The sequence below is a fragment of the Agelaius tricolor genome, unplaced genomic scaffold (genome assembly GCF_023055355.1).
Source record: "Agelaius tricolor isolate 1412-34295 unplaced genomic scaffold, bAgeTri1.0.p SCAF_30, whole genome shotgun sequence".
Lineage (NCBI taxonomy): Eukaryota > Metazoa > Chordata > Aves > Passeriformes > Icteridae > Agelaius > Agelaius tricolor.
Genome location: NW_027269290.1, coordinates 7,912,256 through 8,045,000, shown reverse-complemented (window position 1 = coordinate 8,045,000; position 132,745 = coordinate 7,912,256). Strand labels below are relative to the sequence as shown.

At 44.7% G+C, this 132,745-nt stretch overlaps 3 protein-coding genes and 1 long non-coding RNA gene across 9 annotated transcripts; all 4 read right to left on the bottom strand.

The window, feature by feature from the left end:
• Window positions 1-6,093: 6,093 nt before the first annotated feature.
• Window positions 6,094-8,068, bottom strand: LOC139601249 (uncharacterized). The gene is made up of 6 exons (XR_011682853.1): window positions 7,977-8,068; window positions 7,857-7,898; window positions 7,661-7,774; window positions 7,496-7,577; window positions 6,329-7,418; window positions 6,094-6,251 (listed from the first exon to the last, which is right to left on the bottom strand). It is a non-coding gene; the product is annotated as an uncharacterized lncRNA (long non-coding RNA).
• Window positions 8,069-28,614: 20,546 nt separating this feature from the next.
• Window positions 28,615-31,714, bottom strand: LOC139601155 (membrane-associated guanylate kinase, WW and PDZ domain-containing protein 3-like). Its single transcript, XM_071449934.1, has one exon. It carries the CDS (start codon window positions 31,712-31,714, stop codon window positions 30,557-30,559), a length of 1,158 nt encoding a protein of 385 aa, XP_071306035.1. The 3' UTR covers window positions 28,615-30,556.
• On the bottom strand, window positions 31,481-85,945 carry MAGI3 (membrane associated guanylate kinase, WW and PDZ domain containing 3). Of its 4 annotated transcripts, none has more exons than XM_071449960.1 (22): window positions 85,553-85,945; window positions 58,877-58,993; window positions 57,352-57,471; window positions 55,763-55,972; window positions 54,299-54,473; window positions 53,456-53,535; window positions 52,011-52,068; window positions 51,001-51,095; window positions 50,212-50,400; window positions 48,235-48,834; window positions 47,167-47,213; window positions 45,304-45,457; window positions 44,698-44,789; window positions 42,842-43,034; window positions 41,954-42,139; window positions 40,042-40,227; window positions 36,516-36,609; window positions 36,305-36,425; window positions 35,650-35,793; window positions 33,380-33,518; window positions 32,030-32,119; window positions 31,481-31,620 (listed from the first exon to the last, which is right to left on the bottom strand). In XM_071449960.1, exons 1-21 carry the CDS (start codon window positions 85,872-85,874, stop codon window positions 32,070-32,072), a joined length of 3,372 nt encoding a protein of 1,123 aa, XP_071306061.1. In that variant the 5' UTR covers window positions 85,875-85,945; the 3' UTR covers window positions 31,481-31,620; window positions 32,030-32,069. The 4 variants fall into 4 exon arrangements, with proteins under 4 accessions (XP_071306061.1, XP_071306062.1, XP_071306063.1 ...); XM_071449961.1 differs by having other exon boundaries at window positions 45,304-45,454; XM_071449962.1 differs by having other exon boundaries at window positions 47,182-47,213.
• A 17,801-nt stretch (window positions 85,946-103,746) lies between these two features.
• LRIG2 (leucine rich repeats and immunoglobulin like domains 2) lies at window positions 103,747-127,189 on the bottom strand. Of its 3 annotated transcripts, XR_011682913.1 has the most exons (19): window positions 126,820-127,187; window positions 122,403-122,474; window positions 121,853-121,927; window positions 121,227-121,361; window positions 120,567-120,710; window positions 120,293-120,436; window positions 119,381-119,524; window positions 119,004-119,147; window positions 116,801-116,881; window positions 115,902-115,973; window positions 115,694-115,762; window positions 114,036-114,199; window positions 112,474-112,794; window positions 111,126-111,407; window positions 109,459-109,908; window positions 108,836-108,985; window positions 107,681-107,962; window positions 104,600-106,782; window positions 103,747-104,398 (listed from the first exon to the last, which is right to left on the bottom strand). XR_011682913.1 is itself a non-coding variant. In XM_071450497.1 (18 exons), exons 1-18 carry the CDS (start codon window positions 127,056-127,058, stop codon window positions 106,556-106,558), a joined length of 2,982 nt encoding a protein of 993 aa, XP_071306598.1. In that variant the 5' UTR covers window positions 127,059-127,189; the 3' UTR covers window positions 103,747-106,555. The 3 variants fall into 3 exon arrangements, 2 of the variants coding, with proteins under 2 accessions (XP_071306598.1, XP_071306596.1); XM_071450497.1 differs by having other exon boundaries at window positions 103,747-106,782; window positions 109,672-109,908; window positions 126,820-127,189; XM_071450495.1 differs by having other exon boundaries at window positions 103,747-106,782.
• Window positions 127,190-132,745: the final 5,556 nt, after the last annotated feature.

Below are 132,745 nucleotides of genomic sequence, written 5' to 3'. Positions count from 1 at the left end.
GACTACTGATTAGTATTGATTGCTGACAGGTGGGGTCCCTATATACTGTATATAGTAAAAAGAAGAAAAACTATATGTCTGGTGCAGCAGTAGGAAATTTCAGGCTCCCGGGGAGTAAATGGTTTGGTTTTTTAAATTTTTTTTTTTTTTTTTTTTCTTTTTTTACTCCCAGGGAGCCTGAAAGTTTTTACTGCTGCTTTTTTAATCTAAAGTTAGAGAGCAAAGGAGAGAGAGAGAGAGAGAGAGGGAGAAAAGGAGAGAGAGAGGGAGAAAAGGAGAGAGAGAGAGAGAGAAAAGGAGAGAGAGAGAGAGAGAGAGAGAGAGAGAGAGAGAAAAGGAGAGAGAGAAAAGGAGAGAGAGAGAAAAGAGAAAAAAAGGGAGAGAGAGAAGGAGAGAGAAAAGAGAAAAAAAGGGAGAGAGAGAGAAGAACAGAGAAAAGGGTTGGGAAAAACAGTGAAAAAAGACAGACAGAGAGTAAAGAAGAAAATGAGACAGAGAGAGTAAAAGGCAAAAGAGAGAGAAAAGAAGGCAGAAGAAAAGGAGACAGAGAGAGAGAGGAAAGAGGACAGAGGAGAAAAGAAGACAGAGACAAGAAGGCACAGAGAGACAAGGGAAAACTGAAGAAGGCCAGGATTTAGAGAGAAAAGAAAGGGGTTAGGGTTAAAGTGAAAACTTGGGGTAGAGTGAAAAAGGAAAAGACTAAGAGCAAAAAAGACAAACCAAGGAAAAGGAGAACACGGAGGGAAAAAGAAGCAAGAAGAGTGAGAGTGACAGTTATAAAGAAAGAGAAATAAGGTGCAAAGTATAGACAAAAGAGAGAAAAATAAATACAGTCAGACAGAAACAGTGAAATGGACAAACAGAAAAAGGAAGCAGATGGAAACAGAGGTACAGAAGCAGAGACACAGTGTCAGAAAGAGTGAGAAACAGAAACAAAGGGTTAGAGACAGATGGAAATTAAGTTATCAATAGAAAATGAAAGTGAGGAGCAAAAGGAAGAAATACAGTGGATAGAAATGACAAAACCACACCAAAAAAAGGACAGGAGCCACGGTGGGGGTAGGGAAGGGCAGGGGGTATCTTTATTTAGGGTGATTCAACTTTATTAAATGAATGTTTTTATTTATTTATACATCAGCAAAATACATGGAAACAGTGTATACAAATGCAAGTGCAGATACAATCCATGGACACACTGGTAAAAGTCTATTTTACATACAGAGCAATACAGCACTTAATGCAAATGCAATAAAGAGCAATACATATATTAACAGAAAGTGATAACCTTTTTCTATTTTCATTACATGTTGATTTATTGTTACAGGAAAACAACAAAAGGACACAGAAAACAACACTCATCTACCCCTTCAGCTTACACACAAACTCACCATCTCTCTCATCATAACTGCTAAATTACTCCCCAGCAATCGTTGGTCCTCGGGGACGTGGTTCCCGGGAGCCTCCAAAAAATCCTCCTGCCTGACGAAAACCCCGGTCCCTGGTCGGTCCGCGCCCAAACTTTGGCGATGAACGTCGCCTCGCTGACCGACCGGGACCCGGAAAAAAAAACCCAGCCGGGGGGAAAAAAAAAACCCCCCGGCTGGGGATTTTTTATTCTAAATTTAAAAATTAATTTAAAAACCTGAAAAGCAAAAGTCATATAAGGTTACAACCCTTCAACACACACATACACACACACACCTCCTTCAGCTTACACACAAACCCACCCTCACTCACACCTCAACCTCTCTGCTAACCCCCGGCACGCATTCGCGCCGCTCCTCGGGAACATGGCTCCCGGGAGCCTCCAAAAAAATCCTCCTGCCTGACGAAAACCCCGGTCCCTGGACGGTCCGCGCCCAAACTTTGGCGATGAACGTCGCCTCGCTGACCGACCGGGACCCGGGAAAAAAAAACCCAGCCGGGGGGGAAAAAAAAAAAACCCCCCGGCTGGGGATTTTTTATTCTAAATTTAAAAATTAATTTAAAAACCTGAAAAGCAAAAGTCATACAAGGTTACAACCCTTCAACACACACATACACACACACACACACACCTCCTTCAGCTTACACACAAACCCACCCTCACTCACACCTCAACCTCTCTGCTAACCCCCGGCACGCATTCGCGCCGCTCCTCGGGAACATGGCTCCCGGGAGCCTCCAAAAAAATCCTCCTGCCTGACGAAAACCCCGGTCCCTGGACGGTCCGCGCCCAAACTTTGGCGATGAACGTCGCCTCGCTGACCGACCGGGACCCGGGAAAAAAAAAACCCAGCCAGGGGGGGAAAAAAAAAACCCCCCAGCTGGGGATTTTTTATTCTAAATTTAAAAATTAATTTAAAAACCTGAAAAGCAAAAGTCATACAAGGTTACAACCCTTCAACACACACATACACACACACACACACCTCCTTCAGCTTACACACAAACCCACCCTCACTCACACCTCAACCTCTCTGCTAACCCCCGGCACGCATTCGCGCCGCTCCTCGGGAACACGGTTCCCGGGAGCCTCCAAAAAAATCCTCCTGCCTGACGAAAACCCCGGTCCCTGGCTGGTCTGTGCCCAAACTTTGGCGATGAACGTCGCCTCGCTGACCGACCGGGACCCGGGAAAAAAAAACCCAGCCGGGGGGAAAAAAAAAAACCCCCGGCTGGGGATTTTTTATTCTAAATTTAAAAATGAATTAAAAAACCTGAAAAGCAAAAGTCACATACACAAGGTTAAAACTAGTCAGCATGTGCTCACACACACAGAGACGAGTGGACACAGACAGACACAGTCATGTGCTCTCACACACTCTCACACGCTCTTCCCGCTTTTACAGGCTCGCTGTGGCCCTTACTCGAGACGCTGAAGAACGTGCTTCGACGTGTCTTCTGGCTGCTGCTCCTTGACGTCAAATGGTAGAATCTGGGGAAATCGGTAGCCTCGAGGACCTGTGAGACGATAGGAAGTGGTCAACGAGTGGCTGACAGCTAGGAATTGTCCCCGCTCTGGACCAATAAATTTTCTACCCAAAATCCCATAAAAGACAGATGAACAGTAAAGTTTTTACAACTGTTCTACCTAACTATGACTACATGCCAGGGCAGGGCAGCTCCAGTCATAAGTGGTATAAGCACACACAATATAAGCCGATATGAGTACACGCAATATAAGCATATACAATATAAGCCGACATAGGTACACGCAATATAAGCATATACAATATAAGCACATACAATGTAAGCCAACAAAGGTACACGCAATATAAGCACATACAATATAAGCCGACAGAGGTACACGCAATATAAGCATATACAATGTAAGCCACAAAGGTACATGCAATATAGGTACACGCAATATAAGCATATACAATGTAAGCCAACAAAGGTACATGCAATATAGGTACACACAATATAAGCCAACAAAGGTACATGCAATATAGGTACACACAATATAAGCCAACAAAGGTACATGCAATATAGGTACACACAATATAAGCCAACAAAGGTACATGCAATATAAGCCAACACTTGAGATAACTCTGTGGAAGATTAATTGTTGGGCCCCATACTCTTTGAGAAGATGGAACCTACAGAACAACTGCAGTCACTTGAGGAGGGTGTAAGACGCTCCCTCTAGAAGTCCAAGATAATAGCATGGAAAAAAAAGCACTACCAAAGCTGGTAGTGAGAAGGAAGATGGATGAGAAAATCTTGTGTAATCCTTCCTGTCTCAAAGAGTAAAAATGTAAAGATGCCAGAATAAGCTATATCTGGGAAGGAATGTGAGTAAAATACTGCCTATATGGCACAAAATAGTGCCTGTAAAGCGTCAAGACGTAACAAAGGCCTATGACACAGAAGACAATAGACACAGACTACATAACACGGACACGGATGACACAACATAGACACGGATGGCGTAACACAGAGACAAGAGTAAACTGCCTAGCACTTTTAACTTATGGACCCGAGATTCCTAGCACAAGATGAGCCAGTGGCTGATGATGCCAAAGGAAAGAAAGCCCTATGACGATGGCACGTGATGATGAAATGGAACTCATTAAAAGCAGTTAGTGCCGAAGCAGTTAAGAGGATGCTCGAGAGGCTCGGCGAGCCTAGATAAGGAAGCCGACTGCCGGGTGACCGTGGCCCTAGCTCCGGACGTGAAGGCGAGCTCCTCGGGGGAAAGATCCGTGATGACGTCGAGTCGAGGAAGATGGACGACGCAAAGTTCCCGAGAATGTGGAGATGGGTTGGAACTGCCCTGCCCGGCAAAGGCTCTGGTGAGGCTGAGGAGAAACCATCTCCCTTTACTTCCAGAAAGCCTGTCCTGCTACAGACCTCTCCCCTAAGCTGACATCTGATTGCCTCCTGTGAGAGTAAAGGTTTTTCCCCTTCTCCCGGCCACAGGCCCCGACACTTAGCTTTTGGAAGAGGAGCGGACAAAATCCATCCTCGGTCACACGTGGAGGTTGAGATGTTCTCCACATGTGCTTCGGTGCCGCCGTTTCCAAGCTTTGGCTGAGAGCCTCCTCAGGGTACCTAAGACAAAACAGAAAAGGTGACTATTGCCCTCAACAACAGTAATCCCTGGGACTGCTCCGCACCACTGCCCCGGCTCACCTCAAATCTTGATTTGACTCCAGAGGCTGCCTAGAAGATACCTGCAAAGAGAAAAGGTACATGCTTAGCGTGCTGCTGCATAAAATTCACCTATGAGTCAGCCTGCCTAAATGCTGACTCACCTGCCCTCCTCTGTTCCTTGGCATACCTAGGGCAGCAACAGCACCTGCAATGAAACAAAGCAGAAAAGCATGCTGAGATACTGTGAAAACACAACCTCCCAAATCTGACAAGTATGCCACACCGATACCTTAAGCTCGCACCCACCTGGCACGGATATGCTCGGCTAGGATAGATTGCAAGCGGACCACCTAAAATTAAAAAAAAAAAGATGCTTAAAGCTGCACCAGAAACTGAGACCTCAGCAACAATTGCTTCTGTAAGCTAGTCAATGCTCACCTTGCCCACTTGGCCTTGACTGCTGCTCTCGGCCTTGACTTCCTAAAAAGAGAGACAAAGAACAATGCTGTAACAGCCACCATTTATGCTTCCTCTACAGAAACAAATAGTGCCTCACCTGCTTTGGGGAATCCACTCACCCGGGATGGGGCCCTCTGGCACGGATTTAATCCATCTGAATCTGAAAAAAAAGTTAGGACAAGAGTTAAACTGTTGCAGGATAACTTAAGAGCTCCAGATATCTTGTGTCCATCTACAAATCCCATCTAGAGTCCAACTACACCCCACATTACAAACTTCAAGTCCCCGGGACTTCTCCTATTGCACCGGGCTACGCAGCAGGGCAGAGCAGCTGCGGCACAAATGTGTGTGCAGACACCCGTGACACGGGACGGGACGTGACAGACAACGGGGACGCGACATGGACAGAAATCTCCTGGCAAGGAAAATGGCTGTGAGGACTGAGAGAATGCAAAAGGAGATGACCGAGGTGAAACTGATGGTGGGCTGAGGAGGCTCAGAGAACCCTGGAGGAAAAAGATGCTAACTGAATGATTTATTCCAAGAACTGCAAAGATGGATGCCCAAGAATCCTACGGTCAGAAGCCTCTACCTGCCCTCACATTCTTTCAAGTCCTAGTCCGCCATAATGGATCCTGGCGGGGTATAGCTGTCCATACAGCTCAGAACAAGACCTGAAGAGACATCTGACTGGATGCTTACAAAAAGAGATGAGAGTCTGATGCCTGTCTGAGCTCCCGAGTCAAAAGTTTTATGGCCTGGGTGCCGGGCCAAGGAACGCTGAGAGCACAGATGCTAAGACTGGTGCCAAGGTTTCTGGTAGGCCCCTCAAAGGGCTAAGATAAAAGACATGAGACACCCAAACAAGACATAATGCACAGTAGACAAGTGACACAATACACACCGGGACTGCTCTGCCCTGCTCACCTCAGCACTGTGATCAAAAGTGAGACTTTGCTTTTAGGGGGCCTAAGGGGCCACTTCTTGGCTACCCTCATCTCCAGAGCCAACTCAAAACCTCCCCCCCCCCCCCACCCCCCCCACCCCCACCCCAGGAGTGCCGACCCAACACTTCGCTTTCATCCCCTCTGTGGGTCGTGGCCCTCTACTTATCTCTCGGACATCTAGGGATGCCGGTCCGTGTCAGGTGCGAAGAAAGGCCGCCTCGCCTGCTGGGAAGTTCCTGCTGTCACCTGCTGTTGTCTCTTAGACAGCTATATTAAAGAAAACCAAACATCAACGCCTGACCTTGGCAGCCCATCGGCCAAAAGCACACAAGTCTGCTACTCACCCTTCTCCTAAGAAGGCCTGGCACCTCCTAACCGTAACCCTCTGCCACAGGTGTAATGCATTTGCACCTGAAAGAAAGTTAGAACATATGTCAAACACATGCACGATAACTCAAAAGCTACGAACACCTTAGGTCAATACAGGAATAGCATCTAGAGTCCAAGTACAGCCCACATGACAACTTTCAACTCCCCGGGGCTTCTCCTATTACACCAGGCTATGTGGCAGGGCAGAGCAGCTCTGGCACAAATGTGTGCAGACACCCGTGACACGGGATAGACAGGACACGACAAACAATGGGCACAAGACACGGACAGAAATCTCTAGGCAAGAAGGATGACTGAGAAGATGCCAAATGAGATGACCGAGGTAAGACAGACCGATGGCGAGCTGATAAGGCTCAGAGTGCCCTGGAGAAGGAAGATGCTAAATTGAATGTTTTAGTCCAAGAACTGCAAAGATGAATGCACAGGAGCCCTACGGTCAGAAGCCTCTACCTGCCCTCAAGTCCTAATCCACCATAATAGAACCTTGCAGGGTGCAGCTGTCCATACAGCTCAGAACAAGACCTGAAAATGCATTTGACTGGATGCTTACAAAGAGTTGCAATTCTGATGCCTGTCTGAGCTCCCGAGTCAAAAGTTTTATGGCCTGGGTGCCGGGCCAAAGAAACGTGGAGATCGTGGCTGCTAAGAATACTGCCGAGGTTTCTGATAGGCCCCTCAAAAGGCTAAGATAAAAGACATGAGACACCCAAACAAGACATAATGCACAGTAGACAAGTGACACAATACACACCGGGACTGCTCTGCCCTGCTCACCTCAGCACTGTGATCCAAAGTGAGACTTTGCTTTTAGGGGGCCTAAGGGGCCACTTCTTGGCTACCCTCATCTCCAGAGCCAACTCAAGACCTCCCCTCCCCGACCCCAGGAGTCCCAACCCAGCACCTTTCTTTCATCACCTCTGTGGGTCATAGCCCTCTACTTATCTCTCGGACATCTGGTGATGCCGGTCCGTGTCAGGTGCGAAGAAAGGCTGCCTCGCCGGCTGGGAAGTTCCTGCTGTCACTGGGCTGTTGTCTCTTAGACAGCTATATTAAAGAAAACCAAACATCAACGCCTGACCTTGGCAGCCCATCGGCCAAAACCCCACAAGCCTGCTACTCACCCTTCTCCTAAGAAGGCCCGGCTCCTCAGGTCGCACGCTTGTGGCACGCTCGGAGGCCGACGCCCGTCCTCGGGGGGTACGCCTGGATTAAGAGGACAGGAGGTGATGTGGCGTTGCTGAAACCTGAGTGGACCCTCGGTCCTCCTCCCTACTTCCCTGACTCACCGCAACTCCTCAGCGGTTCCTGACTGCTACCCGGAAGACGGGGCTCGTCAGGGTGGAAAATTCGGTCCGTCGGCCGGGTGGGGATGGGAGCTTGGCGTGCTCCGAGTGGATTGCCTAAGGCACAAAAATGAGAATGGAGACTTAGACTTGCCCCCTTAGATTTCAGACCTCAGCAACAAGAAAGGCTACTGCTCACCTTGCTCTCTTGAACTTGACTGCTGGGATCCAGCTATACTTCCTAAAAATAAAGACAAAAACCAGCACTGTAACAGGGTCACACTTGACACTCCCCCTGCACAGACAAATGGTGACTGACCTGCTTGTGGGAACCCCCTCACCCAGGATGGGGGGCTCTGCCATGGATGCAATGCATCTGCACCTGAAAGAAAGTTAGAACATATGTCAAACACATGCACGAACACATAACTCAAAAGCTACAAACACCTTAGGTCAATATAGGAATAGCATCTAGAGTCCAAGTACAGCCCACATGACAACTTTCAACTCCCCAGGGCTTCTCCTATTACACCAGGCTATGCGGCAGGGCAGAGCAGCTCCGGCACAAATGTGTGCAGACACCCGTGACACGGGACAGACAGGACATAACAAACAATGGGCACAAGACACGGACAGAAATCTCTAGGCAAGAAGGATGACTGCAAGGACCGAGAAGATGCCAAATGAGATGACTGAGGTGAGACTGATGGCAAGCTGACGAGGCTCAGAAAACACTGAAGGAAGAAGATGCTAACTGAATGATTTATTCCAAGAACTGAAAAAATGGATGCCCGAGAATCATACAGCCAGAAGCTTCTACCTGCCCTCACATTCTTTCAAGTCCAAGTCTGCCTTAATGGATCCTGGCGGGACATAGCTGTCCATACAGCTCAGAACAAGACCTGAAAAGACAGCTGACCGGATGCTTCTAAAGAGAGAAGAGGGTCTGATGCCTGTCTGAGCTCCTGAGTTGAAAGTTCTATGGCATTGGTGCCAAGCTAAGGAATGCAGAGATCGCAGATGCTAACAATGATGCCAGGGTTTCTGACAGGCCCCTCCAAGGCCTAAGGTAAAAGACATGACATATGCAAACAACACATAATGCACAAAAGACAAGTGACACAATACACACCGGGACTGCTCTACCCTGCGCACCTCAGCACTGTGATCCAAAGTCAGGTTTTCCTTTTATGGGGCCTAAGGGGCCGCTTCATGGACACCCCCCACCTCCAAAGCGGACTCAAAAACCCCTCCCAGTAATTCCCAAACCAGCACCCTGCTTTCATCCCCTCTGTGGGTCGTGGCCCTCTACTTATCTCTCACACAGCTGGGGATGCCGGTCTCGGGTGCGAAGAAAGGCCGCTTCGTCAGCTGGGAAGCTCCTGCTGGCACCGGGCTTTTGTCTCTTAGACAGCTGTATTAAAGAAAACCAAACATCAGTGCCTGATCTTGGCAGCCCATCGGCCAAAACCCCACAAGTCTGCTACTCACCCTTCTCCTAAGAACGCTCGGCTGCTCAGGCCGCACGCTTCGGGCACGCTCGGAGACCGAAGCCGTCGTCACAGGGGGTGTCTGGGTTAAGAGGAGATGAGGTGATTTGGCATGGCTGAAACCTGAGTGGACCCTCGCTCCTCTTCCCTACTTGCCCTACTCACCGCAACTCCTTGGCAGCTGCTGAAGGCCACCTGGATGGCACCTTTAAATAGAAGAGTTCAGGGTTTCATCACCAGGTCCTCTAATGCATCCACAGGGCTCACACGTGCAGGGAACCCGGTACATTGGCCGGCTGGTGACGGGGGCTTGGCAGGCTCAGAGTGGATTGCCTAAAGCACAAAAAAGAGAATGGAAGCTTAGAGCAGCACCAGAAACTGAGACTGGAGCAATAACAGCTACTTCTCTCCACTGCTCACCTTGACTGCTGGTATCCAGACTTAGTTCCTAAAAAGAAAGACAAAGGACAGAGCTGTAACAGAGTCACCACGTACACTTCTGCTGCAGAGAAAAATAGTGCCTCACCTGCTCGGGGGAAACCACTCACCCGGGATGGGGCCCTCTGGCACGGATTTAATCCATCTGAATCTGAAAAAAAAGTTAGGACAAGAGTTAAACTGTTGCAGGATAACTTAAGAGCTCCAGATATCTTGTGTCCATCTACAAATCCCATCTAGAGTCCAACTACACCCCACATTACAAACTTCAAGTCCCCGGGACTTCTCCTATTGCACCGGGCTACGCAGCAGGGCAGAGCAGCTGCGGCACAAATGTGTGTGCAGACACCCGTGACACGGGACGGGACGTGACAGACAACGGGGACGCGACATGGACAGAAATCTCCTGGCAAGGAAAATGGCTGCGAGGACTGAGAGAATGCAAAAGGAGATGACCGAGGTGAGACCGATGGTGGGCTGATGAGGCTCAGAGAAACCTGGAGGAAGAAGATGCTAACTGAATGATTTATTCCAAGAACTACAAAGATGGATGCCCAAGAATCCTACGGTCAGAAGCCTCTACCTGCCCTCACATTCTTTCAAGTCCTAGTCCGCCATAATGGATCCTGGCGGGGTATAGCTGTCCATACAGCTCAGAACAAGACCTGAAAAGACAGCTGACCGGATGCTTCTAAAGACACAAGAGAGTCTGATGTCTGAGCTCCTGAGTTGAAAGTTCTATGGCATTGGTGCCAGGCCAAGGAATGCAGAGATCGCAGATGCTAACAAGATGCCAGGGTTTCTGACAGGCCCCTCCAAGGCCTAAGGTAAAAGACATGACATATCCAAACACACATAATACACAAAAGACAAGTGACACGATACACACCGGGACTGCTCTGCCCTGCACACCTCAGCACTGTGCTGAAAAGTCAGGCTTTCCTTTTATGGGGCCTAAGGGTGTTCGCTTCATGGACACCCCCATCTCCAAAGGAGACTCAAAAACCCCTCCCGGTGGGTCCCTACCCTGCGCCCCGCTTTCATCCCCTCTGTGGGTTGTAGCCCTCTACTTATCTCTCGGACATCTGGGGATGCCGGTCCGTGTCAGGTGTGAAGGAAGGCCGCCTCAACATCTGGGAAGTTCCTGCTGGCACTGTTGTTCAGCAGCTTCCTGTTGTTTCTTAGCTACATGAAAGAAATCCAAATATCAGTGCATGATCTCTGCAGCACACTGGCCAAAACCCAACAATTCTGCTACTCACCGTTCTCCTAATAATGCCCGGCTCCTGGGGCCGCACCCTTTGGCCGCGCTCCAAGGCTGATGGAGTTGTCACCGGGTAAGCCTGGTGTAAGAGGAGACGAGGTCATGTGGCATTGCTGAAACCTGAGCGGACCCTTGCTCCTCCTCCCTACTTCCCCGACTTACCGTGACTCCTCGGCCCGTGCCCAAGGCTATCCTGGTGACACCTTTAAACAGAAAAGGCAGAGGCTTCATCACCGAGTCCCGTGATTCTTCCGCAGGGCTGGGGAGAGCGGCACACCTGGCGCGTCGGCCGGTTGGTGACTGGGGCTCTGCGTACTCCGAGTGGATTGCCTAAAGCGCAGAAACGGGAACGGATGCTTAGAGTTGCACCGGAAAGCGAGACTGGAGCAATAACAACTGCTTCTGTACGCTACTCAATGCTCACCTTGCCCACCTCATCTTGACTGCCGATATCCAGCTTTACCTCCTAAAAAGGAAAAGAACAGTGCTGTAACAGAGTCACACTTTACACTCCCCCTGCAGAGACAAACAGTGACTGACCTGCTCGGGGGAACCTCCTTACTCGGGATGGGTGGATGGATTTTGCCCTGGATTTTATCCTTCTGCGTCTGAAAGAAAGTGAGGACAAAAGTCAAAGGGCTGCAGGATAATTTCACAGCTCCAAACATCTTCTGTCTATCTAGGAATATCATCTAGAGTCTGGCAACACCCCACAAACTGCAAGTCCCTGGGACTTGTCCTATTGCAGCAGGCTATGCGGCAGGGCAGGGCAGAGCAGCTCCGGCACAAATATGTGCGGACACCCGTGACACGGAATGTGACAAACAGGGGGACAACAAACACAACACAGCATGCTTGTGGTGAGGGTCTCGAGGGGAAAAGGCAAAAGGGACCCCAAAGACACACTAGGTAACACGGTACACCGGACAACACGACGTGGACCGGAACCGTTCTGCGCTGCCCGCCTGAAAGCTGCCATCAAAAGTAGAACCTCTCCCTTTAGCTGTCCTAAGAGGCCCCTTGGAGAAGATTACTTTTCCCTCTGCTAATTTTTAAATCTGTCCCAGGAACTCCCAACCCACTACTCTCCCATCATCCCATCTCCAGGCCGTGGCCCTGACTTATCTTTTGGATGATCGGTGATGTGGGTCCGCGTTGCACCTGAAATGAGTCTGCCTCGGAGGGCCCCGTGACAGCCTGTTAGCCTCTCGGTCAGCTACAATAAAGAAAAACAAAACCAAAGTATAAGTACAGAGTTATGTGGGGCAAATCCCAGCAAGTCAGCTACTTGCCCTCTCCTGAGTGTGCCTGGCTCCTTCAGGCTCCAGCTTCATCCTGATCCCAAGGCTGTGGCCATTATTATGAGTGGCACCTGGGTAAGAGAAAGGCAAAGTTAAATGGCATTCCTGTGAGTGCAGTGGATGACCTTGTGTGCTGTAAGACATGTGAATGCCTCTGCTACGCTTCTGAAAAGCCTTGGGGTGGGGGCTCAAATAAACACCCTTTCTCACCCTGCTGCCTTCAAAACCACCCCCCCAACAATAACTCCTAACTGGATATCTGCTCAGCCTCCCTCTCCTAGTCACAATCCTCAACTCACGTGAAGCCTCAATCTCAAACATCATCTTTGACACTGGGCAGATCCCTCTTGTGACATGATGAATCTGCTGAAAAGTGTTGTAGTTGACACAACCTGGAGCCTCTGGAAGCTGCACTACTCCTAAAAAAAAAATACAAAACAAAATACAAACAAAACCAGAAATTACAAATGCACTTTACCACCCCTAAACACAAAACCCAAAATATGAACTTAAATACTCCCTGTATTCTATGCTGTTTTCTTCACAGTATCTTCAAAGCCTCTGTTGCTTTAGGTGCCCGGAAACACCTACTGAAAACAAGCTGAGATAAGCTGAAAGAGCCTCTTCTCTGAAATGAGAGGAAAACTCTTATCCCAGCACAGCCCAGAGAGGGAATGAACCCCTTCAGCAAAAGCTGGGGTTAATATACCCCTGATGGTGCCCGCCTCTCGTTCCCATGGCACCCAGGAAAAGGGAGGGGGCTGATCCCACCGGGCTTAAAAGCCCTCGGAGAAGCTACAGCTGTTTGGCTCCTCTGACTCAAATTCAAGGTGAGCAAAGGGCTTGTTATAGACAAAAACTCTTCAGAAAAATAACAGCACTTTCTTTTTTGCCACAACTACTTAGAGTAAAAGGGCAGAAAATTGGTAAGAAATAGAACTTTCTGTTTAGGCAGCATAACTAGGTAAATTGGGTAATTTGCTGTTAACTTACTTGTAATTATTCCTTAGTGGCTACTAAGTAGTACTTCACGTGTGACTGAGCTGGGTGGAGAAGAATGCTTATGATATGAATAGTCTAAGTCTCCTTGGGACCTCTAATTAGGCCTATCTACATTATAAGGAAAAATAAGAAAAATAAAAGCTTCCCAGGCAGTGTAAGGGTTAAGTACATGCCAGGCTCACCCTGCTCTGAGGTACTTGGTCCTATGGCACAGAAAGAAGGGCCCTGAAATGTAGTTTTAAACCCTTAAAATGCTGAAAAAGGCAGAGCTTCCTTCCAGTGCACCCCTTAAACAGAGGAAATGGGGCAGTTACCTCTACTGAAACTAATACAATGGCAAATAAATAGCTTCTGCCCTTTAATTTATTCTCCTTAAGTACTGGGAAAAGAGGGGTTTTCATCACTTTAAATCTCTCCAGTGATGAAAAAAGAGGGATTTTTCCCTCAATTCAAACTCTTATGGAGGGATAGCTGGGCTTCTCCCTCAATTTAGGCCTCAGGACAACAAAAAGGGGCCGGCTACCCTTAATTCAAACCCATAAGAAACATTTTCAATATTTTCCCCTTCTACTTAAACTGGAAAATACTCGAAAATGAGGACTCCCTGTCAATTAACACTCCTAACAGCATAGAAAAGGTAGGGATTCTTTCAACTGAGACCATTAAAATTGCAGGGGAAGCAGAGTCCCTCCCAGTTTGAACACAAAAAATAAAGGAAAAGGAAGCTTTTTGCCTTTTTTCTAAACCCTTTTTCTCCTAATAACCCCTCTCCTTTCTGGGAGTGCTGTGGAGGGTCTGGGGGCCCTGGGGAGGGACTGACACAGTAAAAGGGGAAAGTTGAAAGCTCTCTCCTGGAACCCCACATGCTGCCTGGCCTGCTCAGATGCTGCCCCTTGGCAAAAGGGCTCTTCCCTTGGCATTTTCTCAAAGTGATGCTCCGTGCCCGGGTGGGTCTGGCTGCTCCCTAGTCCGTGCTGGATGCTCCGACCGTAGTTCCTGGAGGGACCCTTGGGATGCCCCTGTTAGCCCCTCTGGACTAGCAGCTCCCTGTGCGGGTGTGCCTGGGTAACCCTCTGAAAGCAGCTGGGCACACGGGGGGCTGCTAGACCTTGGAGTGGGCTTGAGGTGAAGAGTTCCTTCCCCTGCACAGCCCTTCATCTGCCCCTTAAACCATGGGGTGCCAGACTTTCCTTTCTAAGGAAATTAACCGTCTTTCCTCTCTGTGTGCCCGTGGCCGAAACTGCGATTCGGCCTCCAAAACCGCAGAGAACGATTTCTCACGGACTGCGGCTGCCAAAGCCGAGAACTCTTGCCGCCCTTGGAGGGCCACGTGCCTCCTGCGAACGGACGTCGACGCGCAGCGGGGGTGAGTTTGGCTTTACGGGGAAGAGGGCCGGCGCAGGATTTCTCGGGGAGCAAAGCTGCCCCCGCCGAGAATTCGGGCTGCCCTGGCAGTGCCGAGCACCTCCTGCAATCTGGCGTCGGGAAACGTGGGGGGTGAGTTTTTCTGTGCAGAAGTTCTCCCAGACCAAAGCTGAGAGGATCTAACCCTAACCACAACAACTTAGCTGGGTCTAAAACTTACAACCTTCGGACTGGCGGCGTGGGACCCAACCCGCTGTGCCACTGCTGGCCCCTTTCTAAAGCATTCCACTGCAGTCCTAAAACTCTGCCTTTTCGGAGGGCGTTTTCTCTGACCCTGACCATAATCTTCCAAATATGCTAAAGACTCATAAAATGGCTTTGAAAAAGCCCCAACAATACCCTAAGTAGTCCCAGAAAAGTCCCTTCCAAAATCCCCTAAATACCTTTAACAGTCCTGGAAAAAAAAACTCAAAAAGACATGCTCAGTCTCCAAACTCTTCCTCTTGCTGTCTAGCCCACAGATGTCGTCCCTACCTTTTTGCAGTGGGTCTGTTGTCCTCTGAGGGTTCTGTCATTGTGCTGCTGTGTGAGGGTTGCTGTCTGGTCTCGCTGTTAGGGTTGCTGGGTTGTGCTGCTGTTGGGGGAAAGGCTGTTTTTAGGGGGGCTGCTTAGGCTGAGGTTAGGGCTGGGGTGAGGGGTGGTACAGCTGTACCGTGCACCCCTGATCTCCACTGGACTGTCCAGCCCTCAAGCCCTCTCCCTTTACCCCTCAACCGGTCCCTCTGCCCCCGCAGCCCTCAGCTCCTGTGTGTCACCCTTAACCCCTCTCCTTTGCCCCTCAGCCCCCAGCTTCTCTGTGTCACCCTACAGCTCCCCTGCCACCCTCAGCATCTCTGTGTGTCACCCGCTGTCTCCTCTCCCTGTTCCTACCTCAGCTCCCAGCCTCTGTCACCCTCAAGCCCCCACAGTGCCCCTCGAGCTGCCCCTCAGCCTCCATGTGTTGTGCCATGAAAAGACCCTAAAAAAACCTAAAAATTCTCTGAAAACCTCCTGATCTTCAAAATGTCCTAAAAACTCCATGAAAACCTAAAAATAGCCTCAGAATGCTGTTAGAATACACTGAAAATATGCTACTTTTAAAAAAACCCTAAAAATCCCCAAAGAACCTTTAGAAATCCCTAAATATACCCTAAATAGTCCAAAAAGAGCTCAAAAAAAGACCCCAAAATCCTTAAAATGCCCTGATAAGACCCTAAGAAAACCTAAAAATTCCCTCAAAAACCTTAAAAATACCCTAGCCCTAAAAAGTCCTCCACATACCCTCAATAGTCCTAAAAAACCCCAAGAACACCCAAACACACTCCCAAAAAAAATTCTTAAAAGTACTAAGAAAGCCCTTAAAATACCCTAACTAAATCTTTTAAAAGCCCTGAAAAAGCCCTAAAAGTATCCTAAACGTTCCCAGAAATGTCCTGGAAAACTCCTCCAAAAAAGCCCTAAAATATCCTTTTAAAGCCATGAGAAAAACCCTAAAAAAACCCCTAAAAAACTGCTCAGCTCCCAACTCCTACCTGTCACTCTCTAGACCACAAACATCATTACTACCTTTTTATTAGGGTTGCTGCCTGCAGCTGCTGGGAGAGTTCTGGGGCTGTCCCAGCATTGGGGTTACTGCCTTGTGCTGTTGTTGGGGAAAACTGGGGTCCTAGGGGTGCTCTTTAGGGTGACCTTGGGGTTGGGTTGAGGGCTGCTGCCCCTGTACCCTAACCCTACCTGGTACCCTGTGTCCTTTGTATCCCTAACCCTCAGTGTGAGCTCTCCGTCTGTCAAGCCTCCCCCTCCTTGCCCCTCAGCCCGCAATATCTGTGTGCCACCCCGAGACCTCTGACATTGTCCCTTGGCCCCCTGGCCTCCACCGTGCACTCTCCACCTGGTTAGGGGTGGTGTGAGGGGTGGTTCACCTGTCACCCTCAAGCAGCCCCCACTTTGCCCCTCAAGGCATCTGCTCCCCCTCACCCTTTTCTTGTCACCCTCAAGCTCCCCGCCCTCAGCCTCTCAGCATCTCTGTGCCACCCTGGAGCCCCCCCAATTGCCTGGATAATTGCCACTTGCTGTGGACTCCCAATTTTGTTACAGGCATCAATCATTTCAGGCACTGAGGGTTTTTCTTTTCCTAGGGCTTTGATAACTCTTTTACATTCTGCATTGGCATTATTTTCAATAATGTCCCGTATCATTATTGGGCGAGCTATATCATCGCTGCATTGTCTTTCTGCTCCTTGCATTACAAATTTGGTAAATGGTTCAGACGAGTCTTGGGTAATCAGATTATAGGCTTTTTCAGAACTTCCTGCGGGCTGAATTTGCAAAAAGGCTCTGCGAGCCATCTTTTTAATGTCATCTAACGCTGTTTTGGGTAAATTCACTTGATTATCATTCTGATCATCAGGAGGGTCACCAGTCAGCTTAGACATGACAAGGGTATGAAGGTCTGCATCGGTACTTTGTCTATAAGTGGCTAGTACCCCTGTGAGCAGTCTTTTCCATTTGAGTTCCCATAGCATATATTGTGAGTCTGTGAGAATTATACTAGCAAGATTTTTACAGTCATTTGGTGTGAGTGTATGTCCATCCAGGGTACTTTTCAGCAGTTGCTTAAAATATGGGGAGCAGATACCACCGTCCCTTATTGCTTTTCGCAATTCTTTTATCTCATGAGGTGGGATAGCCACCCGTGTTCTAGGACCACCGGCTTGCTGGCTGAATAGCACAGGCATAGTTAGAGGATTTAGACTTTCTTCTTTGCGAATCTGGCCTCTGACTTCATCCCAGCCTGTTAGCTGAAAATTATCAAAAGATTTTTGTGAATTTTCTAATTTGGGATTAATGCTGACGAATTTTCAGGGTTTAGTGTCTCTTTTTGGGTTGAGAAATCTGTCCCAAACACTGGGGGCACTCTGGAGCTATTTGGGAACAGTTCTTTTTCAAAATTCTTTTGTGTTGGATCAAAGGGTTGGCATTTTCAGGGTAAAGACCCCAGAAATAAAGGGAAATAATTTGGCAGATCAGGAAGCTAAAGAAGCAGCAGAAAATGGAGCTGAAAGAGTTAATATTAACTCCAAATGAGGAAAAATTGGAAATACCAAAGTTTAGGGAAGCAAAAAAAAAAAGGGGAATTAAAACAAGATAGGTGGCGAAAAAGATAATTTGGGGAAATAGAAACATATAGAAACATCTTGATGGAAGACAGATAATAAAATGCTTACTAGGGAATAGCAGAGGACATGTATCAAAACGCCCAGTGGGATACTCAGGCTTTGTGTGATCATTTTTTTAAGGAACTATGGGTGCATTGGGATTTTTGGAGTAGAAAAACAAGTAACTGAAAGATGTGTAATTTGCCAAAGGATAAATAAAAGGGTGGTGAGAAAAACAACATGAGAAGGTCATGAGTTAACTCGTCGACCATTTCAAAGTATCCAAGCAGAAGTTTGCTTTGTTAAACTCTGGAATTATTTGTAAAAACCGTTTAATCCAGAAAAAAAAAAAAAAAAGGGTATACCACATGCTGGGCAGGGGGCAGATTGTAAGAAAATAACATTTTTAAAGGCAATAAAAGAAAAACGGTGAAAGTATAAGGCTGGGAACGAAATATTACCTCATCCCTTCCCGTTTGTCCCCCCATTCATTCGCGGCTGCACCCCCAGCCCCTGTGCCGGCTCCGGCCCGGTCCGTCTGTTCCGGTCCGTCTGTCCCGGTCCGTCTGTCCCGGTTCCGGCCGCCTGGCCCGCGGCCGCTCCGCTGGCCGTGCCGGGCGGAAGGGGCGGGGGGTCCGTCCTGCCGCGTGCACCGTGGGTACCGCGCTGACCGCACCGAGGGGGGGTCCCGTCTGTCTCATCCCCGGCTGCCCTGACTCTGCTCGGCTCCCGCCGCTGCAGCCGGGGTCAGTCGCCGGCTTGGTCTCTGCCGGATCAGCCGCCGTGAGCCACGTGGGGCCGATCCGCGCTGCAGCTTGGTCTGCACCGGAACAGCCCCTGGGCGATCCCGGCTGCAGACCCCGCCTTTGGAGGACCGAGACTCTGAGCTGTGCCGATCCCCTCGGGCAATCCCGGCTGCAGACCCCGCCTTTGGAGCATCCAGACCCTGAGCTGTGCCGAGTTCCCCCGTCCTGCCCTGAGCTCCGTTCCCTTGGTAACCACAGCTCCGGTTGCTCAGCGGAACTCTCTAAAGGAATCACCTTATCGAAACACAAAAAGTTCAGGTAGAAGAAAGCCCTCTCCTGATTCTTCCTAAAAATACGGGAGAAAAGCTATAGAAGATAAAAATCCAAAAAGAATGGGATAAAGGGATTAGTCTATTTCCATTAAAAGAGGCTCCTATTGGAGGGGGCGGACCAGGGTTTGTAAATGCTCCTTTGACTTCGTCTGAGGTCTGAAATTTTAAGAAATAAATAAAAGGGATACTTGGAGGATCCCATAGGCATAGCTGAACAATTAGACCAATTTTTAGGTCCAAACATGTGTATTTGAGAAGAGATGCGGCCTGTAATGAAAATAATATTTTTCTCAGGAAGAAAGGCAAATAATCAGAGCAGCTGAAATACAAGCTTAGGAAAAAAGATAATCTGCGGGGATCCCCAGAGAAGACAAAATGCCAGCTGTACCTCCTGAGTGGGGTAAAAATAATGAGGAGGGGAGTAAACACATGAAGAATTATTGTAATTGCATAAAGGTTTTTAAGGGACAGCTTTTAGAGGGGAAAGAAGAAACTTCAACTAAATAGGTAAACAAACTTAAGAGAAATAGGAAAATGGTCCTAAGTAAGCGGAAGATCTGAAAATCTTTAAAGAGATGGGCACAGAGGAGGAATAGGGCAGTCATAAGCTCTAATTTTTTTGGAGGGACAAATACCATCTGGAACCTGTGATAACTTCAAAAGTGGGTCCCCAAGAAGAAGAATTGGAATTTGTAATAGACACAGGGGCAGAGAGAACCTGCCTGTTAAATATTCCAAAAAGTTATAGTGTGAGTAAACATATAGTGAAAGTAACAGGGGCAAAAGGAGAAAGTTTTACATTTCTGGTCATTAAAGATGTAGTAATTGAGGGAAGAAACTAAAATTTGGATGGGAGATGTCTTATTGGTCCCAGGAGCAGGTAGCAATTTATTGGGAAGGGTCTTACAAGTGCAATTAAGAATAGGAGTTATATCAGAAAATGGGAAAATGACAGCTAGAGTTTTAAAATTAGGCCAAGAGGATGAAGAAAAAAAAAATCAACAAAGAAGTTTGGGCTGGAGAAGGAAATAGGAGAGGATTAAATATCGACCCCGTAAGGGTTACAATTGAGAGAGAAGATTGTCCCATACACGTACGTCAGTATCCTGTATCTTTAGAAGGACGGGAAGGTTTGAAGCCTGTAATAGAAGGACTAATAAAGGATGGGGCATTAGAACCTTGTATGTCTCCTCATAATATCCCTATTCCCCCAGTAAAGTCTGATGGGAGTTATAGACTAGTACAAGATTTAAGGGAGGTTAACAAAAGAACTCAGACTCACTACCCAGTGGTAAAATATCTTAAGACACTTAATAAATAAAAGTAGCTAGAAAACCAACCATGAGAAAATTGCAAGAATTTTATTCATTCTCCCTCCCTCTTCAAAGAGAGAGATCAGAAAATTACCTAGATGATGGAAATATTATAGATTATAGATTGAGGGGTACGCACAAGTAGCAAAATTCGTGTATGTAAAAAATTGACAGAAGGAGATGATATAAAACAGACCAAAGAAGATATTGTTAAATTAAAAGAGTTAAGTTAAAACTAGCCTAAGTACCAGCTTTAAGCTTACCTTTGTTAGAAAAATCCTTTATCATTTATACATAAATACAGAAAATGGAGTAGCTCATAAAATTTTAATTCAAGAGTAAGGAAGAGTAAAAAAATATCTAGTAGCTTATATATCAAAGATGTTAGACTCAGTAAGCCACAGCTAGCCAGTAGGTATTTAAGTTATAACAGCTACTGCAATCCTAGTAAAAGAAAGTTGTAAGCTTACTTTTGGAAGTAATTTAGTTAGGTTCACCTCATACCATCTGAGGTGTGTTGAATTAAAAGAAAAAAAACCAAAAAACCCCAAAAAAACAGGTAAGAAGAGAAGAAAGAGAGAAGTTGAAGTAGGGAGGTGGTTAGCAAACTCTGAGATGTTAGAATGTGAAGTGATGACATCTTGGTGCTAGAAGAGAGCGAAGTGTGAATGCGGGTTTTTTGCATGAAAGACAGGGAAGTGTCTCAACACATGGTTGTTAGGAGGTTATTCAATGCTGAACTGAGGTCCAGAAAGGGTTTAGCAGAATGGGCCCTCCTTGAAGGGAAAAGAGGATAAGTTGACTAGAGAAAGGAAAAGAATGTCAGGAGCACCTGGGGATGCCAGGTTTGGGGTTGTCAAGGTTGGGAGGTGTCTGACTGCTCCCTACGAGCGGCAGGGTCTCGGAGGCTGCGGCAGGCACTGATCCATGGAGGTGACCCGGCAGCGGTGCTGGCAGCAGAGGACACACGGGTTTGCCGGGCAGGAGCGGGCTGGCTCTGTGGCGGAACTGCCGGGGGGCTCCCAGACTGCCGGGGTCCCGAGTTGAGGATGGCAGCGTTGGCCCCGGTAAGTGGGCCGAGAGAGAGAAGGAAAGAGAAAGAGAGAGAAGAAGAGAGACAGAGAGGGCAAAAGGGACCCAAGGCTGCCCCCAGGGTCCCCATGCCCGTGGCTGTTCTCCCCTGCTCCGGCCCTGCAGTGAAGTGGCAGCACGGCATTGACAGCAAGGCCATGAAAAGAGCGGGAGGGGGGCTAGCACTAAAAGATAAAATCAAAGCAGAGATTGCTGACTCTCCAAACCTCACAAAGTGGTTTGTTTTTCTTAAGTAAGAAGGTTTTTGGTCTTTTCTTTTGTGTGTTTTGTTGGCTGTTAAAAAGAAGTTTTTTGTTTTTTGGGTTTTTTTCCTGAAGAATGGGTTTGTAAGGCTAAAACAATTAAATGCTGCCCAAAAAGTAAAAAGCAATAGATGTGATACATCTCGTGTTAAAATTGGTCTAGCTTTTCTTATTTAACTAACTGTAACTCACAAAAAGAAGAATTTGCCTCTGCAGTTATTAGCACAGCTGGATAGAAGAAGAAGAGGCTGCTGTGGAAAAAGCTTTTAGCTAAACCCAGAAAGTTTGGAAGAAAAGTGAATGGTAAAAGTTAATGCAGTATTATCTTACTTTTATTACTATGCTACTAAGAAGTCCTTTCCAGGTACTACCGAAGCAACAATCAGAATCACAGAAAAAGGGTGAATTCATGCCAGCAGAATCAATGGACTATCACATTTAAACCGGGTGATACCAAACTGACTTTCCAATTCGGACTGAGTGGTAATAGTTTGGGAAAAGCCAAATGATCCAAGAAATGTACAAAGAATAACACTGAATTCAGAAGTAAGACAATGCTTATACCACTGGTTTCAAGCACTGCCTGAATAAAACATCTCCTTAGGGGAGGAATACTCCAGATAGAAGGATCAAGACTGTTTTTGTGTTCTGACCTTAGCCTGAGAATTGTACAGGGGAGAAGGGGAATTACCATTTCCATCAGTAAACTTTATTTGATTCATTCCAATACTGAACATGCTAGCTGGGTTAAAAGTAAATGCTTGAATTGTGAGAATAATTAGTATTGTAGTTTCACAACATTTATGATCTTATTGCAAAAAGTGTTAAAGTAATAACTTAGCTTTGTGGATGGGAATTATTAGTGCCTGGTGAATGAGAGATACATGAAGAACGGTAAGAGACCACAGTTAAAGGGTGTCAAAACCAATTTGCATGGAAATTATTTAAGAGAAAGTGACAAGGAAATAGAGGGCAAGACCAGATTGGCCTCTGTATTTTGCCACCGAGAAGATCAAATACACCTGCTGTGGGTTGCAACCTCACAGGCCTGGGAGGTGGGAGTATAAGGCATACTGGACCTCTGTTATTCCTGTTTCTGGCACTCATTTGTTCTCTTTTCCCTTTCGGGATACCAGCAAGATCGTGTCACAAATGCTACAGAAAGCATCTCATGGAAAGAAACCAAAGTTCCTCTTTTATTACACACACCTATGTCAACAGCCACTGTTATAACCCATCCAAATTAAGAACCTGTAGGCAAAACGGAGTAAATTATTGGATTACAAGAAACTTAGGAAAATGTGGTAATAGATTTGGAATTGAATGTCTAAAAGGAGAGAGATGGATTTGTTTTAAATTTAATCTTGAAGATATGGTTCAAGATTTGGTAAAAAAACCAAATAATAAACAAAAAGTAAAACCAGCACAGCAATTGAACTCTGTATTGACCCCAAATTATCTATTGAGTCGTATTACAAGACTCCAAGCAGTTATAGAAATGATAGCAAATGGAGCCGCCCAGGCTTAGAGTTATTATCAAGTCAGCGAAGCCAAACAAAACCTGTAGTGTATCAGAATAGGTTGGCTTTAGACTATTTATTGGCCAAAGAAGGGGCTGTTTGTGGAAAGTTTAATATATCAGATTGTTGAAAATTGATGAGCACAGAAAAGTCATTCTAGAAAAAGCAAAAGAAATGAAAGAAGAAAAAAAAAATATATGCGTATAATAACCCAGGTACCAGTCCAAAAATTAGAAAACAATGTTAAAACCTAGCTGGTAGGGTAATGTATTAGAAGAAATTAAGATCTTTCATTTTATGTGTTACAACTGTTTTTATATTTCTTCCTTGTGTAATCCCCTCTTTTATTTTGCCAGCATAGTCCAAAAGATGCAAGCAGATAAGAAATATTGCTCAAGCCAAAGGATTTACAAAGAATAAGAATGGGGATTGTGAAAAATGCATGTATTTTATGATTGGCTTCTCAGAAATAATAAAATTAATATTATATGTGTTGTGTTAAAAAGTAATGCTGTATTAATTCTCTTAAGTAGTGTGTTAAATATAGTTTTAGGTTACAAAAACTGTTAAAATAGAAATGATGCTATGTAAGATACTTTTTTTAAAGAAAGGACTTGCAGCGAGATAGCGGCCACAGGACACCTGGATCTTTCAGAGAAAAAGAATGTATTGCCCTCTTAACAGAAGAAACAAATTTCTTCCTGCCTCAAAGGCACTGTAAGGATTAGAAGGAAGAAGCTGATGATGAGCAGACAGAATCCTGTGTTTGAATGGAATTTATGCACCATTTATGAAGTGTATGACTATGCAACAGGCTATTGCTTTTAAGAGCTAATCCTTTGTTAACGGGGGTCCTTTTTCGGGCCCGTGCTGCCCAGAAAAAGGTACCCCGATGTCCGTAACTCTTTGTTTTTATCTCATCTTGTCCTAATTCAAATTGTCCTAATTATTATTACTCTAATTGTATTACTATTTTTATAACCATTTTATTACTATTAAACTTTCAAAAATTTTAAAAGCAAGTGCTTGGCGTTTTTCACACCAGTCTGTTAGGTGCAAATTATCAAAAGATTTTTGTGAGTTTTCTAATTTTGGTGTTAATGCTGGTGAATTTTCAGGGTTTACTGTCTAATTTTGGGTCGAGAAATCTGTCCCAAACACTGAGGGGACTCTGGAGCTATTTGGGAACGGTTCTTTTTCGAAATTCTTTTGTGTTGGGATCAAAGGGCTGGCATTTGCAGGGGCAAAATAATTCTCTGTCTGTCCTGTATTTATTAAAGCAGCTGTCATATTCCAACCTCCTCCTCCTCCTCCTCATTGCACGGTTTGTGTGCATGGATGTGGCTGTGCAGACGAATCGTGACACAAATTAGTCCCACTGGGTGCTAGGAGTGTGGAAGGCGAAAACACGGAGGCACACCAGGTATCGGTTGCTCAGGGTTACGCGCTGCAGAGGGATCTCTCGGTGCCCGGCAGAAGGAGAGACGCAGAAGGATACATGCAAGGCGCTGCAGTTTTCCCCTGCTGTGGTGCCGTGTATAGACACAGTGGTGGCAGAAGTGGCGTGACAGGGCACATGGATGCCAGCTGTGGCCGGACAGCGGCACGCAGCGGCTCGGAACTGGGAGCGGGCTGTACCAAAGCTGTGGCGAACGCAGTGGGGGGTGGCGGCGGGGCCGTGGAGATAGAACTGTGCATGCGTGCGGCTGATCCCGGAAGCAGCGCTGTGGTTTGATGAGTCGGCGCAGAGTGATATCGCTGGTGCTGGGGTTGTAGCAACTGCGCATGCGTGGGTTCCGTCACTACGGCAGCGCGGGCAGTCATCATGGCGGCGGGCGGGCCGGGGGGTGCGGGAGGCAGCAGAGCTGTGGGAACGGGAACGGGGCTGCGGCTGCGGTCGTGGAAGGAAACGCCGGGACGTCCGTGGTTGCAGGAGGCGGCAGAGCCACGCCATCCAGCAGCTCTGAAGCGGGAGGGTGCGGTGGGGAAGGCGCGGCTCGGCCCCCCATGCAGCGGCGGCGGCAGGAGAGGGGAAGAGACCACGGGTGGCGCTGATGGGAGGCTTGGCTGGAGCGCTGTGGCGCTGGCACGGGGTGGCTTGGGTGGCTGGGGCGCCCCGGTAAGACAGTCATTAAAACACCCTAAAAATTATTTTAAAAGCCCTGAAAAAGCCCTAAAGGTATCCTAAACATTTCCAGAGAATTCCTAAAAAACTTCTGCAAAAAAACCCCTAAAATATCCCTAAAAATCCCTGAAAAATCACCTGAAAGACCCTAAAAAACTGTTTAACCCCTACCTGTAACACTGTGGCCTCCAAACATCATCTCTACCTATTAATCGGGGTAACTGCAAGACCCTCAAACACCACCACAATCACCAGCTTGAGTTGGTCTGGACAGCACTAAATAAAATGAAATAAAAAGCTTTATAAATAGAAAAATTAAAAATAAAAATTAAATAAAAAATTTAAAAAAAGTTTTAAAAATGGGAAAATAAAAAAAAAATGAAATAAAATAGAAAATTTTAAAAATAAAAAGCTTTAAAAATAGAAAAATTAAAACTAAAAATTAAAAAAAATTTTAAAAAATAAAATGAATGCTTTAAAAATAGAAAAGTTATAAATAAAAAGTAAATAAAAATTAAATTAAAAAAATAAAAGAAATGCTTTAAAAATAGAAAAATCAAAACTAAAAATTAAGATAAAAATAAAAATAAAAAAATAAAATAAATGCTTTAAAAATAGAAAAATTAAAAATAAAAATTAAATAAAAATTAAAAAATAAAATTAATTAAAAATGAATAAAAACAAAATAAAATCCGTAAAGTGCTGTAAAGTACTGTAAAAGTTCCATAAAATGTAGTGTCGTAAAGCGCAACTGTTGTAAAACTGCTGTAATGCACGACTGTCGTAAAAGGTGCGGGTTTACGACAGTCGCGCTTTACGGCACCTTTTACGACAGTCGCGCTTTACGACACCTTTTACGACAGTCGCGCTTTACGACACCTTTTACGACAGTTGCGCTTTACGGCGCCTTTTACGACAGTCGTGCTTTACGACACCTTTTACGACAGTCCTGCTTTACGGCACCTTTTACGACAGTTTTACGACAGTCGCGCTTTACGGCACCTTTTACGACAGTCGCGCTTTACGGCACCTTTTACGACAGTCGTGCTTTACGGCACCTTTTACGACAGTCGTGCTTTACGGCACCTTTTACGACAGTCGTGCTTTACGGCACCTTTTACGACAGTTTTACGACAGTCGCGCTTTACGGCACCTTTTACGACAGTCGCGCTTTACGGCACCTTTTACGACAGTTTTACGACAGTCGTGCTTTACGGCACCTTTTACGACAGTTTTACGACAGTCGCGCTTTACGGCACCTTTTACGACAGTCGCGCTTTACGACACCTTTTACGACAGTCGCGCTTTACGACACCTTTTACGACAGTCGTGCTTTACGACACCTTTTACGACAGTCCTGCTTTACGGCACCTTTTACGACAGTCGTGCTTTACGGCACCTTTTACGACAGTTTTACGACAGTCGTGCTTTACGGCACCTTTTACGACAGTTTTACGACAGTCGCGCTTTACGGCACCTTTTACGACAGTCGCGCTTTACGGCACCTTTTACGACAGTTTTACGACAGTCGTGCTTTACGGCACCTTTTACGACAGTCATGCTTTACGGCACCTTTTACGACAGTCGCGCTTTACGGCACCTTTTACGACAGTCGCGCTTTACGGCACCTTTTACGACAGTCGCGCTTTACGGCACCTTTTACGACAGTCGTGCTTTACGGCACCTTTTACGACAGTCGCGCTTTACGGCACCTTTTACGACAGTTTTACTACAGTCGCGCTTTACGGCACCTTTTACGACAGTCGCGCTTTACGGCACCTTTTACGACAGTCGCGCTTTACGGCAGTTTTACGACAGTCCTGCTTTACAGCACTACCTTTTATGGAACAGTTACAGTTTTTATTTTATTTTTATTTTATTTTTTTAATTATTTTATTTTTTATTTTATTTTTATCTTTAATTTTTCTATTTTTATAGTTTTTATTTTTCTAGTTTTTTATTTAATTTTTATTTTCAATTGTTTTTTAAAGCATTTATTTAATTTTTAAATTTTTTTTAATTTAGTTTTTATTTTTAATTTTTCTATTTTTAAAGATTTTTATTTTATTTTTTATTTAATTTTTATCTTAAATTTTTGTATTTTTAAAGCTTTTTATTTTATTTTTCTAATTTTATTTTTTATTAAATTTTTATTTTTAATTTTTCTATTTTTAAAGCTTTTTATTTTATTTTTTAAATTTTATTTCTTATTTAATTTTTAATTTTTCTATTTTTAAAGCTTTTATTTTATTTTTTTCATTTTAATTTTTATTTTTAATTTTTCTATTTTTAAAACTTTTATTTTATTTTATTTTATTTTAAAATTTTATTATTTTTAAAGCTTTTTATTTTATTTGGTGTTGCCCAGACCCACTCAAGCTGGTGAGTGTGGTGGTGTTTGAGGGTCTTGAATTACGGGACTACCTTTTATGGAACGTTTACGGCACTTTACAGCACTTTACAGTTTTTATTTTGTTTTTCATTTATTTTTAATTAAATTTAGTGTTAAATTTTAAGCTATTTTTTTTTAGTTTTTATTTTTATCTTTTTAATGCTTTGTATTTTATTTTATTTGGTGCTTCCCAGACCAGCTCAAGCCGGTGATTGTGGTGGTGTTCAAGGGTCCCCAGGACACGGGGAAGAGATGAGTGTCTTGACTCCACCTTTCAGAAGGCTGATTTATTATTTTATGATCTCTATTATATTAAAAGAAAATGAGATCTTAGAACTATAGTAAAAGCCTGGCGGTGGGGGGAGAGAGGGATGGGGCAGGGCGAGCTGGGGAGTGGTGAAGGGCAGAGAGAGGGATGGGGCAGGGGCAGGCTGGAAGTTCAAGTAGGGGTGAGGGGCTGAGAAGGGGACACGACAGAAGAGGGCTGAGGGGAGGAGGTAAGGGTTAGGAGGGGGCAACTCCGTATCTCCCAGACCAAAGCTGCAGCGAAGTAAAACTCTGGTTGCTGTGGCAGCGCCAAACGCCTCCTGCAAACTGAATTCAGGAACTGGCATTCAGTTTTTAAACAGATTCTCAGTGTACATGTCAGTTTTCCTTCTGCTTTATTGTTCTACAATACCCAGAATGTGCTGGCCTCATCAAGTCATCCCATGCCATGCACAGAAAAACTGGATTAAGGGGGCTGAATCCTGGCAGCTAGCACTGAAACCAGTAGGAACTGGTGCGGGACATCAAGCACTAAAGCCATACAAGAGCTGCAGCTAGTACTAAATTGTTTACAGCTATTTTCTATACAAGGAAAAGTTGTGAGATATAAAAGGAGACTACAATTTTATATAGCAAAATGTACAAATAAACCTATAGGACAAGTACTTCATGACTGTACTGTTTTGACAGGACTTAATGGTTTTGATACCGTCTTTGCTGAACATTTGTTTTTTGAACAGGGGATCAAGGACTTCCAGTGAGAAACTGCATTCATTTTCCAGATGAGTAGCATGTTTGTGGGTAAAACCTGCATGACACCCCTGAAAGCCAAACAAGAACCTGGTTTAGACAGTGCAGAATCAACAGGCCATGAACTGGAATTTGTTTTTAATATCTATATAAAAAATAATGAGCGATTTACAGGTCTCTCTCTAGTCAGAACCTCAGAAGTCTGTATAAAGGTGCTGTACAATATATAAACATTTACACCCAGTACATCCATACATTGCGTAGCATTCCAAGGCCACATGGCTAAGTCCGATACAGGAAGTACAGATACAAGGTCTATGGAAGGAGAAATCACACACAGGTAAGACGTTATCAGGTGACATGAACATATAGAAAAATACAGTTGATGGCAGGGAAATAATTTCAGTGGGGCTAATTCATCTGGAATTAAAGGACTGGATTTTTCACTATACTCAGCGGTCAGGCCAAGTGCACACAGCTCAACATCAGCCAACCTCTGGGGAAGAACACAGGGCATTTTCTACACAGGCTACTTCAAAGTATTAAATTTTCACAGTCATATTCCACCTAGGGAGTATTTGTACGTGTTATGCTACATAGCAACCCTGGTGTCAAGCAGGTGAGCACAGTTCAGAGCTGCTTTAAAGCCTTTTGCATTCCCAAAGTCTTTGTTTAAAAGCTGTTTGAGCACTCAGCTGTACTCGTGAAGAATTCCACTCAGAACTGCCTCACTGTGCTTTGTTAGCCTTCAAAAACATTTAATGTTTCAAAGCCAAAATGAGATATTCACTTGCAAAGAGCAAATTATGTTTGTATTTTAAGTAAGTAAAGCTCAGTGATTTACTCTTCTTTCTCCAGCAAAGGGCCTTCTTTCACCACTTTTCTCCAGTCATTAAAAATCTCAGATGTCAGGAAATAATCACTAAAACTGTGAATAAAATAAACCCCTTCCATTTCTATTGTTCTTACAGCTGTAGGACTGATGTGACAGTAGGTTCTGGTGGTAACATCCCTCTTTAAAACCTCTCTGCCAGCCCAAACCATAGATGGGATGTCTCCTGTACCCTGTTTGTCACCAATGCTCCTTGATCACACATCCATAGTAAATAGGGGAGAGTTCTAAAATATACAGGCAAGAACTTCACTGAAAAAGCTGCTCTGGTAGCTGAGTCTGTCCTAAGGTCGGTTCTTACTCTACAGAGGGGAAAAAAACCCAATTCCTAACTAGCATTAAATAATTAAAGATGGGACTTCAGTATGAACTCCACACTGAGGCTGAGGGTGTCATGGTGCCACAAGTGAAACCAAAGGAACTGTGTTATTTAACAGAACTCAGAATCTTCTTTCCTCTCATGGATGTTTGCAACCCAAATCCCTGTGAATCAAGGAACTAAAGTGATTCTGCTGTGTCAGAAAAAGCAAAATTACAAAATTGTGTCAAATACATATACCAGGGTTTTGTATTAGGTATAAAAATTCCAGGAAACATATGAACTGAGCAGCATCAGCAGCTAATTTGCTGTCCTGGAACTGACAGAACCAACTCGCCTGTGTTCTCCCTGACCCAGCAAGAACACGTGGGTTTCCTGATGTAAACATGCAACCTGCTTTAGAGAAAACACCTAAACCTGCCTTGTCTCTGACTGGAATCCATGTGGGAAGGGTTAGATTGACTGGATTCAGTAGATAGCTTGGCACAACAACAGGAAGTGAGTCAGGATCACATTGGCAACAGCGGCATTAAATAACTTTGTTCAGAGTTCACAATACTCAGGGAAGCTGCAGCAGTGCAACACTGGGAGCAGCAGACATGGCCTGCAAAGGGACATGGGGACAGCAGCTCAGGAAGGGTTTCACTGAAGCAATCTGAAAATCCTTCATGGAGTTTAGATAATTTAAGAACAAATCAAATACTTCCCCCCCACAACCAGTTTCTGAGGAATTAAAAAAAAAAAAAAAAAAAGACAACTGTGTGAGAAAAACCAATGCTTTAAATTACCCTTACTGGAAAATTGATCAAAACATGTTTGTTCTCAAAAAAAAAACCAGCGTCTCTCAGTCTGTCACACCCGTTTTCCAGGCACCCCTGCTGCTGGGGTGCCCTTACAGCCACTGGGGATCCTCCACGGCCCAGGAGTTATCAGTATTTTCCTTACTGGAGAATTCTTCTCAGGTTGGGAAGTTCCATCTTTGGTTTCATTGTGTCTCTCCATGTATCTTTCTCCATGGTGTCTGTTCAGCATAAGAGCTTCCTGTGTTTCCACCCTCTTTTGTTTCTCCATGGAAAGCAGTGGGATATTGGAAAGGCTGGAGGTTTTGAATCTGCTGGAACTTGTGTCTCCAGAGCTGGACTTGGTTAATAAATCATCCTCAGAGGCATTTCTCCTGGAGTCCCTAAAGAGAAGGTTATTCCCACTAAACAATGGGTAATGTTGGTCTGCAGAACACCCTTCTGTCTTTCCTGGGGTCTTCTGCTTTATTTCTTTACTGGTGACTTCTGGTTTACCGTTCCCACCTTTTAACTGCTCAACAGAACAGGATGTTTGGATCCTTCCCACTGTTTCTGTGCTTCCTGGCTTGCCACGATGCCTTTGGGGACTTGCTGACCTTCCTCGATTTCCATGGGAAGACTCCTTTTTGTCACTATTCTTCATCCCTTTTCCTGTGATTTTACTCTCACTCCTGGAACTGTCAGATTTACATGAGAGATTGTTTTTCTCAGGATCCCCTTTCCTGGGGCTGTGGAATCCCATGTGAGGGTATCCTTCAGCAGCCCCTGACTTTGCTGGACTGGCAGATCTGCCCCTTCTGGTCCTTGCTTCTGAACTACCTTTAGTGATTCCAAACCCAGGACTTGAGGGACATTCCCATCTGTTCTTTGTTCTCTGGGGAGAAGACTGAGGCTTCCTCTCACACAGGTTTTCAGTTAAAGTGCTTATCTTGTCAGGCACAGTGTTCTCTGCTTGCTCCAGTTCCTCAGACAGCTGAACTCCGGTTGAAGCTTCTCCAGGTACTGCTAAATAACACACTTCAGATGGGAAAGCAGAATGGGAAGATGAAGATAATAATGGTGACTGTTCTTCATATATTACATTTGATGAAGCAGGATTGTAGCTATCCCAATCACCTGGAAGCAAATGGCAAGCGATTTGGTTAAACACACAAAAAGTAATAATTGGCAAACTACTGAGTTCAATTCGAAAAACATTATGGAGTAGCATACTTTTAAAGCTTTATTAGCCAGCTTTCTGTATTGTGTTGTTCTACAACAACCGTGAGGATGTGATTTTAGATAAAAATATCTAGTGCTCAGAATGCCGGATCCCTGCAGGACTGACACGGTCTTGAATCAAAACAATTTTAGAGCCTACAAAGCAAAATTTCAAATTAAGAAGTCCCTGACCTACACTATTTAATAAAACCTAACAAACTAGAACTGTTATGCCTAAAGAAATCTGAAACAGTGAAAAGTTGGGGTTATTCATAGCTTTGCACTTTAAAAATAGGAAGAGATGAAACAAGACATGCAGATTTACCAAGTCTTTAAGGAAAAACCAAGAAAAGCACTGAAAGCCCTTAATGTTGCTCAGGTTTCACGTAGGGACACAGACTGGAAGGAGCCAAACCTGAAGGAGGAAGAGAAAAAGCCCAGAAGTACATACCAAAAAAAAAATTACAGAGTACAGCAAGCAAGACTTCAATCAGAAATGTGGGATTAACAGCAAGGCAAGAGGCCATAAACCCTTCCCCACTCCACCATTTCCTTCACCTATCCCAGGCCCCACTCTAGACAGAGGGCTGGCCTGGACATGCTCCAGAGGTTCCTTTTTGTCTGATTCTGTTTCTCCCTCAAGTTCAGGGAATTTCTGTGACTGGCAGGGCCAGTAGTGATGCTCAGGATCCTTTTCTAGCTCTCGGGAGGAAAGCAATTGAGACGGTTCTGAGCAGATTTTACCCTTTGAGTGAGGCCAGTAAGTCATGCCAGTGACTGAACACACAAAGTATTTGGTAGCTCAAACTGTGTGTTTGGGATTTTGAAAGGATAAGCTTGGGGTTGGTCACTGTGACTGAAAAACTCCTTATCAGAAAAAGTGACCCTACAATTTAGGAAGTTTAGCCATCAGCACCTTGGTGTCAGCATCAGGGCTTACAAAGACTAAGGAAGTTATATGTTCTTTGCTTTAAAATGCTGCTGCTGCCACTGCCACGAGTCTCTGATTTGCAGTCTTGGGACTGCGTCAGACACAAAGTCACCAATTCTGAACTCTGTGGCTCCTTCAAACATTTGCTCTGCTGTCCTTCCTGGGTTTTTTGGGTTGGTTTTTTTTTTTGGCCTACAAAGCTGTGGTTTCCTTTTGTAGACACAGAAATCACCTTGAATCAAACTGAATGCCTTTGGAGAGTAAAGTTGTCCCTTTCCTGCTTCCTGAAGTTTTGGCTTTGAAAAACAAGGCATTTCATAATTTAGAAGGCTAAAACCAGAAGTAAATACGTACAGAAACAAACTTTTAACAATACTGTAGCACAGAGAATTTTCATTTAAATTAAAAGGCAATCGGGGTTAATCATTATATTTTTATAGAAAAATTTGATTAGCTTGGACAGAGCTGAGAAACTAATTAGAAATATGGAATAATTTCAGATCGTGCAATACTCCTACGTACCGTCATGTGTTAATTTTACCCCAAATATTCCTTGTATTTGAAAATAGATATTTTATTTTTCAATTTTTATATTTTAATTTTGAATTTAATTCAATAATAAATGCACAGCTGTCACAAAGGCAACTGCCAACTACTGCAGTGAACAAGCAGCAGAATCTCCTTATCCCACTTTACTTCCCTGCCTTGCACCCTCAACACCAAAAAGCCCTTAAGACAACATACTGTGATCTGGTATCAATCCAGTCCCTGGTCTCAGCAGCAGCAAAACTTTATTTCCTCCAGCCTGAATCAGCTCAATGGCTCGTGTGTGAGTGATTCCTTGGGTAGGCTCTCCGTTAATTTCCACAATTTGGTCACCAACCTGAGGAAACAAGAGCAGCAGATTAGTTTTTGGGAATCCCTGACACTGTGACCTGGTTTTTAATTGAGAAAGAAAAAGTAACAGAGGCAGATGCTTCTGTTTTCCTTCTCGTGCTAAAATCCAGTGGGCGTTAGTGACACCATTCCATGGATTACAAGCAGGATGTTACCCTAGGATCTGGGGGTTCAGAGGTGCACAGAGGTTGTCTGCTCAGGAAAAGATCTCAGAGATCTTAACCACATCTTCTATTTATTTACAAGTGATGAGGCAGATACAGGATGTGCTTGAATACATTTTCATTGATCCTGGATCATGCTGTGGAGGTAGCACATGGATCAACCACATCACACTCGTCTGAGGTCACCTTATCCAGGGGAGGACACAGCACCTTCCCTATACCCACTGCCAAGCTGAACACCACACAAACGGATTTGATGTAGGGAAAGGAATTGTTATTTTCTGTTGGTCAGATCAGTGGTGAGGTCTCAGAGCCAGTAAACAATTCTCACAGGTACCAGGCAGGTAATTTCCTGCCAGCGCTAACTTCCCTGGCTGCTGGAAAGGGGCTGGAAGCTGCTGGAATAGCATACCCCAAAAATAGTTCTCTATTAGGCAAAACTGAGAAGGGAAATGGGGAAAAAAAGGGAGCGGGAGCCTATCTAGCACTGCACATAGCAGCCAACAGATGTCACTGGTGTGTAACATTAGCAGCTTAAAGAGGCTTCCTGGGCTTTGTTGAAGTCACTCTGCAAGAGGAGGTCACTGCCGGCTCTTCATGGACAGGCTGGGTCTGAGACACACCGGGACAGCTCAGGCAGCTGGATGAGAAGTTCCTCCTCCCACCGTTGAAGTACAACCAGAAAGAGACACCACATCCAGATGACAAGAAATTAAAAATGTGAATAACCTCAGGCTGGGCGAGCTCAGCCCATCCGTGCTCTGGGCTGGGCTGGTGACTTGGCACATGCCAGCACTGGGAGGAGCTTAGTGTCAAGGATGGGAAGATCAAAGACGTGACTCTGCACAAGACGCCCAGACAATCCCATGCTGTGCCTGAAAGCATTGTCCAGCACTCTTTGAACTCTGGCAGCCTTGGGGCTGTGACCATTCCCTGGGTAGCCTGTTCCATTGCCAGACCACTCTCAGAGGGAAGAACCTTTTCCCAGTATCTAACATAATTCTCCCCTGACACAGTTCCAGCCACTCCCCCAGGGCCTGACACTGGTCCTGCCCCTCAGGAGGAAGCTGCAGACCCCAGTGAGGTCTGACCTCTGGCTCTTCTTCTCTGGGCTGAACAATTTTTTTGGTTGCTTTGCCCAATAAGCAAAGCCCTGGAGCTCAATGTAACACCACTTGAAGGACTAGGAGAAAAAATATTAGCACTGAATGCTAAACTTGTGCTGTCTCTCAAGCAAATGGGGGAAAATACCAATTACTGTGAAGAACAGGAGAAGTTAAGAATACTAAGAATTCCACATCCATTTAAGCCTCACAGCAAGTATCTGTGCCAGCCCCATTCTGCAAATAGAGGACAAAGAGAGGCAGAGCCACATGCCAGCAACAGGGAAGCACAAGGACTGCAAGGGATGGCATTTCATGGGCACCTGGCTCACCTTGATGCTCCAGTCTCTGAAAATCCAGCCCTGGGCAGCAAATACAGAGTCTTGCTTACCATTGTTCCTTCTGTTGTATCCATGTACTTTGCTTTTACTACAATATTTGAGAGTGTATTCCTTACACAAAGGCAAGAATTAACATAATATTTGGGGGAAAAAAATCAGGATCGTATCTCCAGAAATGGCATAGAACAGCCGCAGCACAATGTACACACAAACATTCCTCAAAAATTAACTGACTTGGACAGTGATTCTCCTCCCAGCTCTCTGGTGCACTGTGCAATCTCTTGTTGGGGCTCCTAAAATACCCGTGAGTACCTGCTACTCACACCCAGGGATGCTACCAGCAAAGCAGACAATTCCTTTGGGACGGCCAGAGTTGTTCATGGAAGAAGGGCAAAGGCTCAAGATGCTGTTCTGGGACCCTGTGCTTGTGAAAATCCAAGTTTGTTGCTGCTCTGGGTAAATTAATGTATCAACTGCATCAACAAATTGGTTAGAGAAGCCAAACCTACGTGGACTCTCCCATCCTTGACTGCCGGCCCATCCTCAGCCAGACGGAGGATGAATAAGCCCATGTTGTACTCCTTTCCTCCTCGGAGGCTGAATCCAAACCCTCGAGGGCCCCTTTCCAACTCCACTGGGAAACAGCCAGCATTCTGTGCAGGAAGTCACAGGGAAAAAAAAAAAAAAAAAAAAAAGAGAGATGAGGACCTGTAGGCAGATTTAACCTTCTGTTTTTCTAGAAAAATATCACAATATTTCTATATTTTGAGCACTTAAACAGCATTCATCCCAACTTGGCGGTGACTCAGTTTTAACCCAAGTCCAAACATTCAGAATATCTTTCCTTCTTAGTCTGAGATAGGCACAAAATTCTTGAGGAAACTTTGCCAAAGGGTCTATAGTCATTCCATTACAAGCATTTTGCGTTTCTTTCATAGCTATAATGAATGTTCAACTACCCATAGGAGATAATCACATTTGAAACATGAGCAAAAACATTCTGTGAGACACTTCAGTATGTTTTTATACACAACTGTTCTACCTGTATGCAACAGGGAAATGTTTTAACATTCTGCTTTTGAGAACTCTGTAATAATGCCACTAGAGTGCCTTGATGGCTGAGTATTCCCCGTGTCTCCACACCCTCTAGATGGATTCTTGTACCTGGGAATGACGGCTGCCAACACCTGAAGCAGCATCCAACTGTGCCATGTGCTTGTGCTCAGGCCAGGACAGCCGGTAACTATTAGAAACTTCTTTTCCAGCTTCACCTTCTGTAGCTCCCCTACGGAAAGGTGAAAGGACGTGGATGTTGCCTTCACATTAATCCCTCTGGCCATGCTTTTCCCACCATTCCCAGACCCTTTTTCCCAACCTGTCAGGGTTGATCGGTGCCAATCCCAGTGGTCGGTGCTGTGGGGCTGGGCTCTGCCTGGCCGAGTTTGTTCCTGATGGAGGACCACGTTGCTCTAGAATCCAAACAAAATCAACAGTCACAACTTTAAAAATCTGCAGCCAGACAATGGTCACCACCAGTGCTGGGGGCTACTGCTCCCAAGGAATTGCAGCCACAACACCTTGAGCCAAGCTCATGTGGGCACAACAGAGAGAGGATTTTCCAAGCCAGGAACACAAGTACAGCTCATCAGTTCCATGGAATTAATTCTTAGGAATTCTAGTCTTTATTTTTATTCTTTTACTCTGCTTTTCCTCTGGAAATACCAACACAATTGTATGGATCCTGACATGAACAGAAGGGTTTTAGCCTGTTTGCAACTTGATAAATGCCAGAGGGGATCAGGGCTGATCAGATCCATGAAATTGGTTCAGATAATCATTACCATAAGATTTTTTAAGAGATGAAGAACAATGTCCATTTGAGAAATACCCCTCTTTAAGGTAAGGGAATGAAGATCTGCAGGAGAAATGGGGATTTAGAGGTGAAGGCCCCATCAAATAAAGGGAAATTGCCAACTCATTTAAGGCACAACAGTTTTCCATTGCCCAGCTCCAGGTAAGGAACTGGTCTCTTGGGAGAAGGAGTTCACTGGCAGGCAATCAAGAGGAATGTTAATGTGTTTTGCCTTCTCCCAAAAGCTAAGTAAGAAAAAAAATGTTTTGATAAAACCATTTAAAATAACTTCCTATTATTTTTCCCTCCAGGGAAAATACTGTTAGTGTGCACTTTACAAACAGCCAGTGCATTTCTGGAAAAAGCCCCGTGTTTCAGGATACAAAAATGACACTCTCGCTTAAGAATAAAGAACCACAGCCTATGCAAAAAGCTGCCTCTTAGCTGGAACCTGAATGGCAAGCAGTGGCCCAAGATGGACTTCTGTGCTGAAATATAAACTATTAACTCCTTTTCCCTGAAAGGGTTAGAAAGCAATCAATAATTCCCAGCACCAGAACTAGAGATGTTCCAGCCTCATTAGATGCAGCACATCACCGCATTTCTTAATTAAGAACAAACAAATTCCACTAAAATACAAAAAAGTGGTCAAGAATGTAAAGGGAAGAGAAATTTAAAGCATATTACACTGAATTTCTCAGGTATGTGAGACCTCCCGAGCCTTCCACACATCTGCTTGATGCTGTTCTCATGACATGCCTTAAAGAGGTTTTTCTCTAGAGACAAAATGTCAACTTTTACTCCTGGTTTATCCTCAGATTTTTAATTTAGAAGCATAGGCAAGAAAAATGCCATCTGTTTGTACAAATCCTGCAGCCCTCTCTGCAGCCTCGTCTCGTGTGTTCCCAACTAATACATGACAAAAGCTGACAGGCTCCTGCTTTTGTGAAAAATGTTAAAGAATCTCTTCTGGCGCATGAAGGGAATTCATTTAATCCCATGAAAAGCAAAGATCACAGGCCTGTTAAAGCCTAGGGGCAGGGAAGGGGACCAGGCAGAGGTTTTGTTGCCACTCTCAGAGGACAAAGCTAGGGAACAGCAAACTCTATCAGGGTTTCTGCCTTGCGCTGCTCAACAGCTTCCAGCAAAAAGGGCATTTTGTGTTTTTGGAGCTGTATCCTGGATTTTCCTGGGTGTGAACCATCCTTGTGAGGCTCAGCTCTGTCCCTGAGTGTCTGAAGCCTCGACTCGCCCACATCCATGCTGGATTCCCCCATTACACAGGGCTCTACTGTGAGCTAAACTCTTATTTCTTCAGCTACATTGAGGGGAATTTTAAAGTGGAGATATATTCCCACTCCAGTGGAACCGGTTCTGCTTCTTTCGCCTTCACTGTCACAAAATTCTTTACATCTCAAACATGCCAACTCCCGCTCCTCTGAGCCACAGATTTTTTTCTGACTGATCTTTTCTCTGGTTTTACCACCTGCTACTGAGGGGTTCTTTCCTCTCTTTGTTGAGCCTCCCCAGGTTGTGTTTTTCTCTCTGTATTTTGGCTCCAAATCTGTAATTGAGGCAGTGGGAAAGGTTTTTACACAAAGTCCATGCAAGGTCATACACAAATAATGGGCAGAAATATGATATTCAGAAAATTTATTCTGAAAACAAGTGGAAGGTGTTCCTGATCATGGCAGCCCCATGGGCTTTCAGGTCCTTCCAACCCAAATCAGTCTGCATTTGATGACTAAAAGCTGCAGAGAAAACAGATCTAATTCAACCAACTCAAACTTCAGTTGCTTTATAAACATCACCCATGGCAACTGCTTTGAAGTGTGTCCCTTCAAACTGGAATGAACCAGATTTGATAAAAATAAAAATCTTAATAGAAAAATAACAACTTAGAGAGGTCTCTCTACTTCAAGCATTAACAAAAAGGAACATTAGGTCTTTGAAATTCTGTGTTACAGGCTGAGATGGCATGTTAAATATTTGCAATGAATGTGAAATTAGAGAATCATCTGCTGGCTTTATTCACAGCCTGGCTATACCTATTTCTTATTTCAAAGGTGAAGAAAGCCAACTTTCTGACAAAATAACGATAGGGAGTTAATTAAGCAGCATTCAAGAAAAATGCAGGGCAGGAAAACAGCTTTTCTCTCCAAATTACTGGATTTTATATATTTATATTTTTGTTTAGAAACAATATCACAGTGCATGCAGTGTTACATGGGAGCTGTCATTAAGTCACAGTCTCCGAAGATGGGACTTTGCAGTACCTAGGACTCGCTTTGCTGCTCAGGTGACACAGCAGGTTTTGCAGGTGCAAGACTGGCAGGAAAACCCTGTCAAGGCTTTTTCCCTGTGTGGTAGGATGTGACCCTTTTCCAAAGAGGAGCTTTGGCAGACAGAACTGCAGCATGTTTCTGCTGCAGGGATGCAGCATCAGGGAATTTGTGGGTTTTAACACGGGAGAAAGCAAAAACTCATTGTTTAAATGGAGAGATTTGAAAAGCAGGAGTCCCTGTGGCCTTAGAGCAGGGACAGAGCATCCTGGCAGCATTGGGAAGAGAGCTCTGGTAGGACCTGCAGCAGCAGGAGGTGGGCCCCTGAGCTGGGGAGAGATTTTCTCACTAAGCATGATCCTGTGGCTGCTGCAGCCCCCTGAGGGGTCATTTCTCTTTGGCTGGAGAATACAAGGTCTGGACAGGATGTTTCTATGTTAGCAGCATTTTCTGTCTCTCACACATGAGAATTTCTCTCACTCTTCATTGCACTGTTACTAATTTTAGCTCCTTATTGGGTACAAGCACCTTATTGTGGCAGCTCCTCTCTCTATCCCACCTGCCTTTAGCTCTTCCAGAGCAAACACATGAGCTTCCAACTTACTCAACTTCCAGGAGTTGATGATCCCCAAGGGTCCCACTCAACTCAGGATATTGTAAGATTTACTCTCCTAAATTTCCAAACATCTTCAAATGCTCCATTTAAGCCAATAAACTTCAGCAGTGATAAATACCCAACTTTGACAGTGTGGTGGCACCTTCCTTACCTTCCTCAGCCACCACTGTGAGGGTCACCACGTTGCCTGCATCCTTGATGAGTTGCACAATGCTGTCATGGGAGAGCTCCACAATGGACTGGCTGTTTACCGCTGAGATTCTATCACCCACTTTCAGCTTCCCACACTGGTCAGCCGGGCTTCCCTCGATAATCCGCCCGATCTTGTGAGGAATCACTAAGAAACAAGAACAGGCACAGCAACACTGTAAGTATTCACAAAATTATGGAATATCCTGAGCAGGAAGGGATCCACAAGGATGAAAATCCAAATCCCGGCCCTGCACAGGGCAGCCTCAAGAATCCTACCATGTGCACATCAGATAAGCATCACAAAGACCCAGAACTGCCAGTCACAGAATCACAAAATATGCTGAGTTGGAGGGACGTACAAGGATCATCAACTCCTGGCACTGCAGAGGACATCCCAAAATCCAAACAAATCCCACCTTGTGCCTGAAGAGTGCTGTCCAAACACTGCTTTAGCTCTGGCAGCCTTGGACCTGTGACTGCTTCCTTGAGGAGCCTGTTCAGTGCCCCACCACCCTCTGGGTGAAGAAGCTTTTCCTAATATTCAACCTAACTCTCCTCTGGCACAGCTCCAGCTGTTCTCTTGGTCCTGTCACTGGTCACCACAGAGCAGAGATCAGTGTTTGTCCCTCCTCTCCTGCTCCAAAGGGTGAAATTGCTTGTACAGGACACACCTGCAAATAACAAGGAGTGCTTCACTGTGAGTGAATGGAGATGCCAACCACACAGCATGGCCTTGTCATGTACAGGGTGCTGTGCCTGAAGGAAAACACGGGAAGGAAATGGATCATATTTTGCAAAGGGACGAGTGAGAATGTATGTCCCTGGAGCGCACCAGAACAGTTGGTTTTACCATATATAATGTAGTTTTCCATTTCATGCATCGACCCTGACAGACAGTGTGGGCTCAGAGAGATTTATGGTCATCCACTGTAACACAGACATTCAGATGCATGGGCTAACTCTTCCTACTTGCAAACAAAAATTAACCCTTAACACACTTTAAAAATATATCAAACTTCTCCTGCTGGGGACTGATTCACTCAGGTGAGGACCTGAGCAGGGAGCCTGTGCAAGGCCAGCAAGGTGCTACATCAGCTTTGCATAGATGTGACCGCTTTTCCTGGTCTCTGAGATGAATATGCACTTGTAATAATTGCCTCAAATTTCCTGCAGCTCTCCTGGCTTGGTTCCCTCAGTTCACCCCAGAGTGACATTATGCCCTGCACAGACTCCTCCAGAAACCAAAGCTCTGGGGCCAGAACAGACAGACTGGAGAACAGAAGAAATGTTCTGAGAAGTAGAAGGCAAAAAGATCGATTTCAGTCCTTTTCCCAGAGATGAGCACAGAGGCAGAACTAGAGACAACTATGCCTGAGCCGCATCAATATCTCACAACTGCAATACCAGACCAGACTGCTTTTTCATTTTGATGATCCTTCTAGACAAACACGCTCAAAGACAGTAAGTAACAAGTTCATTGTTTTCCACCAAATACTGTACACTCTACTTCCTCAGATCTCCAGAATAAGAATTTTTACCTGATTAGGTAATATAAAGCCAAGGTTGAAACTATGCTTCCATTAAAATGCCAATGAATTAATGCAACATCACTAGAGCCTGACAAATATCTACATCCCAAATGCTGCCCTGGGACAAGTGCACACACTTGGGTATGGGTTGTGTGAGATTTAAATTCCCTTTTCCCCATTTATGTCACAGTTGGGTGAACAAGACATACCAACACTCAAATGGCTGGGCTGTGCCAGTGTGAGTGAAAGCTGACTATGAGGGAAATACCAGCACTGCACAGGAAGAGATCCATGGAGAAGCCACAGCGAGGTTAAGCAGAGCCACCAGGACATGGCACTTACCCCCAGGAGGAGGTTTGGTCTTGGAGGTGAGGATGACGAAGCCAAATCCTTCGTTCTCCTTCCGCTGCAGACGGACGTCGTAGACCTCCGGGCACGGTTGGTTGGCAAAGTTAACACGGTTCAGCCGAGGAGAGCCGTTCTGTGTCAGGACAGGCTGCGGCTCCTCCTCCTCTGCCTGCTTTTCCCCTTGCAGGGAACAGACGAGCAACAAATAAGGAACAAATCACACAAAGCAACTTCAGCACAGCCATGAAGCTCAGTTGTCAGTACCAGCATGAGGTGGCAACAGCAGTTACTAATCAGAGCAGGGGGCCCTTGTCAGCTGTAAATCCCACCCCAGACTAATGTTCTCTAAAGTGTTGATCTGGACACTGATCTAAAACTGCAGCATCTCAAGATCTTGCTCTGAAACAGCTCTAGTTTGAATACAGTTAATCTTCCTACACACTAATGCTAAAAGACTTGAGAATACAGCATATAGAAGGTGCCCCTGCCCACGGCAGGGTGTGGGAAAAAATGAGTTTTAAGGTCCCTTCCAACCCAAACCATTCTGGGATGTTGAGAAAACAGACTGCATTATTATGCAATTACCATAGCACTAATGGCTGTTCTAACTACTACTTGCAAAAAGGTTTGAAGAAACCACCCCTGCATCATAACTTTCAGAGCCTTGTGTGAGCCTTGTGTGAGCAGTGCAAGCTAGCGAGCAACAGAGTCCAAGCCTATTAAATTCTGCTTTTCTCCATTTAAGAGTTCTCCATTTATAGCTCACCCTACCCTCCTCTATCTCAGGCTGCTCAGCCCCAGTGCAGTAATTAAGTTCCAGAGCAACTTCAGTGGACTTGACTACAAGCCCTAAGTGCTCTTTCTAGGCAAGCAGACACCTACCACTGAAGAAGATCTTCCTCCGGACAGTGAGCAGCACCTGCCCATTTCGTGCAGCACTGGTCATTAAATCCAGAACTTGCTTGTGTGACTTCCCTTTCACAGGGACTCCATCAATGCACATCAGCTCATCCGCTGCACGCAGCCTCCCGTCCTTTTCCGCTGCTCCCAATGGGATTATGGCTCCGATATAAATCTGTGAGCAGAGTCCAGGGGTTTGAAAGGGAACATGAGTTCATCAGAACACACAGCGGTTGGAATCCACATGAATCAGTGCAGAAGAGGTCTTTTGGGGAACACTTTTTTAAAGATTACCTCACTGTCCAGCTCTAGCAGAAATGCAGCCAGCAAGTGTACTCTGCACAAGCTGATCTAGTGGAGACAATCTGGAGTCTCAAAGCATTCACTAACTACTTTAAATCTTTAATCTATATTTTTGTCAGTTCTTCTCTCTTGAGCATGTTTGCCAGTTTATTAGAAAGCAAAATTTTTGAAATGAGCACACACCATGTACTTATTATATATATGATTTCCTAGACATTTATGACACAAAAGCCTCTGACATTCATTCTACTCAATTTTTATTTTTTTTACCAAGACTGAGGAAGAATGACTGGGGAAGAAATAAAAGCTTTTGAACCAACTCAAGTTTGTTTCTGAAAAGTTGCTTATAGACAGTTCCACATTTCAAGTTGCTTCAAGTCTCAGCTTTTGGTAATGAGACAACGAATTCAAACACCAACAGTTCTGCCTACCCCCCACCTCAAAAAGTGCTACTAAATATAATACAGAGAAGAACCACACTCAATTTCACATGCTACAATCATTTTCAATTAAATGGAAGATTAAGGGTAACCACAGCTAGTATGCTGGAGGTTAAGAATGGCGGGCAGCTCATCCATCAGCTCCACACCTCCTATGGGTGTTATGGAAACCAAACACCATAAATGCTATAAAGTGCAACAGAAGTAACATTCTCTGTGTTTGCTTTTTACTTTAAATGCATGTTAGTGAGGGAGGAAGAAAAAAAAAAAAAGGCTAGCACTGGATCACAGCTGGGAATGGAAAAACCAAATTCCTTCACTGTAATGAGAAAACAATCTATGCAGATCTATTCCAAAAGCTTTTTCTCTCCCCTTAAACAGCTTAAAGAAAGGTCCCTGATATATAGTACAAGTCTTAGAGCTTCTTCCCAAAGAGAAATTTATGCATGTTTGAAAATACAGGGGAGTCTCCTAAAACCTGCCCTTGGAGAACAGACCATCCAGGTGTGTCTGCTCTGGCATTTGCCCAGCTGCCTCCAACACAATGCATGCTTAAAAATCCAGCGGGAGAAGCAGGGAATAAAAGGGGTGTGTCACCATCTCAAACCTCATTTCACTGGGCTGCAAGGAAAGGAACAGCCTAATGAAATTTTGACAGAAGGAGCAATCACTTCCTTCCACTCAGCTGCTTTCCAGGATGCGCTGCTGTGCACATCTCACCAATGACTGACCACCACTGGGATCAGGTGACAATGGGCAAAGGCTGGGGACCAGCATGGCCCTTCTGAGGGCTCCGAGACACAGCAACGCAGCAACAGCTGTAGAAACACCGCCAGTGTCCTCGGCCTGACAGAAAATTGCGGCAAAGGACGGGCTCGGTAGCGGGAAGGGCGCAGAACCTTGGAGAATGGAGTCCAAGAAGAGGGGAAAAAACAAAGGTAATGAGGACTAATTCCTGATCTCTGAAAGGCAGGTATGAATCAATCAATTTTGCCATCACTGAGCTGCCTGGATGGGATGATTTGAAATGGGGATGACAGAGTAGGAACATTTCAACAGCAATACTGTGAGATAACTGTGATCAGTTTCACTTACAGGCTGATCTGGTCCGTCCCCACCAAGCACCCGGAAACCAAAGCCTGACTCTTGTTTTCTCAGGAAAACATCTAAATCTCTTGTATTTGGAGCTAAGAAAAAAAAAAAAACAACAGTATTTCAAAACATGTAAGGAGCTATCTTGGATTATTGAAGGATTCTTGAAGGATTATAGTTTGGTGGTACACTCTGAGTCTTCTAGTGACAAAACACAGCAACCAGAAATACAGTGATATTCTCTTTTCAAAATGGTATCATTAATTTTCAAAGCAGGAATCTCAACTACATCTGTGCAGCAGACCAGGAAAAAAGCCACTCTGTAACACAATTCAGAACTACTTTTATAAGCAGGTCTGCTGCAGTTTACTTCACAACCATCCTTGGCATTATTTCTGCAATTAACTGTTTTACTGAAAATACGGTTGAAACATACTTTATCTTTTTTGTTTTTCCGATTGCTGTTTGAATGATGCATTACTTGAAACATTTTATCCACAGCAGGTTAACAAACTTAGCAACAAAGTCTCAGTAGTTTTACTGCACATGCGACAAAAGAAAAAATTCCTTCATAATTCAGTATTTTCAAGATGAAGATGATGTACTTACGTTTGTCCTCATAAATTGTCTTAGACTTCAGGTAGACTTCAGACGGGTCCAGTTTAGGAGAGCCTGGTCGCACAGCAGAGGGCGGGAAGGGCATCGGCTGTGGAATGGTATCGCTGACAGCTTCCAAACTCCCGGAACTGTCCTGCCTGTCCTTCTGAAACAGCCCAGAGATGCAAAATCCACATTAAATAAAGGCATGACTACACTTGTGGGTGCAAAGACAATGAACACCATGCAGAAGAAATAGACAGGAAGAAAGGAACAAAATTACAGCTTTTCCAGTGGATGCGTCTGACCAGAGTACTAAAGTCTTCCTCACTTGTACATGAGTTTCTACTGGAGACTAGGCTTGGAAAGAGTTTGAAGTGACTGATGCTCAGAGAGGAGTGAAGATGGGCAGATGCTGCTAGTTACCAACACATGGGATGAAGTGGGGCAAAAGGACAGATCATGTTTGGAGAAGACACCGAATCCTTGTCAGGTGCCTGCCTGGCTCTGGGCCACAATCCAGCACCAAAGGCACAGGCTGCTCCTCACCGGCACTGCCTCCTGTCCTTTGCCAAGCTCCTCCCCACAAGCACCAGGGGTGCTCCCAGCATGAGCTGTTTGCTGGAGCAATATACAATGGGGCAGGAGGACACACCTGGGCAGTGTGAGGTATTAACAACTTGCCTTTTTTGTCTTTTCATGAGCTGCAACTCTCCTGTTCATGAGGCAAGGACACTTTGTGGTCCCTCATCTAAATCCCCAATCAATTATGCAACAAAATAACTCTAAATATTTCTTCTGTGCGGAAGCCCAGCCTGGAAAACTGGCACGTGGCAGTGCATGCCAAACCACAGCAGGAGCAGAACAGATGTAGATATGCCCTTTCACCAAGAGCAGAAGAAACTGCCCAGAGCCATTCAGCAGTTTGACACTTCTTGTATGTTTGTAAACACAAGAACTTGCCCTTTTTAAGTGAATTATTTTGCCATGCTGCTTAATGCCACTGAGCATCAAGCACTCTGTGGGCTGTTGCTGCTGTATGTGTGCTGGAATAGTATGCCAGTACCCAAGTCCAAACTATTTTTAGCACATTGCCATGGGATCCATGCTGACAGGACCAAGGCCCTCCAACTGCAGGGATTTCTGCTCTGATCTATTCAGTGCGGGCAGGTGGATGCTTGTAAGGAACTGAATCCGAAGATCTTATTGAGCACAGTCATCTTTGAGCATGCTGAACATGTGTGCTTGTGTCATTCCACTGCTGGGATACAACTAAGGTTGCACTCAAACAGCAGGATAAAGATAGAAAGGGAAGTTACAGCTATGTTCTGGTAATGGGGTTTTCATAAATTGCCCTGTTTGTTCTTTACAAGAAGCATTTTTAAAGAAGTATCTGTGTTCGACCACTCTAATTTACAACAGAACCTTCATAAAAATCATAAGCATTAATATCAGCATCATTAAATCAGAGGTTGTTCTATTAAGACCAAGGATTCTTTACTGAGCTAATATATGTTAAAGATGCTCTGACAGATCAAAATTCCAAGAGCAATGAGTATCGAGCTAGGAATTTACAGCTCCATAGAGACTTGCTGAAAATATGGATCCAAAGATAAGCATTTCCAAAAGGGAGCAGTAACCAGTCCATTAATTCTATGCGAGGACTGAGAAGAATCAAAGGATCATAAACTTCCTTTAGGAAGGAAAAAAATAGATGCTGTATTTTGTTTCCCTTTTAATGGGTACTCTAACTTAGACAAAGAATTTTTGGCTACCAAGCAGATGTGGTTTTGATAAACCATCTTGCAGGTTATCACAGGGACTAAAATCCAGAGGAAATGAGATTACAAAGCAGGTCAAAAACAAGTTACATACATCACAAATACTCACTCCTTTGGCAGCTTTAGTAGGGGAGGGTGGACCTGAAGAAAATAGAAAGTAACTTTAATAGCAGGTTACAAAAAGTTTCAACAACATTTCAGCAATATAATCAGCTGCCCCTGGGGTGAAAATAATAGCAGCTGATTCACTGTGCTTTTAAATGGCAAAGTGACCAAAACCATCACTTTAGAGAAGTCTCAATTAGAACAGAAAGCTGTACAACAATGAAAAATATCTATTTCTCTTTCTGCTGGAAGCTGGTCAGCCAAGTCACCCCTCAGTTCATGGGATAAGGAGACTTATGAATTTGTCTGAGGGAATTTCACTTGTCACACATAAATCTAATTACTTCCTTAGCTGATTAAGGAATAGTAGTATTTATAGAGAAAAAGATCCAGAGATTTTTGCAAATACCAGTGGCTGAAGTTAGGGTTACAATAAAGCCTGAAGGGACACTGAACGGCCACGAGCTGCCTCATAATTCATTCAGATTCAGCTTCCTCTGAAAGAGGGACACTATCTGCTACAGTTTCTGGGGAGAAGATGCATTCTGGTCTGTGACTGACAATCAAGGAAGGAATATGAATATGCAAAGGAAAAAATCAGAATTTTTTCTGCTATTCCCAGTGATCAGCCCCACCTCTTCGCTAATGCTTCTTCCCATCTCCTGCAATCCCCTGTTCTTTACAGACACAGTTACTAGAATATATTTGGAGAACCTCACAAAACTCAGTCCATCATATGCTTTGCATTATACTGGAGACCACGTGTTTGCTTTAGCACTCCCCAGAGACTTGGACGAGACAGTGCATAAACATATCACCATATAATTGTTGAGGGAAAAAGACCCAAAGAAAAACCTAACTAAATCTTCAAACAAAATCCCAGCAACATGCTCTCACCCTAAATAGTGAGGGGTATAAATCAAACTTAGAACATAATCGTTCAGAGATGGAATGAACTGCTGCTTAGCTGTCAAGACTGGACACAATTTAGATATCACACTAAAATAGGACTTTTAAAAACTTATAACCAATATGACAACTGCAATTTTGTCTGTACCTCCTCTTAAGATAAGCAGGGGCACCTCTGCTCCGACTGGAAACTGCTTGAGCACCTCCACCACCTGCAAGTGGGTCAAGCTCTGCACATTCTGATGGCAAATCTCCTTGATGACATCCCCTTTCTGTAGGCCTTGGCACCACTGGCTGTCCAAAATCATCTTCACCTTCTGGCCTGTGGGACTGTCTGCAATGGCAAACCCAAAGCCTTTAGGCCCTTTGATCAGAGGGATGGTGACCAGCTCTGGCTGAGAGCCTCCTGAGGAGGCAAAGGAGACCCTTTGCTCTCCTGAATCCACAGAAGGGCCGTTCAGGCGACCGTTGACCAACACTTTCCCATTCTGGTCCAACACAACTGTTGCTGCTACTAAATCTTGGCTGGACATGGAAGCATCTCCCTTGGCCACCGGCGGACCACTAATGACAGGCGTGGCTGTCACGATATCCACCACGGGGTCTTCATTGTCATCAGGAAGAGGGTACCCACGACACAAAGTCATGTTCACATACTGATTTATGGGAATGAGCTGAAACATCTGGACAACATCTGCATGGGTATGGCCAAGGACACAGCTTCCATTTATGTCCACGATGACGTCACCTGTTACAAAAGAAATTTTGACGGTGTCAAAAACAGAAGCGAAACCTTCAACAAAAGCCTACCTTGAAGAAATCACAGTGCTGTCTTCGAATGAATAACTAGTGTCTGGGATATTACCTCATGGCTAATATTGCCAAAAAGCATAAAGGATTTCCTCTTTGCATTTATTCTATTTCATCTCAGGACACAGTGCGCTAAATATATAAAGTTTAATCTGCAGCAGATTTAAAAAATGATACTGTACAGCCACGGGAGATGAAGCAGAGCACGCACACTACAGCAAGCAGATGTCTTCTACTTTAATTCATATCGCAGAGCATCCTAAACCCAATGCAGAATAAATCGGATTTTTTTGGCCCCGTGTTTATTTTAGGACTGGCTGAACTTAAGCTAGGATCGTGCACACACACATGCTCCACACTCTTACACTGCTGCCACACGTGGCTAAGAATACATTTTCAAAACGAACTTATGTGGGCTTCAGATCCCAAAACCTTGGTTCGTGTTTTCATAATTTTGATGTGAAACTTTGCATGTGAGGTACAATATGTCCTGCAAACTGTCCTATCCCTTTAATGCCCAGGCATCAGTAAAACAGGATCTCCCTTATTCCATGAACTACAATCAGAATAGCTGCACATCTTTTCCATTCCAACATTTCTGCAGGATTGTTTACTTTTTTGCAGAGGTGGAAAATGAACCACATACAAACAAGTTCAAACAACACATCAGCAACAAAACAGGAAATTGTTCCATTTTGTAAGTTAATAGTATTTATCTTTCAAAGTATGAATTCTTTTACTCATTTGCTCAAGAGTAAGTGTTTATGTTATAGGTAAAGAAGCATTTCACCTTTTCTAATATGCAAACCAGAGGTTATGGTAAGGTTACAGGTAACCTAATTACACATGTAATAACCATGAAAAAATGCATAAGTCCTCATGGGTTGCTCATCCCTCTTCTCTCCTCACTTGTTCGGCTCACACAACTTTGTTTCCTCACTCCTGCTGTGGGCTTTTTGCAGTTTTAATAATCGGTGTCATGGTTTCTGGCAGCAACAAGGCAAAACAGACCAGGACTCAAACACATTATTTTTACTTCACTTACAGAGAGAGAAACCATTCTATGAATAAACATGAAGATAACTGTCTTTGCTAAAGGAGAAGTACTGAAATCTTCAGAAGTGCCCTTAAAGTCAATTTTTATCTAGAATGCTGCTTCTTTTCCTTTTCAGCCACTGCTCTGCAAAGATCTTTCACAAATATGAAAATATTTAATTTAGTGAGGATGTGTATGGAGTCCTCCAACCTCCTGTGCCTCAAGCTGTGTTCCCCAAAGTACCCCAGGAAATGGAAGTTTACAGAAATAATACTTGACCTGGAGCAATTCTTCCATCTTGCGCAGCGGGTCCATCTTTTAACACATTCTTCACCTGAAGAAACTCGTCAGGCCTGTCCCCTCCGATGATTGTGAAGCCAAATCCCATAGTACTTTTCTTCAGGGATGTCCTTATGAGTGCTCCAGTAAGCTGGGATGGATCTCGAGTGAAGAGAGACCTCCCCGGTTCTTTGGAATTATGGAATACAGAGACAGGAGGGCAGTAAGCCAGGGTTAATTCTGCTAAGTTTTTTGTTTATTTTTAAGGTGTCACAAAGGTTAATGATTTGTTTATTGTTGATCAGCTTCTGAAGCAGTTTTAAAGGATAAACAGACAGGGAAGTGCTACACTCATTTTCCAGCTGAATTCAGGGCATGGAAAAGAGTTTTTCTGGACAGATTGCAACAGAGCTGTATGCAAACCTCCCACCTCAAATTCCCAATTTTTATCCTTGAATACCAAGCTTAAAGTAGATCAAAAGCATCAAAACTCCAGGTGTGGCTTTACCTGCACTTCCAGATGGCTCTTCTAACCCTCCATATATTCCAAAGCTGTTTATGACAACCGGCTTCAGAACAACCAAAATGATTTAGAAGCAGTCTTAGTGTGTTGGTTCAATTTTAACATGAAAAAATTCTTCAAAAAACCCAAAAGATCTTGGAGGGTAACACTGTAATGGCTAGTGAAAAGACAAGGCTGATGCCTTCATGAACTCCAGAATTGGGTTTTTATAAAGCATACTTGCAGATAAAGATATATGTGACAAAGAACACAATATTCAGTGATACCTGATTTGGAAGGGCCAGCATCAGTCTGTCCTAGCTGTTTTTTCCTTTTGGCTTCCAATACTGGATTTTCAAACTGAGTTTTCTGGTTAATATGACTGCAGGCATACAAAAGGTAGGTCAGGATTTCAACAGAAAACATTCTGACTCCTTCCCAAAAAAGACAACCCCAAAAAAACCACATCTACAAACACTATTTTTTATCATGTCAGATGAATGCTCTGGAGAAATGAACAAAAAACCTCTCATAACTAATACTGAAAATATGCTCATTCTTCCAGCGGTTTACTTACTTTGAGGCAAATAAAATTTTACTTCCTTTAATCGCCAGGCAGAGTTGTAATAGTTTAGATCCGAGCAAACCTGCTTTTTCTCTTGACCCATCGACCTATACTATTTACAAACTCAGGCATCACCTTTTCCCTAGCAGATGATAGAGAAGTACAGCATAGGAGGGGAAGACCAACAAATTTGAGCATAATTCGAATACCTTGGCTTTGCTAAGTGAAAAATGTTTGCTTGTTCTCTGAAGCTACATTTTCACCTCTACCATTTTTCTTCTATCAGGTGCCACTCTTAAATCAAGTGACTCTGTTTTTGCTAAGCTAAGAAAAATGACATCAGCTCATTTCCATCTATAAATTATTTTGGTTGCAACTTGCTTTCTTTCCCCAAATGAAAAACAGTCCTTAAGTCTTTAAGGTCACACTGTGGATTTTCCCTCATGCCAGTGCCACCAGAAGTTTGTGCCATGAGTTTGCAACCCAAGAACTGTTTTTCCTGGATATATTTAATAGTTTCACAGAATCACAGAATGTTTTGGACTGGAAGGAACCTTAAAGCCCATCCAGCAGTTCCACCCCCTGCTACAAGTATAGATACCAGACCATATTGCTCCTAGCCCTGTCCAACCTGGCCTTTCACTGCATTACAATCTCTACTTACCGGGGATCAAGGACTTCAGAGTTTCATACTCAATTTTTATGTATGCCAAATCAATAATTAGCACTTACTCAACGTAATATGTCCCATATTGAGGGTCTTCTATTTTCTCCCATCCATAAGGAAGTTCTGCAATCAGAAAGACCGAATTCTCCATTACAGGGGAAAACTATCCACAAATATCAGAGTTTTCATTAAAGAAGACCTAGGCTCATGAAAAATACGAGGAAAATTCAGGTCCCATTTTCTTCCCTGATGAAAGGTAAAAACCTGTTCCAGGGAATCTGAAGCCCTGCAACTTTTACTCCTTCTTGCACTAAATGATGAGCCTTGTATTCAACGAAATCCCGCAACTTTAAACATAAATAAACTTAAAGACCTGTTTGTACTGAAAATTACATGCAAAAGGCTCCTTTTTATGGCAAATTGAGCATCTGGTAAGACGGTGCCAGCAGCTCATGACTGACTGAAGGTAATAAGCAGTTACCACAGAGGTCAGCTTATCAAGTTTATTGTTCTAGTTATCTTGACCATGGAAATTTAAATATTAGAATAATGAATATAGTCAGCCAGACATTTTAAGGAAAAATTTGCCCTGCAATCTTGTTTGAGGCTGCCCTAAGTTTGACAATAACAGGAATTTCCTTGGCATCTGACAGTATATTACCAATTACTAATACCAGTATTGGTCCACAGGGTCTGACTAAAGACCCAATGGGTCTATTAATTTAAGTATTGTTCATTTGGATATCCTGAATCTCTGTTTAAAGAGCTGCATGTACGTTTAATAAGCAGCAGAATGCAGCTGCTCCAGCTGGCTTCATTATGGATACATGGCTGTTAGGCTGGGCAATTTTGGAGGATGACAGGTCATTCTGAGCCTGCTTCAGCTTTTGGAACATGTCAAGCATTTGCTGAAGACAGAGCTACCTGATGCTCTTTCCTAGCAGACTAAATTGCCCACCTGTGTAGGAAATGGTTGCAGAAATTGCCTAATTGCCTGGAGGCTACTGACCTGGAAGTCTTGAAGGAATTTAAATCAATCAGTCAGATTGTTCCCTTAGCTTCTGCATTCAAATACTATGTCACATGCAATCGTTATCATCAGAAATATGTATTTTGCCATACCTTCTTTGTTATTCCTATATTCTGTTACTTATGGACCTTCTGCCATATTCCACCTATACAACAGTTTCCAGTGAGAACATCACTCACATGCAGCTTTCTCCTTAAGAATGACACTGGAACAAAACATCTCATATTCTGCTCAGGAATGTAGATAAACATTTTGTTTGGCCAGATTCTACTACTCCAGGGAAAATACACCATGGACTTTCCCAGTCTTATGTAAATTCCTATTGCCACCAAATTACAGGGGACACTCAACACTCAGCCAGCTCCAGAGTCACATCTACCGGGGAGAAGCTTCTTCCACGGAAGTAATGGACTGTATCCAGCTGGAATAAACTCATACATTTATCAGTGACAGGTGGCAAATGCATTCTGAACATCTCACCTCCATCTTCACAATCTTCAGGAGCTTTGGCCTTCTTACAGAGTCGGGGATCAAGCCATGTCGTTGTCTTGGTGTTGTGACTGTGGAGCAGAACACATGCCAGTAAGAGAACTCCCTCACACTGAAGAAACTTTCCTTCAAGTATTTACTATTGTAGGAAAATGTAGACTTTAGATAATACAACCTTTATTTGTGCCTCAGTCACGTCACAAAATGCTACAAAGAAAAGGCATCAGCACACTGGAGACTCTCCAGGGCACACAGGAAGTGTTGGAGGCACAGATCCTCCCCCCAGCCCCCCAAAAGCTCATATGGGAACAGCAGCTGTTTCTACCTGATAGGAAAAAAAAAAAATGTTTAGCCTCCTCATATGCTAAACTCTCAGGAAGGTTTCTGTTTCATTTTTGCCTTGGAACTCATAAATGAGGCAGTTTTACATGTGCACACATGAGCTACTTTCCTATCCTGGGCTTTCATCTGGGCTATTTGTATTTTGAAACATCCATTCCCAGCCAAGGAACACAAGCAGAGAAGCTAAACAGCTAAACAGGAAGTTTCCATGTCACGTGTCACTTAGCAATACTCAGCCAGCTTTGTATTAGTGAGATACAAAACTTAGAACAAACAAACTGACTTTGCAGGTGGAACCATATGGTCTTCCTGCACAATGGGAATTTTACCGAGCGTGCAACATTGAGGACGATGAGTAAGGAGTGTAACAGTAGGAAAATAGTAAATTTCATAAAGAAATAGAAGCGGCACAAGAAGAAGAGAGGTGAAAGAGCAAGCTTTCCAGACTGCAGCCACCAGCACTTGTCTCCTCCAAGGAGCTGAGTTACTCACTCAATGAAGTAGATCATGCCAGCATCCGTGTAGGCCATTTCCCAGTTCTTGGGTAGTGGTTCCAGGGTCTCATCCCTTGACAAATAATTTCTGAAGTCCATGTTGCTGCTTGTCTGGTTGTAGCTGGGAACAGGTTTCATCCAGTCAGGAGAATCTGAATGTTTTTCTTTGTTTTCTGTAGTTGTTCAGGGAAAGTGTTTGTCAGATGCTTATGTTGTTTCTCACAAAGAACCACCCTCTTACTCTGGCTACGAGTGGATGTCAAACACATCTCTCTATGTGATGTGCATTATTTTTTTTTTTCAGATGTGAACTTCGAAAAGCTGACATGAAAAGACTGAACTCTGCTCTTCCCCTGCCAAACAGAATTAACCTTGTATTCTGTGCCTGAGCCTACTCTGAAAAATCGACACTGGCAGAAATCCAAGTTGACTATGCTCTGTTGCCATTTCTACAGAGAGAACAGTGTTTGTAATGCCATAAAACAATCAAAAAAATCCTACTAATATTCTTTAAAGAATCAGAAGGAAATGTAGAGAAGACCCAAACTGCCAGTAAAATAAACAACACCTTGCTACAAGCCACAACTAGAAAGAAGATCCCAAAAATTCTGGCAGGAAACTTTAAATAGAAGCCTCTACCCTTCAGAACTGAGGTTATGCTTGATACCTGCTGTGACATGACTATGTCCACGACCTTCACCCAACCACCAGCCTGACCATTGGCCCCTCTGTGGTGTTGCCAGCCCTGAAGATGACAAGACTAGGTCAGGTCTGGTCAGTGTAACTCTGTCCTAAACAGTCACACACAGGATCAACTGCAAATGCAATGTGACAGTTCCTCTCCACCATCAATTCGCCCCCCTCCAGATGAGTAACCATGACAGCAAAAGGAAAAGGGCACCTTGCCAATCCCAGAAAGGTCCTGATGGACACTGCTCCAGTCTCAACATGCTTGGCTTTGTTTCTCACCACAAGCTCCCCCCCGCCTTGGGTGATCTGAGGTTGTGTGATAGTTCCCCTAGGCAAAATCATCCGAAAATTTTACAGTATGAGCCAATGTTGCCCCTTCAACCAATCAGTTCCTTAAAATCTCCTGTGTACAAATTCAGTGATTGCCTCAAAATTCAACAGTAACATTTGCAGGGTATGAATTCTACGCTGTGAAGGACTCTGTTATTTCAAGAGTGGACAAATTTTTCCTTCCTGCTCGTGTAACTGGCCCTGGCCCATATCCAGCACCACATGTTCTTGACCAAGCAGTGCATTTTATGATGCAACTGCACATCTGGCTGGGAGAACAGCTGGTTCTTTTTAAAAGGTCATCTCAAAATCAAATAGAAGCACCAGTCTGAACAGAAACTGCCTTCATACTTCACCTAAACTAAGGAAGCACAAATGTTTTTTGTATAGTCCATGTCCATTCACACAATACTCCAGGGAATTTCTCCCCTTGTCAACCAACCTATCCCTCCGCTGCCATTAACTGCTTCCTTTTCTTCCTCTTCCTCCTCTTCAGGGAGAGAACTTTCCATCCTTTGCATTTTGCTGACGGATGTGGTTCTTTTCCTCTGTGATTCAGTATCAAAATCATTGTCAAAAAGAACTTGATCCACTGGATCGGGCTGAAAGGGGCTGGGCTCTGCTGGAGGCTTTGGAGTACCATAAAAATTACCTGAAAATGAGACAGAAATCAGGAGCACTGAAGCACTAATACTTCAGGATACTTCAGCACTGCTGAAGGCGCTAGCAGTGGCTGTTACCAGTTTAGTGCCCATGCAAATGTATTTTGGTGACATTTTAAAGCCTCAAAGAAGACATCAGCACTACCAAAACTAAATCAACAGTCAAAGCCTATTTATTCATACACTGACTTCTTGCTAATGCAGCACTAATTGTCAAAAACCAAGAGATTATCTGAAAACTTTTATCCTGCTACAAGTTTTCTAAAGAAAAAGATGGATTTGGAGCAACAGAAATACTGAAGTCAAAAAGCAAATTACTTTTATGCAGACACAAGGTATTTATTTCCATAAAACCAGTTAACAAGTAATTGATTTTTAACACTTGCAATTTTCTACTGACAATACACTTGCAAAACAAAGATGTTGATATGGCTTCATATCAACATGCTGATATTTTTACTTCAGAAAAAAGAACAGATTTTCCCTTCAATATAGTACAAAGGACTCATCTGCTGTTTTCTGGAAAAAGAATTTCAGCAATTGACCTCTCTCCTGACTGCTCATATGAGTTTTATTAGGGAATTGAGCACAAAGCAAGGAAGCTTCCCAGAATTCCTGCTGGAGTAACTTTTAGTGCCTGGATATGGTTTTGACCATGGAAATACATATAGAAAGAAAACCCTTCTGCAAATATCAAGCAAGGGCAAGGCTCAGAGAGGGGACAGTCAGATAAAGTGCAGCTCAGGAATAAAGAAAAAAAACTACTAATGTCGCCTAAATTTGCTTACTAGATTTCCACAGACTGGACAATATAAGATAGTGTGGGATGAGGAAAACCAGAGGCACAGAGCCTTTCACGGGATTGATCACCGTCTCCATTACAATGTTTTTCCTCACCACATTTAACAAACTCCCCTTTCCTACAATCTGGTCTAGTGCTGTTCAACTTTTCATTGAAAAATGCTTTTGTTTCTCTGCTGGGTCAGAATTTCTCTTGCCTTTTGTCCTTTTGATGCACACCTGAGAGGAGAACATGGCTCCATTCTCTTGAGGTGTACACAAAATTGACTAAATTCTCTTAAATTTGTACCAAGCACAGACAAACCTTTTCAAAATGCTTCCCAAAAATGCAATGGTGAAAATAATCTGGTGGGATTAAGAGCAGTTGAAAGGACAATCTGCAGATTATTAGAAAGCTTTAAAACAGGATTGCTCCTCCTCTTCACAGTAACCCAAAAACAGACTAACTATTGTCTCTCTACTACTGTCACGACCATCAAGTGAGCAGGAAAGCTGGTACCACAAGGAGCTACACCTGAACACAAGTACTGGGTCCTTATTCCCATTCCATTAAACATCACTGACATACCATCATATGTTCCACTTTCTAGTAAGGCTCCACTTTCTTCCAACGCTTTAAACTGCTCAACAGGAATGAAATTATAGTCTACCCCAGGGACCTCCCCATCTCTAGGAGCCCTTGTAGTGCCTGCAAAGACAGAGAAAACACTCTTGTAAGACACTTAAATGCTGCTTGTTACCAAATGCTGCCTGCTGTACAGTTCAGTAAAAACAATGTATTTTCAAATCTTTATACAAAGATTATGTCACTTCAGTAAGAGTTAAAACAACTCTTGGTAAGCAAGTGAACAATAATGTATAAAAACTGAGACGGTAAATTACATAGGAACAACACTTCGGGTATTGGGGGAGGAGGAGGGAAGCAGCTCGGTGAGGTGGCAATTAATAGAGAATTCTTTCTCATAGTCAGTGAACCAACAACAACTTTTGTGGCAGCTGACGACACGCAATCCCAGTCTGGGTTATTTTATTTTAACCCAGCTGTAAGGGTGCTGCATCTTTCCCTATTTCCACCAGCACCAGCTCTCTAATTTGCAATGAGGTTATCATGACTAAGCACATTTGATTTTTGGGCCACCAAATCCGTAACTCAGCACAGAATTTATTTTTTAACCTACAATTCAGAGTGTAATTCAGCCACACTCCAACCCCTGGCTGTAGGTAAACTTTATCAGTAAATTGCTGCGTTAATGCAGAGGTTCTCAAAGTGTTTGTCTATAAAAACAGGCCTCCCGTAGTTATAACAGCTTAATTAAAGCTCTCCTGAAAGAACTTCACTGATTCATTACAATTCATTACTGCCTACAACCAAATAGCATTTTAAAAGCATGCATCATTTTTTTCAGGCAGCAGCATGAACAAGAGCTAGTAAATAAAAGCTAGTAATAATGAAATGCAGTTTAAGAAAGGCGCTAACTCTCAGGTGTGCTCAGAGAGAAGAGAGTAGAATTCCTGTAGATACAAAAACTTTACTTGACAAAGTTTTTAGTGCAATGAATATTTAAACAGTCAATGATGAGCCTTTTTATAATCAGTCTTCTCAGGATGAGCAAACAGTCTGCCTGTACGTTCTGCCACTGTCACCCCTTCTGCACCCAACCCCTCCTCCCAGCTGCCCTGCTCTGCCAAATGCACTTGACACTTAAGGTCTCAGTTTGCTCTTTGTGAAGAAAAAAACCACAACACATTGACAAAATTCAGGATGTTTTGGCACTGCTTGATCATGCTGAGAAAGATTTATTTCTTGTGGTGGCTGGGTCATTCTAACAACTACTGACAAATTTGTGAAGAGCCACACACAGATATTACTGAAACAATCTGAACTTTGAATTCTCAAGTTTTTGCTGGTTTTCAGTCCATACTGGCTGCACCAATTCATGACAACTTCAGATGTGAAGCTACTGTAGCAAAGCCAGAAGTCTCCACTACAAGGTAAAATCTAAATCAGATTAAGAGAGAAGGTATTTCAAACTCATAAATTATGTGGAAGTTAGCAGGAACAGATGAAATGAGGCTGATCTTTACATACTTACAAGGGATGGTTCTCAAATAGAGATTGTCTCTGATCACTTGCTGAAGTTTGTGGTCTATCGAGCCCTTCTGGAACTGAAGGCTTAGGTAGTGGCGCAAGTCCTTGTTGATGACTTTTCCTTAGAAAGAAAAAAGAATAAATTAGAATAATCTGTAAAGCAGGATCTCACAATAAGAACTGTGTTTTACTGCTATAGTAGTTTCAGAAAAAGCACGCAGCTGGAAGAGTTGCGTTGTTTTAAATACAACAACCTTGATGGAAAATATCATTTTGTGCTATCAAATCACAGAATCTCAGAATGGTTTTTGTCAGAAAGGAACCTTAAAGCTCATCTTGTTTCACCCCTTGCCATGGGCAGGGACACCTTCCACTATCCCAGATTGCTCCAAGCCCCATCCAACCTGGCCTTGAATGCTGCCAGAGATGGGGCAGCTACAGCTTCTCTGGGCACCCTGTGCCAGGGCCTCACGACTGTCACAGGGAAGAATTTCTTCTGGCACAGTGGTTTTAAGCAGAGCTGACTAACAACCATTCCCCCTCATCTCCCGAACAAGGCACTGACAATAGTCTGGAATTGTTTGAAAATCAATATAAAGTATTAAAATACAAAACCTATTACCAAAATTCAAAGTCTCTACAGACAAGAAACTATTTAACTGTATTTTGAAGTAGTTTCCATTCAATTTACACCTACTCACCAGTCACCTGAGTTCAATATTTTGTCACATGGGAACTTGCATTCTTCAAATTATAAAAAGAAAATATTTCCTTCTTAAAAACATTGTGTAATAGAAGGGAGTTGGGTTTTTTTACAGTTACTCCTTTACAATACTTCTGTCAGGTATCATTAGTGAATCTGTCACATCACTGGAGAACCATGGCCCCTTCAGCACACAAATAACTGAGCTCTTGTATTACTGTCTCATCCTTCAGACAGGAGGGTACGAACCAATCTTTTGTACCCTGTCAGCCTCCCAGAAAACACAGTAAATAGGGTTCAGTGACCTTGGTAAATTTAAGTTATGCACTACAGCAGAACACTCAGGGCTTTAGGGGAAAAGCTCAACCTTTGTCTCCAAACCTAGAGAAGGAGATGGGCAGCAGCAGATGGATGCTGGTGTAGCACAACAGCAGGGAAAAAGGCTGGAACAGACAACTGCTCCTGTAAAATTACATCACCAACAGGTTATGAAACGCCTAAACCTGCCCCAGAAGCATTTCTGACAGGAGCCTTTGAAGCCTATGAGCTCAAAGTTGCCGAGGAGACCACCTCAAACAGATCACAGACCCCACAGCAGTCCTCATACAAGGCCCATTCACCTACATCTTCAACCATTACAGTACCTACATATATGTAAAATTTGGAAAAAATCCAAACCATCAAAATCCTCCCACCACTAACCAAGTTTTCCCAACCATGTGTCACTTCTGCAAAGCTAGTTGCATGTTTTGGTCGTGGCAAGTTTATACTTACCCTTCCCTTTTAGCCAAGGTGAGGGCATTCCACATCTTGTTCTCAACTCTCAAACATACCCTCAGCAACCACCACTCACCAACAGCAAACTGAATTTCAATCCGCACCCTCTTCCCTCCAAACAAAACCATGTCACGATGAGTATTTCAAAATAGAACCAAGATTACCTATCAGTCCTTCAGAGAGGTCAGTGATGTCCACAGATTACAAAATCACCTTAAACCCTCATGCAAGGAGAGAGAATAAGCCCAGCACACCCTCTGAACAAGCAGGAGATCCTGTGCTGAACACAAATCCTGAGCTCCAAATGAAATCGACTTCTCATCTCCTTAAACACCATCATTTATTTAAAAATTACTTCCAAACACATAAAAGGCATTTTGCAGTATTAGGACAACACCTCAGCATCGTCCTTGTGGCTGTCCAGCAATCACACAAGCAACAGCAATTCCTAATGCAGTTCTCCAACCAACCCCTTCCCAGGAATGCACTGCAACTCCACAGTCCCCACCTCAATTCCCTATTTTACCAGCATGAACTGTTCCTCATAAAATTTTGGATTTGCTTGCTGCAGCATAAGGAGTACAACACATCGTGGAATATGGAACCTAACAAAGGTTATTTTGTTTCACTTTCAACAGTGGACCAGCAGACGTTGTCTTTGAAGCATCTGCTTCACTTACAGAAATAGTAATATTACCGCGCGCTTGGTTTGTTTTGCTTCCCTTATTCCCTTGGCCTGCTTTTTTGTGTCTGCACGCCTGGCCTGATCTTGGGAAGAAGACGACCAGATTTGGAATGGTCCATCCATCTCCTGGTCAAAGCCAGATACGCACTTCAGCAATCCCAGCATATTTCACTTAGGCAGATCAATACACTTATATTTCACTGAGGCAGATGGATCTGTTCATCAGCTACTTTCAGAGTACTGCACATTGAAAAAACCAGTCAATATGTGAGAATCTGTTCTGGATGTAGAATTACAGACTTTATTTACCCACTGATCTTTCCCTCTTCATGTTTAAAATTTTAAAAGCTTATAAACCCTTTTCAATAAATATCAACTCAGTTTAAAGACAAAATAAAGGCAAGGCTGCTACTAAGGATACACCAATATTGAGGGGTTAATCTTTCTATTAAAAGCTTGGAGACTACACTATACTGTGAGACCAAGATGACTGAATTGAAGACTGACAGGATTGCCTGGGGAAAACAGAAAAAAGTCAAACAAAATAGTGGGCAGAGGAAAAGTTACAGAAATTCACAGAGAGTATGGTGTCCATTAGAAAGCAGAAAAATAAAGTAATTGTAAGGATGCTTTAGGCAACCTCTGGCAAAAGTCAGATTATTTTCCCGCCAGGAGCTGAGCATGCTTCTTTTATATTTTTTCACACAGGCTTTTAGGAAAACCTCATGTATCAGCCTCTCCAAAATGACCTGATAAATGTTGGGTTGGTGTTTGCTGTGCTGCAGAGCCGCTTCTGGAGGATGACACCAGCAACACAGGCACCAGTCAAGAAGAATAATATACTTTATTTTAACCCAGATGAACAGGCACAAGCCTCTTGTTTTCAGTTTTAATTTAAATTAACCAAAAAGGACTGATCAGATGAGTATATACCCACTGGAGTTGGGGGAGGAGAATATTAAGTTACTGGAGAAAAAAAAAAAAAAAGGCCCAAGTGCCAGTGCAGTAAAACACAGCATTGTGAATTAGGGAGACAAATTAAGGGGACAAAGGGGGCTGGGGGTAGGGTTGGTTTCTGGGTCCCAGTGCATGTAGCCAGGGTATGCCCAGCCTCTCATCCACCAAAACACAGCCCCCACAGTTCAAGGACCGGGCAGGAAGGAGCTCTCCCGGCCCAGCCCGCAGTGATCTGCCGCCACCTCCTGCTGATCCCCTTAATTCCACCCCCCAAGTCTCCTCGCTCCCCTCCCCAGGGGAGTTTGAACAGCACAGGGTGAAAATTGGAGATATTACATACTGAGATGCAATCTTGTTTTCTCACTTAGAACACAGCACAGGAGAAATGTAATCAGAGTATCATCTGGTACATTCAGAATTCCACACTGTGAACAGAAACCCAGAGTATGCAAGGGCTCCGCTCAGCTGTATGATGTGTTACATAAGCTGTGGCTGCCATAGGCCATTGACTATGGAAATTCCAGTGAAACACACGTTGAGAGCTATAAAGCAGCTCCATGATTTCACTCACAGTCTAACTAAAATAGGAATTCTCAGGGCTCATCAAGTGGAAAACAGCTACTGTTTAATTAAACTGGGCTGTCAATGCACCCACTGAGATTAAGTGATTTTTGATGTGATCAAGCAAAAGCCATTTAAAGAAACATTCAGCTCCACAAATCAGGGATGCAGTGCCAGGAAACACAAGCTAGAATCAGTGTGTAACACATTAGCTTTCTTATATTCCCCAACAACTATTAACATACGATGATTTCACATAAGTTCCAGATCTGAACACGTGCATTCACTGAGGACAATGAATGATTTCCAAGCATGCAAGAGAATCACTGTATTTATGAAATGTGGAGAGGTTGGAAAGACGCAGTGGTGACACAGCCGTGAGTACCTGCCGTCCTCCACCTGCAAGTACTTCACTGTGACCTGGCAAATACACACTGATGCTCTCAACACAAGGAGAAGGTGTGAGGTTCAAATTATTACGACTAATACAGAAAAGAGACTAGATCATTTTGAGAATGTCCAACCCAGTCAGCAGGTGCTTCCTCATTTTGTGGGTTAGAAGCACAGATGGACTCCTGTGCAGAAGCCTGCTTTTTCTTCAGGGAAGGGGGCCCACAGCCCTGGGATTTTTGAGGAGAAAGGCTGAGACTAGCAGCAATGCCTGGCAGCTTGTGTCCCAGGCCACCAAGGGCTCCATGGCATGCTCACACTCAACACCTCCCTGTCTCCCTTCCAGGTAATGAAGGTAGGAACCCAAGCTGGGACTCAGCCTGTGGAAGAGACGAGTTCCCTCCCAAAAGAAAATCCAGGCCACTTTGGGAGGTGAGGTGACAACCATGCCTGAACCAGTGACCCATGTGGGAAAAGAGATCTTGGCCCCATTTTGGACTCCGGGTAACTTCTGCTCATTCCCTGAAAAACTGCAGCTTCTTCAAAATGCAGGCAAGCTCCCTGTCAGGTGAAGCATTACATTTCAAGGCTCTTCACAGCCACAATAATCCATTAAACCAAACTCATTTACTACCTGAAAGCTGAGAAATATTAGACAGGGTTATACCAAAAGGCTTGTTTAGTCATAGTTTGCTATATGCCATCCAATAAATTCCTGGTAATATAGCCTAACTTACAGAAATTATGGTAGAGATAAGCATTACAGTATTAATAAATCATTTACCAGACTGCTCAAAATACTGACACGGTGTTTACAGTACTAGTGAAAGAAATGAAAACCTGTTGATCCAGATTAAGGAAATAAAGTTACCACAAACTCCATTACAGAATGTACATCCCAGTTGACTTTGGGGATTTTTTTACTTTTGTCAGTAAGAAAATCTACTCCAGAACCACCAATAACTATGAATTTTGACTTTTTAAGCCTCCAGATTTAGATCACTCATTACTAGAAACTAAGAGGTGTTCAACACCAGCCTTCACAGGATGCCTTCAGATCCTCACTTGAGGTGGTGACCGATTCAGAGAGACAAAGCTTCTCATTCCACATTCTTGAATATCCCAGGATTCTGTGCTGTTTCCTTGAAATCCTACAGGGTTGGAAAGATTCTCCCAATAAACCTGGCCACTGTAAGCAAACCAGTGGAAAACTAATATGATTGTGTTTGCGCATGAAATTCCATCATTAAAGCATTTCAATTTCTGAAGATAACTAAAATATCCTTTCGAAGGCATGTCACCAAAACCTATTTGAGAAACACAAGAAGGAATGGCAAATCACGCGCTATTTATTCCAAAATATACTTGGAGCTGAGAGGGACAACATATGAAATGTAAACAGTGGGAGCTTGGATGCAATCCTCCTGGATTTTAGTTCTGTCTGTATAGAAAAAGTCACCTGTAACAGAAGGCTCTAGAGTGTGAGTATCTATGGGTGGGTTCCTGATCTGCCATGAAAAAAAAAAAATCTAGCTAGAGCTGTCAGTGCCATTTGGGCAGTGTATGAAAATAACACTTGGTACCCAGTTAAGACTTGCCATTGTTCACAGATGTACCAGAACCACTGAAGCTTGGAAATGAAGAATAAGCCTGAACTGCAGGACAAGGGCGAATGGCTTCCCACTGCCAGAGGGAAGGAATTCCTCCCCGTGACATTGCTGAGGCCTTAGCACAGGTTCTCCAGAGAAGCAGTGGCTGGAAGTGTTCAAGGCTGGGTTAGACTGGGCATGGAGCAACCTGGTCTAGTGGAAGGTGTCCCTGCCTATGTAATGAGATAATCCTTAAAGTCTCTTTCAACCTGAACCATTCTGGGATTTTGTGATCCAGCACTGTGAAACCAAGAGGTTCTTAGCCTTTTGCCACCTACCCTGAGCTCATTTCCCTGCCTGCTCCAGCGTATCCATGGGCAGGGTGGGGGGACACTCTCCTGCATCCACAGAGGGCAGCTCTGGTCTAAGGACAACCAGCAACAAACACCTTTTTTTTTTTAAACCGCCTAAATGCACAAGCACTCAGCTCACATGCCAAAACACATTCTGAGCAGGGAGAGCATCAGCAGAGCTCCGGGCAGATGCCAGCCCCTTCCCTTCCATCTGCTCCTGGGACACGGCCATGCCTCCGCAGGGCATCCCCAGCCAGCACATGGCAGGGCGGGGTCATGCACCACTTCGGAACTAAAGAAAAAGTAGGAAATTGAAACCAGCTGCATTTGGAAACCCGTATGTAGGGCAGCAATACTACTCAGTTACACAGCTCTAGCACAGGTCTCTTCTTCTCTGTATCTCGTTACATCTGTAGACATTCTCAGTCTATGCATGACTTCCACAGAAAGGCAGCATTTTAAGTTGGTTTTATGCCCTGCATTGGCAGTAAAAAAACCTGCATAGCCTAATGAATTGCCTACAACCTTAAGGATTTTTAAATGAAAATTCTTTTGAGTAAAGTAGTTCCAACTTTCAGACTCCAGCTTCACACACACCAGTATCAGATATGATTACAGTAATACATCGCGTGCACACAAAAATCCATTAACTATGGGAATACAGTCAGGAGAATTACCAGTGACCAGGGTTTACTCTGATAATGCCAAGTATTTTAATGCTCTACTATTAAATAGGAGAACAGCAAGGCTGAAAGGTCTGTGCAGCTGTTTCTGATAGAAGATCAGACACTGAAGGAGATATACACAGAACTCAAGTAATTTAAAATAATGAATGGGCTTCAAATAAAATGCAAACATAACCATTTCCTTTAACTTATAGTGGGGAAGAAAAATGCAAAATAACTTTACACAAGGGAAGTTTGACCTTTTCTATTATATATGGAGACTTCCCCTTAATTTGATATTTTCTCGAGAAGTGAAAAAACACTGAACAGATTAAAAACATTTTGCCTATTTATAAAGATTTGCTGTATTTTCAAAAATGGGGTAAACTGGCCCATGATTTCCATTTCAAGTCAGATGCATTGACAGGGATGGTAAAGAACAAGAAGCCTGATAAACTGCACCCTGTGAGCCTCTGCCACTGTCAGGTTTGAGACAGAGAAAAGGATTTACAGGGATGCAGGGAAAAATCACTGAGCCCAGCCTGGGAGGTTGAAACACCTCACAAAAAGCAAATGTGATTCTCAAGATCTAATTATGACTCTCAAAGTGACAAAGGGACGTAAAGCACAAGAGGAAACAGGCTTTTGACACCACAACGGCAGATGAATCAAATACACTGACCAGAATAGAACGTGGAATTGTTAAAGTTGGAAAAGAACTCTAAGGTCATCAAGTCCAACCATCAACCAGCACCCACTATGTTCACCATGGAACCATGTCCTCAAGTACCACATCCACATGTTTCTTAGAATGCTTTCAGGGATAGTGACTCCATCACTTCCCTGGGCAGCCTGTTCCAAAGCTTTACAACCCTTCCCATGGAAAAAAAATGTCCCAACACCTAGTATAAACCCTGGCCCCAGTGTAACTTGAGGCCATTTCCTGATCATGATCTACTCAGACCACCATGCAAGTGACAGAGCTGGTACAGCAACACACCAATGGGTTCAAACATGTTAAAAGGATGTTACAACACTCTAAAAGGTCAAAGCAACAATCAGAACTTGCAATACAAAGACACGTTAAAAAAACTAAAATATAAAATTGTTTTAACAGTAGCACTTTATTAGAACTTCTTAACTATGCACTCAAGGCCTTGCTGAGTTTTAATCATTGTGCAGCTCAATACACTACAGAGGCTATTTTGGTTAAGTAGTATCTGTTGCTGCAACACTTGCACTGTGAAGTTACAGCTATGAAATAAGAGTCCTCTATAGCTGCCACAGGTTACAGTAATACATAAATCATTTAGTCTGCTCTTATTTGACAAGTGGAGCACCAAAACAAAGACAAGTAATCTGAACAATGGAGATTATTTTCCTAGGGCTAACTATGGCTCGTTTTTCCCAATTTATAAATAATCTTCCACTCATTCCCTTAAATTTACAATGTGAGGTTTTAATTTATTCACACTACAGAAAATGCTTTACTGAGACAGCAAACAAATCCATTGGTCTGGAAAGCACAATTAACATATCCAACTGAACAAAATGTTACTTGAGGCCCCTGACTGTTCTAATATTAATGCTTCCCTTTGGAAATCTCCAGCTTATGTGCAAATTCAAACTTACTGACATTTAATATTATTCCATGTCACACTGCAACAAGGGACCGCACACAGCGCACCTGTGCAAGTTAACCTGTCATAGTGCTTGGCAGAAACTGCCAATCCTTCTGTCTGTCCAGAGAGTGCAGCATGTTTCAGATGTGATGTATGTCTAACATACCGTATCGCATTGCTTAAGCAGCGTGCAGCTATAGAGAATGACACACTTCAATCACATCCCCAGAGAAAAATGTCCTTGCAGCTGCTCTTTGTTACACAAGCCATTTAATCTACTTGGGACTTGGCACTGCTTTCCCAACAGAAGGGTACGTGTTCACATGCCAAGACCTTTTTTGAGTATTCAGATTAGAATAGAATTTATGCAAATCACAGACAGGTTTATTTTTAGCCTACTTTCCATAGGAAGCAAGATATGCAATTACACTCTGCATAATGTCTAGGCCCACTAACCTATTTCAGTATGGAGTTTGGCAGGGCAGGAGTCTGACAAAGACATACTATTGACAAAGATGCTGCCTGCCTGTTCTCCTTTGAGCAGACAAACCTGTGGGGTGACCATCCACCATGGAAAACAGAAAATGTTCCCAGCAGAGGTGTCCTCTAGCTGTGTCAGTGAGCAGCAGCGGGTGGACTGTCATAGCTGGACCCATAAACTAATTTACACAACAGCAAATTGGGCTTTTAAATACCAGCCTCATTCTGAACATAGCTGCTTTGCACTGCCTGCAAGTATAACACCTCTTGTAACAGATCATTTCTATACAAGAATGTCACCCAAGGGCATTTTAGTGGCTTCTCAATGCCCCTTTCCCATGAGACCTCCCCTCTCCAAGGTCCCACCACCACAAAGCCCCCCTGAGCACAAGGGTAAAGGAGCAATTCCTGCTCTGACAAACATGAGTCATTATGCAACCTTTATGAAGGAATTAGAGCTTCCTGAAAACGGCTTTTCAAGGAGCCTGGGAAATCCCAGCACTGCTGCAGGATGGGCTGCAGCATTCCCAAGGGACAGCTGATGCTTAATGCTGCAGATTGCACTGCTGTGACTCACCACACTCTGGAGGACTCTCAGGAACCTGGAATCACCAAGATCTACGTGCCAGGGCAGCACTCCTCTGATCAAACCCATAGAAGTGCCGTGTCACAGCAGTATTGATTAGAGACATCTCACAGTTTAATTGGAAAACAATCCCCCACAGAGCTCTCACTGCACAACACAGGCAGTCAGTGAAATCCCTGGAACTCCAGATGTGTACCAGCCATGACTAACGTCAGTGCCTGACTCACACAGTTCCAATTCTACACCGAGGGATGCTTTACTCAGTCTGCTGCAACACCCAAGGGCCAGGGGCACAACAGTGTGCAGCACAGCATCCCACAAAGAGCAGAGACACTGATCCATGCTGATCTATCACACCCATGAATCCCTCTGGTGTCACTGCATGAACTCCAATTCTATTATAACCCAATTTTCCAGGGAAGCCTCAGTTTACAATCTTTATCACAGGCGGTTGTTTAAGTAATCAAGTAAGAGAAGAAGAACCATTTCCCTACATATTCAGGTAATCATCACATAGTATTAAAAAGTAAAGGAATTTCTCTTTCTGCTTGCACAAGATAGCCTATTATTTCATCACTATTCATTTAATAAGACTTATTTTTAGTTATGGAACCCAGGATTTTCAATTAACTATGAAAGAGTGCTGTCTCCAAGGAGTACACATGTGAGGAGGTGGATGCCAGCAATAGAGGAATTGCTCAGCCTCTGAGATACAGCTGCTTTCTAGTGAAGTACAAGCACGCTGGACTTGCCCAGGCAGTGCTGGCACATCCCATCACAGCCCTTTCCTGCAGGAACACAGGTCACAGCAGCCAACCTGGCACAAATACACCAGAGGTGCTGACTGATGAGCTCCAAAGCATGTCTGGGAGTGGTGCAGGATCCTACTGACAGCCACAGCTCATTCAAAGTGCTGCCAGAGGTGCTCAACCTCACTATTTGGCAAAGTCATTGGAATTTCTAACAAACCCAGACAGCTGATGGTGACAGACTTCTTCTCATTACTGATGCAGCATTTAACCTGAAAAACCCATGCACTTCCCCATCACCAGTTTGCAGGAAAATATGACTAAAACCAGTTCTAAAATCAGCTTGGCTGACCTTGGTGTGACTTACCAAAATACAGTCAGCTCTTCAGGAACACAGGTGGTTGAACTGATGCTGCCAATGTTTAACGTTCAGAAATTTCTTTTCTTTTTCCTAAATTAATATTATTATTTCCGCATGCTGTGTTTACTGTTTTACATATGCCTCTGCCTGCCAAGGAATTGTTAACTAATCACCATGATATTCATTATGTTAGCACACAGCTGGGTACTTGGTCTTGCAACATCTGTTTCTCAGCACTTCTTTTTCTTATCTATCCGTAGCTAGCAACAGAAGTGTCTCAACAGAGGATGTCAGTATGTGGAAAAATAAGCTGCTAACCAACCGCCATTAAAACATAAACCTTCATATTAATAACCAAATCACAGAATCATAGAATACCCTGAGCTGGAAGTGACCAACAAGATCATGAAGTCCAACTCCTGGCCATGCACACAACCACTCCAATATAACAGCAATATGATGATCTCCTTTCAAGAAATACTTCTGCAATAAAGTGTTCGGACCACCTGCATCGAAGAGATTGACAGATTAAAAATGGGCAAATAACCTATTCATTAAAAGGATAAATTTGATTTTCACAATTGGAATTTACTGAACATTAAAAGAAAACTTGCTCTTTCAGTAGTCAGTTGTATAACAGATTCAGTCCTAGCTGGCATGTGTCAGTACTTCCTCACCTATGGAGAGGTCATTCCACATGGGGAACACCACAGCTGTATTTCCAATTATCTGTAACTTCAGGGCAAACTTCTTCCACTACTCTATACAATAAACTAGAACTACTCAAAGCTGAGAAAAAGAACACGGGCAATAAATCCACAGTAACTTCATTTTCACGCTGTGATTTCCAGCACAAGCCATGTACAAACACACTTCAAAAACCTAAACCATCTGATTTTAGAAAATCCCGTAGGGCCATGGCTGTAGTCAGGGCACAAATGGTACAGTCACTTTGGCCAGCTTCAAAGATACCTACTAGCTGTTCTCCAAGTACAGTAAATGACAAAATAAACATTTCAGCAGTGAACAAGAATCAAAGTCTAGAGAACAGGGCAGCAAACAACTGCTCCCCAGCAGACATCTGCAACAACTGATACACCGTTAAATCTGGCTGGCTGATATGCCATTAAATTCAGTGATTAACTTGCACCAGTTGCATTGTTTCAATTAAGACTGCCCAGGGAACTGCTGGAGTCGCCATCCCTGGAGGTGTTTAAAAAACGTATTGATTGAGGACATGGTTTTGTGGTGCTGGTTGATGGCTGGACTTGGTGACCTTAAAGGTCCTTTCCAACCTTCACAATTCTATAACTTAATGTTTGCGCAGCCATGTTTGGCACTAGGTGAATGTTGTAAGCAAAACAGTAATGCTGTCTAGGTCACGAGACAGGAAAAGTCCTCAGTTACAATAACAGAAATTTCAATGCATTCAGAGTGCAGTGCATTCCACTAGGGAAACTCGCCAACCAGCATCTGTATGGAGCTGTTTCCAAAGGCTGGAGTCATTTATATTTGCTTAAAGAGCTCACTAAATTAAAGACTGACACAGAAATGGAATCCTTGAAAGAAAGCACTTCAAATAAAGAGACAGCTTTGAAGGCAAAGCCAAATCCAATTTCTGTTCACAATTTGCAATCAGCCAGAAGGCAGTTATGGCTGTGCAACCCAACAGGAACTAACAGCACAGAGCTTGTTCCTGTCTTTATTGCATCATTCCTTTACTATCATCCTTGTCTGACCATACAGGATCTGCAGTATTCAATCCGAAATGCTCCACGATCACTAGAGCACAGAGTTTGTTACCCTCAATAGATGGTTCTTTTTAAAACACTCCCTCTTCTCCTCACTTCCAGGACACACATGAACATGAAGGTAAGAGTTTTAAAAGGTTATATTTTTATCTGAATACCAGTATATGTTATCTATCAATTGACCAATGTAATAAAACATTCAGCTAGGTGATGAAAACCCCTCCTGCACCTACAAGCGTAAGAATTACATTGGACAAATCTGACAGCAGGCACCTGTCCTAACCACATTAATCATTTCACAAAACTGCGACTAGAATGTAGTCAAGACCCTTCCCAATTTTACTCTTCATATTGAGTCAGAATCAGTCAGCAATTACATAGCAAGCACTTGATTGTTACTAAATAAATCCATTTAAATTCCCAAATTCATTGTTCAGTCCCCGTTGGCAGATCGACGGCAACAGCAAAGAAAAGGAAGCAGACATCTTGCTGTTCAAATAAATCATGGGATGAAATAGAGATTAGCTTGTCTTTACCTGCCAGTTTAAATTCTTCTTAAGAGACTTAACGAGGCTTTCCCAGAGGCACTGTCAGAGCAATCAGGTGAAGCCAAGGCTGTGCCGTGTGTGCAGCACATCCTCACCCGCCCAGCATAGGACACCTGGAAGATTTATGGTACCAGGAGTGGCTGACTGGAGAGGGCCAACATAATTTGCCACAGCACTGAGGTCCAGCTAAGTTTGCAGGCATCGCTCAAATTTTCTGTGTTTGAACCAGATGCACATTGTTACCTTAAAAAGCAGATTTTATTTTTATCTACGCTTATTCATTAAATAAGAAAAACCTAGCACTTTGCATATAGAATTTGAGAAAAGCCTTGCATTCAGCATTTAAGACTTAGACTGCCAAGAAACAATGAATGCTGAATCTTTTCAGATCACTGCAGTCTGAAGTGAGCACCCCATTCTCGTGTCCCAATTTCAAAATCAAAATTTAGATAAAACCAAGTTCTGTCAAAGAACTGGGTGTTTTTTTGAAAACACTGTCTTTGCCGTTTCCTTAATATCCAACATCTTTGCAGCCCCACACCAGGAAGAGCAGCAGACCTCTTAAGAACATAGTTCAAATAGAAAAAAAAATACCTATTTGCCAAAAGGCAATAAATAAGGATTTCAAACAAATTTCCTGCCACCCAAAGGTAATTCAATAAAACAAAGTGACTCAAGTCCATTTTCTTTTTGCTGCATTTCACCCACTGTAAGAAACAGCTCACAGAAAGAACTTCCTCACGTAAAAGCTTTTTTACTATTCCTACAGCATGGCACTTCACATTAGAGATCGGGTTTTGATGTCTGAATGGAAGAATACCCTATTTTTAGTAGGCTTTTCACTGAGAGAACAATTGGTAGTTCTGAATACTTTCCAGCTTCCCTGTGGACACACTACCCGCACTTGTGTACAAATACAGACTGATGAAAAGGTTAATGAATACCCCGAAGATCCCATCCTCCACTGCCCCCGAATGGCTGCCAATGTCTGATAAAAACAACTCCATTTTAAGCAGTGTCCAACACCACTTTTTAAATAGGGGCTCATCTACACAATAGTTTTCATGCTCCCTCATTTCAGGTTCCCTCCCTCTGAAAAGGCCAGAGAAAGTAAATAACCTCCTGCTTCGTACCAGACACACCTGTCTTGCCTGTATTTTGTTACAGAATTTGTGGTAAAATCTGACTGTGTCAAAATCTATTAAAGCTATGCAAATCACAGCACGGTAACAGAATTTTCCAGTATCCAGAGAGATCCAATTCTCAGTATTTCAGATGAGGAATTGCTGGAGTAACACAAATGCTTCCAGTGCTTGTTTATGAGGCAAGTGCCAGCTCCAGTGTCAGACAGCTAACAGCTGGAAATGAAGAGCTGTGCAAATAACTTAAGTTTTAAAAAATGTGCTAAGAGCATTGTTTCAACAATAAAAGTACCTCTGATTGACAAAAGGTTGTAGCTTCAGGTTCAAACCACAACTTGAGTTTAAATGAACTCAGGGCAGACTCTGAACCCACCAGATCTGACCAACACCCACCAACAGGGAGACACCAAAGGCCAACCGGAGCCATGGCCACAGGGCATCTCACCTGCTGTCTGGGCTGCTCTGGGAGGAAAGTTCAAGGTTATTTCCAACTCAAGACACCCAAACCTGCATGTCAGCTTACAGGTGATGTTATTTCTTCACTCCTGTTGGCACTACGCAGGGGCTCTGGGGCACAAAACAAGTTGTCACCATGCTCTCAAACACCTCCTGCGAGCTATTTACTATGGTAGAAAGATAACATGAAAAATTCAAATTAATAAGGCCATTCAGCCACTCAAACTAAGTCATAGTGAAGTGTTCCCAGTGTGGTACCTTATGGCTGAGCCAACATATGTAACTTTTCTCCTAAGTTCCTCAATTCCATATTGATAAAGTGACAGGAGATTTAAGAGATTTATGCTATAAACCTAAACTTCATTTTGAATCTGGACACTTTAAAGAGGCTAAAAGACACCCTTGGCTGTGGAGGACCCACATATTCTGAAACATTTTGCAGAACAGAAAAATATACCGCACAGTACAGCGTAAATAACACTCACTTCACTGCATTTATTTGCTGTTCTGATGAACATTAAGAGTCCTGCCCTAATGAATTCCTTTAGGTACTAGCAGCTTCTCCTAATGAGCATTAATTAAAGTTTTCCAGCATCTCTACCTTCACCACAGAAAAGTAATTACTCACTGCTGCCGTACAGAGAGGGAAATAAAATCCACAGGATTGGTTTTTTTTTGAGTGAGTAACTAGGGCAGAGAGGAAAGCCTGCAACTTAGAGTCAAGTTGTGTAGTCCATAATTCCACAACATGACCAATACTTCAGGCCCTGGATTGAGTAAAACTGTTTTGCTGCTGCCTGTAAATAAACCACTAAACAGAGTTTAATAATAGTACCCAGGTGTGTCAAGGACATAACTACTTGCCTTTTTCAAAACGTATAAGAGGACACGGCTCACGCTATTACCTCAGCTGTTCTGCATGGTTTAACCCCAGCTGCACACACCCATCCACAGTTCACACCTTATCTAGCAGGGAATACATTTTAAAAATACATTAGTTGTATATATGGCATATTATTGCCATGTGAAACAAAAAGTACATGCATAAGTGGCATCTGACTATGTCAGATCTTAAGTCACAGAACCATAGAATCATCACAGCATAGTCTGAGTTAGAACAATTTTTCTTTTTTCATTTTTTTTTTTTTAAACAGGGACCAACACTTGCTGTGAAGGAAAACCACAGCAATTTTGTTGTCAAACTTATGCCATGACTATTTTTTTAATATGACAAATACAATTCATTGAAGTTCACGTTCCAAAAGTCATCTTCCAAGGAAGCACTGTCAACTAGAAGGAAAGCCAAGGCAGTACATCTTCCAATACATTCCTTAGCACTGGAACACCACATTTGTTTACTTACTGGTATTTTCCCTCGATGGCACCCACAGTACCAAGTAATTTTCACAAACAAGTCCTCCCTGCACCAAAGCATTTCCAATCTAATCTCACTGAAAAGAAGATCAGTGAAATCACTGAGAGATAATAGCTGCAGCAACAGAGGTAAAAATACTTCCCTGGTACTTTTGGTCAACTGATTTTTGAGGAATTCTTTAGAGCAATAAAGGATGAAACAAGCCATTAAACATAATTCCCAGGGCTCTGACTCTCTTTTACATAACAGGATTCTGAAATTCCCCCACTGCCCACCCCCCCCACCAAGTACATGCATTAGGAGGAAATCATTTCTACAAACCTAAAACTTTAAGGCTTAGTTATTTCCTGATAGTTCTGTGGTTTTAGAGGAAATAAACTGGATGTTAATCCTCTTGCATTTAATGAATAGTACCAGCACACTCTGCTGCTTTTTGCTGCAACAAGGTCATGGCAAACCTGGTGTACAACCAAAGCAAAGTTGCATCTCCAGGAAATGAAATCTCAAATAGGGGGATGGCTTAAGTGGTTTGGGTGTTTTGTCTATTTGGGGAAAAAAAAAATGTGTCAAAATAATTTTTAAATGCATAGAATTAAAATCGTAGAAATATTTCATGGGTTTTTCATAGAAATAACTTAGAGGAGGGAAGTACTTAATCAGCATATCAACTTACACCACGTTCAAATTATTTATCAATGGGTTTATGCTTTGTTTTTTAATAATGTCAGCAAAAGAAGTAAGTTACATACATGCACCTCTATACTCAGCTGCAGGACAAAGCTGGTAGGCAAAACCAGCTGCACAAACACCAGAAACGTGCCAGACACAGCACATGGCCCTCACTTCTGCTTCAGTTACACTTTTGCTGTGATCTTCCAAAAACTCCTGTAGGGAAAAGGAAATCTTATATGAAAACAGGCACTTCTGCTTTGTGTTTCAATTAGTTTTTAAGAGAGTGATTTAAGAGAGTGATTTTCCTGCCCAGACTCACTAAGTTTTAAGCTGAACATCCCTCCTCTGATACATGTTGTGCGTACAGAACCCACAGCGCACACCCAAAACACCATGCATGCTTTTTCCTAAAGTTAGACTAAACTATAGCAACTACTGAAGGGACACCATACTTTTACAGGGATTACTAAACTAGACAGCAAACCACCCAGTCATCTAAAGATCACATAATAGAATCCTGAAAGTGTTTGGGTCAGAAGGGACCTTAAAGCTCATCTAGCTCCACCCCCTGCCATGGGCAGGGACACCTTCCACTAGACCATGCTCAAATACATATTTCATTTTCTTGTCTTCAAGTTAACTCTGTGAAAAACACCACAAAAAGAAAAGCACGAAGTTGCCTATCTGCTGCTTTGTCTATTTTGTTATAACTTTTACTAATAGTCTTAACCACCACAGGAATTTCATTCTCAATGACTTACAAGACTATGTTCTTTATACATAAAACCAAATCAGGTAATTTTTTCTTAGAATACCAAGAACTAAAACTCATTTAATTATTTGGATTCACCCAGTTGCCTGATTTCATGAGCTAAGACAGACATATTTACAAATAATCTAACACCTACTCAATACCTTAAACCCCATATTTTGAATTTCTTTCTGGGAATATTTTTGGTCATTTGCCAGAAGCCACAGCACTGTCAGACACCCTACAGCAGTGGGTCCCAGCTTGAAACCATTGAAGACGCAGATGCCCCAAGTGACTCTCATGGTGTTAATTGAAATATTTAGGAGGAGCAGACAGATTTCAAGCAGGCTTAAGTTTGCCACACAAAACTTGGTGACACGGGAAAATTCAGATAAATAAGTTGAAAGTTACTGCTCCAGGGTAAAAACCACTTTCTATCCTAACAGTACTTCCACGAACAACTTAATTTAATAAACTACATCACTGTATCCAACAGTAATTAAGAAGATGCCTCAGAGAGAATTTTTTCTCTCATCTCTTCTTTCAGCAACATGAAAGAGATATTTTTAATATGTTTCTTCTACCTAAACACAATGCTGGTGTTTATGCCACTGTGCCCTGCTCCTACCTTGGCTGGAGGACTGCTGAGAGGGCAGTGATGGTTCCAGCTTCTCCCACCAGTGCCAGAGACAGTCCTGGATAGTCCCAGCCTTACCAAACCAACCCAGTTTTGTACTACTACAACTGTGGCTGTAGTCAAATTTTGTTAGGCTCTCATATCAGGGCAAACTAGTCTGGATTTCATCTTCACTAGCTCCAAATGCACTCGATGAAAGAAGAGAAATACTAACAGACAATTCACACGACCACATTAACCTTGTTAATTGCCTCTACCACCTTTTCTAAAGAATACTTCATTACCATTTTGATGGAAAATGCATTTCCAGATTCCAAAACCCAGAATACTGCTGATATTCATATAGCACCCTCAATCCATATTCATCAGCCACCAGCTGTCAGGCTGATTGTATTTATTACCAAAGGTAATAATGAAACAGCACTGAAGTAGAACACAGTAAGAACCACCATTCAAGTGCACCATGATCTGATAGAACTACAATTCAAGCTTTACTTTTTGTTTTTACAAGTAACTGAAGAGACATGACAATTCAGAACTTAAACGATTTCACTTTTTAACTGTATCTCAGGAAAATAATTTACAATGGATCGAGTTCTACGAACTACACTATTCAGCAAGTGAAGAGCGATACAGGATGGATAGTAAACACACTAGAGATTTCCAATTTGAAGGAGCTGCATTCAATTGAGAACAATCACCAATTCATAAAAAATTACAGGCTTGAGACTCATACATATTGAAAAGTAGCTTTAAGCAAGCTTTTTTAAATGTAGCCCTGAGAACACACTTTAAAAGCTTCCTGTCAGAGTTACAACTAACAACCTGGCTGTGCTTTGCAAACAGAATCACATTTCCACACAAAACCATTACTTTAACAGGTTGCATAAGCACAGTGATATAAGCCTGAACAAAAAGCTTGCTGTGGTTGTGTTTCATATTGAAAGGTGCACCCAGACTAATGGCAGAACACTGCTGTGTGTAACTACTTGCATCTGCACCTTAAACAACTGGGGACAGCTTTACAAAGGTTTTACAACCCCCTTGTCACCATTAACGCCTTTAGTGTCTCCTTGACAAACACCCTTCCTAAGATACCACCCTTTCCACCTAAAGTACTTGCTCCTGCTTTTAAAGCTGATCAGATTGGAAGCCACATCATCCAGCTTCTGCTGAAATAGCACTTGGGAGAAGATCCCGTTTCCATCATGACCCACAGAGGGCCCAAAAAAAGACCAATTTAACACAAATTCAAACACCAATTAACAACAGAGATGACAAATTACTAGTAATTCTGATTTTTGTGATGATGTAGCAGATCAACACAAGTCTGCAATCTTCCTATTGCATTTTTCCTCTTACCTTCTGTTCAGCAGAACTACATAAGTAATTTACTCGCAAATACAAAGAGCTCCTATTTTTCTGAATTCAAATTTAGTATTCTCAAGAATACGGTTGCTTCGAAGAAGAAAATTGTTCCCATTCAGGAAACAAGAAGCAATTTAACTAACAGCCCATGAACACAACAAGATATGTCTTAAAAGGATGCATTGTGAATTAAAAACAAGAACCAGAAGAATGAATTTAAAGATCTTCAAACAGAGCAATAATGAAAACTAGAATAATTTTTTCACCTGACAATTTGAATGTACAATCCTTGTCACATTTTAAGATTCTTTTAAGTTTTGCAGCTGAAAAATAACTTGAAGCAGATGCTTCAATAATAAAAGAGCACAATGCATAGCAAGTTATATGAGCATCACTTGCTTACTTTAGGAAGTTTTCAAAAAGACTGTTTAGTTTCAAAGTGTCTTTGCTTTATCAAAGCAAAATGAAACTTCCTTTAAAAAAAGTAAGGTTATTGTATCTTCTGAGATAAAAAAGGCCATTTTCTACAACTGACTAGCATTTCATTAAAACCAGACAAGAACTGAAGGGTCATACCGAGACAAAAGTCTAGGTATTGAGATTAAATCTGCTGTTGAAATCATGACTTCTAATAAAGGTTCATCTTTAGTTCATTCTTGACTTCATTCACAGATAAAAAAACTCTCCTGCCATTGCAGAGTAGCAGCAAAATTACCCTTCAGTGATTTTAAGCAAGATCTCTGCTGGTATGGACATCTAAGGCTGGTGGGGGCTCAGTAAAAACCCAACATAAACATATATGAAAGAATTTCAATTGAAACTGTCTACCCGCACAAGAAAAGTTCTTTCCAGGAATATCTGAAATACAAGTACTCGATTGTACAGTCCTGGTGAAAATCTGATTCCCCTAAAACAGTGGATCCAAAGAGGTGGGTTTAGAGAACACAGACAGCACCATCTGCCCCATCACCAGTTCCAGATAAATGCACTATCCTACAAGGTCTCCCCTGAGAGACATCAAGGATGGAAACAGAGAAGAAAACTGTTCTCCTGATAGGAACAACAAAGTACAAATTAGTCGCAAAAGCCACATGAGGCCTCCTTATCATCTGAAATGACCACACCAAGAAAGAGCAGAATCATTAGAGGGCATCGCCGGTGTGATCATTACCACAGCACTCATCGGAGTAAAGTTTAAACAAGGAAGTACATGAAAGGGAAAGGCACTAAGGTCTTGGTCAAGAGTACATTTATATAAAGAGGAAAATTAGAAGCAAGATTATAAAGTACATGAACATCCTAATACCCACCGGTAATAGTGCTTAATAGTCCTCTGCATCCATACATTTAAGGTGCAAGCTTTTTGTGCAAGGCAGCTCCCAAATTGATATAGGACAGTTTTAGAGACAACAGCCTCCAGCAGAAAGCATTTCCCCTTCTGTTTTCTTTTTCAAGACAGCATCATCTGATGAAGCTGGGATACCTCCATTCATTACAGCGGACCTGTATGCTTTGGGCTTTTTGTAGCATGATTAAATGACTCAAGCTTTCCTCTGCAGTCCAGAACAGGTCAATTCCCCACTAACTCTCAAGCAGGGAGGGCAGTTTCCCACAGCAGCACTCTGTAGCCTCTACCCAACACCCACCAAGGGCTGTGGGACCTAAGGTGGATGCACAGCTCCTTGGGCTTCCTGAGTAACACATTCCTCTCTTCCATCATAGAGCTAGACCACTGCCAGCTTCCACAGAAACACAGAATTAGGGTAATGCCTGTCCCCTGAGAGACAAAATTATCCTAGTGTATGTACTCTGATCTGTTTCAACATGGCACCTTTAGAATTCATCCAATTTTGTGAAAATTGCCAGGGAGTGTGGCTCGCCTTCCTCTCTGCGTTAATTGCTACACATGCAAATGTTTACCCCCCCACATGGAGGCTTTGTGCCTACCTCAAGCACAAGAGGAAATGTAAATGAACCTCAGATACTTGGCTTCAAATATTGTGTCTCAAGTGCTGAATCTGGCTCCAAGTCACTGGATTTGTCACCGTTTTCATTCATTCTGCATCAGAGAAAGGACCCCCCACCATGCACAAACCAAGTCATAACATTCCCATTAACTCCTGCTGGTAACAGAGGTATTAGGGATTCATCATAGTCATGTGAAAAAATGGATCCAGCAATAAGTTGTCTTCTTGTAAGCTTCTATTACATGTTGATCAGGAAAGCTCTTTGGGAAGGTAAGGCCACAGACTTAAAAAAAAAACAGTTTGGTATGAGTACCTCCACCTGTCAATCCTCTCATCCTCTGCACTAATGTTCTGTAATTCAAATAAAGCAATAGATCTGAAGCACTTAGAGGTGTCACATCACAAAACTGCAGACAATGGTTGAGTGCACATAGAGCAGCAACACGTCTGCTTTGGACTGGGGTGTACTGAACCTATTGAAAACCGCATGAAGGACTGGAAAAAGATCACATGAGTTCTGTCAGTACAAGCTGGGATGGATATCCTCCACGTGTTTCACTGGAAAAAAAAAAAAAATCAAAGCACAAACTGAGACTCACCAGAGGCCAGGCAATCCTGACTGGAGACACAAAATAAATGCACCAGCTGGAGGAAGAGCTCCAGCCACAACTGAACAGAAAACTATAGGAAACAAAACTATAGGAAATCATGGTTTAACAGCTTCAGGAGCACTGAAAAAAAAGTTAACCTGAAGAAGACTTTTCATCCTTTTACATCTTGCTGCATTTTTTGATTAAAGATCAGTTTTGACACAATGGAGCCAAGGTGCATTTGCTCCAAAACCAAGGAACCAAACTATGTGCTCCGGAAACATTCTCAAGTGGAAGAGCCCTAAGACTCTGCCCATTTCCTCCCACATCCTCCTCATAGTGGCCATGAAAGTATAGTAATTGACACAGAGTAGCTGTATTCATCAAAGCTCCTTAATCTGGAAGGAGAACACATTCCTTCTTACATAGTATCTGGCAACTCAGCCTGCAGAAAGAGGAACTTGTAGATATCAGTAGTTTTTCTTACTTTAAGTCTCCAGTCTAGTTTTGGTGTATTTTAGTTACCATGCTGCTGTGAAGAAAGAAGGCACCCAGGGTTGTCCTGATGAGTATTTTAGCAACCCCATTTGCACATACAAACATCCTTCTGCCTAATTCTGAATCATCACAGAATCACCATCCTAAAATGGTTTTAGGTTTTAAGGGACCTTAAAGACCATCCAGCTTCAATCCTCCCACCACAGGCAGCGATACCACCCCTAGATCAGGTTGCTCAGGGCCCTTGAATATGCATGCAACCATAAATTTTATGCAATCACAGAATCACAGACTGGTTTGGGTTGGAAGGGACCTTTAAGACCATCAAAGTTTTACGCCGCAACCACATTTCTCCAATCTCTGTCCAACCTGACCTTGAACACTTCCAGGGATGGGACAGCCTGGGCAACTTGTTTCAATGCCTCACCAGCTTCACAATAAAAATTTTTTTCCTGATATCTAATCTAAACCCACTCTCTTGCAGTTTGAATCCATTCCCTTTTGTCTTATCGCAACTTGTGCTTCCAAAAATATCCATCTTTCTTGTAGGTTCCTTTCACGTACTGGAAGGAAAGTAGATACCTATAGAGGATGAACTTAGCACCCAAATACCATGGATATGACTACAACATTCTATTTCACTAATGGAAATAGAAGACCCTGCAGCAGCACTGGCCAGTTACAAGGCTAATACCCTAATCCAAGTAATGCCAGACAGGGAAGGTCCTTGAGCACACAGCAGCCATTGTTTGAATGCATGTAAGCAGGCAATTAGCTGAAAACCAGCACTACCCAAGCACGGCTAAAATACAAATGGACTCATTAGGATGAGCTGGCCCCTGGCAGCTTCCGTGCACATCCATACAGATATCCCACTGCACAAGCTGCCCTAGCTCTCTGTATGGCTGCTTTGCTCATCTAATTAAGATGATAATGATAAACTACACATAAACAGAGGTATGGTTATCATCTCAAAGTTCCTCTAGAATTTAAGTTTTATTTAGACAGCTTAGATCCCAGCATCAGTCCCAAGTGCCACTGGCAGAGTACTCAACACTGGCCTTCCACAGACTATGCTGTGTCAATCCCTATCCATAATGGACCTCTGGATTTTCTGGCTAGTCTGCACACACCTGAGACTATCCTCACATGGGACATGATACTCAGCCCTGGCACACTGGTCTTGTTCTCCCTCCTCAGCTAATCAGGTTGGACATTAAGAAGAAATTCTTCACAGAACAGGTGATTGGGCATTGGATTGGCTGCCCAAGGAGGTGGTGAAGGTGGTGTTTAAGAAAAGACTGGAAGTGGCACTTAGTGCCATGGCATTGGTCGACAAGATGCTGTTAGGTCATAGGTTGGACTTGATGATCTCAGTGGTCTTTTCCAACCTAGTTGATTGTGTAATTCTGTAAAAAAGACAGAACAAAAATGGGAAGGACAAATTTCTTAATCAACAAAATGGTCCATCATTTGTGATGTGTGCAGTTAACAGATGGCGTTCAAATTAACATTCATATCCTTCAAGTGTCTTAAACAAGCCTAAACAGCATTTTGAAATTTCCATTTAAAATTTTCCATGAGCTTGCAAGAAGTATCACAGATTTTACTGCTGTCAACTAAAGCTGTTACTGCCTTTAATGAGGGAGTGACTATATCATGACTTGAACGAAAGCAATCCAGATCCTGCTGCCCAAGGTCACCTGCACAGAGTTCACCAGGAAGATGGAGCACCAAACTCACCCTTTAAAATGCACAGGGAGACTGTGAGCATCAAGACCTTAAAAACACCTTACCATTCAGATTCAAGGAGACAAATCCCTCACTGTCAACCCCTGACAATAGATCCCCTCAGTCTTCTGTCCCAATAGCACCCAAGCCTGAAGAGCCATGAGGCATACAAAGGTCTGCTGGCAGAACACTCCGTGCCTTTCAAATGATGGTTTCAGTTTTGACTGAGGAAAATCATGAAACACAGGACCTTGAAATGCAGTAACGCAGTTACATGTCCTTGAGAACGCAGACATATTATGTGCCTACCAGGGACCACCAGCTCCTGGCCCTCACTCCCTTCGCCTCAACCACCCACATGGTCCCATGCACCTTCCCAGATGCCTTCCACAACTTGGCAGGTTTGGATGCCTCTGGATCAAAAGGGAAGCAAAATTCAAAGTTATCGGTCTTCATAGAGAATGCCTTGTCAACAACTTTCCTAATTACCTATACCCTGACTGGAAAACCGCCACTGAGCAGCTGCAGCAGCTTTGCAAAAAACAACCAAAAACCAGTATGTTTCAAAATACCGTATTCAAGGACACTAAATCTAACAGAGAAAAGGACTACAAAAATCATCTGATGTGGTACATATGTCCCAGTATAGGAAAAATTGCTGGATCTGAAGATTCAGTTTTATCTGTTCCAAAAGTTACATAAAATCAGCACAAAAATGCTACTTCTCTTTGTGCAACTCACCAGCATTGGGTTTACAAGCTCTGGATGACTATGCTAAACAGCACAGGTCCTTACAAGACTCCAGCAGCAGTTTTCTTCTGTTGAAAAAACCATTCCTCTGTTTTAACCAGTTACTAAGCCACAGGAGAATTCTGCTCTTGTATTTTGGCAGCTACACTGCCACACCATGCTCACTCAGCAAGATCTTCATCCAAGTCAGTGATACCTTACTGAAAGCCTACTTGAAAATCCACCTCACCAAAATACTCAGATTTGATTAAACCAGCCAGTGAAAGCAGCCCTCTCTCCTCATTAAGTGGTATTGGTTCACATCCCAAATATTCTCCTTCTCTTCTAAAACTCAAATTTTAATCAACTTGCTGGAATCACCAACCAGCCTCTGTTGATCTTCTGGATCCTTTTCTCATCAGTACTCTATATTCCCCACTACTATTCCTTCTGCACCACCCAGAATTTAAGGAACAGGTAACACACTACTATTAATACTTGATACCTGGAAGTCCTCAGGATCATCATCTGGCTCTTGCCATTTTCTACTGCTAATTTCAGCAATTTCTTCTAAATCTTTTCTGGCAGTTTTGACAGTTTGACATCGCTGCTGTAGAAATTCCCAGCACAAGAAAATTCCTATTTCCCTCCATAGGAAATACAAGAAATCCCTTTGATCTATAGTTCCATCTTCCACAAGCTTTCTCTTTTAAGAAGAGATTATTTTCTATCTTGAACAATTTGTCCCTCTTTTTAAAATCCTCTTAGTTCACATCTAACTTGCAGCTGTTTGTTCTTTTCCATTTTCTCCCTTCAGAAAAGATTCCAAATTTTGTAAATTAAGACCTTTTTCAAAACCTACCAAGCTTCTGTAGGTGCTTTTAAGATGTGCGTCTGTTTCATTTTTTTGATTGTTGTTTTAATTTAGCAAGTCATATGAATCAGGACCAACAGCACAGTCTCTACATAGAAGACGACTTTCCATTAGTGGTCAAACAGGGAAAACCTGACTTAAAATATGTATTACATGAAGTCAAATAGCACCCACCAATTACCAAAGAAGAACAAGACAAGTATTCAGCAAAGAAGCTCTATGAGAAATATTACAGACCCCAGTCACAGGGGGTCTATAATAGAAATACTGATATCCACTGGGATTCAGAGAAAAATATTTTTTCCCAAGACACTTTCATATAAAGCAGCAGGCTCACATCTAGGTTGCCTGACCAAGAAAGCAGTAGGTACCTCTGGAGCTCATGAATTAACTCACGCAGCTGCAGGTGCCACTATTCAGCATTAATTTGACATTTAACAGGCACGTTGATAAAAATTATTTTACCATAAGCATTAGTTAATTGAAGTGTACTCAAAAATAATACAAATCTGTGGAAAAAAGAACAGCCGGAGTTTGTTCTCAGGGCTTTTATCTCTGCCAAATGGGAAACCAACAGGATGAAGCGATGGCAGTCCGGTACTCCATCCCGGCCATTCCCCAGCCACCCTCGACCTCTGCAAGCAGCGGATTATATAAACACCACGGAAAGCACTTCCTGCACCTCCGAGAGGAGGACGCAGGCACCGGACCCTCCGGGGGCCATTGAGTCACCCGGAGGCCCGCAAGGGTCACACCCGCACAAACACCGCATCGCGGCGGCGCCAAGCCGGGCATTCCGGGCGGGGAGAGGACCCTCGGGAGAAGCCACCGGGACGGGACGGGCGAGCGAGCACCGTCCTGGGGCCGCCCCGGGACTCCGGGACCGCCTCCCCCCTTACATCACCCCCCTCGGCAGTGCCGCCGTCCCGAACCCGCGGAAACTTTCCCAGCGGGGCACCCGCGCCCCGGATTCCGCCCGGTTGCCTCCGGGCGCCGCTTCCCGCCGCGGCCCTCCCGCCGCCCTGCAGGGCGCCGGCGCGGCCAGGCCTACGCGCGGCCGGCTGGGCGGCGGCGGGAGGGCCTCGGTCCAGCTCGGCGGCGGAGGGCGCTCACCTGGGCGCACGGTCTTGAGGCGCACGGGCTCCCTGAAGTGCCGCACCACGGCCAGCGTGTCGCGGTGCGTGAGGCCGCTCACCGGAGTACCGTTCACCTCCAGCAGCACGTCCCCCGGCGCCGGCGCCTTGCCCGAGAGCAGCGCGGGGCCCGGCGCGCCCTCGCCGCCCGCGGGCAGCCGGCCCGCCAGGTACGGGAACTCGCCGCGCTCGGCGCCGCCGCGCAGCAGATCGGGGTCGGGGCCCGCTGGGCCGCCCCAGGACACCACGCACTCCTGCACCTTGCTCAGCCAGTGCCGCTTCTTCCGCAGGGTCTTGGACATGCCGCAACACGGGGCGACGCAACCCACCCCGCGCTGCCGCCGCTCCCGCCCCGGCCGCGGCTGCCGCCCGACTGCGCCCCGCCGCGCCGCCCCAGCTCCGCCTCGCCGGCCCCACCCCTCCAGGCTCCGCCTTTCCCGTCTCCACCGCGCCCTGCCGGCCTCACTGGCCGCGCCCCTCCCGGCCTGCTGCGCCCGGGACCCGTTCCTGGCGCGGGGCTGCCTGTCACAGACTGTGCGGTGCTGGGCCGGGCCCGGCCGGGACCCTCTAGGAGCTGCGGCACGTTCCGGATGTGGCCCCCTACTCCGGAAAGAGCCCCTCAGGCAGTCCCCGCCTAGGCCGGGATATCCCCTCAGCCAGGAGTTCCCCAGCCAGCGCCCGTTGCAGCAGGGTGCCCTCTCAGCGAGGGCTTGCGTTGTGTAGTATCTCTCCTCAGCCAGGAGCTCCTCAGTCAGTGCCCATCTCAGGCAGGGTTTCCTGTCAGCAAGCATCTCTGTCAGGATCTCTCCTCAGACAGGAGCCTCCCTCAGCCAGGGCCTTTCTCAGCTGAGAGCCCCCAGTCAGCTCCCACCGAAGGAAGAGTTTACCTTCAGCCAGGGTCATCCCTTAGCGAGGAGACCCCCTTGGCAGCTGGGTTCGAGATAGGTGTGAGAGCTGAGGTGGGGTGTGCATGATCCGCTCTCATATTTGCACTTAGTGCCTGCACAACCAGACAGGCAGAGACACCACTCCTGTGTATTCCCAGCATTCCCATGGCTACTGCCACTGGAACCAGTTGGTTCAAAGTAGCTTGAGCACCTCAGGCCAAAGCAGAGCTCAGAACAGTGCGTACAATTTAAATATGAACAGATGCAGATACTTTTTCAACTGGAAAACACAAACCCAGTGGGTTTTCTTTTCACATGAGCCTGTTTATTTAGCTGTGATTCACAAATATATTTAGCTGTGTCACTCACATATAAAGAAGTTCTTCTTCATGTTCAGGTGGAACTTCCTGTGCATCAGTTTCTGCCCATTGCCTCTTGTCCTACTGTTGGGCACCACCAAACAGAGCCTGGTCCGTCTTCTTGGCAGCCCTCCTTTAAACACTTATAGACATGGATGAGCTCCCCTCTTTGTCACCCCTTCTTGAGGATGAACAGGCCCAGCTCCCTCAGCCTTTCCTCGTAAGAGATGCTCCAGTCTCTTGATCAACTTTGTAGCTCTAAATTCAATGACTGGGAATGGTCTGTGCTGGGATAAAACCCTGGCTAATGGGTGTCACAGGCCAACTCTCCTCTGCATGTGGAACTGACCGGCAAAGTACGCTATTCATCCACTTATTAGGAATGGCCGAAGCTATTGGTTTGGTGATGTTTTATAATTTTTACCATCTATTCAGCCATTTCTCTCCACTTGGGTGTGTTTCTGATCATCACCCACTAAAATCCTTTGTTTGACCTTCCCCTTGCTGTCAGCCTCCTTTGCCAGCAGTGAGTTAGCATCTGTAAGCAGTTCATCTCTGTCAGTGGTTTTACATCTTTAATAGGACATGAAATATCTGCAGCAGCCTTGTCAAGTTTTATAACCCTGTTCACAGGGATTTGGGATAGCTGGCAGGGTCCAAAAGCCTGTCCCAGTCTGTCTCATAAAAGTAATCCCCAGCACCTCTCTGATTCTGGCTCCTTTTCAGCAGTCACTTTCTCTCTCTTCACTGAATATCAGCTGCTTGAGCAGCCTGGGGAAACAAGGAGGACCAGTCAAAGCTCACAGAGCAGCACTCCCAGCCCTCTGTGCCTGTGCACAAACTTCTCTGGAGAATGCCAAAGGAAACTCAATTTTCTTGAGAGTTGATGCCCACTCCTGTCAGTCATCACCTCCCAGCCTGAGTCTTGCATATCAGGTCTGAGCCTGTCTTTCACAGACACCTTGAAATATCTGAGTGGACTGGAACCAGTGACAGAGGATTGAGGGCGTTATCCTGCCCTCTCCAGTTCCACTAGCCCTACTGACAGAGGAGACGGGTCTGAGCTGCAATAACACACTAACAATTCTCTTGACTTCTAGAAAAGAGGATGAAGGAAGAGCAGTGGAGTGTTAGGAAGTGAAAAACAAGTCTCCTGCCCCACCCCTACATTTGGAGGGAGCACTAGGGTTACCTGTGTGTGCATCAGTCCTCTCCTGGGATCATTCCCTAGTGTTTGAGGTGTGATTTCAGACTGACACAGCCAACCTTTCTTTGACTGCTATTGACATCACCGACTTCATCACTTTGTCAGTCTTCCAACTGCTTGTACCTTCCAGAAAGCCTCATTTGAGCAGATCAGCCTTGCCCAGCATAAGGATGACTGCCTTCGTTATTCTGAGCTCATGCAGATCTGGTTACATTACTTGTATAAATCTATATGGTTAATACATTTCTTGTCTTTCCATGATTAGTATTTAAGCAGCAGCATGCAAGGGTTTACACAGAGTTATTTAGAAAAGAATGTCCCCATTCTTCTTTTTTCATGTTAATAATGTAGCTAGAGTCTCAGTAGATCTGTCATAAGAAATATTATCAAAGGAACCAAGATAAGTGCAGAATTATTTGCTGTTTAGAAAATCCAGACATGTCACAGAAAGCAATAATAACACAAAATAACTTTGATAAAAGTTTTACAGAGAGAATTTTTTACAGCCCCAGCTGAAATTACAGCTCATATTGAATAAGCTGCTTACAAAGGCTTTAAGTTAATTTGCATTTTAGTACAGGAAGTAGAATAACGCACTCTAACAGAAAAAAAGTTCACCTCTAGGCAGAGGTCACCCAGCTCTGGCTACAATAAAGGCAGAACTTTGGAAAAAATATACACCTGGGGTCCAGAGGTCCCTTGGGTTGGGGCTGTACATGGCAACTCACCCAGAGCTCCCCATGCTTGAGATGTAAAAGTCTCTTTATTTTCTGTGACTTCCACAACACTCTTGCTGAGAGATGCCATGGCTGAGCATCCACTGAGAAATAAATTGTCTTCCCACTGCACTGTGTCCAGTTCTGGATCAGGTTCCTCCCTTTCAGCATGGTTTTCAGCACATTGCAGAGGCAGTCTCAGAACCAGAGCTTATGTACAATGTCACCATTCCTCTGACAACACTGGTGACACACCTTTCTCTATGTTATTTCTTTGTTACTTTTTCATCCTGCATCAGCCAGACAAAAATCCTCCCACTGCATTATGACATCCATAAGTCTGGAGCTCCTGTCCTATTATAATTTAGTTATTAAATTATTGCTCTAAATACAGGGAGAGTTTTTCTAGGTTCTTTTTTCTCCTGGCAGTGTTTGTACAGCAACACATGTCACTGTAGCCAAAACCGGATTAATATTGCTGGGTTTTGTTAATAAGTTATTTGCAAAGGACTGTTTGGGAGTAAATGGGATCTAATAGAAGCTTCACAGTTTTCCCATTATACTCCATATAATGTTATCATTTAGAGGCAGCTTCTTTTGTAGTCATTAATGAATAATGACAATATGACAATCTTCAAAGCTCACCATTCCAGCACCAACCTTTCCTCTGACTTATAACAAAGATGTTAAAGTTAATTTCCCTTTCACAAAGCAGGGACTTTTCTTTCTTTGCTGATGCATCTGTTTTACTGATCACTTCTCAACTCCCACTGCTGGGCTCAATCTCACTGAAGGATGAGGGGAGGGACTACACAGTACTTCATCTTTCAATGTCAGCCCTCAAAATCAGTTCTGCAAAAAAAAAGAGAAAAAGAGCGTGTCCTGTTGTTAGATGTCTCCCGCTTGTGGGTTTTGGACGCTATTTGTTATTGACATAAGGGTCAGGAATCATAAAATCATGAAATCATTTAGGTCAGAAAAAACCTTTATGACCACCAAGTCCAACCATTAACCCAGGACTGCCAAGGCCACCACTAATCCTTGTCCTCAAGTGCCACATCTGCATATCTTTTCAATCTCTCCAAGGATGGTTACTCCACCACTGCCCTAAGCAATCTGTTCCAATGATGGACAACCCTTTTGATGAAGAAATTTTCCCTAGTATCTCATGCAAACCTCCCCTGGTGCAACTTGAAGCCATCTCCTCTCATCTTGCTGCTTTACTTGGAAGAGGAGAAAATCATTTAGGTTAGAAAGGACTTTTGAGATCCTTGAGTCCAATGTCAGGATCTTGAGTCCAATCTCACTGATCTTCAGAGTATGGTGTGATGCTTTTCATTTTTAGGTGAATGAAATAAGATCCCTTAGGCGAAGCTGTGCTCCCTGCATGTTAGACATGCTGAAATGCTTCCATACAGCAGCCTTTTGATATGTCTGACACCTAGACTCACACTGGGCCCGCCTAAGTGTCATCCTCAAGAACGGCCTCGTCCCTTTAAACATTCATGTGCTCTTGATTCTGCTCATGTATTTTTATTACCAACAGGTTTCCCAGCTGATAACACATCAGTGAATACATTATTCAGCCTGGATTGCTGACTTTACTGCTGCCTGTCTCAATTACAGCAACATCCTCCAACACTTATGGGTAGGGATCTCAAGAATCATCTGAGTGTCCTGGCAGAGCATGGCTGATGCTGCAGGGCTTAATGGGGAAAAGCAATGGGATGGGACCAGAGCCAGGGATTTCTGTCCAGACTCCATTCACAACACCGGAGCACACAAGCCCAGCTTCTCCAGTCCCCTGTGAGCCCCAGGAGGTGCAGGGGAGGCAGGAGATGCTTCTTGGGGCTGAAGTACCACTTGTGCTTCTTCTATTACATTACAGAGCTGCTACAACTGTGCCACATTCCTTTCCCTCTTCTCCCACATGAACCATGAACTGAGCAATTACCTCTGAATCGCACAGGGGGGCTGTGAACCTTAATTAATTTGTGGGTTTCAGTTCTTTGTGCTCTCAAAATTCAGTGTGTTTAATTCCTTCATTACTTCCCAGTTAATAGCATTATTTATTTGAGTCAGGGTAGTTCCCACCAAGACTGTGCAATGGTGGGTTCCCAATTCCACATGATATGCTGGGCAGGCACAGACTCCCTGTCCTCCCTAACACTAACTAAAACAGGAAACAATTAGGTTAACTATTAGGAAGTAGTTCTTCCCTGGGAGGGTGCTGAGGCCCTGGTAAAAGGTGTGGCTGGTAAAAGGTGGCCCTGGTAAAAGGTGGCCCAGAAAAGCTGTGGCTCCCCCATCCCTGAAGTGTCCAAGGCCAGGTCGTCCATGGCTTGGAGCAACCTGGGATAGTGGTAGAGTTTCCTACCCATGGCAGGGGGTTTTGAATGAGCTTTTAGGTCCCTTCCAACTCAAACCATGATCACTCACCAGTGGTCCTGGGGAGGCCCTCCCCAAGTGGGTTTGTGTCCATGCATAGCTGTAGGTTGGGGAAAAGACGCAGGAGCGTGGCCATACCTGAATACACTCTCATCCATGTGGAAGAGGAATCCGTGTTCGATGAGTGGGGTGATACAAGAGGAAGCTGAATTTCAAGCAGCCTTCATGTCCAGCTGCTTACAGAGACCAAGCAAGATGAAAATTAAACAGGCCATTAAGCAGCACTCCAGTGGATTAACATTTGTCTGTCTCGCTTACGCTGCAGGATTTCAAAATTCCTTTGAAGTTTGCATATTAGAAAATCACCTTCCAAGCCACATAACTTTGAGGAACAGCTGACTAATCCTTTAGGATTTAATGAGGTTAACTAACATGCACAGTTTTGTAGGGAGCTAGTGTTTGTATTTTGGTAGCAAACATGAAAGACATTGACAATAAGTAATGTTCTGTAAAGAGCCATAATGGAAGCATGGCATCATTTTGGTAACTTTTGTAGAAGCCTCAATTTTCTTCATAGAGCAGAGGCTGGGCTTCTGATCTTGTTCAATTATAATTAACAGTTAACAGAAGTGTTTGCTTTTAACTCTCACTGAAGTCAATAGGATTACAGTTTTCTGTTCTCCAGGTTAATTTATGGTTCTGTAGTTTCTTCTCTGACTCTTCAGGAACCCTGTCCATGGACTGGCAGAACATCAGCAGTGTTTTCCAACAGCTGGGCTGGTGGCAGGGGTTGCCCAACACTGGTCTGGCACTGGAGCCACATCCCACTGTTTGCCCAGCAGAGCCCAACTCTGTCCCTGGCAAGGTCTGGCACTGAGCCCTTCCCCATCTAAGCTCCTGGAATAATTATAGAATAGAATCATAGAATCATTAAACTTGGAAAAGACCTCCAAGATAATCAAGTCCAGCCTTCTCCATTTGGGAAGTTGATTGTAGACTACTTGTGCCTCAGGTGCCTCAAGACTGAACAATCAACTTAATTTGGTATTTACAGAACACCAAAGTTGCATGTAACAAGCTGACACATAAATTCATTAGGATGCAATTACAGCAATCAGAATGTAGGCTACTCAACTATTTTAGCAAGAACACATAATTAACTGCAGGTTCATGTTGAATGCTGCCTGGTGCCATGAAGCAGGTTCCAAGGATTGTCTTGCATGGGTAAACACAGCAGCGAGGCTTTTCCCAGAGCACAGCCTCTGGCTGAGATGCAGACTGATGGAAAAGAGCAGTGGCTGGATTGGTGGGAGACAAGCCCGAGCAAGACAAGAGGAGCAGAGCATCTTGTCCATCACCTAGCAGCCCAGCTGACAGAGCTGGAGCCTCTAGGGATGTGAGCTCAGTGCATCAAAACTCATTGGGTATTATCACTGCTGCGCCACTGCTGCCTCATGATTAAACAACATGAATATTAATGAGTTCTTATAGCTTCTTTGGAAAAATCTGCCTGCCATGGCTTATAGATCACAGTGGTGCTGGGAGAAAATAAAACTATGTCAAACTGTTTGCCTGTTGCTTATTCGAAACTCTCTCCTTCAGCTCATGGGAGCCGGGACACTATTCTGGAGAAGTTGTTTCCTCAGCATCTCTTCCACTTCTGAATTATTTCATGGGAAGCTTTGTCCTAGTAATGAGTGGAAAATTCAGTGTGCAATTAATATTTGTCACCCTTGGGCCTTCACAATCCTTGTCAAAATATGCATTACACCAGTAAAAATTCCATACAGAGCAGCAGGCAGAGAGGTGGCTATTCAGGGGCTGTGCATGGAGAGAAGGAAGAGAAAAAAGACAAGAAATCTCTCAGGATTTACAGCATACATAAAGCAGGAGAGCATCATGTGCCTGAGTGGCACAACAGGACCTGGGAGTTGTGGCACAGAATCCTGTGTGGTGAGGAGCAACCTGGCCTGGGAAAGGAGTCCCTGCCCATGGCAGAGGTGAGGGAATGAGCTTTCACGGTCCTTCCAATCCAAACCATTTCATGATTCTATGAAGTTAATTTTGACAATTGCTGTCCCTCATTCCCAGGGCGGTGCCATGGGGTGCATGAGTTCCATGTCCCTGGTCCCATTCCATTGTTTTAGGAGGAAGCTTCTGCAAAGAGCCTGATCTTCCCACAATTCATTTCTAACTGGAATTTAATAGACCCCCATCTGCCAAATAATAAATGTAAAGAACCTTTACATGCAACACTCTGTTAGTTAAGCAGAGCTACAGACAAAGCTTTAACAGCAGCTGATTTAGGGAACAAGGACGGGAAGGCAATGCTGCCACAGCTGCAGCACATGGGTGGGATGAACCACTCAGTCCCGTATAGTCAGGTCCCCAAAAACCAAACCTACTGCCAGACTTGAAGCCACCATCAAGAGCTTTCCCCTGTGGCAGTGAAGGGAAGGCTCTGAAAGATTAAAGAAAATGCCTTATTACAGCAAAATAGTGTGGCTCTGGTTTTCACTATCACCACTCTGTGGGGAAAGCCCGATGTGGTAAAGCTGGTGGCACGGCAAGAGCAGGACCAGCACTGGCAGCTGTGTCATTCCCAGGGAGAGCAGAGCCAGACATGCTTACAGACTTCCCAGGCCAGCCTGGGAACTGGCATGGACCAAACCGGCACAGGAGCCTGTGCACCGACTTGCCAGCAGCCGGAATGGGGTTGGCAGAGACAGGAGAACCACAGGGCTCATGGCACCTCCACACAGTGGATCCGTGGGCTGCTCTGAGCTCTTTACACACTACTAACTCATGTATTTCCCCGATGCATAATTCATACCTTTTAGCAGAAGATAAAAACTTCTTCATAACTGTTAATGTGCAACTGTTTATTAATGTGAGTCTTCCAGACAGCCCTTGGATTTGGAAGGAGCTCTTGAGAAAGAGCCAAAGTCTGCCCTCTGTAAGCAGATTTTTTTGAAAGCTCAGAGGCTGGTGGATACCAGTCTCCACACAATTGTCCAGTGGCTGCTGAGCTGCTGCTTCATTGCTTCATCCTGGTTCCCCTGAAGAACTTGGAGCATCACAGAAGCAGAAATAAATAAATAGATAATTTCCTTTACACAAGGCAAGGTGCTGGATGTGCTGTATTGTTCATGTCTCTCTCCTGCACAGAGCGGTCAACCGAGCACAGAAAGGAGATAAGAGCCTTTGTTCCCACAAGGAACAGGGAGAGGATGAAAAACAAGATTTCTGTTGTGTTATGTGCAAGGTTGTTTATAACTCCTCTGACTATTTTTAAGCCTGAGAAATGAAGGGCTGCCAGCTGCAGCCTGCTCTTGAGGGAAGGTGCATTGTGTTCGGAGTACTGTCAGGTGAACCAGAGCAGACACTTGTTACCCGGCAGCCAGCAGGGACACATCGGTGACACCATCCTCCCCATCCCTGTCCTTGGCAGGAGCCTGACTGCCCTTGGAGTATCTCAGGGGCCTCCTCTGGCCTTGCTCCAGCAGCTCCACATCTTCCTGATGTTGGTTCCCAGAGCTGGAAGCAGCTCTGCAGGTGAGATCTCACCTGAGCAGGGCAGAATCCCCCCTCCCCTGCTGCCCACACTGTGTGATCAGCCCAGGGCTCAGGGTGGTTTCTGGGTCCCAGCACATGTGGCTAGTGCATGTCCAGCAGCCCCAGGTCCTTTTTTCCATGGCTACTCCATGATATTTTGCAGTGACACTCATTGGGATGGTATGTCATTGGAGTGTCCTGCCTGATCCTCAGCACACTGTGTGCTCAGCTGTCCCACTGCCTTTAGAAATGCCCCTGGAGAGGATCTCTGCTATGCTCCCAGCCTTGCAATCCATTTTGGAGAAAAGCAGTGAGCTGAAGGGTAGACTGGCAGGCAGATTCAGGTTGTTTCTCTTTTCTAGCTGGACATATGGATACAGGAAATCTTTAGAGACCTTGAAAAGGAAAAGTACCTCCCTTTGCATTGCTAAACTGATGGCATGGCTAAGGATAGCCTCTGAAGGGAGAGGGAAGATGAATGACATGAGGCATTCAGCACCTTTTCTTACTGTGCAATAGTCTTGAAATTTAAAAAGTGAAATATCAAGGTGTGTGCAGGTGAAGGGGTATGGCCAGTCATGCTGAGGACATTTGGAGGAGTGTGTTATTATGTAAAGCAAACTGGGGAAAGGTTAGCAAATACCACTGCTTCCCTGGGGAGCCCTCCTCTTGCCAGAGTCATTAGTGCACTGGCAGGATAACAGATCCTCTCTGCTAATTCTCTAGGTCATTGCAAATTAAGGCAGAAAAGTTGCTCTGCTATCAATCTACATTAGGCACAGGAGTCCAGCTCATCTGTCCAGCAGCTGCTGGTTTACAGAAAGTTTAAGGCTGGAATATGAAATTCTTGTCATTAAACAGAGCCCATTTTCCTCTCAGCTCAGGCAGGCTGGGCATGGAGCTCTGGGACCGAACTGCATGGTTCTGGCACCCCTCAGGTGAGAGCAGTTTCACAGAGGGTGCCCCAGGACCTCTACCAGTGCTCCTTCATCCGTTCAGGGGAATCCACGGCCAAGGTGTTACAGCTATGGTGCATGTCAAGGGGCTCTGGGGTTGCGGCCCCACAGGGAGGGCTTGGATTCTGCCAGCTCGTGCTCACCTCAGAGTCTTGATGCCAGCTTTCAGTAGTGCAGCTTGCGATTTGGAAAGGGACAGACCAGGGAAATGTTGCTCATGGGATGTGGAAAACTCCTTCCCTACGCAGGAAGGGGAGAATGAGGGTAGGAGGAGGCAGAGTTTTTGCTAGAAGCAGCACAAGTATCTCCCAGCCAAAAGAGCTTTTGATACCCTCAAGATAAACTGCTTGGTGCGATTAAAACAACCCACTCCCAGGGAGGATTCAGCCCAGGTCTGGAGCTGCTCCCTCCATGGACACACCACTCTGTGGATGAGTACCCTGGGCATGGCAGGTGCACTCCTGGGAGAGTGGTCTTCTCTGCCAGGGCCATTCCATGGGTGCTGAGAGGTTTCGGCTGGATATTTGGTAAAGATTTTTCCCCAGAGGGTGGTTGAGCGCTGGAACAGGCTCCCCTGTGAATGGTCACAAGGCTGCCAGAATGCAAGAAGCATTTGGACAATGCTCTCAAGCACAGGATGGATTTTGGGGTTCTCCTGTGCAGGGCCAGGAGCTGATCTATGCAGGTCCCTTCCAGCTCAGGATATTCTATGCTACCACAATTTCAAACAGAAATGGTGCCAGCAAAACCTCCAGAGTCACATTTGCAGTGAACAAAAACACCCATCTTCACGCAACACAGCATTTCAAATCCTGCCTTTAATCTCAGGTTCCAGTAACAACCTGCTCATCATCCAATTACTTGTCTTACAATTGACATAGAAATATCAAATTCCTAAGAATTAAAGCACTCTTTGAAAGTATAACCTACTTTTAAAGCAGACAAGATTTATAGTGGAAGCATTTACTTTCTAGTCCTTGACATTATCAAAGTCACTGATGCCTCATCAGCAGCTCCATAAATGAGGCCTCCAAACACAATGTCTGGTTGCCTTTTGCTGGGTACTGTTTGCTGGCTGAGCCTCTCTGACTGTGTGGCAGGTGACAGCCCTGTCACTGTCCCCTATGACCCTGAAACCAATGTGTGCCCATGGTGTGCCCTCGGCATCCTTTTGCTGTCACACGCTGCCGGGCGCAATCAGGCCTGTCCTGCACCCCTCTGACCATTGCTGAGTAGCAGAGGCAGCCGCTGGCACTGTGGGCTCACTGCTGCCAGCCACAGCATCCAGAAAACAGCTCAAATGGAAACTGGGGAATCTTTGCACTAGAGCAAGCACCAGGCTTCTGGCAGCAGCAGTGGCAACGGTGCCCTGGTTCCCACCTCTGCTTGGCCCCAGCCCTCCTCATAAATTGTGGCACTAACCTACATGGAGAGGCATTAACTTTCACTCCTGAATCTAGGTGCAATTGTTTCAGTTGGGCATATAAGGACACCAAGTGATGCTAATTACCCTCTAAAATATGAATAGAATTAAGCCAGAGAAGCAGAAAATTAGCTTTGTGGGAGATCTGCTGCAGAGTTTAACTGAACAAGGATGGTAGCTGGATTGGCAATGAAGAATTTGTCTTTCAACACCAGTTCACAAGCACCTTGACTATCACCCTGGAAATCATCCAGAGTTTTAATTAGCCATTAACTCTTCCCTACACATTCAGCAGTGTTCAAGGAGACCATTGTACTGGTTTCACACCCCTCCCGCAGCCTCAGGCTACCTCAAGGCACTTTGTTGATCAGTAATTGCTTCCAATAGCACATAATCACTGACCAACTCTGCTCCTTGCAGCCTGCCCAAAGATCATAGAATCACAGGACGGTTGGTGTTGGAAGCACCTTCAAGCTCATCCCATCCCACCCCCCCCCCCCCCCCCCCCCCCCCCCCCCACCCCGTGATGAGCAGGGACACCTTCCGCTAGATCAGGTTGCTCCAAGTCCTGTCCAACTTGGTCTTGAGCACTTCCAGGGATGAGGCAGCCACAGCTGCTCTGAGCAGCCTGTGCCTTTGCTTGTTCCAGAGATGGGCAGCAGCCTTCCTGGGAAGTCAGGGTTCCTGGAGCTTTGCCACCAAACCAAGCTCCAGCCTCGCTCCTGGGGTGTTTGCATTGATGCTGCTCTGTGCCAGTGCTCCTGCTTTGCAGAAGGTCCCAGGTCACCACCAGATGTGATGGGGACAGGACTTAAAAAACAAACTGGGATCTGCCCCAGGTTTATTCCCCTGCAGCCCTGAGGAAACCTGTTCATCAGGATGCACTCCAGCTGCTATGCAGTCCAAGTGCTTTCTGACTCCAAATCCTTCCCTTGCACAGATCTCTTCTCTGGCTGATGCACCCAAAGAACCTGAAGCATCTGTGGAGGAGCTGGAACCCAATCAGGACAACTTTGGGACTCCGTATGGCTAGCATATGCACGGGGATGTGCCACGAGCAGCCAGTGACAGCCCTCAGCACAAGTGGTTTTCAAGACTGATCAGCCATGGTGATTTAAAGTTCTCTTTAAGGGTTCTCTAAACCCTTCAGATCATAGCACTGAGCTCAGAGCTGCACCCAGGACTGACCCCCCTCCCCCCCCCCCCCCCCACCTCCCCCGCCCATCCCACTCAGGGCTGGAATTCCCCACAAAAAGCTGGAGGTAACAGGGAGTTTTATCCAGTGCAAAGCCACATGTATCCAAGACCTCAGGGAGTTTCTGCCCCATCTGTTCCAGGCAGGTAGGAAGCACACAGTACTGTGCAGCTCCTGGGAATTTTAATAGTAATTAACAATCAGTTCTACTCAAGTATTGGTGGTAAGAGTCTAGGAAAAGCTGTCTGTCAGGATCTGGAGCAAGAAGACCACCAGAATGGCTCTGATGTGGCTGCAAATGCTCCTGAAATGAAAAAGATCCATCTCTTCCAAGGACTGTTGCCTCAAGAGCCTCCTGCTTTCCCTATTGCTCTCTGAAGTTCATATGTATAAAACCTTTTTGTTCCCATCACTGCTACTCCTGGATTTGTGCTTATGTGAAAAGCTCGTGGAATGTGCTGTGGGAACTGACAATTTGAGAAGCAGTTCAGGGAATGTGCTCCCAAGAACGGCTGCCACTGCTTTCCCTGCTGTGCAGGACTTGCAGTACCTGCAGCACTGGCTGCTTGTTCTAGCCTGGTTACAGCTCTCTTCATTACAAGATGCATTATTTACCAGCCTGACATGCAGCTCATTTAAAAATCAGATTTATCAGCAAAATAGTAGCACTTGCTATGGTGGCTTCCAACAAGAGTATCTTGCTGAGCTTGTGTTGACTCGGCAGTTTTCTGCTCAATTCATCACCAAAGGGCACTAGCACAGAGCCCTCAGCCCCTTCCCAGCCACGGTGCTCTGCTTACAGCACCACTGGGATATGGACCGCCTTGGACTTTGGACTTCCACCAGCAAACCGAGCAGGAGGAGGCCCACAGCAAGGGAATGACCTTCATGGAAGCAGAATGAACTCAGTGCTGCAAAGAGCCTGGATCCTGTTTGGGCAGCTGGACGCTGTGCTCAACAGTCTGTCCTGCTCCACAGCACCCACAAAGCAGGGTTAACACAGTTTGTGACATGTACCAGTGGTGGCAGCAGGTCCTGTGGAGGGTCCCAGGATGCAGCATCGGCACCAGGGGTGTCATCCCTGTGCCCACTGTTGGCAGATCCTTGTGTGGCTGCCTGGGAGAAAGGCCAAAGGAACAGCTGAGCATTGGCCACACTCCTATGTGGCACAGGAGGGTATAAATATGTATGGGAAGATCCAGGCAGTTCTTGTAAAGCTGCATCCTGGAATGCACCACCTGCCCTGTGCCTCATGGATCTCCGAGCTGCCACTTCCCACACCTGGGAGCAGGGTCTGCCCTGCTCCTCTTGTTTTGCAGCAGTCCAGGTCTGTTGTACACAGTTTTGGGGGTAGGAGCAGCTCACACCAGCTGAACCATGCTGCAGAAACTGTTCTGGTGCCAAGGACCTTTTAGCACATCATGGGAAGTGTCAGTCACTTTGCAAAGGTGGGACTGTTCATGGAGTGAAGTGTAACTAGAGTTCCTCCGCAGCTCAAGATCCACCCTAGAAAGGGGATACTAGTGCTCAGAGGAGCAATGTCCTTCCCCTATGTGCTCCCTTCCCAGCCAGCACCCTCTACCCTTTTCCTCCAGCTCCTGCGACAGGTACCCCACTGGGCCATTAGCCAGTGCCAATCTCAGGTGGGAACAAACCAAGGCCCTCCAAGAGCAGCAGCAGAGCCATGGGCACAGGAGCCAGACCCAGTCATGTCTGTATCACCCATGGCTGAGGGGCCCATGGCCACCTTGTCACACCTAGGTCTTCACTCCACAACACGTGTGTGGACACTCACTGCTCCGAGCAGCCCCTCCTGTGCAGCCAGGAGCAGGAACACACTGTAAACACACATAAATATTTATTCTTCAGAGAGAGAGTTTTTACCATTACCCAGATTTCTCTCCCCGTGATGCCCCACCAGGACCCAAGGGGATTGAACAAAATGGGAGCTTGGATGTGGACGTGCACAGCTCACCTCTGTTTACAGCAGCCCCCAGCCCAAATCAGCCAGGATAGCACATTTTCCCTGCCCACTGTCCCATCCTCACAGGGCTTGTCTTTGAGCCATGCCTCTAGGTGCCACACTGCTCACCTGCAACAGGGACAAGCACAAAGTGGGAAGGTGGTTGCCTTGCTCCCTGTGAGGTGCAGGAGGAGAAGCAGGGATGCTCCAAGCAGCATCAGCCTCTTTACTGCAGCAGGCTTCTCCTCCAGGAGAGGTGCCCGACGGGAGTTTCCCAGCCTCAGATCCACCTTGATGCAGCATTGCTTGGTTCTTTTCACCACCTGCTCAGGCCAGAGGCAGGTTGACTTCCCTGGGAGCACCCACAGGCACTGGCAGGGCTGAGCATTGCTCCCCAGCTCCTGCTCCAGCTCACAGTGGAGTTGTGTCCTCCAAAGGCAGTGCTGCCTCATCAATAATAAAAGGCAATTTCCCCAGTCAGAGCCAGGAGATTACTCAGCCCTTCGTGCGCTTCATCTGCAGCTGACAAGATGGGAAGGACTTTGGGAAGATGCAATTTGACAGTAACACAAAACAACAACAACATTAAGGGAAGAATAATGGCAAAGATGTCTGTCACAAAATTTGTGTTCCTTAACCAGGAGCAAGAAATCAGAACAGCCAGATCCAAGCAGAACCTGAAAGGGAGGGCAGGAGTGCAGCAAGGAGCCAGGTATCACTGCTCATGGGGCATCCCGGCACTGTAGGATCTCAGGTTCAGGATGTGGCCACAGGGAGGATGAGAGGACCCTGGTGTCACTTCAGCCAGCTCAGAAACTTGCCAGCTCCATGACAAGTGTGGTTGAGAGGACTTGCCTGGGAGAGAGGCAGTGCTGCAGGAGTGTTTCAATGAGTTATTGGGCTCTGCTGAGTGAGGGCTTCCCACTAACCAGAAATGCTTCCATCCCATCCCCCTCACAGAGACCTTCTCCTCCAGAGAGGGTGTCCCTGACTCTCGCTAAGGACCTTGGGGATCCCCCATTTTGGAATGAGGGTCTGACTGACAGCGTGGTGGGTGCTACAGGCAGACGATTACTGTGAGGGACTGGGGGGAACCCCACATGAAGACTGTAATTCCCATCATGAAGCCACACAGGAACAACATATCCTGCTGTCTGTCTGAAGTCACCCCCTCCACATGGAGCCAACAATTGTGCAATTGGGGTTGTGATCCCTGCTGCTGGTGTTCCCAGTGAGCCACTTCAGGGCCAAAGCCATAAAAATTAGGATTTGGAGTTTATTTGTCTGCTTATGAATATGTGGGTTCATTCTGAAAAAGGACCCTGTGTATGTTCCAGCTTCCTATGTGCAGGGAAGAGCAATCTGGAGTTCATGGGGCTCCCAATGCAGGTAACAGCCCTGGCTGCTTTGAGATTGGAGTCCAAAGCCCCCAAGGCTGAGGGTCCCGTGAACCCAAGGACTGTCTTCTCCTTCCAACTCAGCTATTTGTTTATTCCTTTGCTAAGACCATACCCGACGGACTTGAGGGTCAATTTAGCAGAAGGTGACGACATCAACCCACAAATGAGGGGGTAACTTTTCCAAGTGGGTGTCTGGAGGTAGCCCAGGGACACTTGGGGCTGCTCCCAGAGGGGGCTTCACCCAGTCCCCTGCCCCTGCTCATGTCCCACAACCCTGCCCACCCCACTGTGCTCATCAGCTCCTTCACTCCACGGTGCCCAGGCCTATGCTCACGGCACCAACCATCACACTGGAGCCTGAAGACACATCCAAAGGGGCCAGAAACTCCTGCAGGAGGAAAGGAGAACCTGGCAGGCAAAAGGGAAGGTGCTTTAATGAAGCATCCAGTATTAAACCACTGAAGGCTTAAAGAGAGGAAGGACTAGGATCCTCCACAAAAACCCAGTCATTAGTGAAGCCCAAGGGCAAATGCAATTGTTTTCTGTTTTTTTCCTGTCTTTGATAACCCAGTTTTTTACTCTCATCAGCACCAGGCTTGTGTTAATTTTTAAATATGCTTGGGTAACTGAGAACATTAACTATTCATGATCTTATCTGCAATAGCTGTTGGCTCTGACACTGTGCTAGGGAGAGCTGAACTTGCCTGGGAAGGCAGTAGCTGGTTTTTCCTGAGCATCTTGTTGAAATGATCACAGGGGTGGGGTTCCATAACACTCCTGGATAAATCAGGGCTTGTGGGGCTGGTTAGGATAATTGAGGCCATTCTCCTGCAATTGAGGTGGCTTGAAAATACTTAGGAGGACACAAAAAGCTGGGATCTGGGGAATGCTGTGGACACTCTGAATGCTTCAGCTCCAGGGAAACCCAAATATGGTTTAAAAATATAAGGGGGTCTTCCTGAGGTGGCAGGGGACGCTGCTGTCCCCTGCCCAGCCAGGTAGTGTCCTAGTCCAGGCAGAGGCTGAAGGAATCCCTGATTATCAGGAATGTGAGCTGATAAATCACAGAATCATGGAATGTTTTAGGTTGGAAGGGACCTAAAAGCTCATCTCGTTCCACCCCCTGCCCATGAGCAGGTTCACCTTCCAGTAGACCAGGCTGCTCCAAGCCCTGCCCAACCTGGCCTTGGACACTTCAATGGATGGGGCAGCCACAGCTGCCCTGGAAAATCTGTGCCAAGGCCTCAGCACGCTTACAGGGAAGAATTTCTTCTTAATATCTACTCTAAACCTTCCCTCATCAGCTTAAGGCCTTTCCCCCTTGTCCTGACACTGCATGCCCTTGTGCAAAGTCCTAGTCCAGAATAAGCATGAAGGTCAGCATGTCTAGGGTGGGGGGAACAAGGCACATGCAGGTCTTGGGAGCCCTCTCCCTGGGTGTAAACATCTGTAAGCAGGAGTCGGGGATGAAGCAGCTGCAGGAGCTCAAGTTAACCTGAGAAAAGCAAGTCAGTGCTAAGATCTGGGAACAGGTACAAGAGTGAAGAACACAGGACAGAGCACAGAAAAACAAAGGTGATTATCAGAACATGAACCAGCAGAAGAATGCAGGGAGAGAGAGAGGGAGTTATTCAAAGGAATAAAAAGCTCATGCTGGTTTTCAGGAGGGATTGGGCTAGCAGCACCTCCTGCAGCTGAGCTGGCATGTGGGAGATGCTCCCACTAACTTGTGCTGACAGTTCATTGCTAGAAAGAAAATCATCTTTTCAGAGGATCCAGAGTACAGGAGGGCAGCATTGGAAAAGCAGGAGAAAAGTGTGGGGAGCACAGTGATGTGCAAGGCTCCTGGCACAGAGTTAACACTACTGTGGAAGAACCACCCCTCCTCCATTTTCCAAAAAGGGTACAAGTACTTCCTGCAGGAAAACTGGAAATGACAACCACAGAATCAGAGAATGGTTGAGATGCAAACACCCTCCAGAGGTCACCTTGTCCAAATCTCAGAGTCCCAGAACCATGTCCAGCTGGCAAAGTTTACTCTATTTTTTTCCCCCTATGAAAATTAAATACCATAGGAAAAAATATAATGATTCAATTTGCAAACTAACAGAGTTACACTGAATGCTCAATGTGTACAGCATTTTATTGTTTGGACATATGTTACAATGGACAATCATATATTACATATGCTATACAAAATATACATTGTGCTGTGAAAAAAAAAATATAAATAGACAATAGGAAATAGCAAGAGGGAACAGAAGCAGCTTTGCTCTTGCTGCTTCTGAACCCCCTCAGTTCCTGTACCGGTAGTGCTTTGGCATTGATTGAGGCAATTGCTTGTTTTTACTGAAAAAAGAAAGGCCACTCTGTCCCTCTACAAAGGGGAAACAAGACACACATGATTTTCTCCTCCAAGTCTACCAAAGAAGTTTTTCCACAGTGCAGCAAAGTGTCACCTACTTACAAGCATCAGCTATTTACAACCAGCTTATGGACTTTAAATGCTCATGGAAGGATGTAAATGTCTTAAATCAGGATTCAGCTTTTATAGGCCAATCTCTCACAGAAATCAGAGCAGCTTTAGCTGCACTCTCTGACAGCCAGCATAGTCCTGGTACAGACAGTAGCGATTTTAAAGCCCTGACCCAGGACAAGCAGGTCTCACCTACCTAAAGTGAATTCTCTTGCTCCAGAGAGTTGTACCCCAAGTACTCTCAGGGCCTGGATGATGCCAGCTGCACTGTGACAGATGTGTGAGCTCAGCTCCTACAAAGCTAGAGAGGAATGAAAGAAACAGGAATAAGCATTTGCCAAATGGCGATGAGAGAGCAGCAGCAGGGACGCGGTTTCCCCACTGCTGGCAATCACAGATGCCAGCAGCACCTTGTCCCAGTAGCCTGAGTGACTACTGGCTGAGAGAGCAGCCCAAAATGATAAGGCTTTGCTGCTGCTATAGTTTCATGGCATGACCTGACCTTTTTCATCTGGATTTAAACTGACAGTGCTGGGTCCTTGCAGCAGGGAGCACTTTGGATTCAGAATAAGCACTGTGCCTTAAATGCTGTCTGGGAAGGAAAAGTCTGGAGGAAATAAAACCAGAAAGAAATGAACTGATAAATTTCTTTTTTGTTAAAGATTTCACCTGTCAGAATTCCAAAATTTACAAACCTGTGTTTCTCTCTATTTTACCAAAAGGTCAAGGACAATTGAATCCCCTCCCCACTAAAGCTGCTGTCTACCAAAGCAGCCATGCTGGCTTTGAGAGCATGGGAAAAGGCCTTAAAAATATTTACCCATTTGCAAGGTTTTGACTATTATTCCTGTCCAAAGAGTCATGGGAAAAGCATCATTAATCCCAGTGTTTCCCCACTCATTTACTCAAATACTTCAGTCTCTAAATTCTGCTGTGATTCTGCATGACTAGACCTAACAATTGAGTCGCAAATCTATCAGTCCAGGAATGGATCAATGGGAATTCTCACATACCTACAACTGAGCTGGGCCAAAAAGGGGTTTCTTTACAAAAATATCACACAGATGGCTTTATTTGGGTCCAAATCCTATAGCTCCAAAGCAGACAGTAGTGACCAGGAAGGAAGCACCTCACTCTAAAGGCGTGACCACAGAGCACAATGTACCTGCTGAAAACCCATCCCTGAGGAGTCTTTTAACACCTTCTACCAAAAAGGGGCATTTTCCCCCAAAAAGAACAACTTTCCAGGAAGCCTTTATAATGTCATTTGTCATCCTCATTTTCTCAGGCACATCTCACTGAAACTACGGAGTCTGAGCTTCCTCTGTGTCAGCAAGATCTTTCAGTAGTGAGGGGTTCCCTGCATTGTATCATTTCTCACCTGTCAAATATTTAAATATTTTGACCACACCAAGATTTAAGGGAACTATTAGTTCAACAATGTAGCCTGATATTTTACAACAGAAAAGGATCAGTGTTTTAAATTCCATATGCCTTTGGCTATGCAGAAGAAATAAGTATTCATCAAGTGCTCTCTCAATTTACCTCATGCTTTTCATCACCACATTCTTTTTAAAAGTCCATTTAACTGTCAGCTGGAGACCCTCTCAGCAGATACAATACAAAGGGTTTTTTCATAGATAAAAGCTTAGATAAACCTTGAAATTCTGCTACTATCATGAAATGAATCAGCTTGCAGCCAGGCACACAGTTGTAGGCAACAATGAAATTCATCAATATCACAGTTCTACCACATATCTATAAGTAAATGCACTTTTCAAAACAAAGACAGCTCTACTCCCTCACAAACAAGCTTTCAGTCCCCCCAAGCTCCCCATATGGCTTAATATGCAGCTGTCAAGACTAACAGTATGATACATACTTTAGCATAATAAAAAATAATTTACATTACAGTCAACACATTTATATGCTTAGTGTATACAAAATATTTATAAATGCGAGTTTATTTACAACTAGAGTCCATTATTCATAGAAGAAAACAAGCCCCAAATTCAGACTGGCAACAGACACCTGCCAACAGTCTAAGGAAGGAAAAGCTGGCCAAGAGTTTTACACTTACAGTTCCGGGGGAATTCCATGAGGAGGCCCTGATGGTTTGTTTCCAAGCAGACAAAACACTAAAATAGCTACACACATTCTTCAGAGCTTTCCAAAACATGCACCACCACAAAGACTGCTTCCAGCATCACACAATCCATGTTTTAATGTTATTTTTGTAGATAGCACTAATTTTCCATGTGTTCTCTGGTGCACATTCCCATTTCCAATGGAAAAATTGCAGAAAAAAGGGCACGTGCCATCTCCTCCAAGAGAGTCTGACTCTTTAGTACTTGCAGACACGTACACAAGCATCTTTGGCCTTGGGGTTAGGTTAGTACTGAGGTAGTAAATACAGTCAGTCAAAACGTGGATTTGCTTTCAAGGCTTTGCGAGTGTTTTATGTGGTTTCACTGTGGTCATGAATGTTCCGTGTCCTGTTAAAATCAAAACTCTCCTCCCGCAGCCTGCGGCAGGACCTGGGTGATGCCTGGTCCCGGCCACTGTTGGCAATAGTGTCGCTCCGGAGTGGCTGTGACGCCTCGTGGGCCAACGGATGGTGCAGGAACTGCGGGTGAGAGCAAGCCAGGTCTTTGCTGCCTCCCCACAGAGGAACCTGGAAGGGCTCTGAGGGAGAAAAATTAGAAGATAAACAGAAGCAAGTTCATAGAGTCAAGGAATATCCTAAGTTGGAAGGGACCCTCAAGGATCATGGAGTCCAACTCCTGGCCCTGGACAGACACCCCAACAAATTCCACCCTGTGCCTAAAGAGCGTTGTCCAAACATTCTTTGAGCTCTGGCAGCCTTGGGGCCATGACCATTCCCTGGGGAACCTGGGCAGTGCCCAACCACCCACTGGAGGGAGGACCTTTTCCTGATACCCAATCCAAACCATTCCTGACACAGCTCCAGCTGTTCCTCAGGTGCTGTCACTGCTCATAAAGAGCAGAGATCAATCACACTGAGATTTTAAAAAGATTTGAGCTCTGTGACTCGGCAATTACAATCCTTCTGAGATTATTTTCTCTGGTTTTGAGAGCATATTTTACTAGATGCTCTCCTTTTCCAGCAATCTCTTACAGTAACCAGGAACACATAGAGCTTCAGTGTGAATTTTTAAAAAGGTGATCTGGAAGAAAGTCAACAGAAAAATAACCAATTTAGGGAGCTCTTTGAACTTCAGGCCAGCTCAAACAGAAAGGCTATTTGAATTTCTTATGTGAAGCTCCAACTTTTGGTTAACACATGTCCTTGAAGTATAAGCAAAGACTCACATTCCACAAACTTAAGCCTGCAAATTAAGAAATTCTATCTTTTTAACATCACCCTCTTCAATCTCAGGTACTGGATGCAAGCTGTTGCTTGCTGATGCAACACGGGCATTTGGAGAACAAGTATTTTAACATGTGAGTTATTCCACAAACTACTGGCACTTGAAGCTGTTTGTCAATAGTGAAGGGCAGCATAATGAAAGCCAAAGTTATTAGGGAATACAAAGCAACAAAAGGAAAAGTGGACACTCACCAATAATCTGCTGGGAAGAGATTTTCTTATCACTTTTTTTGTCATGGTTGGCAAGGAGGACAGGCACATCTCTGTCTCCTAAGAGATTACCCAGAGCATTGGTTTCGTTGTGGGTGTGTGCTGTGTACGTTTCCTTGGGCATCTGCACCATGAGATTCGGGAGGCTTTGATCCAGGGGGTCCTCCTCGGTGATGAAGGCATAGGGACAGTACTCTCGGGTCCGGGAGTAGATGTTGGCATTGTCATAACAATCTGAGCAGATCACTAATGGTGCTGCACCACCTGATGAACACAATGGAAAAATAAAATACTCTCAAAAGGATGAGGATGCCAGATTTTCACAGGCTTTATGTCCTGGTATGATCATTTATTACAGCAGCACAGATTGAAGGCTCTTTTTAGAGTTAAGGGAGTAACAGAGTACTTGGCTTGAGAGGTCACATGAGAAATCCCCCAGGTTCCCCCATCCAAATTCTCCACAGCAGTCCCCTTCTGAAGCTGACCAGGGGAACCCATAGACATGTTCCCCTATTTCATGGGCAAAAAAGTTCAATGCAAGTGCAGCCAGCTTGGGCACCAGGGTGAAACAGCCTAGGGATTAAACTGGGATACCTGCCCACATCCAGCTTGGACCTGACTTGCCCCTGCATGCCCACACAGATCAGAGCTGATGATAAACCAGTCACTTAGATGAGCTGCTTCTCAACTCCTTCCTCATACAGACTCTAGTGCAGTGGGACTGGGCTGGAGGGACCATGGATGGGTGTGAAAAATTTACACTGAGGATCAATTTTCAAGCCAGCCTATATAACGAGTGATGAGTCCTCAGCATTTTGATGACAAAGAAGGCATCTCAATGACACGAACATCCAGAAAAATGTCCAAACAAGGTAGGGAAATAGTGCAGACCCTTTAGTTATAACTGTAACAAGCCAACCAACCTTAAAACAAACCAACCAGCCAACCTTATACCAAGGATAGGAGTCACAGTTAGTCATCTGCCAAGCAAAATCTATTTTCCACCTCTTCTGCCTGGGCTCTTGAGATGCCAAAGAAACAGGATAAAGATCTATCTTGACACTTAAGCTGTGAGGATGAGACTGTGCATTGGCATCCTGATGAGGCACTGGCAACACACCTGAGGCCTTTGCTTACCATCTGTGCCTTTGTGCATGTAGCTGCCAGCTGGAGGCATCAGCTGCTGATGGCTCCCTGCCTCCAAGCTAGTGTAGCCTTCCTGAGGCTCAGACAGTGTTCCTTGGGAGGACAGGTAGCTGGGAATGTCAGCAGGTAGATTCATCTCCTCTGCAAGGCAGAATTAACATTGGCAACATTAAAGAGTGTGAAGATTTCAAGGTATTAACACCACTATTCCCCACATTAACAAGAATATCCAGAATTTCAACTTGCATGTAGGTATTGTTTTTCTGCCTCAGTAATTAGAAATCCAGACAGCCAGTTCAAAGCTGACAGGGCCAGAAAGATACTTTACACCTATTATTCCAGGCCCTGAAAACATTTCTAAATTTATTCAAATACCTACTTCCAAACTTTACTGTTTTCCCTCAATGTAGGGCAAACCTAGTGTATAAGGAATAGAATTAGCACACTTCTGGTATTTAAAAGAACTTCTAAAATGGAGGAATTTGAGCAAAACCCTGAAGGGATTTTAGAAGGAAATCTTCAGTTCTTTAATCTTATCCATATGTAACAAATCCAGAAATTTAAAGTGTTTTTGACTAAAAACAGGACCAGAGACAGTTGATTTGACACTTAACCTGTGTTAGTGATGCTGTAGTCCTCATTCTTTCTCCTCATGTGGTAGATGACGATAACCCACACCAAGGACGTTCCCACCACACAACACACAACAACGATAATCACAATCCCTACTGTTGTCCAGCCATCCTCTTCATGGACAATGGCACTCTGGGAAGAATCACAGTTGGGGGAAGCCAGGACATTTAGGTAAATATGGCCACGCTCAGTGCCCAGTGTGTTGGACATGATGCATGTGTACTTCCCAGCATCCTCCAGTCCTGCATCCACAATGATGAGGAGCTGATTTGCTGCAGCGAAGAAATGCCGCTCGGTGACTGTCAAGGGACCATCGTCCTTGGTCCAGTTGAGGCGAGGGGCAGGACTGCCACCAGCTATGCACTGCAGGACGGCAGTTTCACCTCGGGTCACTGTCCTGTCCTCCAGGGGCCTCATGAAGGAAGGAGTTTCTGGGACAAAAAGTGAAATTGTAAGATAACCTTAAAGAATCATGGAAAAATATAATGGGCTGGAAGGAAACTCAAAGATCATCCCATCCCATCCCCTGCCATAGACAGGGACACCTTCCACTAGACCAAGTTGCTCCAAGCCCCACCCAAGCATTTCAAGCACTTCCTGGGATGGGGCAGCTGCAGTTGCTTTGGGAAACCTGTGCCACTCCAATTCTAAATTTGGCCATAATGTTAAGAGTCTGGAAGGAACTGACCTTCCATTATTACTCAGCATAGTTCACAGGATGGGTCAGCTTGGAAGGGACCATAGTGGGTCATCTGGTCCTACCTCCCTGCTCAAGCAGGGTCATCCCAGAGTACATGGGACAGGATTGCACCCAGGAACATCTCCAGCTAGGGAGACTCCACTCTGGGCAGCCTGCTCCTGCACAGTAAAGAAGTTCTTCCTCACATTCATGCAGAGCTTGCTGTGCATCAGTTTCTGCCCTTGGCCTCTTGTCCCATTGCTGAGCAGCACCAAGCAGAGCCAGGTCCATCCTCTGACCCCTCCCTGCAGACATGGACACAGACTGATGAGGGCTCCTCTCAGCCATCTTTTCCCAAGATTGAACAAGCCCAGTTCCATAAGCCTTTCACAGAATCATGAAATCATTTAGGTTTGAAAAGGCCTCTAAGATTATCAAGTCCAACCATTCACCATTTCCTTCTAAGAGTGATGCTCCAGTCCCTTCATCATCTCTGTAGCCTCTGCTGGACTTGCTCCAGGGACTCTCCCTCTTGTCCTGAGGAGCTCAGAACTGGACACAGCACTCCAGATGTGCCTCACTAGGGCTGAGCAGAGGGGCAGGATCACCTTGCTGACCTACTGGCAATGCTCTTTCACATGCATCCCAAGATCCCATTGGTCTTCTTTGTGGCAAGTTTGTTACCTGTGACAAAATTTGCTATAAGGCGACACAAATTACTTGCCTGACCTACGCTGCTGGACTAAGATATGCCCCTCAGCTCCCTGCAAAGATCACACTAACTCCAACTCCACCAGGCAGCTCTGCAACTCAGGTTCTAAAGCTTCACTGTGTAAACATCACACCAAGTGCTGCTCCTTGTATTTTAACTTCATTCTCCACCATTTCAACTTGCTACTTATAGCTAAGCTACACTTCCACCGCAGATGTGCAGGGATCCATCTGCCAGTACAGGCCAGTCACACTTACCCAGCACAGTCAGGGTAGCATTGGCTGACAGTCCCCCTGCGATGTTCTGGGCCATGCAGCTGTAGATCCCCATGTCTTCCATCTTCACATTTGCAATGAAGAACACATCGTCCTCAGGCATGACATGCATCCTCCTCTCTCTTGCAGCAGGGAAGTCTGTGCCACCATCTTTCTGCCAGGAGATCTGTGGGGGTGGGTGGCCCTCAGCAGCACACTCCAGGCGGGCCATGGCCCCGGTGCGGATAGTGAGATCCATGGGAGTTTTCAGGAAAGAAGGGAGCTCTGGAACAAAGGGGACATCAATTCAGCATTTTCATTATCAGGTAAAATGCAGCAAAAGCTCCACAGTAGAGAGCAAATTTGAAAACATATCTGAAACACTCCATAAGAGAGAGCAACAGATTCTTCTGAAGAACTGCACAAATTTTCAGTGGTTAGTTTTAAGAGCCTTTCTCCCAAAATTTAAATGCAGTCCCTGCAGTGTTCATAGAACCACAGAATGCTTTGATTTGGAAGAGATCCTTAAGACAAGGGCAAGGACACCTTCCAATCTCCCAGCTTGCTCCAAGCCCTATCCAGCCTGGCCTTGAACACTTAGAGGGATGGGGCAGCCACAGCTGCTCTGGGCAACCTGTGCCAACCTCACAGGGAGAAATTTCTTCCTACTATCCAATGCAAATGTACTCTCTTTCAGTTTAAAGCCCTTAAGTTCCTCTAAGATGATGAAGGGAAGAAGATGATTTCTCATGGAAAGAATCAAGGGAAAAGTCTTTGCCACATTTTTCTTCTCTGCTAACAGGGAAGGCATGCTTCCATCTCATCACCTCTTCTCTGAGGTACTGTGGGGACCAGTGGTCTGCTGACTGATGTGAACATTGTTTATTTTGAGGGAAGGGGAGGTAAGAAGACAATCATCATGGCTAAAAATAAAAAAAAAAAAAATACTTCACTTCTGACTTTTCTGAGTTTTTACCACTTATTTTCTGATGAGTCTTCCCCAGTTTTACAAACATGTGGGAAAGGTGCTGAGTTCTGAGGAGACAGTAGAGGGAGCTTTTAGTTTAAAGAATTCCACCTCCAATTAACAAAATGAACAACTAATTGTGTTCTAATCAAGCATGGGAGATAAACGCCACTGTCAAAAAAGTGAACAGAGGCTTTTCATCCACAAAAAAAAAAAAAAAAAAAAATCACTTCTTTCCAGCTTTATAAAATTATGTGTGATACATCTAAATCCCATTGATATTTGCAAGAGTATTTTGGGCCAGCTTGTGAAAAATAGACTTGTAGCTACTTAAATGGAGTTTTAGGTTCAGAGTGTTTCTCCTTTTTTACCATTATCACTTACCATTGACAGTCAGCTTGGCTTTGTTGGAATAATTGGAGCCAAAGTGATTGGTGACAATGCACTGGTATTTCCCTTCATCAGTGAAATTCACATTGAAGAGGTGCAGGACAGTGGTGTATTCCAGCACCTCCCCACTTTGCTGCTGGTACCTGGCAAAGTTCTCAACGTCGGCATCATAGAGGACCTCGCTGTCTTTGCGCCAGGCTGTGGCCATGGGGGAGTCACTGCTGCTCACAGCAGTGCACATCAGGGTCACATTTGTGCCTCGCAGGGCCACCGTGGTCTCTGGGTGCACTCTGATCTGTGGTTTAGGGAAATTATCTGAAAAGAAAAGCACGAAGATCAGCTACTTTCCTCTTAAACTTGAATTAATATTGCAAGAAAACTCACTCAAAAGAATGCAAACAAAACCAAAACTTTGGGAACAGATGTCATGCTTGAGGGGCACAAATTCAGCTATTTTGAGCTGGAAATCAAGCTGTGAAGGAGGCAGAAGAATCAGCATTGAAAACAATCAGTGTAGAAATGTGGTGCTGAGCAGCCCTGCCTTTTGTCCAGCTTCTGAAACTTGCTATATTTAGATCACACTCAAAAATCCTGCTCAGCTGAAGAGCCAGACCATTTTATGAAGGACTGAGACTTACTTTCAGATAGTTTAAATACCCTGAAGAGCCTTGAAGTTCTACAAGCACAAAGTATAACAAGCTGGAACTCCACTAACTCATCCCACTCGATGAAAATGGTTTCCATATCCATAAATTCAGCCAAGACACTCCCACAGGCACATGCAGAGCTCTGTCAGATGCCACTGTGGTGGTACTGGAGTGGAGAAGTAGGTGCATGCACCTACATGATTACTATTGTAGCCTTTGCCACCAAAGCAATGAAAGAATTGCACATACACAAATAACTGTTATAAAATTTGCCCACCAGGAAAAGGAAACATCAGGCCTGCCACAGGCTTCATGCAGACTCTGGGCAAAGAGTTTCAGATCACCATAAAAATCACAGTTATGGAGCACCAGAAAATGTGCCAGAGCCTGAACTACTCTAATTTCTGCCCAGAGCTGTGGCTGTCCCATTCCTGGAAGAGCTCGTGGCCAGGTTGAACAGGGCTTCGTGCAACCTGTTCTCATGGAAGGTGTCCCTGTCTAGGGCAGGGGTTGGAACTGGATGATCTTTAAGGTCCCTTCCAACCCAAACTATTTTATGATTCTGCAATATTCTGCTGGTACAGGCAAGAAGCAGGAAGAAAATGTCAAACAGACCTTACAAAGCTAAAGGTAGTCATAAGCAGGGAGAATGAAAGCATAATCCTTTCTTACTAGTAAACTAAATAAAAAACAATGCCCAACAGCACTACTCCTTCAGGTTAACTTCAGTGCTCAAACACCACAAAACAGCAAAGAGATGCAGAATTAAACCCCAAACTTACAGCAGACTCAGGGATGTACATGGGCACCATGGCCAGGACCAAGTACCTCCTCAGAACTACAGCCTGATTTCAGCTACATGACTTGTGTTACTGTGCTTTTGTATCAAAAGTCGCTAAAAATACAAACCACAAACAAAGTCATCAAGGTCCACACTGAGAAGGCTCTGTCCTGCCAACCAGTCAGGGTGAGCACAGCTGACACTGACAGCCCGCAGCAAATGGTTCTCACTGAGCCACTGGGGCAGCCATTTCAACTGGCAATCACAAAGCAAACTGCTTGTGTTCAACACTCTGCAGAAACAGAGCAAAACAAAAGGGTGAGTGAAGGTTAGTTCACATGCATACATGTGATTTCACACAGCAAAGCAACTTAAAGCATACACATACAGACATATCATATTTACAGTATTATTTTATACTTATAAGTATTTATTATAAAATCTTGGGTATTTATGCTAGAATCAGTCCCTCTATATCATCATTAAAACCTAACATTTCATTTTAATCCTGGAGAATATAAACTCAGAGTTTCAACTTCTAAAAAAACAATCCCAAAACCACTAAGCCTGTCTCTACAATTATCTCATCCCTCTTTAAAGCAATTAAAAGAACATAACATTGCAGCGCAGCTCCATGTTTCAAACTAAACACAACTGCCATTATGAAATGAGCAAAAGCCTCAATTCTCATTTTAATGCCAGCTGATAAATATTTAATGCCAAAAGTGATTTATTTCATACAGATATCAACTGCAACAGCTTGTTTTCTCTGCTCGACAGAAGACCTACCGACAGAAAGCAATGATGGGTCTCTTCTTTCCTACCATCTGCTTTCAAAGTTTCCCAAGTATTATTACTCATTCGCTGGAGAGCCAGACGCCACCTCTGAACTGCCTTCAAGACATGGGGGCTGAGTTTTATTTGCCAAATACTCCAAATATGAGTTTGACTAACTTGAGACAGTCTAGCATTTAATAAGAATGTATCCTAATGATGTATCCTAAGATGCAGCCAGTCATGGGAGAAAAGAGGCACCAAACAAGCCAGGATTCCATCCTGCTCTTTGCCTGCACATATCAATGACTCATCACTTTTAAAATACATCAGAGAAGGCAACTTTAATACCTGAAATAGTCTCCTCACAGCAGCAGATCTTGCAGACTAAGTCCATCTGGCCAAGGTTAACTAATGGAGTAGTAAACAGTTTTAGACCAGATTACAACAGTCAGAGACTTTATCTCACAGAAAGGACTGCATTACAGTAGTATTAGTCTTGGGTGTGAAGGTCATTTCACATTATACTACTTCAGATGTCTAAAGACCACAAGAGACCCTATCAGCTTAAACAACTGCTGAGCACATAGAAAATCTTGTCTAGCTGTGAATTTTAAAGCCTTTCCCTAGCCCCCAAAAATAGGAAGAAAAACACAGGATTTGCTAATCCCCCTGAGAGATTCCTGATGAATTATTTGTTTTGTTCACTGCCTACATGCAGCACTGAGCCTGCTGCAAAATCAGGATAGGAAAAGCTTAATGGTTCAGTACTGCAAGAAAAAGTTAACTCCTCCTAACTGCAAATAAGGAAATGCAGTTGAAGATTTTATCAAACCTTAAATCTAAATATTCTGCTACCAACTTTGAGTTGATATTTTACCAGCATTGCTGCAAATATTTCATGATGAAAGCAGGCACACTTCAGACAACTTCAAACAACCCTACAATGGCTGAAGAATTCTTTCCAAGGTAGGGCTAGTAAAGAATCTCTAAATAATTGTTATGAACTTACAGCTCCTTCAGCTGAGCCTGGGCAAAGGCATTTTCTTGGATGGACATTATTGCATTGTTGCTTAAATCTCTGTAAGTTAAGCAAAGAGTACAATCAGGAGTCAATGTGATTTCATATGCTGCCTTCAGTTAAATGCTTGAAAATCTCACAAAGAACACAAGACTAAAGTTGACAAATAATTAGGAGTTCTACAAATTAAAATACTTACAGATGTTCAAGTCCTTCGAGACCAGAGAATGCTTTTTTGGTAATTGACTTAATTTGATTTCCTTGCAAGATTCTGAAAATAAAGGCCCAGAAACCAGTCTGAATGTCAATATGAGTTCAGAAACAAGACCCAAAAGAAATACCTATGATGCTTAACTACATTTTTTTCTAATTGTAGCTGAGATACAGGACTAAACACTATTCTTTTTAGCTTAAAGGCTCAACTATTTTTCCTGAGAACAGGGCTTCTTTTCTATTTTCAACTTAGAGATTTGGGTCAGAAATGTGTCAGAAGATAATTTAAGTCAGGAGGATGAAAGAGCAGTAAGTAGAATTTGGGAATGGAGCAATAACTTCCTAATACCAACCTGCTACCACCACACAACTTCCTGGACCGCACCCTCACACCAGGCTATTTGTTATAAACAAAGTTTGTAACCACACAGGATGGAGCTTCCCAGAAAACACGTGGCACTGGATGAAAAGTGCACAGTCTAAGTATCAAGCAGTTTGTTAATGCAATAGTGTTTCAAATTTGCTCAAAAATACTTTGTATTTTGGGGGTTGTTTTTTTGATAAGTAGTAACTTTTACCCAAACCACAGAAACACAAAAAATGACAATCACCACACAGAGGGAGTGAGGTATTCAATAATAAATGCAGTCAAATACTTATGCTTCATCTCACCAAATTGGTGCTGTAAGGAAATGCAGTGCTACATGGATCTGATGCCCCTGAACAAGGAACTCAGGACTACATCGAGTGGTTGTTACACACAAGTGGAAACACTGAGAAAGGCTTTCTACCTCATGTCATTGACTGGCAATTACTTAATATTTTGCACTCTCCCTCTCTGCATGCCTGGGAAATGCTGTTGCTCCCCTAATTTGTAATACATACAGTTTATCCAGCCTGCTGAGTCCCACAAAAGCTTCATTTGCATCTTCTATGGCCCAGGAGATCTCATTGTTCCGCAAGTCCCTGCAGGAGAAGACATTTCTCAGAAAGAAGACTTGGAACATCATTCTAACCAGGGCTAGTGGTGAGCTGGGGAAGACAGGCCAGGTATGGGGCTCTGGCACACCTGCAAGGTTTCAAACTTTTACAAAACTAAACTTGTCAGGAAATGAATTTCTCACTTCAGAGGGGCAAAAGGGAAAACTTCATAAGTGCTGCAGTAAGCACCACAAAAATTCCACAGCAGAACTTCTTGATGTGGCATTTAAGGAAAGCCCCAGTCTGACCAGTACTTTTCATGTGATGGACTATATGCCAGGAGCTGGGAGAGGCTCTTGAAGCAAGTTGGCTCATGTAAGGGAATTAACCAATACACCAGCAGCATTAACCTTCACAAGTAACAGGCTTATACCAGCATTAGCATATTAAGGAATTACACCCAGGCTACAGTGTAGGCCTGTCAGGCACACCTTGGTGGCTTTTTCAAGATGAAGTTGATATTCTGCTCACAAATCTTGTTATCAGCTAATGGTATTTCTGGTTGACCTCAGCATAGCATTTCAGCCCCTCATGGAGAAGAAAGGTCTGAACAGCAAAAGCAATACAGCAATAATACAGTTTGGAGAGGATTAAATGCTCTTCAGAAAGAAGATGAAATAAATTCACTTGCATTTTTAGCCTGAATGGCATGGGCTGAGCCAAAAGCAGCTGTTTTGATACCACCATGCATAGAGAGGAGTGTATTTAAAGGAAATCATGCTAATAAAAAATATTCTACGAACAGCTAGATAAAGCTTCCAAACAAGTCAACTGACACAAATCTAGCTGCATACACAGGCAACTGTATATACCACTCATATAAGCACCTCTTTCCCTGTGCTAATGAGGGGAAAATGAAGTATCTACTTTCCCATTATGTGAGACTGTAAACTGTGTAGAACACCATTGTGGAAGAGACTGGGATCAACCTCCAGGATATCATCAGTGGTAACAACAATTTTCTTACTTTTCTTACTCTGAAATATAGAAGTCCTGTTAAAATCACACACAGAAATACATACACCAGCTGTAGCACCAAACAACCAGCACACAACCAGCAATGGAACAAAAACCACATGGTATCTCTCATTTTTTGAGGTATTTTTACACTCCACTACTCAGACCACTCAGCAAAATGAGTGAGCAGCCCAAAAGAAAACCCCTCATTGTGTGAGAGAGGAGTTGGCTCCTCATGCCTGGCTGGGCACTAATGCTTGGAGCCTTGTTAATCACCCCTGCTCTCCATCCTGCACATTCCAGTCCCAAAGCAAAGGGCCAGGCCCTCACTGTTGACAGACATCCCTGAGAGCCCAGGACAACTTACTAATTAATCTGCTCTTGTTCTTTTTCATGCTACTCTAAATCTAAGAAATTAGGTTTAATTATTTAATTAAAAGGTTGTATTAAAGTTAACAGAGTATGACTGCTTACATGAACCTCTCCGGTGAATTTGCTTAATTAAGCATTTATTTAATGAAGTGACAGAGGGGTTATAAATTTTCACTCCTTTCTCAAGTACTGTTGTTTAAGATAATTACAACTGTTCAGATCTACCTGGGACAGGACTGGATCTCTTCAGAAATATCCAAGATCTGCCAGAAAAGGTCCTGGCAAGTGCAAAGCTGTGCCTTAAACAGCAAGAAGCAACTCTACACCCCCAGTTATGTTTGTGAGGTCAGAACATGAGCAAGATGGGGCTAAACCACACCTTCTACAACACAGAAAGGTTCAGTCCTTGGTTTCTGAGGTTCCAAACCTAGGGAAACCCTCTAGAATAAAGAGCTCCAGGCTATTTGCTTCACAACTGGATACACAAGGTACCCACACCTCTCAGAAGCCACAGAACACGCATCTGAGTACCCAAGGTCACCAAATCATTGTTTCTTATACCTCTGCTATTGAGCAGTTGGCTTGTTTTAGCTGGGCTGGAATTCTGTCATCTTGGCAACCAAAAGATTATCAGCCCTTCCATACCTGCAGGCAGGACAGCACCAACAACGATCTCAGGCTCCCACAGTGCAATATCCATTATCTCTACTTCCAAAAGCTCCACTTAAACTAAAATTGCATTAAACTGAAACGTCTGTTTGAAGTTTTCTGTACTTACAAGGTTTGAAGATTTGTCAGACCTCTAAAGACACCATCAGCAATGTGATTAATGCGATTGTCACTCAGGTTTAGCTTCTCCAATAAACCAAGTCCCACAAAGGCAGATTCCTTGAGGCGAGTGAGCTGATTGTATGACAAGTCTCTGAAAACATTCAACACACACTTTAAAGGCATGCAGGGGGATTAATTATTAAGATACTATCTGACTTGATTGACTATTGTGTTCTAATTTCTCTAACAGAACACTTATAATTAAAATACATCATCGCCATGGGCCTAGCAAGGAAATTGAGTACTTCCTTCAGTAATTCATTCTTGCCAATCAATAACTGCAACATTTCAAAAATCCCCAATGAATAGTAGCCCAGGACTTACAGCTCAGCAAGTTTTTGGCAGAATTCCCATGCATCTGGGCTGATCCTGGTGATGGCATTCTGGCTAACATAGAGTTGTTGCAATGTCCGCAGCCCATACAGCCAGCCCTTGTTTACTTCTGTTAAGTTATTATGTTCCAGTTCTCTAATGAATTAGACGGAAAAAACATTTGCCAAAGAGATAATAAATGAAACATCTACTTACAAAATTTCACCTTATGGATGTCAAAATTATTTATTAACTTTAAGCCTCAGACAACACAAAATGCATGATTCTTTCAATCCTGTTAAATTTTAAAAAAGTAACTAAAGTACATGAAGAACTGAGTAACTAAACACCAGCTTCAGGGATGAGTGGCAGAAACAAAACTATAATCTCTATTCTCAAAAATAACTTTTTAGAAAAGAAGTCTTCTGCTAACATCACATCATACATCCTTGTGTTCACACTGTCAAAGTCATGGAGGAAAGAACAACCCCATGCTATGGGGACTGCAAATAAAAACCAGCAAAAAGCAACTACAGAGGCAAACATTCTTGATCAGCATGTAGGAAGAAGCTGGAAAGAAGACCAATATAAAGGAATCACAAGACTGGTTTGTGTTGGAGGGACCTCAAAGATCTTCCAATTCCAGCTCCCAGCCATGGGCAGGGACACCTTCCACTAGACCAGGTTGCTCTATTCAACCTATTCAGCCCTATTCTACCTGGCCTTGAACACTTCCAGGAATGGGGAAATGTATCTTACCACTTCTGAAGTAACCAGACATGACATAAAAATAATGGGAAAACTCTTTTCCTATGATTTTGTCAATATTCCAGCACAGCCTTGATGTAAGGGAAACCATACAGGACACAACCCCCCAGAGCCATTTTCTTTATGCTAAAAAACTCCACAACCAGGCATACTCACAATTCCTCTATATTACCCAGGCCAAAGAATGCTCCATCCATTAGTCTGCTAATCCCATTGCGCTGCATTTTCAAGGATTTTAAGGATTCCAATCCTTGGAATGTAAGACTTTCCACTATTTTAATCCGGTTCCTTTTCAGTTCCCTTTCATAAAGATGACAGTCAAATATTAAGACACCTTGCAACAAGCATCACTGTGTGAAAGTCAAGAACATGCTGAGATTAACAGCTCAGCTGCAAATGTTGTTTGGATGTTTTCACGATTGTTACTTACAGAAACTGCACATGAGGCAATCTGAAGATCTTTGGTGGAATCATACTAATCCTATTTCTGTTCAGTTTTATCACCATTAGTGAGCTAGATAAGTTATCAAGGCAACCTGCTTCTAGAGTAGTTATTCTGTTGTTACTCAGATTCCTAAGGAAGAAAGGAAGGAGGCCTTTCAGAACACAGAGAATTTGATGAACACAATGGCACAAGCACCTCAGAGCAACCACTGATTAAGTGAACCCAAGACCCTTGCAAAGTTACATGAGAAATCTAAATCACCAAGCTAAATCCTTCTTCCCAAAGGAATAGGTGTGAGGAGCTGATTTTTACTGCATGTCCATGTTTCAGTTAGAAGTGGTTAACACAATGTCCACAGTGATCTACTCAAACAGGGCAGAAATTATTCCCTGTCCCTGATGGCTTACGTACCTGCATTCTGACAACAGCAATTGCTGTTTTCCGTGTTATTTGGGAAAATACAATACAGATTGGTATGAAAACTATTTTATTTCAAGGACATCTGTAGCTCCATTAAGCACTGCTACCAGCTCAAAGCTGTGTAAGGATGTCGACTTTAGGACACTAATTTAAGAGTAAATGAGGTCTCCAACCCTATCATTGTAGAGCCAGGAATCCCAGAAACAAAAGTTCATTCATACTTACAGGTACTTCAGTTGCATTCGTGGAAAGGAAGAGGCTTTAATTTCTGAGATAAGATTAGAACTAAGATCTAGATTTTCCAATGAAAGGTAGACCTGGAGTTGCTCAGCATTTATTTCTGGAATGGTATTGTGCACCCTGAAAAAGATCAGCAATAAATATGATTATCACAACATCTCATCCTTCTGGATGCACAGCTGAAACAGCAAGAGGATTCTGTATATCAACAGTACTAGTGAGCCTCATAAATGGGACATGCACAACATGCTTAAAAAAGTGTTAATTCCTAAAGCAATACTGCAAATCCAAGAGCTATTTGCCACCATGACATAAGAACAGATTCAAATTCTGAGGCCTATAGATGAGCTGGTCCTGTGGGAAGTTCCTGGACTGAATCCCACCCTTTTAAAGCTGCCTGCCTTGGTTAACTGCATTTTATTGGTAATTTAGGGTGACTTGATTGTCCAACTGATTTGTATTTCTTTAAAGAGCGCTTACATATTCCCTGATGCTCTTCATGTGAGCAGTATTTCAAGAAAAAAAGATGTTTTCCTACAATTTGATAGCAGAACTCTAACATGGTTCTCCCATTTGTTAAACAAGAAAAAGGCAGATGAGCTATTACTTACAATGAAAGAAGAGTTATATTCGAAGTTGTTTCTCCAAAATATGGAATTTCACTTAGCTCATTGTAATTCATTTTCCTTAAATAGAGGGCAAAAAAGATTACTGACACTTCAAAGAGGAGAAAAATCCTTCTGTATACAGAAATAATTAATATCAATGGTTTTAAAAATTTTACTGTATTAACAATACTTAGTAGTTGACAAAAAAGATTCCTCAAGAGCTTAAATACTAACAATTTGAATGGTGAAACACGCTAGCTTTTCTCATTTTCATTGATACTATTACTTCTCTTTCATTTGAAATCAGCTATAGCCAAAACAAATACTCCTCATTTCTCTTTGAAAACACTGGTCTTCTGCTCTTTCATGAGAAAGATTTCTGCTCACAACACCATAGTTTTATACATAAAATGTGCTGCCAATATGGAGCATCAATTTTTAATTAACTTGCACTGAATATTTCTGCAAGACAGACCAGGTATCTTGACATGCACTAAAACATTCTCATTAGAAAGGATATCTTTAGACTTTATCCTCATAAAAAACAACTTACACTTCTTGGAGAGTAGGGACAGACAAATCAATGCTCCAATTGGATGATAATAAATGATTATGACTTAAATCCCTAGAGAACAGAGAAAAAAGTTATTTAGTTCCTGGAATAATAATAAAAAAGCTCAACAAACCCAAAACATGTATACATTATGCAATCTCAAGTTTGAAACTGCATTTATGTGTTTTATACAGTTGCTCCTTCACTAAAGAAAAGGGCTTGTTTTAGTGGTCACTCACAATTAAAAGTCTAAACAGTTCTGTTTCTCTGTTTGAATAAAAAAAAATTAGTTAAAGCTTCTTGATAGGAACATTGTACTTGACCAGAGAATTTTGGCTTTAATCCAGAGCTTTATGAACAACACTTGCCCACTACAAGAAAGAAAAACTTTGCAGGGACATGAGAGTAATTTCTTACAAAACACCCATTATTGAACTGCTTCCATTTTCTTAGTTTCCTAAGATGCTGACTAGCCAAGGCAGGCTTATTTTAATGGAACAATATACAGAGAATTCCCAAACAAGCTGAAGTAGAGAGAACCCTGAGGCTGGGAATCTTACAAACAGATGCTTTAGCACCAGCTGGTTTTACTTATAAGAATCAAATGCAGGAGTTGGACTCTTTCAATGGGCAAGAGTCATTAAATCCAGCTTTAATGCTCACATTGGGTGTTGGTGCTATTCCCATTGCTGTAACTTTACACAGTATCTTACTTTTGCCTTGGACTTGGTGCATAAATGCAACAGATGCATCCACTTCCAAGCACAGGCTGCCTCTAGTCATGATGGACCAAAAAAGATCAGGTTTGTGATGGAAACCCGGTCCCAGCCATGCCAGAAAGGACAGGCAGATGTCAGTCCAAAAGGTGAAACCAACCCATCTATGTGACATTTTGCTGGTACAAGTCCAGCACAGAGGTGAATCTCCGAAAGCTCACGCCAAGAGCCTGAATCCTTGTGTATCAGGCAGGCAGCAGCTATGCTGACACAAGAGACAAAATCACACTTTGCAACCACAACTCTATTTATCTGTTAAAATGAATATTAAAATGCAAATGAGTATAATTCAAAATATTTCCATTGACAACCAGGTTTGGACAAGCCACAGCATCCACACACGCCTCTGTTCCTGCAACAGCTTTGGGCCTGTGCTTGACTCCACATGCACCAAGGGCCAAACTTGATCCTGCAAAAATCATTAAGTCCAATTCCTGGTCCAGAACAGGTCAACCCCAAAATTCCACTGCATGCCTAAGAGCATTGTCCAAACACTCCCTGAGCTCTGGCAGATTATTTTTGATCTGTAAGACCACAACCTACTAAAAGACAACATGGACTGACAATTGACAAACTACAGTATAGTTACAGTTGTTAACTTTCACTCAGGTTCAGTGTAAAGATTCTGCTGAATTATTAAAATCCTGGGTGTCATGGCAAGTCAGGCAGTTGTTAATGTATTCTTTTAATTACACCAGGATGCAAATTATACAGATAGAGCAGTGTGGGTTTGGAAACAATTGGAAAAAAAAGACTCAAGAGAACCTGGAGAGAAGAACTGCAGCCAGTCGCAGAACTATTCTGCAGCTCTGCTTCCTCAGTACATGTGGTAATTAAGCCAGCCCTAAACACTAGGAAAAACACAAAAACAACCAAGCATGAGCTGCTCCTGAGCAGGCTTCCCACCTCAGGGGGCTGAATGCTCAAGATACTCTCTCCAGCTGCCCACATTCCCCTGGACCGTGCTCAGCCCCAGCCTCTGGGCATCCACAGGAGCCTGGCACAGACAGGTGGAGGGAAATATGATCCCAAATCCCAGCAGTAGACTTTCCTGAATTTTTCAAACATGCAGGCACCCAGCCAGTGCTGGCAGTCTAATCTTGGAGCAGAGTGTTTAACCAGAGCAGGAAGTACTAAGCCATGCTGTTTCCAAAGAACCAGTGCGCAACAGATGGAGGAAGGAGACAATGGACATGGAAGATAACGCTGCACCCCTAAAGGTGTGCAGATACTCCACTAATGAGCAAAACCAGGCCACGGGTTCTGAGCCAGACCAACCTGTATATCAGGCACAGCTAGCGGGCACTGACATACATCTTGGAAGCAAGATTAATACACATAGAAAACTGAAACTTGATTTTTCTAAGGCTTTCAGGAAGACTATAATAGAATATGTTAGCTGGGTAGGGAACCTACAACAACCTTCTAGTCCACCTGCCTGACTACTTCAGGACTGACCAAAAGTTAAAATTATTCAGGACACTAAATTCCTCCAAATTCCTCCTAAATACTGACAGCCATGGGGCCAAGGTGATGAGGATGTGCTAACAACCAGTTATCCCCCCCAGAAACCTACTGTCGTAATATTGAGTTAGAAATTAAGATTTTAATTCAGAAAGCACAGGAAGTATTTTTCTATTATTACTCAGATTTGGACTACAATGAAGTTTTCATTACAATAAGTCCTCTTTCAAGAAGTTGGGTAGAGTTGATATTTAAAGTGATTCTGACATTATTTATATCTACATTCTGTTACTAATGCTTTTCTTTTTCAAACAGACCAACTGATCACAAAAAACAGAATTAATACACCGGCTGATTTTCTGTGTTTAGAGATCATTCAATCACACAGCTAAGATTCCTGCTATTCTGGAGAACCAGATGCCATTCCCTTGTTCTGGAAAAGCCAAAGCCAAAGAAGCCATCCTTTAAGCAGCCTTTGTAACTGGGAGGCCCAAGCTGAGCAGAATACAGAGCAAACATGCAAAATTTGTATTTTGGAGATTCATCTGGTATTGTATACAACATCATCTAAACATTCATTTTGAGCTTAAGTGGTACTCATCTCTTAAGTAAATAAAACAGAACACACATACCAAAGTGATTATGGATGATGAAGAATGATCCTAATTCAGCCAAGCTGAGCATACTGTGGCACTGCAGAGGTGTTGATGCAGAATGCAGGCAGCCAGTTGAGCTCACCCAAAAAATCTACTGTGAACAGAACTTGCTGAACTAATTAACTGATACCTGAACTACTTCTATTCATCATCTGTCTGGTTACCAGGATATATAAACACACCTGCCACTATGGGACTAGAGGCAGTGACCACCAGCATTGTGCTTCTCTCTGCTCCTACACACAGGGCTGGCATTCCTTACTCTAAAGAAACTAATGTTAACAGGCAGACATACAAAAAAAAATATTTCATAACTCCCTAACTTCACAACACTTTTCATCACCTACCAGGTTAGCCACAAAACATATATAACATATATAACATTTTGCCTTCAGAGGCAAAATAAAGTTTCCTGAGTACTTCCATCATAAAAACCAAGTTTTGTTCTGCTGGCTTCAATAAAAACAAAAAGTGAAAATAAAACCAACCTGCACACACACACACACACTGGAAGCACCACCTGCAAGTAATTTCAGAATTAGGAAAAAAAAGAATTTTTAGTCCCCAGTGCCAGTTGAAATGGTATCACAGAACTAATAGAGAAAAGCACATCAGGGACTTGATCATGTGAGAAAAAATAGGCTTTGATTAATTTTAAACAGCTGGTATACATTATAGGTCATTTAGATTCAGAACTGCTAGAGTAGTACTAGTGAAGAAAAAACATCATCCATGCTTCATGTGCCAAAATCCTGAAAGCCACAACAGAGGATAGACACAGAATGGATAAAGAGCAGCTCTGAGGAGGACTTGGTGATGTTGGTGGATGAGAAGCTCAACAGAAACGTGCATCTGCAGCCCAGAACAACGCCCCCCCCCCCCCCCCCCCCCAGCCCTGGGCTGATCCCCCAGGATGAGCAGCAAAGGACGGAGCGATGCTGCCCCTCTGCCCCGCTCAGGTGAGACCCCACCTGCAGAGCTGCCTCCCACCCTGGGGCACCACTGCCGGGTGCTCTGCCCACAGCCCTCCGGGTTCTGTGAGAACATCCCGCGGACAAAATCACAGAAACTGTTAGGTTGGAAAACACCTCCAAGATCATTGAGTACAACCTATGACCAAACACGACCCTGTCAATCACACCACGGCACTGAGTGCCACGTCCAGTCGTTCCTTGAACACCACCACCTCCCTAGGCAGCCCCTTCCAATGCCTAATCACCCTTTCTGTGAAGAAATTCCTCCAGATGTCGAACCCGAACCTCCCCAGGCACAGCTGAAGACTATGTCCTCCTGTCTTACCGCTTGTTACCTGGGAAGAGAGCCCGACCCCCCAGTTGACTGCACCCTCCTGACAGGAGTTACAGAGCGAGATAAGGATACCGAGCGCCGAGCCCTGCCAACCCTTCAGCCCGGGCCTCTCACCGCCCCCGCCGCCGGGCCCCGGGCCCGCACCCCCGCCAGGCCGAGACCTGCCCACAGCCCACAGCCCGTCCGGCCCCGCAGCCCCCCGCGCTCACTCACAGCCCCGTGGTGCCGGCGGGCAGCGGCGGAATCCTCCGCGGGCCCGGCCCGCTGGGCAGGCGCTGCCGGCTGCAGTCCAGCAGGCCGCGGCGGCACGAGCAGGGCGCGGCGCAGGGCTCAGCAGCGGCCGCCCGCGCACACAGCGCTGCCGCCGCTAGCAGAAGCAGCGGCAGCAGCGGGGGCCGGCCCCGCGGCGGCGGCCCGCGGGCGGCCCGTACGGCCGGCCCCGCTCTCCGCATCCCCCGGCCCGGCCCGGCCGCGCCGCCCCGCCCGGAGCTACCGCAACGCGCAGGCGCCGAAAGGCAGAGCCAGCACAAGCGCCGCCCTTCGCTGACTCCCGGCTGATTTACCGAGCCGCGCTCGGCGGGGCCAGGGGAGCGAGGTGCCACCTCAAGCCCCGCCCAGCACCCCCGGCAGGGCTCTCGGGGCGGGGTACGCATGCGCGGCGACACGGCCGGCAGCCCGGGCGGCCCCGCGGCCTGCAGGCACAGAGGGGGCGGTGCCACCGCAAGCCCCTCCCACACGACTTCCGCTTGGCGGTATAGGGGCGGGGCCGGAAGGGCTCCGGTGCGGCCTTAGGCGGGACGGGCGGGCGTGTGGGCAGGCGCTTTCGGTGGTTCCGCTTCGTCCGTTTGCACCGCCAGCTTGTCCTTCGGTGGGTGTCGGGGTCTGCACGGAGGGCTCAGATGACCCACTGCTGTTCCTTCCAAGCGGATCCGTTCCGTGTCACGCTCTCCCCGGGCTGTGGCTGCAGCGCACCTGTGCTCAGGTGTCCCCAAAGCTGTGCAGCTCCACTGGCACCACGGCCTGAGTCTGTGCTCCCACAGTCAGCAGGAGGGCACACGGACCTGAAGGGCTCCACCTGGATCACACCAGCATGGCCAGCACTGGCCATCGCCAGTGCCCAGCCTGGCTACAGCACCTGGGCACAGACCAAACCACCGACTGTGTGCCCAGTACTGTGTGCCCTCTGCAGCCCCTCCATGCCATTTGCGTCCTAACGGGGGTCTTAGGCTGCTCCCATACCCCACTGCCATGGCCATGGCCTCCAGGTTGGCCAAGGTCACAGAATCATTTAAGTTGGAAAAGACCTCCAAGATCATCGAGTCCAATTTGTGACTGAATACCACCTTGTCAACTAGATCGTGGCACTAAGTGACACATCCAGTTGTTCCTGAAACACCTCCATGGATGGTTACTCTTTGAGCAGCCTGTTACATGTCTAATCACCTTTTCTTTGAAGAAATTCTTCCTAATATCCCATCTAAACCTCCCCCGGCACCTCTTGAGGCCATTTCTTCTTGTCCTGTCATTCATTCCCTGGAAGCAGAGCCTGACTCCTGGCTACACCCTTCTTTTAGGGGAGTTATACAGAGTGAGAGGGTCGTTGAATGAGGATTTGCTGAGATCGCTTGGTTTGTTCAGCCCAGAGAAGAGACGTCTGAGGTCAGACCTCATCATCATCTGCTGCAGCTTCCTCCCGAGGCCAGCAGAGGTGCAGCTTCAATCTCTGCTCTCTGTGACCAATGACAGGACCCAAGGGAATGTCTGGAGCTTTGTCAGGGGACAGTCAAAATGGATATTAGGAAAAGGCTTTCCCAGAGGGTGGTCGGGCACTGAACAGGCTCTCCAGGGAATGGGCGTGGCCCCAAGGCTGCCAGAGCTCAAAAAGTGTTTGTACAATGCTCTCAGGCAGAGGGTGGGATTTTGGGGTGTCCTGTGCAGGGCTTGGAGTTGGACTCGATGATCCTTGTGAGTCCCTTCCAACTCAGGATATTCTTTATGATCTGTGCAAAAAGGGCTGAGCAAGGACGGGGAAGATGTCAGGTGGGAATCCGCTGCCTGCATCAGGGTGGCCGCTGGCAGTGCTGCCCCCAGCTGCCACAGGCTCAGGGGAGCTCAGTTAGGAGAATCTGCTTAGATAAAGTCCAGGGCCCAGCACAGGTCTCCCCAACAATAGTTCCCAGTGCAATTTGCATTTATAAGATTATTGCCATGGCAGCAGAAATTTGCATATTAATAGAAGCCAGTCTTAATTGCTGAGCTGCTCCTAACAGCTTGGAGCAGAAAGGAATCTGCTGTGATTCACCAAACTACAAGTGCCACTGCTGGGGGCCCTGCCTTCTCAGGCAATTCCCTTAAAATTGCAGGGCAGGGATCTCTCTCCTGCTTCCTCTGCCAGTCCCAGTCCAGCACAGCTCCAAGACCTGTGTAGCTGCCCACAGTATCCATTTAGACATGACATCCCTCTGAGGGTCCTCTGGGACGATGCCTCTGGAATCCATTTGCCCACGCAGGGCTGGTGCTATAGACACCTCCTGTGTGCCCAGCATTGCCCGCAGGTGTTCCAAAGCCCAGTCCTGCTGACCGTGCTAAAGTGGGCACAAGCCCTTGCAGGGCAGGTACCGAGGGTACAGCTGAAACAACCCTGCTGGAGGTAATTACAGCCCAGACATCAGTGTCAGTGTGGTTTAAAATGGAAGAGGCACTCATTCCCTTTCCTGTCCCTGGCTGGGACAAGACAGATTGAGTGGTAAGGGACTTGCCATGGAAGGACTTTAACATCTCCCTGAGATGAGGAGTCTCCCCACTCCGCAGCACAGATCCTGGATCCTAGGGAAGGTGCAGGAGGCTTTGCTGCAGTTCAGCCCTGCTCATCCCCCTCGGGCCACTCTCCCCTCCCAACATTGCTTCCTGGGCATTTCGAGGGGAAGCCTGGGATCCTGCTACAGCAGGAGGCTCCCTGCCTCTGCCAGGAGCATCGTTGGCCTGGGCATGCTTCTCCGGCTGGGTGGCAATGGAGACTCAGCGCATCCCACTGCTGTCTGCAGCTTCTACACTGGGTCCTCCACGGCGAGATGCTTTCCAGGCTCCAGCCCAGCACGGTTCTCTCCTTCGCGGCGCTGCGCTGGGCGGCAGCGTGGGAAGGCTCAGCCTGTGCTGAGGCTGAGCCTTCGCCACTGGATGGCACACGAGCCCCAGCAGAGGGGCCTGGGCGGCCTTGGGGTGCTGAGCCAAGCGCTGCCGGCTGAGGGCTGGGGGTGCCGGAGGCTGCCAGAGGTGCTGGCAGATGCTGGGCTCCCGGCCCCTCGCGTCTCTCCGGGCACGCCGCCCTCGGGTCTGTCGGAGCTGGGTCGGAGCGGGACTCTGACCTTGGCTGAGCAGTATCTGCCGCACCTCCGGCTGGGCGTCCAGCTGCTCCTCAGGAGCACACAGTTTTCTTCCAGCACTCCTTCCAGATAAGGCTGAACTTACCTCCCTGCTCCTCGCAGGCTGGAAGTTCAGGGAGGTTTTTAAACCTGCTGGCCTTCACAAGCACGGCCTGAATGAGCTCTTTATTTAATATGTTTGTGCCAATGACACTGCTGGAGGGCAGAGGATGCCAGCCTGGCCAATAACTCACAATAAAAACTCTTCTCTCCCCCAAATCCACTTTTCTATCTGCCCCTGCTGCCCTCTCAGCCCTGTTCTCATCTGCATCCCTTTCTTCACTGGGACATCTCCACCAGCATCCAGGCACTGCAGGGCGGCCTTATGCTGCGGCAGGCTCAGTGCTGCGATGCATAAGGGATGGGGCAGTGCCAGACTGCTCAGGCTGTGGCCCCCCTGTGGGGTCACCCTGCCACAGCTTCTCCCTGGTGCTGCCACCTCATCAGCTGTGCCGCAGGTCCCCGTGGCCCAGCTGTGCCCAGGAAAGTGAGCGGACAGCCAGAGGAACAGACAGATTGTCTCTCTGCTGCCCTTGGCCCCATTGTTCTCCCATGGCCACTGTGTCAACAGGAGCTGGAAGAGGAAACAGGGGCTAAGGAGATGCCAAGACCCCTGCTGCTCAGGGAAAGATAAGGAGGGAGGGGGCATTTATGGAGTGTCCAGGGGTGGCGGATGCAGGAGGTTCCCCTGTGGTGCAGAAGAGGGACAGCATTGTGTCCCCAGACAGCTTTCTATGTATCATGCTGAGTGTGGGCAGGGACTGGGGATGCATGGCATGCTTGGGTGGTGGTTTAAGCCAGACGTTTAAAAAGATTGAAGTGATTTGCCTGTGAAGCTTTGGAGAGAACTCCATCACCCACAGACCCTCCTCATGATTTGCCTGTGAAGCTTTGGAGAGAACTCCATCACCCACAGACCCTCCTCATGGCACAGAAATGGCTGAGCTCTGGCTGGGGTTCTTGGAATGTTCCTGTCTCCTCCAGTCCATTCCCAGGGTGTCTGCACCATACCAGAGCCCTGAGGGACGGGATGCAAATTGGTGATCCTGGTTGTGTCTGCCCATGGCCCCAGTATGCAGGCCAGTGCACTTCTTGGGAGGAAGGGATGAGTGCCAGGGGGCTGGTGGCACTGCTGCCTCCCCCGGACAACCCTGGGATGAAGCAGTCTGCTGGCATCTGCTCCAGGAGCAGGACACTAACCTCACATCCACTCTGTCAACAAACCAGGAGGGAACTTTGAACTTTGCCCTTGAAAGGGGTGACAAAGCCCAAAGGGCAGTAGCCATGGGCTTTGGAAAGTCTTGCTTGGACACACACGGGAGACACCTCCATTGCCACAATCTCCTTCCTGGTTCCCAGTCTATGGGTTTGGTGCCCAATGGACCACCAATCTGCAGCTGCTGATGGGCAGCAACCCAGGAGCTGCCGTGCCTGTGTCCTGGACCTCTCCAAGTGCAGCATGTGCATTTCTTTGCAGACATCCACTGTCTGTCTGGGAACCAGAGCTGAGCCTTGGCACGTCCAGCCATGTGTGCTGGAACTGGGCACCGATGCCTTGTCCAGTCCTGCAGGTTTGTAGTCACGTCTGCTCAGGATCACATTCATAACACTGTCAAAAGCCCCCAGTACCCCCACAGCCTTCTGGGTGCCCCAAATCCACACCCTCCCGGTCATCAAGTGCTTCCCAGGAACACTAAGGAGATCTCCAGGCCTGTTTTTCCAGAGAAATCACTGCAACACAATAGCATCTTCAGCTGGAGTCTGGCTTGGCTCCACTGACATGTGGCCAACACCTACAGCCCTTCCTCTCCCTCCCAGCAGTTTGTTTTGTTTCCTTTAACATTTATAGGTCAGCTGGAGTCAAGAGAGCTAATGAGCAGGAGCATGGCCTCAGGAACTTCCCAGGCTCTTATGGACTAGGAACAGGGTGGGATGGAGATGGGGCATGCTTCAACAGCATACAGCTGATATGGGAATCCCTGCATTTCAAGGATGGTGCAGGTCCAGTTCAAAGATGATAGAATTGACTTGTGGTGAAAGTGAAAGGTGAAGGTCTTCGTAGAGAAGATCTATGAAAAGAGAATTAGGAACAGTTTAATACTTATCACATCAGGGAGACTAAACAACGTTTTATATAAAACAATAAAACAGAATGGTTATTTTGTAACCTTTAATCTATACTCAAATTTATGTTCTCACCCTCAGACCAGATCAAAGGATTTCCTGGGGAATTTATTTAAGGAAGGGTTTTGGGACATACACTTGTGATGCTGCTCTACTGGGGCACTCAGACTATGACACCAATCACAGCTCTTCCTGTTGTCACTCAGCATTATTTCCAATGTGGGAACCAACCTGCACATCCCCTTCTCTGGTGTGGAAAAGCACTGGATCAAGGCAGGAGACTGTGACCTCCAGCATCTCTGGCAGACCACTGGGTGCGCCCACTTCAGGGAGAGGTGAAATGTGAAAGCCATCTCCTGGTCTCTTGCTGCTGGTAGGTCCCACTCAGAGGACACAGGGTCAGGCACAGGAGCCACAGCCACACCGGTGCAGAAAGTGAGCACCAGTGAGAGCACAAGGCCTTCACCTGCCACCCATCTGCCCTGCAGCCGCAGCACGTCCCAGCACTGCTGTGGCAGGAGCTCCTGGAGCCAGCATGGGATCCAAAGAGCACACCGACGTCAGAGCCAGGACAAAGTCTGGCAGGACACAGA

What these genes read in the sequence shown, in the direction of transcription:
- LOC139601155 (XM_071449934.1), bottom strand. Translation starts at nt 31,714, where the DNA reads ATGCTACTCCATAATGTTTTTCGAATTGAACTCAGTAGTTTGCCAATT.
- MAGI3 (XM_071449960.1), bottom strand. Translation starts at nt 85,874, where the DNA reads ATGTCCAAGACCCTGCGGAAGAAGCGGCACTGGCTGAGCAAGGTGCAG. An exon ending in GGCATGATCTACTTCATTGA is followed by an intron (nt 53,536 to 54,298) that starts GTGAGTAACTCA and finishes TCTGCTCCACAG; the next exon opens with TCACAACACCAAGACAACGA. An exon ending in GAGGAAGATCTTCTTCAGTG is followed by an intron (nt 42,140 to 42,841) that starts GTAGGTGTCTGC and finishes GTTCCCTGCAAG; the next exon opens with GGGAAAAGCAGGCAGAGGAG.
- LRIG2 (XM_071450495.1), bottom strand. Translation starts at nt 127,058, where the DNA reads ATGCGGAGAGCGGGGCCGGCCGTACGGGCCGCCCGCGGGCCGCCGCCG. An exon ending in TTGCCTCATGTGCAGTTTCT is followed by an intron (nt 120,437 to 120,566) that starts GTAAGTAACAAT and finishes TCTTTATGAAAG; the next exon opens with GGAACTGAAAAGGAACCGGA. An exon ending in CTGACAAATCTTCAAACCTT is followed by an intron (nt 116,882 to 119,003) that starts GTAAGTACAGAA and finishes CTTCTCCTGCAG; the next exon opens with GGACTTGCGGAACAATGAGA.